General features: G+C 41.4%; 3 protein-coding genes, 1 long non-coding RNA gene, 1 other non-coding gene and 1 pseudogene across 6 annotated transcripts; 3 read left to right on the top strand and 3 right to left on the bottom strand.

The window, feature by feature from the left end:
- Nucleotides 1–2,031: 2,031 nt before the first annotated feature.
- LOC132527150 (uncharacterized) lies at nucleotides 2,032–27,085 on the bottom strand. Its single transcript, XR_009542879.1, has 3 exons — nucleotides 26,943–27,085; nucleotides 9,843–9,937; nucleotides 2,032–2,245 (listed from the first exon to the last, which is right to left on the bottom strand). It is a non-coding gene; the product is annotated as an uncharacterized LOC132527150 (long non-coding RNA).
- On the top strand, nucleotides 26,975–27,047 carry TRNAE-CUC (transfer RNA glutamic acid (anticodon CUC)). The gene has a single exon. It is a non-coding gene; the product is annotated as a tRNA-Glu (tRNA).
- Nucleotides 27,086–52,403: 25,318 nt separating the features above from the next.
- Nucleotides 52,404–126,457, bottom strand: KIF15 (kinesin family member 15). The gene is made up of 35 exons (XM_060162309.1): nucleotides 126,439–126,457; nucleotides 120,368–120,410; nucleotides 119,693–119,876; nucleotides 116,836–116,912; nucleotides 112,809–112,846; nucleotides 103,325–103,422; nucleotides 101,810–101,989; nucleotides 91,041–91,250; nucleotides 89,667–89,792; nucleotides 89,378–89,500; nucleotides 87,295–87,418; nucleotides 86,671–86,747; nucleotides 86,239–86,448; nucleotides 84,943–85,120; nucleotides 82,788–82,929; nucleotides 81,842–81,983; nucleotides 75,079–75,276; nucleotides 74,223–74,330; nucleotides 73,851–73,956; nucleotides 72,788–72,953; nucleotides 69,986–70,136; nucleotides 69,739–69,824; nucleotides 68,693–68,762; nucleotides 68,216–68,302; nucleotides 67,514–67,618; nucleotides 66,574–66,696; nucleotides 64,614–64,760; nucleotides 63,609–63,710; nucleotides 63,149–63,313; nucleotides 61,509–61,618; nucleotides 58,695–58,764; nucleotides 57,624–57,661; nucleotides 53,651–53,816; nucleotides 53,281–53,412; nucleotides 52,404–52,952 (listed from the first exon to the last, which is right to left on the bottom strand). Exons 1-35 carry the CDS (start codon nucleotides 126,455–126,457, stop codon nucleotides 52,902–52,904), a joined length of 4,152 nt encoding a protein of 1,383 aa, XP_060018292.1. The 3' UTR covers nucleotides 52,404–52,901.
- LOC132527379 (protein LTO1 homolog) lies at nucleotides 75,622–76,903 on the top strand (annotated as a pseudogene).
- Nucleotides 126,458–126,644: 187 nt separating the features above from the next.
- On the top strand, nucleotides 126,645–130,983 carry KIAA1143 (KIAA1143 ortholog). 2 transcript variants are annotated; one of them, XM_060162326.1, is made up of 3 exons: nucleotides 126,645–126,825; nucleotides 129,714–129,858; nucleotides 130,742–130,983. In XM_060162326.1, the coding sequence occupies exons 1-3, from the start codon at nucleotides 126,718–126,720 to the stop codon at nucleotides 130,957–130,959; spliced, it is 471 nt and encodes a 156-aa protein (XP_060018309.1). In that variant the 5' UTR covers nucleotides 126,645–126,717; the 3' UTR covers nucleotides 130,960–130,983. The 2 variants fall into 2 exon arrangements, with proteins under 2 accessions (XP_060018309.1, XP_060018308.1); XM_060162325.1 differs by lacking the exon at nucleotides 126,645–126,825 and adding an exon at nucleotides 126,838–127,064.
- A 10,927-nt stretch (nucleotides 130,984–141,910) lies between these two features.
- Nucleotides 141,911–143,926, bottom strand: ZNF501 (zinc finger protein 501). Its single transcript, XM_060162324.1, has one exon. It carries the CDS (start codon nucleotides 143,215–143,217, stop codon nucleotides 142,402–142,404), a length of 816 nt encoding a protein of 271 aa, XP_060018307.1. The 5' UTR covers nucleotides 143,218–143,926; the 3' UTR covers nucleotides 141,911–142,401.
- Nucleotides 143,927–144,179: the final 253 nt, after the last annotated feature.

The following is a 144,179-nucleotide window of genomic DNA, read 5'->3' as shown; positions in this document are numbered from 1 at the left end:
ACTCCATCCCTCCCCCAACCCCTCCCCCTTGGCAACCACCAGTCAGTCCTCTATGTCCGTGATTCTGTTTCTGTTTCATAGGTAGGATCATTTGTGTCATACTTTAGATTCCGCATATAAATGATATCATATAGTATTTGTCTTCCTCTTTCTGACTTGCTTGACTTACATACTAAGTATTCTTTTAACCTCAATGGTAAGAAAGCAGAAATGAACAACAGGACAGAGTCTGGAAAGTTTACAAATATGTGGAAATTAAACAACACGATCCAGGGACTACCCTGGTGGTGCAGTGGTTAAGAATCTGCCTGCTCATGCAGGGGACACGGGTTCGATCCCTGGTCTGGGAAGATCCCACGTGCCGCGGAGCAACTAAGCCCGTGCACCACAACTAGCGTGCCTGCGCTCTAGAGCCCGCGAGCCACAACTACTGAGCCCGTGTGCAAAAACTACTGAAGCCCACACACCACACAACTACTGAGCCCACAGGCCACAACTACTGAAGCCCATGTGTCTAGAGCCTGTGCTCTGCAACAAGAGAAGCCACTGCAATGAGAAGCCTGTGCACTGCAAGGAAGAGTAGCCCCTGCTCGCCACAACTAGAGAAAGCCTGCACGCAGCAATGAAGACCCAATGCAGCCAATAAATAAATAAATAAATAAAAATAAACAACACGATCCTAAAAAATCAACAGGCCAAAGAAAAAATTAAAAAATAAAAGGACTGAATCATGAAGAAATAAAACAATCTGAAGAGACCAAGGAGACTGAATCAGTTCTCAAAAACCTCCCAGCAAAAAACTACCAGGACTAGATGGCTTCACTGGTGAATTCTATCAAACTTTTTCTCTATCAAACTTTTAAAGAAGAAATAATTATTTGTAATTGGGTAAATCTTATACATCTATTTGTGGATGATGCACTTTGTATTTTACAAATACACTAGGGGAGACATACACACAATGATATAAAATAAGTTAGAGCTATTGGTTCTGAGTCTTTGATGCCTTGGAAAATATCACTTGAGTTGAGCTATATTTCAGAAATTTAACACGATTGAGCATACATTAATAATATGATTCTGGTAAACTTTTTGGAAAATACAGAGAAGTGATAAAGAAGAGTATGTCTGTTACATGAGCACAGAGTATAACAGAAATTTACAAGAACAAGCCTTGACTGATTACAACCTCCACTTGAAAAGCCAATATCTTTAATAAACAAAGGGGACAATGTTCATTTTCCAAAGCAAACTACAAGCAAAGGAGAACTAAGAAGAAATTGGAGTTTCCAGATTTACCATGATGGTTTATGCACGTTTCTCAGTGAATCACACCAAACCCTTACTAAACATAAAAGAAGTATATAAACTTCATAGCAGAGGAATCTTGCAGAAAGCACCTGAACCAATGAACGTCAGGTGTAATGGGACAAATCATTACCAGGTAACTGAAGCACACAAGACACATTATCCCTACTGTGGTACTCTGGGCGAAAATACATAAGAAAACCATAATCTGAAACTATCATGAAAAAATGTCAGTTTTATGCAAATTTCAGTCCACATATACCTCCCATGTTCTCTGACTCTAATAGTGTAATTAAATAGTCTTTCTTATCAATATTGTATATTGAGATTTTATTTATTTATTTATTTATTTTGCGGTACGCTGGCCTCTCACTGTTGTGGCCTCTCCCGTTGCGGAGCACAGGCTCCGGACGCGCAGGCTCAGCGGCCATGGCTCACGGGCCCAGCCGCTCCGCGGCATGTGGGATCTTCCCCAACCGGGGCACGAACCCGTGTCCCCTGCATCGGCAGGCAGACTCTCAACCACTGCGCCACCAGGGAAGCCTGTATATTGAGATTTGAGAGCAAATCTCTCCTACTTTTTTTTTCCCCTACGACTTTGAGTTATCTGGACCATTAATGCCATCCCACTTAAAAGTGTGTTAAGGGCTTGCTAGGCAGGAACATCAGAAGTAGAAAATGAAACGTTTGCAGGTTCTCAATCCATGACATTTCAGGAGAAAAAGCAGACACGGCCTCTGACCCAGGACAGGACGTTTACCTGAGCTGCCATCCTCTCCTCTTCTTCCTCCTGCTCTGGGTTGTTTTCTCATCGGTATTATGTTGAGGAATCAGGTCAGCATCTTGAGAACATACCTTCTGTGGCGTCAGCACAGCTCCTTCACCTGTTCCCACCACGCCCACAGGCAAAAGGACCTTGAAACGCTGATATGCCAACCTTTTGAAAAAGAGAGATTCGGGAACAATGAGCTCCTTCATGGAGACCAAACTGTGCGGTTTCTCTTTCCTGTCTACGTGTGCTCTCCCCTACACACAGGCCCCAAAACTCTGCTACAGCAGAGCGTAAGTGGGCTACACGGCCCTACCCCTGCCAATCCTATGTAGAGCAGACACCGATGCCTCCGCAAAGGCAAAAGGACGAAAGACTGGAAGCAACGCCCACCAATGAACCCAGCAGCCCTTGCGCTTAAACAGGGCCTAAACTTAGAATCACCTGGAGTTAAAACAATGCAGATGCTCCCACGCAGATTGATAGACTCTGTGGGGAGGGCACAGGTGATGTTATTGCTAAATACTCATCATGTAATACTAGTGGGAAACTGCATGGGAGCCACGTAGCAAACATTTCTTCCAAAGATTTAAAGTGCTTACAAATTTGGGGGGAATCAGGGCCCCACTCTAGATTATGATTCTCCTGTGAGGCTCATGAAATGGCATCTTTAACAAGTTTGTTGTTGGTGCAGATGTTACTCCTCAGACCCGTATCCAGTAGCACTGAGCTAGAGCTATCAGGCAGAGCGCACCTGAGACCACTGAGTGGCGTGAAAGTTTGGGTTAAGAACTTCCAGAAGTGCAGGTTCCCTGGGCCTGATTCCTAGGGGCTGAGCCCCTCCTGGAATAGGTGTGGCCTTGCTGTTGCCTACGGGAGATGCTGCTGGGTTGGTGGAAATCACATGGTGGGTTTAGGGTTGTGTGAGGGGTGGCCCGTAGAAATCTACCCAAAGGTACCCTTAGTCCTCAGGTCCTTTAGCCCCCTCTCCTCTCAGGGCCCATTTGACCCACAGGACTACCTGAGAGCAGGGCATGACCACCTGTCCTCAGGTGAGCTGAGACTCCCTACCCCCAAAGATCCAGAGCACGAAGTTGTTTGCATCACAGATTTGTTTGAAAATAAACCAAAGGCAGCAACGGAGGGTGGATTAACATTTTGTGTTGGGAATGGACAGAAGCCTTTGAAAATGATGCCATGAATGCATATTTGACGATTCACAAAGGAAGTCGTGATCTATGTTAATAAAGCACATTATAACTGAATCAACAGATCAGAATTTTTGGTTTATTGTGTGCCAATGTGTGCATGTTATAAATTGTGATGCCAGAGTTTGTTCTCTCCCACCCATCCCCCTTACATATTTATACTTTCTCACATCTTTAAAGTGCATTGATTAAGGTAAAAATTAGAGAAAAGCATATCCCTCTTTTCAAATATTCATTGAGAATATTGGAGCTTTTAACTTATTTATTTAAAAATTTAAAATTTTTTATACAATTTTTAAAGGTTACTTTCCATTTACAGTTATTACAAAATATTGGCTATTTCCCCCGGGTTGTAAAATACATCTCTGAGCGTATCTTACACCCAATAGTTTGTACCTCCCACCTCAACACTGGTCACCACTAGTTTGTTCTCTGTATCTGTGAGTTTGTTTCTTCTTTGTTGTATTCACTCATTTGTTGTATTTTTCAGATTCCACATAAGTGATATCATACAGTATTTTCCTTTCTCTGTGACTTATTTCACCTAGCATAATGCCCTCCAAGTCCATCCATGTTGCTGCAAATCACATTTTTTCATGGTTGAGTAGTATTGTGTTGTACATATATACCACATCTTCTTTATCCATCTGTTGATGGACACTTAGGTTACAATCTTGGCAATTGTAAATAGTGCTGCTATGAATACTGGGGTGCATGTAACTTTTTGAAATAGTGTTTTTGGGTGTTTTTTTTGTATATACACCCAGGAATAGAATCGCTGGGTCACATGGTAGTTCTATTTTTAGTTTTTTGCATCTTTCAGTATATCCCAGTAAGTGTTTCATGCTCCACATACCAGTGTATTTGAACTTTTAAGTGATTTTTAAAAGAGGCTTTTTTTTTCCTTTGGCCATGCGGCTTGTGGTATATTAGTTCCCCAGCCAGGGATTGAACCCAGGTCACAGCAGTGAAAGCACCAAGTCCTAACCACTGGACCACCCGGGAACTCCCAAATAAATTAGACTTTAAAATAAGGACTGTTAAAAGAGACAAAGGAGGACACTACATAATGATCAAGGGATCAATCCAAGAAGATAAAACCATTGTTAAGTATTTATGCACCCAACATAGGAGCACCTAAATACATAAAGCAAATATTAACTGACATAAAGGGAGAAATTGACAGTAACACAATAAAAGTAGGGAACTTTAAAACCCCACTTATAACAATGGACATGTCATCCAGACAGAAAATCAATAAGGAAACACTGGCCTTAAATGACACATTAGACCAGATGGATATGTATAGTACATTCCATCCCAAAGCGACAGAATACACTTCCTTTTCAACTGCACATGGAACTTTCTCCAGGATAGATCACATGCGAGACCTCAAAACAAACCCCAGTAAATTTAAGAAAATTGAAGTCATATCAAGTATCTTTTCCAAACACAATGCTGTGAGACCAAATGCTGTGAGATTTTGATCACTGAAGAAATCAAACAGGAGATTAAAAAATACCTAGAAACAAATGAAAATGAAAACACAACAATCCAACTCCATGGGACACAGCAAAAGCAGTTCTAAAAGGGAAGTTTACAGTGACACAAGTTACCAGGAAACAAGAAAAATCTCAAATGTACCACCTACCCTTACACCCAAAGGAGTGAGAAAAGGAACAAAGCTCCAAGTTTGTAAAATAAAATTTAAAAAACCATAAAGATTAGAGCAGAAATAAATAAAATAGAGATTAAAAATCGATAGAAAAGATCAATGAAACTAAGAGCTGGTTCTTTGAAAAGATAAACAAAATTTAGCAAGACTCATCAAGAAAAAGAAAAGAGAGGACCCAAACTGGTAAGATCACATATGAAAAAGGGGATGGTACCGCTGACACCACAGAAACACCAATGAGCATGAGACTACCATGAACAATTATATGCTAATAAAATGGACAACCTAGAATGGAGAAATTCCTAGAAATGTACAATCTACCAAGACTGAATGAGGAAGAAATAGAAAATATAATCAAATTACCAGTAATGAAATTGAATCAGTTATTAAAAAACAAAAAGACCTTCCAACAAACGAAAGTCCAGGCAGATGGCTTCACAAGTGAATTCTACCAAACATTTAGAGAACAGTTAACATCTGTTCTCCAACTATTCAAAAAAATGGCAGAGGAAATTGCAGAGTCAGGAATTATAGGGTTGGGGGAAATGGGTGCAGGGTCATGAGGAAACTAAGGACACTAGATAACTGACGACTAGAACATTTGAGGGCATTAGACATACAGGACACGAGACATGGGCTGAAGTCACTGGAAGGAGAGGAGGATAAAGGGCAAGAGAGAAGGAGGGTATGAAGGATAAAAGGCTTGAGAGCAGTAGAAGGGGAGGAGGTTGGGCTGAGAGCTCTGGAGTCCGGGGGACAGAGGTTTCATGGGGATGGAGGTCTAAAATGCACAGGATGGACATGGGAGAGCAATAAAGAAGCCTAGAAGGGGAAGCATTCCTTATAGAGATATCTAAAGGTCACAGAGGCAGAGAGACTGAGGTCACAATGAGGAATAGAGGATGGTGGACTTGAGGGATGGAGGAGGGTGATGGTAGTTGCAGCAGGTGGATTAAGGGTCACTAACTTTTTCTCCTATTCACTAATTCCATGATTTGCATTCAAATCATAACCTAACTGTGAATAGTTTCTAGTTTGAGACCTTGAGGTAATAACCTTGCTTACATAAAATACTTGTGTTAATCCCTTCAAATGAATACACACTAAAGGATTAGAGAAAAAAAAATTGAGTGAACGATGACACAGTGTTTCTTCTCTCCTTTAGGGACACTGGATGCAAGGTGTGACCATGGAGGGCTCATATGGAAGCCACCAGAATGAAATGGATTCTGCCTAGCACCTGAATGGTCCTGGAAGTGGAATCTCCCCCTGGAAGCTGCAGATAAGAACCTATGCCTCATGAGACCCTGATTTTTGACCTTGTAAGACCCTGAACAGAAAGCCCAACCAAGACCACTGGATTTCTAACTTATGAACTGTAGAATGTTTTCTAAACTGCTAAGTGTGTGGTCATACGTTACGGCAGTGATAGAAAACTACTACACATAAGGACAAATTTAATTATAAAATAATAAACATTATAAAATATGAAATTATAAAATATTTAAAAATCAAGTAAAAATGCACATTAATTAACCACCCCCAGAAGCAATAAAATTTTATCTCTACGTAACATCATCAGTTCCAAATATATCCTCCTTCCTATGCAATTTCCATGTGTAAAAAACTACATTTGAATTTGTATAACATACATCCATACACACACAAACACTAAAATATTATGTACATGGTTCAATACTGACATACATATTGTCAAATCAAACTTTCTGTCAGTCAAACTGCTTTCCTTAACTAATGATATATGAAGGTGTTATTTTCTCACCAGTAGAAATGGATCTCCTGCATTCCCAAAAACACAGCATCATATTCCATGGTAATTATGAATAAAAAGGCTTTACTGAAACCCTCCTTAGTTATGCATTTACATAGACGCATCTGTTTTTGTCCTGCTATCACAGAATGTGGATCTCCGATTTCTACACATGTGGCTTACCTGGATAGTTCTGGGACATGAAACCGTTGCACCAACATGACTGTGCATTTCTACGTTAGGTGGACAATTGCTAAATTACCTTGCAAATGGATGAAAAGTATAATATCCCACCTACTGCGTTTCCAGTGTTAAAGTAATTAAACAAGGAGGCCATTAGGCTGAGGTGACTCTCATACTTTGGTAGCCTATTTAAGCAAACAAAACTTAATTCAGAGTCAAGGCACGTTAATCTGAGAAAATAAATTAAGAACAACCAGTCACACACTACCAGCAAGGCTTTCCCAAACCGAGGTGACTGGTTAAGATACAATCAATTATTATCCTTGCTTTGATGTGGTGTCTTCTTTAGAAAAACCCCTCTCTGAGTTCCTGCAGATAAAGTGCTCCTAACCACCTTTGATTTGAGGCTGCTGGAACTGAACAGAGGTCGGCTCAAATGAACTCTTGAAAATTGGAATGTGCATAAATTAACAATTTAACACACAGGGCCACACCTCATTTTGAACACTTTCCTCGTCTAGTCCCTAAACACCTCGCTCAGGTGCAGCGTGGCCTGAGGACTCAGGGTGAAGTCTCTCCCCGCTTCTCCCTGCCCCCACTCACTCACGCCAACAACACACCAGCACAGCTGTGCCCTCACTTGACCAGACTCCACCCTTGATAGTAACACCACACTGCCTGCACCGGCAGAGTCTCCCACCACGTGCTGAGCAGCGCACAGAGGACTTCCGGCACACACCCGCCCCTCCCAGGGCCAAAACTGCCAGTCACAGGCTCCTCCCTTCACCAGCCCGGGGCTCAAGATCGCCAGCCTTGAACTCCATTTTAATGGAGCCCACACACCTGAGTTCGCAGTTCAGGCAAGCTGGTACCACAATCTGTAGCACAGACCAGTTCTACCTCTGACCCGTGTTGTTACCCCTTGGGTTTTGACAGCCTTCCCTTTTCTGGTCTCTTCTTTAGCCCAAACCTTCACACAGGCACAGACAGGGAATGCAGGTGAAACTCATAAGGACTTGAATCTAGTACCTCTAACAATGCATATGGCCCAAGAGCAGGCTGGAATCAGGGACTGGCCACCCAGAATCACCCTGAGTAATACAAACGCATAAGGCGCCGGTCAGTCCCACCTCTAGAGCAGCCCATCCGATGCCACAGATTCCTGTTTCATACTTCAGGCTTAACATTGTGGGAACAGCTCTGCTGCTTCAGAATTCCCACCCAAAATATAGTCCCTCTTTCAAAATCAGACTTGCAGAGCATAATAGTGAATGTCAGTTCATTCTGTTTAAAATGACCACTTAGGGAATTCCCTGGCAGTGCAGTGGTTAGGACTCCGAGCTCTCACTGCCAGGGCCCAGGTTCAATCCCTGGTTGGGGAACTAAGATCCCACAAGCCATGCGGCCAAACCCTCCCCCCCAAAACAAAAATAAATACATAAATAAAATGTCCACTTAAGCAACCAAAAAAAAAAAGTCCTGCCATGGCTCTGCCCCATTCTTTGGTCATGCTTTTTAGAGCAGCTCAGAGACCAGAGTTCCTGAAAACTCTGCCACCTTTGTGAGTGGATCTGGCATTCACAATTTTTGAGACTCAGACTCAGATAAAGGAGAGCAAAAGACTTAAAATTTGGTGGGTAGATTTCATCTTTATCATCAGTGATAATGAACGAAAAGAGAAAAAGATCATCTCTACTCCCAGAAAGGCAAGCCCGACATCTAAATCCTCCTGGGAGAGATGAACATAGAATCCCCACTTCCCAGCAGATTACGACAGTCAACTCGCATAATGGGAGGATGTTAGCACAGTGTCTTGAACACAGCGCATCCCCACATACCTGTGAGCATATAATAGGTCCTCATGAAACATTCCTTTCATGAATGAATAAATGTTGTTTCCCCGTAACAGTCTTACTCAGACCCCACTGCTTTCTCTAGTCCCTGCTCAATTTGGAAGTGGTGAGCAGAGAATGTCATCTTTTCAGAAGTTGTGAGTGGTCTTCACTGGGAACAAGCCGTATTTGTGTTCAGATAGGGTGGCTGGGTATAAGGCACTCAGGTGCTTCCTTGATTTCTCTAGATTAACGCTGGGGGAAATGAGGTCTGGGAGAAGCAACTTCAGTGGTCGCTCAAAGTGCAAATTAATGACCTTCATCCCAGACTTGGAAAGTCATAACCTCTGAGTGTGGGCCCCAGTATCTGTTTTTAATGGGATCCGTAAGTGATTCGTATAGACGTGAAATTCCGATGAGCCATGTTCCCCAAAGTCATTTTCAGCCTGACTCCCCATTGGGATCATTTGTGTATTTTTTTAGAACTACCACCCACTGTGTCCTACCCCCCATAGCTTCTGTCAATTAGTCTTTGGCAGGGCCCAGGATCTTAATGAAGTGGCCCAGGTTAAACCGTGAGACTGGGTAAACACTGTGAGGCTCCCAGGTTCATTTCTGATGACCTAGTACAGGGTCTGGTCCATGGGGAAGCCTTCTCTACGTAGACTTGAATGGGGGACAGTCAGTCTATCTCATGTTCCCAGGGTTGTAGTGGAATGTGTACGTGTCTCTAGGAGACAAGTACCTCCAGAGACAAGGGAGGAGAAACTCACATAAACTCCATAAAAAAACCTTGTTATGTGCACAAATTTTCCCAGGTCCCCAAAAGCAATGGAATTTTTAGTCAGAACATGCAGACCCTCAGAGGCCATGGCTCTGATTGGCTCTCACTCTGACTGCCATGGAAGGTCACTGAAGAAAAAGGAAAACCCTTAGAGGATTTAGGAGCAGGATACGAGTGAAGCAGGATAAGTACCTCTGTGACAGCAAGAGACATACACCTGGGCTTCTCAAAATAATTTCCACTGAAGCAGAGCTTCCTCCTTCATCTTTGGACATCACCCCTATGCTCTCTGCTTTATTCATTCCCACCTACCTGGGTGTATGACTGTTGTCTCCTTTTCTTCACATCCCAGGGCTCTTTCCTTTGCTCAAAAAAGGTGACCAGGTTCAGCTTAGAGACAGCAAGACCTGTTTATTAAAAAAAGGAACATGACTCATCCCAGGAATTCTACACTTTCCAATACAGGACTGTGTTCAATAGAGAAGAGAGGACACTGTAAGTTAAAGAAAATTACTTCACCAAATGGTATTTCCTGACAGCCCCTTTAAAACACTTAGGAAGCATTTCTAATTTGCAGATCCTTAACTCTACTTTCAAGTACTACTCAATCAAAAATAAGGAATGGATAGCCAATTTTACGATGTGGGCAACAATATCTTGTTTCATTTTATAAACATCTAGAATGATCACTGATCTAGAGTGAAAGATGCAGATCAACTCAAGAAATGAGAATGACAGAAGAAACATCGTGAAGACTTTCTTTGCATCAACAAATCCCTATTTCCTTGAAATGATTTCATTTATCTGTGCTGATTATATTATAGCATTTAGGATACTTGAACATATACTATAGGACTCTTGTGTTCTTTTCCTGAAGATACAATAAGTAATAAATAAGAGAATTACTGTGAAATGACAGTGGAATAAAAAGGAAATTTACAGAACATTTACTACCAAAAGCCTGAACAAAAATGAGAGGCTTCATTTTCCAAAGCAATCTACAAGTAAAGGGAAATGAAGTAGACAGGGGGAGTATTCGCATGAAATGCAATGGTTTATACACATCTCTCAGTAAATCCCTCCAAGACCCTATTAATGATAATTGGAAAATTATTAGCTTTCCAGTTGAATCTGGCAGACAGCCCCTGAATCAAGTGAACAAAATTAACATCAGTTTTAATGGGACAAATTGCTATCAGCTGACCAATGCACATGGGCTTCATCATCATTGCGGGGATAGTTTTGCAAAAAAGCAAACGGAAAAACATGAATCATACGAACAGGGTTAAGCACGTTTAAAACCACATATAACTCTCATGTCCTGTACTCTTGTGTATTTTAAATAGTAAGTCTTTCCTTGAGGCAATTGGGAGCTCTCTTTTTCAGAACTTTGGGTTATTCGGGGCCATATAGCAATCAGCTTTATTGGTGCTTTTTCATTATCCTTGTCTGCATAGTCTGATGCTGCATCCAGACAGGACATATACATTACATGTTCTCCTTCTTCACTCATATCCCCGGACCCAACCTCATATTCAGCGGGCATCTTGTGTATCAACACATCCCCAAGTTGATAGGACAAAAAGGGAACATTTTCAGCATTTGCACATCAGTAATACGTGGTAGGAATTCTTTATGCTCTAAAGGGAGCCTGGATGGAGAAAAGGAGAGAAGGCGATAGGATGTAAGAGAGAAATATCCTAAAAATCTAACCTTGGCTATCATTAGGAAGAAAAGTATTGAAAACAAATTTGTTAGGCAGGACCACCAGAGGTAGAGAAGTAAATGTTTGCAAGTTCTAAATACATGGGATTTCAGCAAGAAAAGGGGACACAGCCGCTGACCTGGGTCACAGGTTTTACCTGAGAACCTGCCATTTCTTCCTCTTCCTCCTCCACTTCTAGGTTCCTTTCTCAGGCAATATTATGTAGATATATGGCACCTGTACATCTTTGAGGGCATCAGCACAGCGCCTTCACCTGCTACCTCCACTCTCAGAAGCAGAAGGCCCCTGAAATGCAGAAAGACCACGTTCCCCTCTCCCTTAATACGTGACAGATTCAGGAAGAAATGCGCTCCTACATGGAGGCCAAGGATATTCTCCTTCCCTGTTTGCATACGCCCTTCTGTCTCACAGTCAGCCACAAATGTTGCTACAGCAATGGCGTATGTGGGATGCACGGCCCTGACGCACCCACACAGACTCCATTACATTTCCTTGAACCACAGGCTGGACTCAACCCTCAGTATCTCTACTCAACACAGTTGAGAGTTCATATTTCAAAACCAACGACAAGCAAAGGGAAACTAAAAAGAAATGGCATTACCACATTAACTGAAGTGGATTATGCTCATCCTTCACTATTTCTAAGACCTTTATTAAAGATAAATGGAAAAAACATGAACTTCTCAGTGATGGAATCTCAAAGAAAGCACCTGAACCAGTAAAGGTCAGATGTTATAGGATACACGGATAGCAGATGAAGCCCAAAGGACACAATATCACTGCTTGGGCATTTTTGGCAAAAATAAGGAAATCATAACCTGAATCGATCATGAAAAATGTCAGTTTTATGCAAATTTCAATCCATATAAACCTCCATATGCTCTATTCCTAAAAGTTCATGTAAATAGCAAGCCTTTCTTAACAACATATAAATTGCCTCTCCTACTTTTTTTTTCAAAACTTTATGAGGGATTCAAGATTACTACGGTCATCCTGTTTATATGTGCAATTTCTCAATCCTGTTTCAAATAGAATATTGTATCCAGATGTAAAGTAATCACCACATTTTCACCTACTTCCCTAAAATCCCAACACCTAACTCCATCCCAGTGGGAATCTTGGATACCAATACTTTCCCTTGTTGATGTCTCACTAAGGGAATATTTTCAATACTTGAAAGTTATTAATTCATGGTGATAATTCTTCATGCTCTATAGGGAGACTGGATGCAGACAGAGGAGAAAAGGCTCTGGGACAGAAGAGAGTATTTTAAAGAGCTGATCGTGACTATCAGAATAAAAAACATAAGTAGTTGAAAACCACCTCACTAGGCAAGAAGTCAGTAGAGACTTAATGATTTGTATGTTCTCAATCCATGGCATTTCAGGAGGAAAAGAGGACGCAGCCTCTGACCCAGGACAGGACGTTTACCTGAGAAGCTGCCATTTTCTCCTCTTCTTCTGCCTGCTCTGGGTCATTTTCTCATCAATATTATGTTGAGGAATTAGGTCAGCACCTTGAGAATATGCCTTCTGTGGCATCAGCACAGCTCCTTCATCTGTTCCCACCATATCCACAGGCCAAACTTTCAAAGCCGACTTTGAAGTCCTGAAAAGGCCAGTCTCTCCTGTCCTTTGTCTAAGGAGAGAGTCAGGAACAAACAGCTCCTACATGGAGACCAGCTGTGAATTTGTTCTTTGTTGTCAACACATGTTGTCTCCTCATAAATGTCCCAAAATACTGCTAACACAGGGTGTGTGGGCTGCACTAACGTTCCCCTTCCAAACCCCTGTAGAGCAGACTGTTGCTTCTCCTTAGACTAAAGCCTTGCCTCAGCTCTCACAAGTGTACCCAGAAGACCATGTGCTTAACCCTGATCTCCCTTTGGAATCACCTGGAGCACTTAATTAAAGCAACACTGAAGCTCCCACAGGACCAATAGACAGATTCTCTGGGGAGCACACACGTGATGCTAGTTCTTAATACTGATCATGTGATCCTAATGGGAATTCAGTTATATATTGAATATATATAATCCCTATATATATATATATATATTTATATATTTATTTTTTATTCTTGGCTGCATTGGGTCTTTGTTGCTACACACGGGCTTTCTCTAGTTGTGGTGAGCAGGGGCCACTCTTCATTGCAGTGCACGGGCTTCTCACTGTGGTGGCTTCTCTTGTTGCGGAGCTCAGGCTCTAGGCGCACGGGCTTCAGTAGTTGTGGCTTGTGGGCTCAGTAGTTGTGGCTCGCAGGCTCTAGAGTGCAGGTTCAGTAGTTGTGGCGCACGGGCTTAGTTGCTCCACGGCATGTGGGATCTTCCCGGACCAGGGCTCAAACCAGTGTCCCCTGCATTGGCAGGCGAATTCTTAACCACTGCACCACCAGGGAAGCCCAATCCCTGTATATTTTGAATGGCCATCTCACATGCTGTTTCATTTCATGCAGCTTTTCCTACAATTCGGGGCGAGTTTATTTCTAGGAAAATGTATTATTTCAGATAGATAATTGCACAGTCAAAACTCCTCTCTAATCCCCAGATTATTTAAGAGACTTCTGCTTAACACTGCCTAGATTCTGAAGTTCCACTACAAGCATTAATAAAGTGATATTTACATAGGTATTTATATGTTAATCACACGATAATGCATTTACAGTTGTATTATGATTTATTGCTTCTTTTGGAGCATAAAATTGCCTTATATGCCACTCTCTTGTAAATGATGGCTTAATAATTATACTTAGGAATTACAGAGGAATGAATAAATTAAAAACTGACCAATGTGCAAATACAATCAATTTATATATATCTCACAAGATTAGGAAATTCTCTAATTATTATAAAAAAAAATAAAGGGAGTTCCCTGGTGGGCTAGTGGTTAGGATTTGGCACTTTCACTGCCACAGCCCAGATTCAACCCCTGGTCATCAGGGAACTAAGATCCCGCAAGCTGTGTGGCATGGCCAAAAAAAAAAAATAAGTCTGGATTCTCTGCAGTTATGAATCAAGAGAATGAAGGGGATTAGAGTCAAGAAACAGATAGTAATCAACGCAGCAGATTTCACCATCCCCCAGCTGGGATTATTAAAAGGAGCCAGAGAAATGTGAAATAGGGAAGAGAGGGTTGCAAAGACACAAAAGAGCTCATCAAGACTGGAATGCTTTGGGTGGCTCTAGATTCAGGGCAGGGAGGAATCTAAGGGAGATGTTAGTCCTCTGGACGTGTTGAACCTGCTGCCTGTGCCTATTCAAGATGAAAACCATAGAAACATGGATCAGATCATGAGCACCTAACGCAAAACATCAGGGAATAATAACAGTCCTACAGCCAATCAGATGGTGATTCTGTTATGAAATAAAGCATAAAAGAATCCCAAATCCTTTTTCTGGTAACAAACCTAGCATAGTTAACCACTACGATGTACTTACAAATCTAGTTAGCTGTGTTCTTCCAATAGCTTATGTATATATTTATCTGGTATCCTAACTTGTCATCATAGTTTAAGTTGGTGGTAATTTATTTTATTGAGTACTGATGAGTTTCCATTTAGGTATAAAGATTTATTTCATAGCCCAATATCAATTATGCAAAAGACTTAGAGATTAACTTAATGTAGATGCTCTCATTGCAATACTACAGAAACCTGCCACATGACCAAGTTGGACTTAGTGCATGCAAGACGGGCTTAATATGAGGGCTGTTACAGAAAGACTTCTTTGCTTCTGTGCCTGAACAAAATGTAATTCCACCTAACAGGAATTGTTGAATGTCACAGTGTGCCTTAAAGTAGTTGTTATGAATCACTAATATTAATAAAATTGTGTAGGGTAGAAAAATATCACTAATTTTACATCATATGCTTATCAATCTATTAATGCATGAGTGAAGTAAAACTATTAGCAATGAGGAGAGATTTGCCTTTTATTTTATTTTAACATACATGATAGTTACGCAAAAATGGAACCTCTCGTGTAAAGTCGGGTGCATTTTATTAAACTGGAGTCATATATTTTTGTTGATAGACTTTTTAAAACAGAGCAAATATCACAAGATACATTTGAGCCTGACTTCTGTTCTCTGAAAATCATTATTATATATTTATATTTCCTTAAGGCTTGACTCCTTTTCTTCAAGAGGGAAGACCATCTCATCAAAATGAACAGACCATTGACATTTGCAGTAGAAAAAATTCACTGTCTCCATTAAAGCACTTCATACACCCTGAGTTAGAGAACACATTTCTGTTCCAGCAACCACCATTTGGATACATCATTTCTGCACAGGACATAATGGTTTACGTACATTCATCTTACTCTTTATTATAAGCACGTGGTGTTACAGGCACATACCTGCAGTAATCCTGAAAATTTAGTCTCTGATTCCAGCAATTAATATGAACAATAGATTGGTTTCAATCTGTTGAAACCAATTAAAAGTATATTAAAGAGTACGTTAAAAAGTATATTAAAAGATTATATTAAAAGTCAGGTTGAAGTGTTACTTGGATTCAACACCAAGAATCCCCTGTGATTTACGGCGAGCGTCATTGCGAATTACACTTAACTACATTTGAAGCATAATGGATTGATGTAGGAACTATAATCTCAATCTCTCTTTGCTAGTTCAGCTCAAGCTTCAGAATTATTTCATCTTCCTGTGTGGTTTTGGCACTGGACCGGAATGAAATCCTGAAGAATCACTTTTTCTGACATGAGCACGTACCTAAATTCCTGATAAGCTTCCTTCCATGGACAGTCATCCTTTCAGACTGAAAGAAAAAATTGTCGCCGGACTCCTTTCTGTGCCAGAATGGTGGGCTCAGTGTGGTCAAGACAGCCAGTACTTATGGTGGAAGGAGGCAGTCATAAACCTAGGTGCGGTTTTGTGATTGTGGGACCTCATCTCCCTGCAGTACGGCAAGTATGCAATGAGAGAACAGTTCTGGGGAACGGAGGGTATTTGTGAAAAACTTTACCCTCGTCGTTAATTACCAAAAACTACAACCTACTAGTCTAGTTATTTCCAAGGAGATTACTGAAGAGTTTTGAGAGACTCCTTTTTTTTTTTTTTTTTACTTTATCCCAAAAGTAAAAGTCAGAGTCTCATGTGAAGGAAGCAGGAAATACTGAGTTGACTGTGGAAACCGGAAATACACAGGAGCCTGGAAGATCTTATAGAGGCAATAAATAAGGTTCAAATCAAAAGGTGGCACATCAAGGGGAAGGACAGCTAAACTGAAAGAGCTCCCAAATGGCCAAATGTAGATCAACTTGAACAACAAAATAAATGGTAATAAATGTACCGAATGGTAATATAAAATATTCAATAAATACACAGGATTCCATATCAATGTTAGAAAAATAACTATAGAAATGAATGGAGAAGAGAAATATATTCCTTACCTAAAAATGATGACTAATATACGGAGTTATTCCTCTTTTCTAATAGGGAAGCTCATTTTACTCCCCTCGCCCCAGCCCCACGTTGAGTATGAAAAACACTTAGTAATTTCCTGGCAAAGAAGAGAATATGGAAAAGAAAACCACAGTCACTTCACATTGGAGAAACTTGGCAAATACTTTACACAAGTGATTCACCACCTTAATGATAAATTAAGTCAATTATCAAATGATATGACATGATGAGCTATTCTGGAGAAAGGTTCCACATCTCACTTATTCTAATCATGAGGAAAACATATCACAATCTCAACTTTAGGGATATTCTAAGCAGGGCCTCATCAGTATTCCTCACACTTGCCAAGGTCATGAAAAACAAGGAAAGACTGAAAGAGTGTTAATACAGCAGAAGAGACAGAGAACATGTGACGACTATATGTACTGTAGTGTTCTGGACTGGGTCCTGGAAGAGAAGAATGACACAGGGTCAAAACTGGTGAGATCATACATGGAATCTATAAAAACGGTACTGGAGCTTCCCTGGTGGCACAGTGGTTAAGAATCCGCCTGCCAAGGCAGGGGAAGCGGGTTCGATCCCTGGTCTGGGAAGACCCCACATGCCGCGGAGCAACTAAGCCCGTGTGCCACAACTACCGAGCCTGAGAGCCACAACTATTGAGCCCACGTCCCACAACTGCTGAAGCCCGTGCGCCTAGAGCCCATGCTCCGCAACAAGAGAAGCCACCACAATAGGAAGCCCGTGCACCGCAACGAAGACCCAATGCAGACAAAAATAAATAAATAAATAAATAAATAAATTTATATATATTAAAAAAAACAGTACTGATCAACCTAGTGGCAGGGCAGGAATAAAGATGCAGACGTAGAGAACGGACTTGAGGACACAGGTGGGGGGGCGGGGCGGGAGAAGGGGAAGCTGGGACAAGTGAGAGAGTAGCACTGACATACATACACTACCAAATGTAAAATAGCTAGCTAGTGGGAAGCTGCTGCATAGCACAGGGAGATCAGCTCCGTGCTTTGTGACGACCTAGAGGGGTGGGATCGGGAGGGTGGGAGGAAGGCTCAAGACAGAGGGGATATGGGGATATATGTATACATATAGCTGATTCACTTTGTTAAACAGCAGAAACTAACACAACATTGTAAAGCAATTATACTCCAATAAAGATATAAAAAAAAACTGGTGAGATGCAAATAAAATCTGGAGTACAGTAATAGTAAAGCAACTAGTTTCCTAGTTTTCACAAATGCAGCATGGTAATATACAAGGGTAACTATAGAGAAAACGAAATGAAAACATATTTGAGACCTCTCTGTTATCTATGCAGCTTTTCTACAATTCTAAAACTATTTCAAAATAAAATATTTACTTAAAATTTTATAAAAGTTTATAATTTAATTACAAATAGTTATAGTAACTGATTACCTGTTTGAGTTTATTTATTTCCTTTTTTACTTTATCTGGAAGGCACTTGACCATTTTCTTGATTTTCAAAAATAATCAGACTCTTTATTAAACAAAATAGATTCATCTATTCTGCCTTCTATGTTGTTCCAAATTTAATGAAAAGCTCCTCTATAACTGTATTTTCCAGGGACTTCCCTGGTGGCGCAGTGGGTAAGACTCCATGCTCCCAATGCAGGGGGCCCAGGTTCAATCCCTGGTCAGGGAACTAGATCCTACATGCATGCCACAACCAAGAGTTTGCATGCCACAACTAAGGAGCCCACGAGCCGTAACTAAGACGCAGGCAACCAAATAAATAAATAAATATTAAAATAAAAGAAATGTATTTTCCAGTTCAGGAGTCCATCTTGAAACCTCTTTCTTGTCAACAAAGGGGATAACACAGGAAAATCTTCCTTCTACAAATTATAAAAGGCCATTTTCCCATACACCAAATCTCTAATGAATTGTGGCCTCCCATGTGCTGTTTTCTTGAAATTCAGCTGAAACATCTTGTGTTCTTTGTAGTGACCCTACCGCTTATTCTTCCACTGTTTACTGAAAAGATTTCAGTAAGTTAATCTATCTCAATAAGCATGATATTTCAAAGGTCCACCATTTATGACAGCAAGACACATAAACCTAGGCTTCTCAAAATAATTTCCATTGAAGCAAAGTTTCCTAAATAACATTTTAAAGCCTAGCTTCCTCCTTCATCTTTGGACATCATACCTGTGCTATCTGCTTTATTCATTCCCACCTACCTGGGTGTAGGAACTGATGTCTCCTTTCCTTCACATCCCAGGGCTCTTTCCTTTGCTCAAAAAAGGTGACCAGGTTCAGTTTAGAGACAGCAAGAACTGTTTATTAAAAAAAAAGGAACATGACTCATCTCAGGAATTCTACACTTTCCAATACAGGACTGTGTTCAGTAGAGAAGAGAGGACACTATAAGTTATAGAAAATTACTTCACCAAATAGCATTTCCTGACAGCCCCTTTAAAACACTTAGGAAGCATTTCTAATTTGCAGATCCTTAACTCTACTTCCAAGTACTACTCAATCAAAAATAAGGAATGGATAGCCGATTTTATGATGTGGGCAACAATATCTTGTTTCATTTTATAAATATCTAAAATGATCACTGATCTAGAGTGAAAGATGCAGATCAACTCAAGAAATGAGAACAAGATGAAACATCGTGAAGATTTTCTTTGCATCAACAAATCCCTATTTCCTTGAAATGATTTCATTTCTCATTTGCGCTGACTATATAATAGCTTTTTTTTTTTTTTTTCGGTACACGGGCCTCTCACTGTTGTGGCCTCTCCCATTGCAGAGCACAGGCTCCGGACGCGCAGGCTCAGTGGCCACGGCTCACGGGCTCAGCCGCTCCGCGGCATGTGGGATCTTCCTGGACCGGGGCACAAACCCATGTCCCCTGCATCGGCAGGCAGATTCTCAACCACTGTGCCACCAGGGAAGCCCTATAATAGCATTTTAGGATACTTGAACGTATACTGTAGGACTCGTTTTCTTTTCCTGAAGATACAGAAAGTAATAAAGAAGAGAAAACCTGTGACATGACTGTGGAATAAAATGGAAATTTACAGAACAGTTACTAACAAAAGCCTGTATCTCCACTGAACAAAGGTGAGAGTCATCCTGTTCCAAAGCAACCTAAAAGTAAAGGGAAATGAAGTAGATAGGGGGAGTTTCAGGTGAAATGTGATGGTTTATGCATATCTCTCAGTAAATCCCTGTAAGACCCTTATTAATGATAATTAGAAAATTGTTAGCTTTTCAGTTGAGGAATCTGGCAGACAGCCCCTAAACCAAGTGAACAAAATTAACATCAGCTATACTGGGACAAATTTCTATCAGCTGCCCCATGCATACAGGACTCATCATCATTGCCGTGATACTTTATAAAATAAAATGAATAAAATAAAATAGAATAAAATAAAAATCTAATCATGAGAAAAGTGTTAAGCAAATTTAAAGCCACATACAACTCTCATATTCTGTATTCTTGTGTATTTTAAATGGTAAGTCTTTCCTTGAGGTAATCGAGAGCTCTGTTTTTCAGAACTTTGGGTTGTTCTGAACCATAAAACCATCTGCTTTATTAGTGCATATTCATAATCTTTGGCTACAAAGACTGATGCTGCATCCAGACAGGACCTAGACATTACATATTCTCCATCTTCACTGATATCCCAGGACCCAACCCCATATTCAGTGGGAATCTTGTGTATAAAGACATCCCCACGTTGATTTGACAAAAAGGGAACACTTTCAACATTTGCACATCAGTAATTCATGGTAGGAATTCTTCATGCTGTAAAGGGAGCCTGGACAGAGAGAATGAAAGAAGGATCTGGGCTATAAGAGAGGAATATTCTAAAGATCTAACCTTGGCTATCATTAGGAAAATAAAGTAGCTGAAACACAAGTTTGTTAGGCAGGACCATCAGAGTTAGAGAAATAAATGTTTACAAGTTCTAAATACATGGGATTCCAGCAAAAAAAGGGGACACAGCCACTGACCGGGTCACAATATTTACCTGAGAACCTTCCTCTTCCTCCTCCATTTCTAGATTTTTCTCAGGCGATATTATGTAGAGAAATCACACCTGTACCTCTTTTTTTGTGTGTGTGGTACGCGGGCCTCTCACTGTTGTGGCCTCTCCCATTGCAGAGCACAGGCTCCAGACACGCAGGCTCAGTGGCCATGGCTCACGGGCCCAGCCACTCCGCTGTGGGATCCTTCCGGACCAGGGCACGAACCCGTGTCCCCTGTATCGGCAGGTGGACTCTCAACCACTGCGCCACCAGGGAAGCCCACCTGTACCTCTTTGAGGACATCAACACAGCCCCTTCATCTGCTATCCCCACTCTCAGAGGCAGGATGACCTTGAAATGCAGAAAAGGCCACACTCTCCTATCCTTTGTCACCTGAGAGATTCAGGAAAAAATGAGTTCCTACGTGGAGACCAAAACATGATTTTCTCCTGTCCTGTTTCCACAGTCAGCCACTAATTCTGCAGCAGCAATGGGGAACGTGGATTGCAGACACCTGACGCACCACACAGACTCTATTACCTTTCCTTGAACTGAAGGCTGACCTCAACTCTCACACCACAAAAATATCTGAGAGCCCTCTTGCATAACCTTGGTTTCACCCTGGAATTGCCTGGAACATGTAATTAAAACAGATTTATTTGTAATCTATATAAATTATGTTGTTCCCCTGAAACTATGTTGTACACCTGAATCAAATATAATATTGTAGGTCATGTACATTTCATATTCTTAAACATGTGCTCTCAGGCAGAATCTGTGAAGGAGGTCACAGGTAATAGTAGTAACTGAAACTCGCCACGTCATCTTTATTGTAAGTCTAGAGTGATAAGCACTTATGTAACTCTTGCCTCTCAAACTTCAATATGCATACAAAGCATTCTAGCACCCACGGAAGAAACTGTGATTCTGCAGGCTTGAAGTGGGGCCCGTGAATTGGCAGCTCTAACAAGCTTCTTCTTCGTGCCGGTGCTGCTCCCCAGACCCATTTTTAGTAGCACTAGAGGAAGCAGGCACACCACACCTCAGCCCCTTCCACCAACCACCTTATCCCAAGACAGCTACTGTTGGTTTCACTAAAAACCACCATCATGGTCTTAAAGGATCCCATGTTTGGCTGGCACTTTAAGGTTTACAGAAGGCTAATAAAGGCTATAACATCTGAAAAAGTCTCTATTTGGAAAACAACATGTATACAGTCATTAGTGCAATGACTACTGAGCATCTACTCTGTGTTTACAAGTAGTTTATGGTGCACTGTTTTGGAAACCTCACAGCTCTTATGGGAGTTCATCTTCATAATACCCTGGGAATTTGGCACGAGGAGGCTCATAATAACCGTGAGGGTGTAGATACTGGGACTCACCTTTTTGTCTCTTCTTCTGTTTCCCTATCATTGATTTTTTTAAAACTGTTTGCATACAATAGAAGCTACCTATAGGACTTCCCTGGTGGCGCAGTGGTTAAGAATCCACCTGGCAGTGCAGGGGGCACGGCTTTGAGCCCTGGTCCGGGAAGATCCCACATGCCGTGGAGCAACTAAGCCCGTGCGCCACAACTACTGAGGCTGTGCTTTACAGCCTGTGAGCCACGACTACTGAGCCCACATGCCACAACTACTGAAGCCCACGCGCCTAGAGTCCATGCTACACAACAGTGAGAAGCCCTCACACCACAACAAAGAGTAGTCCCCACTCGCCGCAACTAGAGAAAACCCCGTGCACAGCAACGAAGACCCAACGCAGTCAAAATAAATAAAATAAATAAATATTTTTTTAAAAAAAGAAGCTACCTATAGGTGGCTGGAGGAATACAGAAAGGAAGGGTGTCTTAGAAGTTCAGAAAGTTTTCATTGTTTTATGTACACTTTTATTTCCTTCCTAATATGGTAAAGTTTTAAGTTTATAAGTAAAAGCCAATCAGTTTTCCTAACTGGCTGTATTTTTATACTTCCATCAGCAATACATGGTAATTTTAACTCCTCCCCATTCTCAGATACATGTCTACGTATAGCTGATTCACTTTGCTTTACAGTAGAAACACAACATTGTAAAGCAACTATATTCCAATAAAAATTAAAAAAAAATTCCTCCCCGGTCTCAGTAAAACTTGATGTTACCAATTTTTGTTTTATTTTTGTATTTAATTTAGGCATCTAGAACTTTGACGCGCCGTCCTATTATTGTTTCCCTGGTGTCTAGCAGAAATAGATAAAAAATGTGATATAGAGGATGAATATTATTCAGCCTGGAAAAAAAAAGGATATGCTTCCATTTGAGACAACATGAATGAACCTGAAAGACATTATGCTAAGTGGAATAAGCCAACACAGAAAGGAAAATACCGTATTATCTCAATTATATGCGGAATTATACTGAAGACCAACTCATAAAACAGCAGAAGCTTGACTGTCTGGAACTTGCTATGGGGGAGACAGGAGATGCTGCTCAAATGGTACCAAAATTCAGTTATGCAGGATGAATGAATTCTGGAAATCTAAGTACAGCCTGGTGAAACAATTATAGGGTATATTATACTTGAGATTTGCTAGAGTGTATTCAAGTGTTCTCACCAGCAAAAAATGGAAGTAAGTGAGATGACAGGTATGTTAATTAGCTTGAATGTGGTAATCATTTCACAACATACATGTTTATTTACATTTTTGAACTTGTACAAATACTGGATCTGCAGAAATGGAAAGCAGGGTGGCAGATGGCATGGCTTATGAAGTGCAGGATTTAATGAGAAATTAAGACTCCAAGCAGAAATTAACACAACATTGTAAATCAACTGCACTTCTATTAAAAAAAAAAAAAGACTCGGGGACTTCCCTGGAGGTCCAGCGGGTAAGACTCTGTGCTCCCAGTGCAGGTGGCCCGGGTTTGATCCCCGCTCGGGGAACTAGATCTCACACGCATGCTGCAACTAAGAGTCCACATGTCGCAACTATGAACCCACATGCCGCAACTAAGACCCAGCACAGCCAAAATTAAAAAAAAAAAAAAGAAGACTCCAAAACATAGAGGTCTTTGCTCCCGCACATCTGCTTTTGGGTTTCAGCAAAATGTGACCATCTGCCGCTGAGGTGTGGGAGGAGCAGCCAGCCCAACACTGATCTCCTGTAACCTGTGCAGGGAGGGGAGGGCCCAGGGTAGGACAGACCTGGACACAGCCTCCTGAGGGCGTAGATCTGGGCGGGGCTGGGGAAGGAGCCCCCTGTGTGCACTGCTCTCCCTGTCTCTGGGGCATTTCCCCTCACTGTCTTTCCTAAACCTGCCCAACACAGACTTAACCTTCAGAGTTCATATTCTTTTAACCCATTTAGTCCCTTCCCTGCCTGTTTTAAAAAATAAGATAAAAAGCACTTTAACAGAAACACAATTTTCTGGGACAATTATACTAGAAGCTATTTTATTCTTAACAAGTTCAAAGAAATGCAAGTCATCATCATCATCATCAACAATAACATCATCACCTCTCCTGTCAGGTGACGGCCCCTTCAAGGGGTGACATCAGGACTCACACACAACAGAGGAAGGGAACTGGCCCAAATGAAGCCAAAGTCCCCTACAAAGCACTCCTTTGGGTACCAGCCACACAATCCTGAATTCAAACATTTAACCATTTGTAATATCCTTTGGGTCAGGCTCTGTGAAAGAGTCCAGGTAACATCAGCCATTCACAAATATCTCCTCACATGTGGGCCTGTGCTACAGAACGTGTATCTTCTTAGAGTGGCCATGCGATAGAATTCTGACCAATGATATGGAAAGAGAAGATCAGGGGAGCATTATGTCTCCCAAGTCGAAAAGGAGTGGCTTCAAATCAAAACCTCTATTACGTCCTATGAGATTCACACATGCTCCTTCTTGCTGCATGGAACATGGTTCGATGCTTGATAGTTGGGCAACCACACTGGAATTATGAGAGAACAAAAATGCACACAATGCCTGCATGTAGACAATGCCAGAGAGAAGTGAAAAGTGAAAAGGCACCTTATAAGTTTTCACAGCCATTTTATCAGCTATGAGCACCTACCTATTCCCTGTGTACATAGCACCAAATGTACATCTTCTTTCTTATACATATGCATTAGTCCATTCTTGGTATAGCTGAAAACAAACTACCAGCTACAGAAAATGACACATTATTATATTTCATTTATACCAACGTTAAACGTGAGCATAACCTGCTACCCAACTCCACTGTATCGATTACCACAACTGAAAAAAATCCTCCTTCCACTCCAGTCAAGATAAGTACAAAGACAACGTGGGTTGTGAAAAACTTGGGAACTTCTAGTCTAGAAACTAAATAAACTGTTTAAAAAAGAAAGGCTCGGGCTTCCCTGGTGGTGCAGTGGTTGAGAGTCCGCCTGCCAATGCAGGGGACGCGGGTTCGTGCCCCGGTCCGGGAAAATCCCACATGCCGCGGAGTGGCTGGGCCCGTGAGCCATGGCCGCTGAGCCTGCGCGCCCGGAGCCTGTGCTCCGCAACGGGAGAGGCCACAACAGTGAGAGGCCCGCGTACTGCAAAAAAAAAAAAAAAAAAGAAAAAAAAAGAAAGGCTCACTGCCTCTGACTGGTGAATTTCTCACACAACTAAGTGACGCCTCATGCAGAACCCAGAACTCTTTTTATTTATTTATTTCTGGCTGTGTTGGGTCTTCGTTGCTGTGTGTGGCTTTTCTCTAGTTGCAGCGAGCGGGTCGCGGTGCGTGGGCTTCTCATTGCGGTGTCTTCTCTTGTTGCAGAGCACGGGCTATAGGCGTGTGGGCTTCAGTAGTTGTGGCACGTGGTCTCAGTAGTTGTGGCTCGCGGGCTCTAGAGCGCAGGCTCAGTAGTTGTGGCGCATGGGCTTAGCTGCTCTGCGGTATGTGGGATCGTCCAGGACCAGGGCTCGAACCTGTGTCCCCTGCATTGGTAGGTGGATTCTTAACCACTGCGCCAGCAGGGAAGTCCCCAGAACCCAGAACTCTTGACAAGACTATCACTCTGTTAAGAGAAAGGTCCCTGCCACGTGTGGGCGGAAGGTCACTTATTTAAAGTGGACATAATTTATGTTGCAGTTATGTTCCTGGCACCTCGTTTTCTGTGAAGCACAGCACACGCCTTGCTGACCTGCCTATTACAGTGTCTGGAAGGCTTCCTCATCTCCAACATCTAGGTTGCCGTGTGACATTTTAAAGCTGTATTCACAAAGTTTGTTTCATTCAACACCCCCTCTCCATCAAACTGCCACCAATCTAAGCCTGGGAAAACGTAATAATCTCTGTATACCAACAGCATCTAGTCTTCAGTCTTTCTGCCTAGAAATTTGTTTAAATCACAAGGACAGAATCTGATTTCCCAGATTCTCAGAAACCCAGCACATTTGCCAAGTCTCCATCTCCATCATTTGTACATCAGAACACACCATCACTAGGTGCCTAAGACCTTGGAGTGACTAAAGGGAGCTTCCTTGCAGTTTCCTCCCTCCATTTCCAAAGAACTCTCCATAGTTACTTTCAACAAGTCTTACGCGTCCCTCTAAGAAAAACACCATCATCCTATCTTATCAGTCTTCACACATCTCCTAGCGCTAACTGCCTGAGTTAAGACTCTGGTCCATTGAAGCTGCTCCACTCTTACCACAATTAAGTGATCACAGTGTTGCACGTGAACCTTAATTCATCACTTAAATTTCTCATTGTTTTAGAAAAATATTGAAAGCACACATCAGAAACTACCAGGGCCTGCGTGGATGACTGGGGGTGAGGAGAGCAGTGAGAACTCTGTGTCCTTAACAAAAGGCAAAGAAGGACAATGACTGACATTCATATGTAGCAAGAATGACAATGAGGTTACACAGAAGAACTGGAAATAATTAGGAAGTGAAACAAGTCGATTTTTCTCCTAAATTCAGTGTCAGTTGTGCAACCAGAGAACAGCTATCCTCTCTCCACTTGCAGAGTTTATGCAATTCTACATTTAATACATTTTCTGTCTCTTACCTCATGCTGCAGCATTACTCAACTGGAATATCTTTCTCCTAATTATACCGTATCTACTATACACCCATCACCGTCATGTGTGTTTGTTCACTCCATGTAAATGCCTAAACAACCTCATGACTTAGGAATTCTGCAGGTTTTCACCTGGTCAAATTGTCACAGTAAAGTGGACAACTTTGATAATGTCACTTATAAGAATTGGAAGAAACAATAACTGAAGAAAAGTTGTCTTACCGTTCCTCTCTAATTAAGAAGAAAAAGGGACTTCCCCGGTGGTCCAGTGGCTAAGACTCTGCGCTCTCAACGCAGGGGGCCCAGGTTCGATCCCTGGTCAGGGAACTAGATCCCGCATGCCTCAACAAAAGATCCTGCATGCCGCAACTGAGACCCAGTGCAGCCAAATAACTAAATAAATAATAAAAGAAATATTTTAAAAAAGAAGAAGAAAGGAATCACAAAGAATCCCAAACAGGTCAGACAGAAAGTGAGAAATGTCCACTGCAAAAATTAAATCTCTCTTCCACCCCAGTGATCCTCTCTCGAGGCAATCAATATGAAGCATCTAAGTATCTTTCCAGTTTTCTCTGCCAAAGACAAATATTTATTTATTCAAGTGGGAGCTTTCTCAACATACCATGGAATTTATTTCCTAACCACCCTAGTAGGTCCCGTAGTTTCTGGAAGCTACTATTGCATCTATAACTTTCTTGGACATGTGTCTTTGCACTTATTTGTAACAAATCTTCCAAAGTGGAACAGCTGTGTCACATGATATGTGCATCTTTACCTTCAGGAAATGTTGCCAAAGAGCCTTCCAGAGACTTCGTTGTGACACTCCCATAAAAAGATGGGAAGATGCCTTAAAAACAAAAATGAAAACCCTGTTCACTACTAAACTTTTAATCTTGGCCAATCTGATGGGTGAAAAAATGAAATCTCATAGCTGTTGCAATTTGGCTTCATGATCACCCTCATTACTACTCAGATGGAAGACCTTTTCATATATTATGATACTTTGAAGTACCTAGTACTATTCTTAGTCCATTTAACTTTGGGAATGTTGGTCATTTTTTAAATAGATCTACAAGAGCTCTTTTTATACTACAGGATAGCTTTTGCTTATTAGGTGTATTGGAAGTACTTTTCACAGCACCATTACCTTCTGACTCTGTAGGCATTGCCACACGTATATTTTAACTTCTATGAAGTCAATTTTATTTACCTTTTTCTTTCTGTTCCTAGGTTTCCTGTTTCCTGTGAAACACCTTCACTCTAAGATAATTTTTCATATTGCCTTCGTCTCCTTCTTCAATGTCACTCCAAGAAAGAAGCAGCTGGAAGCCCGGAGGGTCTGAGTTTGTCTCTCTGCAGCTTTTCAGAGCAGCCTTCCTTGCCTTTGGAGATGCTTCTCAAACAAGAGTGGAGTCTGCAGAACACAGCCTGCCAGGAGGTCACAGGGGCTTGGAGTCGGGGGAGTCACAAGCGTGGAATCATTTGGGGAATCCGGGTGACGGTTATATGGGAAATCTTCTTACTATGCTGACTAGATTTCTGTGCATCTGAAATTATGCTGAAATAAAGATTTTTTAGAGGGATAAAACAGGGAGCAGCGCAGGGCCACACAGCCACAAGTTGGGGTGAGAGGGTGGAGGCCCTGCATACCCTCCAGATGAAAGACAAGGGTTTGGAGGTGGTTGGCCAAGGCAAGATTTCACCCACTCACTGCTGGATGTGCCCACAAGCCCTTCAGCTTCTTTCCTGCATTCTCTGGGCGAGACTCCAGCCCTGATGTCTGGGGCTTCCTCGGAGTCCGTCCTCCGGGGAGGAAACGAGCCCTAAATATGCGGTCCTGGGTTAGTCGTGATCCTGCCCTGGCTGCCATGGGTGGGTTTTGGGAAAGGGGCATTGATTACGAATAATAAAACCTTGGAACCTTACATGTCAGACCTAGGAACCAGGAGCCAAGATGAGCCAATTTAAAAGGGAAAGAAAATGGAGACTGACACCCGTTTGTCTCATATGTGACCCCAAAATAGGGCCAGGCCCCGTGACCTCACCTGCGTGTGTCTAGCCATTCCAGCTACCGTCAAGATCAACTCTAGAAGAGCTGGACTAACCTTGACTAACTTTCTAGTTTTCTTTGTTTTTTTCATTTCAAGTTGAAAAAGTTAGAGATGCTTGCGATTTTTAAAATTTTGTTCTATATTTTGAACAAATAATGCCTCCACATGGCTCAAAATTTTCAAAGTACCCCTAGCCACTTTAATGCATCCTAGTTGCTAGTTTCTTTTAGATCTTTCCAGAGATGTTATATGCACTGAGAAGCAAATATGTTTATGCATAATTTCCCTTCTAATTCATACAAAGGGGAGCAATGTGTTCTGCGCTTTGAGTCTTTCCATGGAAACCGTATCTTGGAAACACTGGAGATCTTTCCATCAGCATGTGGAGACCTGGCCCATTCTTTTTCATGGCTGCATAGTGTTCCATTGTATGGCTGGCCCATCATTTATTTAACTAGCAACCTATCCATAGGCATTTAGGTGGCTTTCAACATCTCACTAGTACAATCAGCACTGCAAAGAATAAGCTTGTACAGAGATCATTTTACCTGTTTGTGTGTATTATCTATAGGAAGGATTTAATGCCTTGAAGTGGAAATGTTGGGCCAAAGAGCTTAAACATTTGTAATATTGATAGACATTAATGCTCTGCTCTCCACAGGGGCACTTGTCATTTTCTTAAGTGATGTTAATTCTACTGAAAGGAGCCAGCCTGGTGTGGCAGCAGAAGTCCCAGACCAGGGGAGAGGGGATCTGAGACGGAGCCCCAACCCTGCAGTAACGCACTGCATGTCCCTGGGAAAGTCGGCTTTGTCTGATTCCTCGCCTGAGAAGTGAAGGGACTGAGTAAGGTGCCCAGGGACTTCCCTGGCGGTCCAGTGGTTAAGACTCTGTGCTTCCAATGCAGGGGGCGTGGGTTCGATCCCTGGTTGGGGAACTAAGATCCCACACGCCCTGTGGCGCAGCTGAAAAAAAAACGAGTAAGGTGCCCAGGACCCGACAGTCACCTTTGCTGCCATAAGGAGAGGCAGAGGTACCCCTTGGAATAATGAGAACCGGGTCAGCAGCTTTCTGCAGTCCTCCGAATAAAAGAAACCAAGGCCTAGAGCACACAGCACTTACAAAAACCTGGGGCTGGGCTCTGTCTGCAGGGAGGCCCTGGTCCTGCTCTGAGGGCTCAGGGATGGGAGGGGGATGCTTACTTTTCTCTGTATTTCCTTTTCCATCATCAGAATTTAGCACCATGTGCATGAATTACCTATTCAAAAGTTAAATTCACTATTTAGAACAGAAACAAAGAGAAGCCTTCTGGAAAGCATCCTGGCCTGGGAGGGAGGAGGTCTGGGTTTTAGCTGTTTCACTTCTCTGGGCCTCCTTCATCTCCTTTGACCAGTGAGGGGCTTGAACAAGATGAACTTTCTCTGGTTCCAAGCCAGAGTGAGTGTAAAAGCATCCAAGGGGAACAGACTTTGGGGTCAGACAGAACTGGGCCTGAGTCCTGGTTCCCTCAACAGACCTGCTGTGTGACCTTGGGCAAGTTACTCAACCTCTCTGTGCCTCCATCACCTCATCTGGAAGATGGAGATAAGAACACCCATGTCACAGGTCTGTTGGGGGGAGTAGGAGGTCATGTGTCTAAAGCAGGTTCTATGGTGCCAGGCTCAGTAAAGGGTGCTGTAATCAGGTGAGGGCAATTCCAAATACTCTACAGAAAATGAGCTCTACGGGGAACCTCAGAGAGAGTGTCCATTCTGACATCCTCAGTTTACAGATGCAAAGTGGCAGTGCAGAGAGGGTGGGATATATTGGGTGTCAGCCGAGGAACCCAGCACGCCTTCCTTCTCTCTTCCTGCCCAGAACTTCTGGGCCTCAGGAGATGTGGCTCTAACTCAGTTCCTTGTGTGATGGCATTTTATCCATCAGCTGGTCCCAAAGAGTCGTCTATTTTCACGTTCCCTGCCTGGCACAGGTGACACCAGGGTCTGGTCACAGGCCACTGGGACGCTGAGGCCCCAGTATTGCAGCTCCCAAACCACGCCACGGTCTGGCCTTCCCAAGTGATGGATCCCAGCCAACTCCTGGGATATTGGGGTCAGGGACATCCCACTTAAGACCCTCTGCTCTCTACTCACAGAGGGGACAGGCTTCAGGCCCTACCATGGGACAGGAAGTTCAAAATGCAAACTCTCCTAGAAAGATAGGCATGGACCGAATTTTACATTAACCCAGAGATGATGGGATGAGTAGAAGGGAGAAGAGAGAAAGGCAGGGAAGAAGGGCCTGAAAACAACAGGAGGGGTGAGAGACGGGTATTCATTTCAAAATGAAACTCACAGGGGACTGATTTTATAGCCAGGAATGGAATCTTCTCATTTCTGTGTCCCCAGCCCATGGCCTGGCACACGGTCAGTGCTCAACAGAGGAATGAATGCACGCGTCAACGAACGGGTGAGCAGCTCAGAGACCTGTTGTTTAACTGGGATAATGTGTGAGGAAAGGCTCTGCACCACGAATCTCAGTGCCGCCAGCGCCTGGCACACAGTAGGGCCTAAGTCGCTGTGTGCTGATGGCACGGGTGCGCCTCCCAGAGGTGGGGGAAAACTATGTCCTCTTCTTCCAAAGGAAGCTGGTAGTCTCTTTTGGAAGGAGAGCCTCATCAGCATTGCTTTGGGGATTCAAACCTGCCCCCGACCAAGCTCTGTGAGCATCTCCCGGTTCTGAGGAAGAAGGGAGGCGAGGTCCTGTCTAAATCATAAAGACGTTGCATCCTGATACATTTTCCTCCCTTTCTTGTGGAGACGAGGAGGAGTTAGTAAATCCACATCCACAGATCTGCAGGAGCAAAATCTTGTCTTCTTGTATCAGAAGCTATAAGCTCATTTCTAATCCGACAAGTCCACACAAAAACTTGTACACAGATATTCTTATCAGCATTACTCACAATAGCCACAAAGTGGACACAACCCATATGTCCCTCACAAGGTGAATGGCTAAACAAAATGTGGTACGTGTACACAATGGAATAGCATTCAGTCATGAAAAGAAATAAAGTACTGATACATGTTACAACCTGGATGCGCCTTTAAAATATTATGCTAAATGAAAGAAGCCAGACGCAAAAGGCCATATACTGTATGATTCTATGCCTATGAAGTGTCCGGAATAGGCAAATCCAAAGAGACAGAAAGCAGATGTGATTGCCAGGGGGCTGGGGTACCGTGGCATGGAGAGTGACTGCTAATGGGTGTGGGAGTTTCTTTTTGTGGTGGTAAGATGTTCTGGAATTAGACAGTGGTGATGGTTGAAAACTTTGTGAATATACTAACAAAATACTGAATTATACACGTTAAAAAAGAAATAAGTAAAATTTTAAAACCAGAAAAAAAAAATAGTAACACTGACCTATCAGGCCATTGGCTGTTGAACCTGGACGTCAAACTGTCAGCTCCAGAGCAAACAAACTCCAACCCATCATCCAGGGTGCACACCAGAAAGACAAATACAGATACACAGTTCATTCTCGTATCAAGGTACGATACCTCTGGGACTTCCCTGGTGGCGCAGTGCTTGAGAGCCCGCCTGCCGATGCAGGGGACACGGGTTCGTGCCCCGGTCCGGGAAGATCCCACGTGCCGCGGAGCGGCTTGGCCCGTGGGCCATGGCTGCTGAGCCTGCGCGTCCGGAGCCTGTGCTCCGCAACGGGAGAGGCCACAGCAGTGAGAGGCCCGTGTACCGCAAAAAAAAAAAAAAAGATACGATACCTCTGAAATGAGTCAAGAGACACAGTGAACACTTCCTCATCTTCTCAGGTGGAGACACGTGTCTCTCTGCTTTTTGAAAAATGACAAACCTTCCTCTTAGACAAACATCTCATTGTGTCCCGTGGTCTCCTGCAGGCACATCTGTTGAGAGTGAGAGGGTTGGGTCAGCACCAAGCATCTTTATGTATCCAGCAGGCGTCTGGATGGGAGGCTGGGTCCCCTCAGGACAACGTCTGCTTTGAGATGGACCTCTTCTTGCCCTATTCGTGAACTGCTCAGGGAGGCCCGGCCACCAGCTCTCAGCAGCCTTCACGTCTGGCCTTGGCAGGGTGCCTGACTCACATATGTGAACACACCCTGCAGAGCCTTGAATGGTCTTCATCTTCCTCACAGGTAGAATAATGGGGTCAGATTTGATCATGGAGTTGTGAAGAGTGTCCCAGGGAGCATCACCTTCAGAGGGGTAGGAGGTGAGACTTGGGGAGTGCTATTAGACACTGGAAAACAGGCTCCTCGTCCACAGGACCTCTCCGGGGCTTTAACGTGCTGAAGGGGGAGGCAGGATGCTTATATGGATTAAGAGCCAAAACCTGGGGTCACACAGTGATTTGGGCATTCATTAGCTGTGTGACCTTGGGCAAATGACCCAACCTCTCTGAGCCTTAGTTTCCTCACCTCTAAAATGAGAGTAACAAGAGTACCTCCCTTCCCAGTGAGGCTGGGAGGCTTCAATGTGTCAAAGTGGGGCTAGTCAATTACCATTCTGTGACTCACAGCTTGGCCTTGGCCCTTGTGGGAGCTCAGAAAGCACAGCAAATTGTGCCCTGTTGGATATGAAGGAGTTTTCCAGGGACAGGGGAGGGGGGAGGGAATCCAAGGCAAAGGGAAAAGCAGGCACAAAAGCATGGAGGCACGACTGGCCGTGGTGGCCTCGAGAACTGCTGAGATGCAGACGTGTGGGTGACTCAGGCACGGTGAGTGGGGGAGGGAAGGAGGCAGCAAGGGAGCAGCTGGAGAGGGGGCTGGGCCACAGCAAAGTCACTGGGAGTCACAGAACAGCTCTGGAGAGCATCCGGCCACTGCCACGAGTAATGGAGGAGAGCAATGAAGGTGCTATGTGCATGGGGAGGAGGGGCCAGCTGGACACGACCCTTCTCTCCCCCAGCCTCGTGGCTAAGAAGGCCCTCTCTCCTTCAGGGGATGTGAAAGGAGACCTCCTGGGGCCGGCAGTCAGGCTCAGGAGAGCTGAGAGGGCTCTCAGCCAGCCAGGGGAGCCCCGGGGAACTGGGGCAGGTGAGCATCGCACTTGAAGCTATGCACGGGGAGAGGGTGCAGGCAGCAAACAGACTGTTTTGAACTAGGAATTAGATTCACGTGGCGTAAGATGCAAAAATGTCATGGGACCAAAAGGCAGAAGAGGTAACATGAGGGGGTGGGAGCAACCTCTGGGCCAGTTTCCTTTCCTAATAAGTAAAATAAAACTAGGCCCCCAAAGTGAGGTCAAGCTTTTCTCCTTGGGACCAAGAGAATGGACACATGCTCCTGAATTTGAAGAGCACCAGCCTGCGTGAAGTCAGGAAGGAACCACGCAGGCAGAGAGCAGTCAGGCCGCAGGTCTGGAAGCGGAGGAGTTTCAACTCCCCCTCCAGGAATTGCAGCTCACCCTGGCTGCTCTTACTCCAAAAACTTAGGAAAGGAAAAAAAGTAGGAAAGAATTAAGATTCCACACCTGGCAGTTTTAACTTACAAAAAAGGTATTTATTAATCTAATTTTCCTTCTCTTGCCATAATCCAGAAGCATGATGCTGACGGCCTGACATATCAGTGTGAAGTTGTCGAAAGCCCACCAGTCACTGATTCCAAAATTCCATGACTGGCCTTTGTTAGGCAACAGGACTGCAGTTACAGCATGGTTTCAAGTCCACACAGGAAGCCCACCAACCCCAGGGTCTCCCACACCTGCCATGGCTCACTGGGTGGGTTGTGGAGCGTGAGAATCAACAGCACCGAGCAGACGGACCGAGAAGGCTTCGGGCAGAACACTGCTGCGAAGCCGGAGCTGTCCACCCGCAAGGCTGCTCGGTCACAGGCCTGGTTCCCTGGGAAGCATCTCTCTTTGGCCGAGGGTCAGAAGGCTGCACACCCACATCGCCCTGAGAAGCAGTCCCCACACGCCAACCTGAGCCTGAGCCGCCATCGCTGTCTTTCCAGCGGGTCCGCCCAGCCCGCTGGTGCTACTGCTGCTTGTGTGGAAGAGCCTTCCTGGGTGGTGGGAGCTCCCTGTGGATCAGGGTGAGTCCGCGGAGGATGAGGAAGACTCCTCCCCACCACAAGACCTCCTGGCGCTCTCCATACAACACAAAACCCAGGAAGGCCTGCAGGACAGAGACAGCTGTGAGGCTGGGCAGGCACGTGCCCACAGGATGCGACCACGGTGGGTGGGCACCACCTGACTCCCCTGTGGCTGAGTGCCCTCCTAGGGTGGGAGGAGAGGTCTGGCGCTGGAAGTCTTGGGCCTGAAACCCATCTGTTACCTTCAGCGTATCTCACCTGGAGAAGTGGGGAGGGTACCTCCTCACAGCATCGGACCCGGCAAAGTGCACATGAAAGCCCAGCAGAGGCCGGCAGCCAGGCCCAGCACACAGCTGGTCCACCAAGTCCTCCCTGCCTGGACTGCAGGGCTGAGTGGCTCAGCCCCACCTGGGAGAGAAGAACCTCGACCCTCCACAGCTCCTGCCTGAGTTCACAGACCCCTGAGGAGCAGCAAGCAAGTAGGCTTTTGACAGTTGGACTTCATCCCCATCTAACTTGAGAATTCCTCCAAGTTAGAGATTAGAGGGGCAGCCACCGGGAGTCAAGACACAGCCCAACCTCTGCTTCAGTTCCTGGCCCTTCTCCTATGTAGAAGCAGGGGTTGCCCAAGGACAACCCACCCAGAACCCTCCCAGAGCCCAGGTTTGGGACAGAGAAACTGTACGCTCAGGCTACTCACCGAGCTGAGGATATTTGAAAAAGTCACTGTGACAGATGCAATGACTGAAGACATGGAGAAACTGAGGCCCCGGCTAAAGAACGTCCACATCAGAGAACTGGTGGTAGCCATCACAATAATGCCTAAGACGCAGAAGCCCACGTTCACCTGCAGGAGAAAGTGTCACTGCAGCCACGACCAGCCCTGGGCAGCATGACCGGCAGACCCCTCACAGCAGCCAGGGTCATGGTTACTGCTGGCAGCCGGGCCACCACAGCCTGGGGTCCTCAGAGCTTTCCTGCACAGGGCTTCACTTAACCCTCAGCAGGGCGCACACCCACTTTACACCTGAAGCAACCTCAGAGAAGACCCATATTTGGCCATCTTGCCAGCCATGTGACCTTGGGCCGAGGTCAAATGCGAATTCCTATCCAGTTATTTTCTATTGAACAGCAGTCTCTTACTGCCCCCACAGGGACCAAGGCTTGAAGTTCAATCCCGGAGGGCCAAGTACTTATTACTCGATAGGAGGGATGAGTAAATCGGGGGCAGAGTCCTCCCTTCCCGGGAGCAGGTAAAGCATGTATAAGTCCCGTCTCCCCGCCATGCCGTGAAGGCTGCATCCCACTCGGGCCGGTCCCATCGGGCATTCTTGCGCTTTTACTCTGAGCCAGGCCCTCTGCGAATTGTTTTAAGTACATTTGCATTTGTTCCTTAACTTCATTTTACAGATAAAAATCCCGAGGCATTAAGTAACTTGCCTAAAGTGCCACAGCTGGGGGGAGCCGCCAGGATTCAAGCCCAGGCAGTGTGGCTCCTTGCTCTGAACCAGGACACAGCCATTCCTGGGGAAACCACACCTGGGACTATTTGAAGGGCGACCCCAAGCATCACGTGGAGAACGTGCAGATTTCTTTCTTTTTTAAAGGAGAGCCTTGAGAGAAGAGAGGACCTTCAGAAGCCTCCTACACAAAGGATATGCAGACCCCTTGCTTGGTTTTGAGTTTTAAACCTGCCGGCAGACAGAGCTGCTTCCTCTGGGGATGGCGTCCATCTAAACCTAATACTCTCATTTCTCGTTAACAGTTTCCCAGCAACTGAATATATAGTGTCTTGAGGAAAGAGTGTCTCTGCACGATTTACACAGAAGCACTGTATATGCCAGTGCCAGCCTGCTTACGTAAAGGCTTATGAAGGTCCACTGCACAACTGAGAAGACAAGAAAAACCTCATGGCTCACAGTCACTCATCTTACTTTGGACCACTTACTCCAACAATTACAGCCAGCAGGATACCAACCGCAAGCATGGCAGCTCCCACCGGGTTAGCCCTAAACAGGCTTACACCTAAAGAATCAGCCTGTCTACTGATTCTTAGGTCAGGGCCTAACCCTGGGTTGCAGATGCAATGAAACCTCTTTAACAAGCAGAAGCTGGCCTATGACTTGGGATGGAAGCGGCAAAGACGTACACCTTAGCAGACATGGGGAGGTAGTTCAGGAGTTCTCAGCATTGGGGGGAATGTCCAGAACATTTCTCTCAGTCAAAATGAGAGATAGAGAAGACTTCCCTGGTGGTCCAGTGGCTAAAACTCTCCCAATGCAGGGGGCCTGGGTTCAATCCCTGGTCCCGGGAACTAGCTCCCACGTGCCCCAACTAAAAAGATCCCACGTGCCCCAACTAAGTCCCGGCATGGCCAAATAAATAAATATATATTTTTAAAAAAAGGTAGAGAGTGGATGTAGGAGGTGTGCATCTTCCCCAAAAGCGAACTAACCCAATCGGAGAACGGATTTTAGGTGTCCCCAAATGCGGCGCCGCAGCGAGTTGGCCTGGGGAGGCGGATGGAAGCTAGCGGAGGCGTCGGTGCAGGCGGCTGCGCACACACTGCCCCTCTCGGCCTGCGACATCCCACCATGGAGCCCGCTGCGCCAGCCACGGACCCCCGAAAGAACACACTCCGCGTAGGACTGCGGCCTCACGTGACGCGACGCTCACGTGGGTGCGGTGGCCAATAGAGGCTCCCCGAGGGCCTAGAGGGGCGGGGCCGCCGGCAGAGTCCTAGGCCTCCTTCTCCCGGCGTTGGCTCCTTTGCGCGTTAGGTTTAGGCTTTCCCTGGCGCAGTCCTGGACCGATGTCCAAGGCTGACAGTGGCGGTGGTACTGTGGTTGCTGATGTAGACTAACTCTTCGTGGCCTAGCAGTTTCAATCCTTGTCATTAGGTGTGGTCCAACATCGGGTCCCCTGGGAATCTGTTTAACTCCCAGGTCCCTCCCCACACCCATTGAAGCAGAATCTACTTTTTAACAAGACCCCCAGGAGATCGACATGCACCTTAGAGATACTTCGGCAGAGGGCGCCAGAGACCTGCAGACTCAGGAAGAAAGTGGGCTAGGGTTAGGGCTTCTGACGGTTCAAAAGGCCCTGATGGATATATGCTCATTGTAAGAAATTTAGAAAGTATATTAGAAAATTTCATCCATAATCACTCCACTCAGATAATTGGGATTAACATTACTTCCAATTTCCAGTGTACTTACTTTTAAAATGTTTTCGTTTAAGTAGTACGTTTCTTTGAAAATGAAGTGCTGTTCAAGTGTATAAAGGCCAATTACACTCTTCAGGAAAGTCAGTTATTACAGTACTTTTTCTACATGTATAGTTTTATATATAGCACACGTTAAAAAATAGTGCATATACCATGTATGGGACTATTTTTCTAAACATGATTTCGTAGTGCACATACTGTCCAGCAGCATTGTTTTTTTCCATTCAGTAAGTTTTCATGTTAGTCCTTACGTGCCATCCTCTCACAACGTGGCTTTGTGGCTCCAATAAAAGCATGGATAACCCTGATAACTCCTATTAAAATTTCAAACTGGCCAATTTTGTAGTTGAGAAAAGTGAGGCTCTGAGAGGCACTGTGCCACTTTGCAAAGAGCTGTGTGAACCCCAGCACAAAGATGATCCCATCAGAAAGCTCTTACCTTACTTGGAACCGACAGGAAATTGAGTGGTGCTGTGCTGGATCAACTGTGCCTGCTTTGTAAGTTTTCTTAGAACAAATGATGCCTCTACTAGCATTAGAGGTTGAGCATCTCAGAGCCACCTCCTCTGTAAAGCAGACTCTGCTACGCCCCTACCTTTACACCACTCCTGTGGTTGTCTGTCTGCCTCCCTGCTAGCCTGTGAGCTCCTTGAGGGCAGGGACATGTTTCTTTCTTCTCTAGGTCCCCAGTGCCCAGCACAGGGCCTTGTCCTGGTGATGATGGCTGAATTGATACCATCCTTGGACACCCAGCTAGGAAGTAATTTCTGCCTCCTGGACAAAAGCTCCCATGTGCACACGTATCACCTGCTAGCAATCTTGTTAAAATGAAGATCCTGACTCAGGTCTGGAGCTGGATTAAGATTCTGCATTTCTAACAGGCTCCCAGATGGTGCTAACGCTGCAGGTGGCGGGGGAGTGGGGGGGGGATGGGGGACAGGGGACACACCACACTGAGTAGCAAGTCTGTGATTAAAAGTTGCCCTCAGCACACTCACACGCCTTGCAACATACTTGCCTCCCTAACTGGGCTCCATCAGGCAGATGTTATGCATGTCTTCTCTTTGTTCTGCCACAGTGCCCAATATTGTGACCGGCTCCTGTCCTTGCTACGAAAGTTTGAGTGAACAGACTATGATTTGATTATAAAAGATAAAATTAAAAAACTTACTAACAGCACCATGGTGTTAACTAGAGCACCCTTAACTGGGAGTGTGAAGGGGAAGGAATACCTCATCCCACATTTATTTGATGGTATTTTTTAATTATTTTATTTTTGGCTGTATTGGGTCTTCGTTGCTGCACGCAGGCTTTCTCTAGTTGCGGCAAGTGGGGGCTACTCTTCGTTGTGGTGCGCAGGCTTCTCGTTGTGGTGGCTTCTCTTGTTGCGGAGCATGGGCTCTAGGCGCCCTGGCTTCAGTAGTTGCGGCTCACAGGCTCTAGAGCACAGGCTCAGTAGTTGTGGCGCACGGGCTTGGTTGCTCTGCAATATGTGGGATCTTCCTGGACCAGAGCTCGAACCTGTGTCCCCTGCATTGGCAGGCAGATTCTTAACCACTGTGCCACCAGGGAAGTCCCCACATTTATTTAAAAAGCAATGAAAACAGACATCAAAGATGGCTTATGGACAAAAGATGACCTATCGAGTTCTGGGAGACCCATTCAGACTCTGCCTCAAATTTAGGGCCTAAAGTCACAAATTTAAGAGGCCTTAGGGGCCAAGGAGGGAATTTAAATGTGTGAAGTTCCCCATCCCTCTCCCCATGAGACAGGAGGGATGGGTGTGGCCTGTGATGACCTAGGGAGTGAATGTCTGTCTTGTCTCTTTTATGCTCTCTCTCCAACCTTACCTCAGTCTCTTCCTCCCTTCACTTTGATGGCAAAATATTAGCTCTCTGCACAGACACTCAATAGAAATACAGAGGCAGAGTTTTGGAGGAAAAAGAAAGAGTAGCTTTGTTCTTTGCCAAGCAAAGAGAGAACATAGCAGGCTGGTGCCTCAAGAACTGTGCCCTCCTCCCTGGGGAATCAGGAAATGTCTTATAGGTGGGGCTTGCAATCTGGGGTAGGTGATAAGGATCAAAGTAGTGAAGGTCTTGCATTCTTCTTCTCTCTGCTTTATTTCAAAATGGTCACAGCTGGTGTCAGGCAGCCGGGTAATTGGGTCTGTTCATCTCTGGGTTATTGGCCCAGGACCTTCTTGCTGAAATGCAGAACACTCCAAGGGGTTATTTGTTACAAGGGAGTGTAGGGGGTGTATATACCAGGGGCAGGATGTAATTCACAGAGTCAGAGAGTCTCAGAGGTTAGCTTTGTGAAGGACAAAGCTAATTACAGACACTACAGATCAGTAACAGTTAAAATAAAACTAGGATTGATTAACTCTTTCAGGACAGATTATGCTGCTTCTCTAGCCTGTTCATTGTTCCTTTATTTTCCTTGTTTGTCAGAAAATAAAAACCTCACTTCAACAAGACAAGGACACAGGGGCTTCTTTACACTTCCAACTTGTGTCCGTTCTTTGCCCAGTTAAACAAATGAGCACATACGTACTCAGGATCAGGACTGTTCCAGGCAGCAGAATTGCCAGGATGACTAAGATCCCTGCACTCCTTGGGTTCTGGCTTTTTGTAAAACTTTCAGTTCTAGCTCCCTGTCCTTAGCTGGCCTAAAGCTTTATCTCCTTTTCCTTGCTGTGAGTGACGTTATGGGTTGAATTGTGCCCCCTAAAAAGATATTGAAGTCCTAATCCCCAGCACTTGTGAATGTGACCTTATATGGAAACGGAGTCATTGCAAATGTAGTCAAATTAAGATGAGATCATTAGGGTGGGCCCTAACCTGACTAGTGTTCTTAGAAAAGACAGACGGCAGAATGCCATGTGACCATGGAAACAGAGATTGGAGTGATGCATCTAAAAACCAAGGAGGGCTTCCCTGGTGGCGCAGTGGTTGAGAGTCCGCCTGCCGATGCAGGGGACACAGGTTCGTGCCCTGGTCTGGTAAGATCCCACATGCTGTGGAGCGGCTGGGCCCATGAGCCATGGCCGCTGAGCCTGCGCGTCCGGAGCCTGTGCTCCACAACGGGAGGGGCCACAACAGTGAGAGGCTTGCGTACTGCAAAAAAAAAAAAAAAAAAAAAAAATGCAGAGTCAGGGGAGAGAGGAGGCCAAAGGGCACAGAAGATTTTTTTGTTTATGTATATATTTTTAAAAATTTATTATTTATTTTTGGCTGTGTTGGGTCTTCATTGCTGCACATGGGCTTTCTCTAGTTGTGGCGAGCAGCGGCTACTCTTTGTTGTGGTGGCTTCTCTTTGTTGAGAGCACAGCCTCTAGGCAGACAGGCTTCAGTAGTTGTGGCACACAGGCTCATAGTTGTGGCTCGTGGACTCGAATGCAGGCTCAGTAGTTGTGGCGCGCGGGCTTAGTTGCTCCACGGCACGTGGGATCTTCCCAGACCAGGGGTCAAACCTGTGTCCCCTGCATTGGCAGGTGGATTCTTAACCACTGTGCCACCAGGAAGTGCTGTTTTTTCTTGTCTTGCCATAAAATATGAATTTTATTTCACGAGGTGATAAGATCCAAGCCTCTTTATTACCAGCTTCACTGCACCACCTTCTCCTACCTCCAAGGCAGTCAGTGTCTATTCTTTACCTTACACTGAATTTCAGTTTGTTCTTCATTTCTGGCTCTTAGGGATTTACTATTACTATTCCTTGAAAGTTCAACTATGCATTAATTTTCTAAAATAGTTTTTCTTCAGTATTATTGAGGTATAATTTACAAAACATAAAAGTAACTTAAAAATTTTTTTTTCATTTCCTGAATCAGTTCATTAAGAATTTGCCTTTTTTTTTTTCTTTTAATTTGGCTGCATCGGGTCTTAGTTGCGGCACACGGGACCTTCATTGCGTCACGTGGAATCTTTCATTGTGGTGCTTGGGCTCTTCGTTGTGGCATGCAGGCTTCTCTCCAGTTGTGGCTCTTGGGGTCCAGAGCATGTGGGCTCAGTAGTTGCAGCACGTTGGCTTAGTTGCCCCTCCCCATGTGGGATCTATAGTTCCCCAACCAGGGATCAAACCCATGTCCCCTGCACTGGAAGACGGATTCTTAACCACTGGACCACCAGGGAAGTCCCAAAATTAACCCATTTTGAATGTAGTTTAATTTTTATTAAATTTATAGAGTTGTGCGACCATCACCACAAAACACTTTTAAAACATTTCTGCAAAAAAAAAACCAAAAAAACACATTTCTGCAACATCAGAAAGTTCTCTTGTGGGAATTCCCTGGCGGTCCAGTGGATAGGACTCCACGCTTTCACTGCTGAGGGCCCGGGTTCAATCTCTGGTCGGGGAACTAAGATCCCACAAGCTGTGTAGCACAGCAAAAAAAGAAAAGTTTCCCTTGTGCCCATCCCCAAGCAATCAGTGATTTGCTTTCTATTACCTGGCCTTTTCTGAAAACTTCACATAAATGGAATCATACAATATGTGGTCTTTTGGGTCTGGCTTCTTTCACTTAGCATGCTTTTTTCTCCCCCCCCCACCCCCACGGTTCCTTCATGTTGTAGGAACATGTATCAGTTTGTCTCTTTTTTTATTGCTGACTACTATATGTAAAAAGTATTCGATGTCATTAGTCGTTAGGAAAATATAAGTGACATGCCACTTCATACCCTCCAAGATGACTACAGGAAAACCTGACGGTAACAAGTGTTGGTGAAGATGTGGAAAAACTGGAACACACTGCTGTTGCGAACATAAAATAGTGCAGCCAAATGGTCTGTTTGGAAAAGTTAGACAATATGTTAAAAAGAAGATGAACACATGTTCACCAGATGACCCAGCAATTCGTTTTAACATCTTTATTGGAGTATAATTGCTTTACAATGGTGTGTGTGTTAGTTTCTGCTTTATAACAGTGAATCAGCTCTACATATGCATATATCCCCACATCTCCTCCCTCTTGCATCTCCCTCCCTCCCACCCACCCCCACCCATCTAGGTGGTCACAAAGCACCCAGCTGACCTCCCTGTGCTATGCAGCTGCTTCCTACTAGCTATCTATTTTACATTTGGTAGTGTATATATGTCCATGCCACTCCCTCACTTTGTTCCAGCTTACCCTACCCCCTCCCGATGTCCTCAAGTCCATTCTCTTCATCTGTGTCTTTATTCCTGTCCTGCCCCTAGGTTCTTCAGAACCTTTTTTTTTTTTTAAGATTCCATATATATGTATTAGCATACAGTATTTGTTTTTCTTTCTGACTTACTTCACTCTGTATGACAGACCCTAGGTCCATCCACCTCACTACAAATAACTCAGTTTCCTTTCGTTTTATGGCTAATATTCCATTGTATATATGTACCACATCTTCTTTATCCATTCATCTGTTGATGGACACTTAGGTTGCTTTCACGTCCTGGCTATTGTAAATAGAGCTGCAATGAACATTGTGGTACATGACTCTTTTTGAATTATGGTTTTCTCAGGGTATATGCCCAGTAGTGGGATTGCTGGGTCATACGGTAGTTCTATTTTTAGTTTTTTAAGGAACCTCCATACTGTTCTCCACAGTGGCTGTACCAATTCACATTCCCACCAACAGAGCAAGAGGGTTCCCTTGTCTCCACACCCTCTCCAGCATTTATTGTTTGTAGATTTTTTGATGATGGCCATTTTTTCTTGTTTTGATGACAGCCATTCTGACTGGTGTGAGGTGATACCTCATTGTAGTTTTGATTTGCATTTCTCTAATGGTTAGTGATGTTGAGCATCCTTTCATGTGTTTGTTGGCAATCTGTATATCATCTTTGTATAAATGTCTATTTAGGTCTTCTGCCCATTTTTGGATTGGGTTGTTTGTTTTTTTGATATTGAGCTGCATGAGCTGCTTGTAAATTTTGGAGATTAATCCTTTGTCAGTTGCTTCATTTGCATATATTTTCTCCCATTCTGAGGGTTGTCTTTTGTCTTGTTTATATTTTCCTTTGCTGTGCAAAAGCTTTTAAGTTTCATTAGGTCCCATTTGTTTTTGTTTTTATTTCCATTTCTCTAGGAGGTGGGTCAAAAAGGGCCATGCTGTGATGTATTTCATAGAGTGTTCTACCTATGTTTTCCTCTAATAGTTCTACAGTGTCTGGCCTTACATTTAGGTATTGAGTACATTCTGAGTTTATTTTTGTGTATGGTGTTAGGGAGTGTTCTAATTTCATTCTTTTGCATGTAGCTGTCCAGTTTCCCCAGCACCACTTACTGAAGAGACTGTCTTTTCTCCATCGTATATTCTTGCCTTTTTTTTTTTTTTTTTTGTGGTACGCAGGTCTCTCACTGTTGTGGTCCCTCCTGTTGCTGAGCACAGGCTCTGGACGCGCAGGTCCAGCGGCCATGGCTCATGGGCCCAGCCGCTCCACGGCTTGTGGATCCTCCTGGACCAGGGCATGAACCCACGTCCCCTGCATCGGCAGGTGGACTCCCAACCACTGCGCCACCAGGGAAGGCCCTATTCTTGCCTTCTTAATCAAAAATGAGGTGACCATATGTGCGTGGGCTTACCTCTGGGCTTTCTATCCTGTTGCATTGATCTATATTTCTGTTTCCATGCCAGTACCATACTGCCTTGATTACTGTAGCTTTGTAGTATAGTCTGAAGTCAGGGAGGCTGATTCCTCCAGCTCTGTTTTTTTCCTCAAGATTGCTTTGGCTACTTGGGGTCTTTTGTGTTTCCATATAAATTGTGAAATTTTTTGTTCTAGTTCTGTGAAAAATGCCATTGGTAGTTTGATAGGGATTTCACTGAATCTGTAGATTGCTTTGGGTAGTAGAGTCATTTTCACAATGTTGATTCTTCCAATCCAAGAACATGGTATATCTCTCCATCTATTTGTATCATCTTTAATTTCTTTCTTCAGTGTCTTATAATTTTCTGCATAGAGGTCTTTTATCTCCTTAGGTAGGTTTATTCTTAGGTATTTTATTTTTGTTGCAATAGTAAATGGGAGTGTTTCCTTAATTTCTTTCAGATTTTTTTTTACCATTAGTGTATAGGAATCCAAGAGATTTCTGTGCATTAATTTTGTATCCTGCTACTTTACCATATTCATTGATTAGTTCTGGTAGTTTTCTGGTAGCATCTTTAGGATTCTCTATGTAGAGTATCATGTAATCTGCAAACAGTGACAGCTTTACTTCTTTTCCAATTTGGATTCTTTGTATTCCTTTTTCTTGTCTGATTGCTGTGGCTAAAACTATGTCGAATAACAGTGGTGAGAGTGGGCAACCTTGTCTTTTTCCTGATCTTAGAGGAAATGGTTTTAGTTTTTCACCATTGAGAATGATGTTTGCTGTGGGTTTTTCATATATGGCCTTTATTATGTTGAGGTAAGTTCCCTCTATGCCTACTTCCTGGAGGGTTTTTTTTAAATCATAAATGGGTGTTGAAAGCTTTTTCTGCATCTATTGAGATGATCATATGGTTTTGCTCTTTCAACTTGTTAACATGGTTTATCACATTGATTGATTTCCGTATGCTGAAGAATCATTGCGTTCCTGGGATAAACCCCACTTGCTCATGGTGTATGATCCTTTTAATGTGCTGTTGGATTCTGTTTGCTAGTATTTTGTTGAGGATTTTTGCATCTATGTTCATCAGTGATATTGGCCTGTAATTTTCTTTCTTTGTGACATCTTTGTCTGGTTTTGGTATCAGGGTGATGTTGGCCTCGTAGAATGTGTTTGGGCGTGTTCCTCCCTCTGCTACATTTTGTAAGAGTTTGAGAAGGATAGGTGTTATCTCTTCTCTGAATGTTTGATAGAATTCGCCTGTGAAGCCATCTGGTCCTGGGCTTTTGTTTGTTGGAGGATTTTTAATCACAGTCTGTATTTCAGTGCTTGTGATTGGTCTGTTTATATTTTCTATTTCTTCCTGGTTCAGTCTCGGAAGGTTGCGCTTTTCTCAGAATTTTTCCATTTCTTCCAGGTTGTCCATTTTATTGGCATAGAGTTGCTTGTAGTAATCTCTCATGACCCTTTGTATTTCTGCAGTGTCAGTTGTTACTGCTTTTTCATTTCTGATTCTAGACTTGAGTCTCCTCCCTTTTTTTCTTGATAAGTCTGGCTAATGGTTTATCAATTTTGTTTATCTTCTCAAAGAACCAGCTTTTAGTTTTATTGATCTTTGCTATTGTTTCCTTCATTTCTTTTTCATTTATTTCTGATCTGAGTTTTATGATTTCTTTCCTTCTGCTAACTTTGGGGGTTTTTTGTTCTTCTTTCTCTAATTGCTTTAGGTGCAAGGTTAGGTTGTTTATTCGAGATGTTTCCTGTTTCTTAAGGTAGAATTGTATTGCTATAAACTTCCCTCTTAGAACTGCTTTTCCTGCATCCCATATGTTTTGGGTCGTCATGTCTCCATTGTCATTGGTTTCTAGGTATTTTTTGATTTCCTCTTTGATTTCTTCAGTGATCACTTCGTTATTAAGTAGTGTATTGTTTAGCCTCCATGTGTTTGTATTTTTTACAGATCTTTTCCTGTAATTGATATCGAGTCTCATAGCGTTGTGGTCGGAAAAGACACCTGATATGATTTCAATTTTCTCAAATTTACCAAGGCTTGATTTGTGACCCAAGACATGATCTTTACTGGAGAATGTTCCATGAGCACTTGAGAAGAAAGTGTATTCTATATTTTCAGATGGAATGTCCTATAAATATCAATTAAGTCCGTCTTGTTTAATGTATCATTTAAAGCTTGTGTTTCCTTATTTATTTTCAGTTTGGATGATCTGTCCATTGGTGAAAGTGGGTGTTAAAGTTCCCTACTGTGATTGTGTTACTGTCGGTTTCTCCTTTTATGGCTGTTAGCATTTGCCTTATGTATTGAGGTGCTCCTATGTTGGGTGCATATATATTTATAATTGTTATATCTTCTTCTTGGATTGATCCCTTGATCATTATATAGTGTTCCTCTTTGTCTCTTGTAATAATCTTTAAAGTCTATTTTGTCTGATATAAGAATTGCTACTCCAGCTTTCTTTTGATTTCCGCTTGCATAGAATATCTTTTATCATCCCCTCTCTTTCAGTTTGTATGTGTCCCTAGGTCTGAAGTGTGTCTCTTGTAGACAACGTATATACAGGTCTTGTTTTTGTATCCATTCAGCCAGTGTATATCTTTTGGTTGGATCATTTAATCCATTTGCATTTAAGGTAGTTATCGATACGGATGTTCCTATTACCATTTTCTTAATTGTTTTGGGTGTTATTGTAGGTCTTTCCCTTCTCTTGTGTTTCCTGCCTAGAGAAGTTCCTTTAGCATTTGTTTTAAAGCTGGTTTGCTGGTGCTGAATTCTCTTAGCTTTTGCTTGTCTGTAAAGGTTTTAATTTCTCTGTCAAATCTGAATGAGATCCTTGCTGGGTAGACTAATCTTGGTTGTAGGTTTTTCCGTTTCATCACTTTAAATATGTCCTGCCACTCCCTTCTGGTTTGCAGAGTTTCTGCTGAAAGATCAGCTGTTAACCTTATGGGGATTCCCTTGTATGTTATTTGTTGTTTTTCCCTTGTTGCTTTTAATATTTTTTGTTTTTAATTTTTGATAGTTTGATTAATATGTGTCTTGGTGTTTCTCCTTGGATTTATCCTGTATGGGACTCTCTGCCCTTCTTGGACTTGATTGACTATTTCCTTTCCCATATTAGGGAAGTTTTCAACTATAATCTCTTCAAATAGTTTCTCAGTCCCTTTCTTTTTCTCTTCTTCTTCTGGGACCCCTATAATTCGAATGTTGGTATGTGTAATGTCCCAGAGGTCTCTGAGACTGGCCTCAATTCTTTTCGTTCTTTTCTCTTTATTCTGCTCTGTGGTAGTTATTTCCACTATTTTATCTTCCAGGTCACTCATTCGTTCTTCTGCCTCAGTTATCCTGCTATTGATTCCTTCCAGAGAATTTTTAATTTCATTTATTGTGTTGTTCACCATTGTTTACTCTTTAGTTCTTCTAGGTCTTTATTAAACATTTCTTGTATTTTCTCCATTCTAAGATTTTGGATCATCTTTACTATCATTACTCTGAATTCTTTTTCAGGTAGACTGCCTATTTCCTCTTCATTTGTTTGGTTTGGTGGGTTTTTGCCTTGCTCCTTCATCTGCTGTGTTTCTCTGTCTTCTTATTTTGCTTAACTTACTGTGTTTGGGGTCTCCTTTTCACAGGCTGCGGGTTCATAGTTCCCGTTGTTTTTGGTGTCTGTCCCCATTGGCTAAAGTTGGTTCAGTGGCTTGTGTAGGCTTCTGGTGGAAGGTACTGGTGCTTGTGTTCTGGTGGATGAGGCTGGATCTTGTCTTTCTGGTGGGCAGGACCACCTCTGGTGGTGTGTTTCAGGGTGTCTGTGACCTTATTATGATTTTAGGCAGCCTCTCTGTTAATGGGTGGGGTTGTGTTCCTGTCTTGCTAGTTGTTTGGCACAGGGTGTCCAGCACTGTAGCTTGCTGGTCATTGAGTGGAGCTGGGTCTTAGCGTTGAGATGGAGATCTCTGGGAGAGCTTTTGCCATTTGATATCGTGTGGAGGCGGGAGGTCTCTGGTGGACTAATGTCCTGAATTCGGCTCTCCCACCTCAGAAGCATAGGCCTGGCACCCGGCCAGAGCACCAAGACCCTGTCAGCTACACAGCTCAGAAGAAAAGGGAGAAAAAAAGAAAGAAAAAAAGAAAAATAAAATAATAGAAAATAAAGTTATTAAAATAAAAATTAAAAATTTTAAAAAAAGGAAAGGAAGAAAGAAGAGAGCAACCAAACCAAAAAACAAATCCACCAGTGATAACAAGCGCTAAAAACTATACTAAAAAAAAGAAACCAGACAGAGAGAACCCTAGGACAAATGGTAAAAGCAAAGTTACACAGACAAAATCACACAAGGAAGTATACACATACACACACACAGAAAGAGAAAAAGGAAAAAATATATATATTCACGAAGCCCAGGCCTCATTCTATGCAGATAGCTGGGGACCTTGGTTTTAGGTTCATCTCTGATGTGCATTCTCTGAAGCCGAGTCCATTTCTCAGGAGAAAGAACGGTTGTGTGAGGGAACCGTTGACCAAAACTGCCCTCCTTGGCCAGGCATGATGCAAACCGCTTGCATGAGTTGTCTCACGACACAAGGTCCCTTCCCAATAAGGAACATGGTGCTGCTGCCGAAAAGTAATGGGGAGAACTTGGGAGAGGCTGAAAGGATCCAGCAATTTTGAGGCAGGAGATAGATGGGCCCCAGGGTGAGCAGCTGGAGTTTGTCCCCTGTGGACAGATACTCCAAAACAGCAGGAGGGAGGAGAAGCTAAGCCCTGCCCAGATAAGAGACCATTCTCGAAGTCAAGGAGACCATCCCAACTACACACACACGTGTGCACGTGCAGAGAAAGGCTCCTTGAAGGTCAAAAAGGGTGGGGGCACCACCCTATAGTAGGTGATGTCAAGCTACCCAATGGCCTCTTCACTAGAATCCACCTTGGCTAAGAGATGCATGTGCACACATGGGAGTGAGGCAGGAGATAGTTGGGCTCCAGGCTGGGCATTTACAACTGGCCTCCTGTTTACATTTCCTGAGGAAGGAGGCAGGTGGGCTCTAGGCTAGGTATTTACAACCAGCCTCCTGTTTGCACTACGAGATAGAAATAACAACAGCAACAGGGTAAATAACGGGACTTTGTCTCATGAGGACACTTTAAGATAACAGTCACGGCGGAGAAAGAAAGAAGCTAAACAGTGAGTAAAGGATCGAGAGGTCACATGTTCCCCATCCTTGGGGCAAGGGAGACACTGCACATGCGCAGAAAGGCTCCTTGGGGGTTAAAAAGGAGGGGGTGCCACCCCATAATAGGTGATGCCAAGGCCTCTGGGCTGGAATCCATCTTGGAAAAAAGTTGTGCACGCATGTCAGAGAGGGTCCTAGGGCAGGTCAGGTGTGGAAAAAGAAACCAGATAATTGGCCAAAGGCAAACAAAGACCCGGAAGAACCGCCCTATATAAATGACTTAACCGCCTCTTTACTGTACTCCTCCTCATTAGGGGGGACGCCCACACCATTTCTCTCCAGGTGTGCATCTGTGCCTTGCTTGTCTTAACTAAACAAACTGTTTCTCTGTGTGCTCTCCCACTTGTTGTGCTGTGTCTCTAATAATAAACTTTGTACCTGTTTTTGCAGTTTTTGCCTCCTTGAGAAATGCATTTTTCAATGGAGGCAAGGGCCAGGGGAATTTAGCTTCCAGCCTCTAGCCCCTGGTGGACTAATGGCTAGGATTCCTGGTTTTCATCCAGGCTACCCAGGTCCAATTCCTGGGCAGAGAACTAAGATCTTGCTTCAAGCCACTGCCCGCGGCTGCCTCTCCAAAATGGCGAAGACACTGAGATATACCAAATACGGACTCAGAACCAGGCAAAGCAAGATGACTGGCCAAGGAAAACCAGAAGAAATGCCCCATAAAAGTGATTCAAACTACCATGAGAGCACAACTCTCTCTCTGAGCCCGCCCATGTGTCTATCCACATGTATTCTTTTTCCTAATAAATGCTTTACTTGTTTCACTACTTTCTGACTCTATGTAGAAATTCATTTCTACACTGCTGACGGGCCAGGGCCTTGTGACTGGTCACTGGTCCCTGGTGGTCTAGTGGCTAGAATTCAGCGCTCTCACTGCTGCAGCCTGACTTCAATCTCTGGCTTGGGAACTGAAATCCTGCTTCAAGCCGCTGCAGGCCGAGGCCACCTGAGATCAACTTCACCCCTAGGTATCTACTCAAGAGATGTGAAACATTTTCATAGCAAGGAGTATTTAGAGCACTGTTATCCATAGTAGCCCAAAATTGCCAACAGTTCAAATTGTAACCGAGCAGGACCCTACAGGGCCTTCCTGGGACAGACCCTTCCTCCACTTCCTCTGCTTTAGCTCCTCTCTAAGCACCTAGATAATAGTATCTGATGGCACATTCTCTGAGTTGTTTTATAGATGCTAAAACCCCCACCGAATGGAAGAAGTTAATTACTTGATAACCCTGAGTGCATAGCCCCCAGACCTAAGGACTGATAGTGTTAACCCCTGTGACACTGCCCTGTTACCTCACCATCAACCAGTCAGAGAACTGGGCACGAACTTATCACAAACCCTGAGATGCCTCTCCCACAACTTGCTTTTTTTTTAAGGATTTATTTATTATTTATATTTGGCTGCACCGGGTCCTAGTTGCAGCATGTGGGATCTTCTGTTGTGGCGTGTGGGCTTCTCTCTAGTTGTGGCGTGCCAGTTTTTCTCTCTGTACTTGTGGCACGTAGGCTCCAGAGCACATGGGCTCTGTAGTTTTCAGCACGTAGGCTCTAGTTGAGGTGCATGAGCTCAGGAGTTGTGGTGCATGGGCTTAGTTGCCCCGTGGCATGTGGGATCTTAGTTCCCTGACCAGGGATCGAACCCATGTCCCCTGCATTGTAAGGCAGATTCTTTACCACTGGACCACTAGGGAAGTACCATCTTGCCTTTAAAAATGCTTTGCTGGACTTCTCTGGTGGTACAGTGGTTAAGAATCTGCCTGAAAATGCAGGGGACATGGGTTCGAGCCCTGGTCTGGGAAGATCCCACATGCTGCGGAGCGACTAAGCCCATGTGCCACAACTACTGAGCCTGCACTCTAGAGCCCACAAGCCACAACTACTGAGCCCATGAGCCACAACTACTGAAGCCCGCGCACCTAGAGCCTGTGCTCCGCAACAAGAGAAGCCACCATGATGAGAAGCCCACGCACCACGATGAAGAGTAGCCCCCGCTCACCACAACTAGAGAAAGCCTGCACACAGCAACGAAGACCCAGCACAGCCAAAAATAAATAAATACGTAAATTAATTAATTAATTAAAAAAATGCTTTGCTGAGGGACTTCACTGGCGGTCCAGTAGTTAGGACTTGGCTCTTTCACTGTGGTGGCCTGGGTCGGGGAACTAAGATCCCAGAAGACACACGGCACGGCCAAAAAAAACAAAAAACAAAAAAAACCCCACAATCACGGTGTCAGTAGATTGGCTGCACGAGGGTGAATGGACCCAAGTTTGGTTTGGTAACACAATGCCCATCGAATGGTAAGTAAATAAAATGTGGTATGTCTATACAATGGAATATTACTCTCAATAAGGAGAATGAAGTGCTGATACACAGAAGTTCCTTGAGGATAGGGTTCCTGTTTGCCTTGTTCACTGATGACCAGTGCCTGGCATATAATAGTTGCTCAATAAGCATATGGTGAATGAATATAAATAACCTTATTAAACAATTTATTTTTAAAAGATTTTATTACATTTTGAAAAATGGCCATATTAACAGTCATAAAAAAGGCCCATGAGAACACTTCAAGTAGGAATACAAAAATAATCTATATTAACAAGTTTGCTATTCATGCACACTGCACCATCACTAACCTCACTGTAAGTTTTGGAACCTGCATATTGTTGGAGCTTCTGATGCAAGACTCAAAGGAGATTATGGCAGTACTGAAGGAAAAAAATAATCTGGCCGACATCCACTGTAAAACTGCAGCTACGGGCTTTTATTTTAAAAAGACAAAAGGTTTTCTCAATATTTACAGCTTTGAAACGGTAACCTCTAACTGCAGGCTGCGGGCTGCCACAGGTGTGCACAGGTGCAGAGAGTTCATAAGAAACTTGAGGGTCAGCCCCCCAACCCCCACATACACAGGTAATAGTCGTGGCTCTTAATTCAGCTCTGCTAAGTGCGCAAGGAGAGGTCTTACTTCTATAAGAGGGAAAGAAGTCTCCAAACAAGGTAGGTAGTTGATCGGGATCCTTATGATTCATTCATTTCTTTTCTTTTAAAAATAAATTTTCAGCACGCAACTTTTCTGACTCCTGGTCAGTAATTTTTAAGAAAAGGAAAAGAAAAAAAATTAAGGCTCTAATTCTTGCAGGAAGAGTTATTCTTGGCATTCATTAACTTTAAATTTCAAACTACGACTATAATTTTCCGTTTGTAAACTACTTTAACAGTAAACAAGAATCTCATGTGTATGATAACTGACTGAATTATGCTTACAATAGCAATGGCTGAATTTTTTTTTTTTTAATTCTGGAGGTTCCCTGAAGAAAGCAGTTAAGTGATTCAATAGTTAAATTAAATTTTAACTAAATCATCATTTAAAAACCAGAATGAGTTTATTCGGCACAATTTTCAGTTTACCTCAGCAAGCCTGATGTTTTCCTTCTTTAGCCGCACAACGTACTGGATCTTCTGATGTAGGTTTCGGTGACCTACCAACTTCCCATTTTCCTCGGCAAGACACTCCACCTGCTTCCTTAACATTTCCATCTCCTGCAGGTAAATCAATCCAGGGAAGGGTAAATGAGCTGCTTTTAATTTTTATTTTAAAATAACATTATTTCGTGCCTTCCAAGAGCACAGGGAGGGAGAGACAGAGCCCAGGTTCCCAGCTTTTGTGACCACACATCTTTGCGTGCACCGGAGCAACTGTAAACCACGGGATGCCCAATCACAGCCAGGAGACTTATGCTGATCGGCTCTGTTAATAAAAACCAACACACAAATGCACCTGGCACGTTCTCTCCTTTTCTTCATACAATTCTTCCAGCTTTGATCTTAGTTGTTCCTTTTCTTGGAACGCTTTAGACTCCAACATTCTAACTCGTTCAACTTCCTCAGTCATTGTAACGTAGTCGGTCTCTTTGCTCTGAAGGGCACTCTGGAGCTGTTCTAGGCTGTAACAGTAACTATCGCGTTATGGTCTCCCAAAGGCACGTAATTATAAAACAGTACTCAAATCAGACACTTGCCACCCAAGCCCAGAATTTTTATTTGAAAGTATCACTAATGTTCAGCCCTCCCCTTTCTGACAGCACAGGAAGATGGCAAGAGCTGCAGATACACTTTTTTAATGGTTGTTTTACCCAAAACTTTCATTTTGGAAAGCTCCACAAACCGCTTTTTACACAACAAAAATTTAGAATGGAAACTTTTAGATCTAGCCCTCAGGGCAAACTGTTACTTAAGCATTATTACAGTCTGCATGGTTTATTCAGTGCCCCATATCTTAGAGTAATCATTTCTGGTTTCAAAAACTGGTTCTCAGATGGTGGGACACTAGTCATTTCTTCAAGGATGTGCTATTTAGAATTTATACACTTTATGCAACTATCGATTGAAAATAAACATTAAAAAGAAGGGTTACCCATGGATGGACCTAGAAATTGTCAAACTGAGTAAAGTTAAGTCAGACAGAGAAAGACAAATATCATATGGTATCACTTATATGCAGAATCTAAAAAAAAATGATACAAATGAACTTATTTACAAAACAGAAACAGACTCATAGACTTAGATTATGAATTTATGGTTACCAGGGGGAAAGGGAGGTGGGAAGGGATAGTTAGGGAGTTTGGGATTGACATGTATACACTGCTATATTTAAAACAGTGTTGGATAACCAACAAGGACCTACTGTATAGCACAGGGAACTCTGCTCAATACTACGTAACAACCTAAATGGGAAAAGAATTTGAAAAAGAATAGATACATGTATATGTATAACTTAATCACTTTGCTGTATACCTGAAACTAAGACAACATTGTTAATCAGCTATACTCCAATATAAAATGTTAAAAAAAGAATAGTGTTCAAAAGGGGGAAAAAAAAAAGGGTTACCAAACAATTATATAGAATTTCACAAAACTAACTGAATCCTATAAGCTCCCCAAAGAAACAAATGTTTTTTATTTATTTTACAATGCATATGGAATAGAAAGCTGATGATTTAAGTGATGTAATACACAGAATTAAAAAGACCACTTAAGGCCAACAATTTCTTGGGTGGTGTTTTCAGACTACATTCTGTGGAACCTCAGGAGGACAGTGTGGGAGTGAGGGCACTGATGTTCTCCCAGTTCATCTGGAGCTGTTCTGCATTTGTCTTATGTGTTTTGCTTTCGTTTCATGAAAAGGCTTTGTGGCATGGCAGACACTGCAGCTACCTACCCAACAGCCAATCCCTTGCTTTTTATAAAAACTCAGTTGATTCAGAGGACAAGAAAGGGAGAGGAGAAGCACACCCAGTTCCCAAAGATTAGTAAATAATAACTGGTCTGAGCTAAAACCATGGTTATCTCTACCCCACTGCCAGATACTGGTTTTCTCAGGTTGCCCTGCAGGCATGCTAATTCTGGATAAGGAGACACAATGAATCTTGAGGGTTTCTGGGAGTTTTTTTCCCTGAAAAAAGAAAGTCCTTTTGAACCCACAACACTGCAAGCTGTGATCCTGTTTATGTTGTTTGGAGCTGCAGCAGCCATCTTGTAGTCAATAGGCCACAAGCAAGAGTACCAAAAGCAGAAGAATGGGAAGGGTCTGGGTCAGTGATGGCATCACTGAGTCAATGCACCTCCAGACCTCTTGTTATGTGAAATTAAACATCTGCCTACACCACTGTTGGCTTGGTATTCAGTTCTTTGTAGCTTTTTAAAAGCACTGTCACATACACGTGTGGATAACGCAATGTTTAAAATTGCTGCTGTAGGCTGGGACTGATAAAACCGTGTATGCCATTTTCTAGAGGTTGCTTCACTTGCCACTATGTGGGCTCCTGTAGTCCCAGGGACACTGTAGCACTGGTTACTAGATCATGAAATAAATTACGTATCAGCTTAGATAGCTTTTATTCTTTTTGCTAGAAGGTCTCAAATGGGTATTATCTATACTTCTACAAAATATACACGTGGATTCTCATAGATCCTGTAAGTGATCCAGATTTCTGTCCTAGCCCTACAGCTAACTGGCAAGGAACCAGTCCCCAAACTGCTCAAATGCAGATGAAGGTGTTGAACAAAGTTCTGTTCCACACCTATATTCTATTAAGTATATGACTCTATGATGCAAATGACTCAATAACTGAGTAACAAATCTTTCACAAGTTGGGTGGTCTTTGTCAGCTGATCATTAAAAAGATTTTTTTTTTTTTTGCCACACCATGAGGCATGTGAGATCTTAGTTCCCTGACCAGGGATCGCACCCATGTCCCCTGCAGTGGAAGCACAGAGTCTTAACCACTGGACCACCAGGGAAGTCCCTAAAAAGAATTTTTGATGACATATCACTATGTAACTTCTGGCAATATTAACTTGGATAGAGTTCAAATAATTGAAGGACAATATTCTAACAAAACTTCCATTGTTATTTACTTAGTATGTGAATAAGATTTCTCAGCCTTTATATCTATAAAAACAAAAAAGTAAGAACAGAATTGATAGTGAATACTGTCTGATTCCAGAATTAAGTGCAACAGAATGAGCTAATTAAAGAAAAAGCATTAAGATAAAATGCATTGAGAGATGCATTTCCAATAAAATTTTACTTGTATAATAATTATTCATAAAAATTTACAATAAATTCAGGATAGTTTAATAATTGCAATGAAAACTCAATCCAGAAAGAATATAACACTTAGAGCCATATGAATATAATAAATTTTTACAAATTACTTGTAATTTGCATACATATTTTCATTGCTGAGTTATGATAGGGCAGTCAACAAAAAATTTTCCAAACAATATATTAAATTAGGATATAATTCTGCATGGGTATAGAATGGAAACTTAATTTCAAAGGAAAAAGGAAAAATGTTAAATTTTAGACTTACGAATTTCTTCAAGTATTTTTTTAAATGGGTAGAAAGTACCAAATCAGTTGGATAACTTTTAAAAGAACACCACAAAAGCTTTATTTCTAAATGTCACTATTTTCAGTAGGTCAAAACTTCTATCCTTTGCAATAATTTAAACTTACAATGAAAAATTTTAGACACAGTCAACTCCAAAAATGTGCAAGAGGGTATGTGGTGTTTCAAAATTCTTTTAGGAGGTAAAACAAGTGAAAATGTTTGAGAATCGCTGTTCCTGATCAGATCTATTCTATTCAGAGAGTAAAATATCTTTCTAACATTTTATCACTTTGTTAATACCAACCAGTTTACTTATTTTGAACTTGACAGAAAATACAGTGTATCTTGTTTATCACAGAATGAGGCAGTTTATAAGATTACATAAATTAAAATATAAGAACTATATGAATAAAATAAAATCATGTCCATAGAAAACATATAAAGAGACATAAGGTCAAGACCAGAAGAATTCATAGTATTGATCCATGGGTCTGAGAGGGCCTCAAGGTTTTAAATCAGAGGAAACCAGAAGTGAGAAAGAAACCTGGTCGGTTATATAGTTCTCATTGTCCATGAGGAGAAAACCCATCAATTCCCCCAGGGAAGGTAAGGTTTTCCTGGCACTTATTTCTTTAAGTTTGTTTTTGGAATGGTTTCATGTGAGGAACCCCTTTAGCAAGTGGTATTTAAGAAAAGAATTTTGTAAATATCTATTATGTTCACATACTACTGCAGAAAGGAAAGAATTTACTTACCTTGTGGATATTATAAGCATTTCTTCCTTTAGAGGAATACTGGTTGGTGTTAATAAAGAAACGATCAACAAGAACTTGAATTACAAAAGAGTGTACTTACTCTGCTTTCATTTTTAGCATTTCTTCAACCAATTTATTCTATAAGAAGATTAAAGAAAGAGAAAGAACAAATGACTTAAGTTCTTAACATTGCTAAACAAAAGACTGAAAGTAATCAGTCCACTCTCCCTAATGGTAATAAAACCAATTAAAGCAAATTCCTTTACAATACATGCATCTCAATGTTCACAATGGCACTATTTACAACAGCCAAGACATGGAAGCAACCTAAATGTCTATGAACAGATGAATGGATAAAGAAGATGTGGTACATATGGACAATGGAGTATTACTCAGCCATAAAAAAGAATGAAATAATGTCATTTGCAGTAACATGGATGGACCTAGAGATTATCATGTTAAGTGAAGTAAGTCAGAGAAATATCATATGGTATCACTTATAGGCAGAATTTAAAAATAGATACAAATGAGCTTATTTACGAAACAGAAACAGACTCACAGACATAGAAAACAAACTTACAGTTACCAAAGGGGAAAGGGGGAGAGGGATAAATTTGGAGTTTGGGATTAGCGGATACAAACTACTATACGTAAAACAGATAAACAACAAGGTCCTACTGTATAGTACAGGGAACTATATTCAATATCCTCTAATAAAACATAATGGAAAAGAATATGAAAAAGAATACACATATAGGTATAACAATCATTTTGCTGTACATCAGAAACTAACACAATATTGTAAATCAACTATACCTCAATTAAAAAAAAAAGGGACATCCTTTTCCACAATCCCAGCTACACACACATAAAGGGGGTACCTATTTACAACCGTTCATGTATTGTGCCCTTTAAGGCCTCAAATAGGCACTCGATACTTGCTTCTAAATGGAGAATTCTGTGTGAGCAGTAGGCTTACTGTCTAGGCATGAAGACTAATTCACTCTTAATTTTCAGCTATAGCTAAATACTGATGGTAAATATCAAACTTAACAGGAAGACAAAATTTCAATAATAAAATGGTTTCTAAAATATATAACCATAAATGCTAACTATAAAAGCATTTTTCACACAAGAAAAAAACAACTATTATGTAAAAAAAAAATCATACTTTAGCAAGTCTTTCTTTGATTTCTTCTTGTTCATTCTTCAGCTGCTGCGTGTCTGAATGATTCTGTTCACTGCGTTAGATTAGGAAGGGAGGATGGGAAAAGTGTCAAACATATTCAATTATCGATTTTGTATCTATTACATGCAGCAATGCCAAAATGTGCAAAGAAGAGCTAATTCTATGGTGATTAGGTCAAGTTAGCACAGTCAATAAGCGTGATCAACACATGAAGATGAAATAAGGTACCTCCCCAGCATTCGGGATTCCTTCCATACAAAAGTGAGATGAGCAAAGCTGGGAAATCTAATTACAGGGTTTGGTTGAGAATAAAGTATTAACTTAGAACAGTACCATCTGAAGATCATATGTGAACAAAATGGGGCTGAAAGGACAGTCCAGGTGCCTGGCATGAATGTGGTTGGCTGGGTCGGGATGGTGGGGGAAACACAGGACACACATGGGGGCGGGGAGGGCCCCTCACACTGTCCTGTCCTGTGGAGCCTCTGATGCCCCCTCTTTGCTTTGGATTTCAGGTCTGGGGCTGCTGTAGCCCTTTTGATTTATTATTTTTGGCCACAATACGCAGCGTGCGGAATATTAGTTCCCCAACCAGGGATCAAACCCGTGCCCCCGGTCACCAGGGAATTCCCTGCATTGGATATCATAGTCAGCTGGAGATTTTCTGATGCCACTCGGGCTTCCCATACATGCTGACACCAAGAAGGGGATTCTCTGAGCACCAGACATAAATCCCGTCATGGAAAAGAAACACTCCTCTGTACAAAGAAAATTACATTCTGGACTATACATCAGTATCATGTGAATTTGATTAATGTGAGGCCATGTCTGTGAGCCTGACCAGGTTGGATAATAAATTGAGTTTCTGTGGGCAGCCCCTGGATCAGGAGACACCCCCCCTAGGAGAACCTGCCTGAAGGCCTCTGGCTTCTCTAGAAATCTCTCTCTCACTGGTGAGTAAAGGATCATTCCTTGAAGGAAAACAGAAGCTACATTAGTTTCTTCCACTTAATGAATCTGACAGCCTAGATAAAAATGGTAGTGAGGAAAACACCCCAAAACATTAGGGCAGATGTGTTTTCTGTTGTCTAATCTGGGGGGGTGGGTAACTTTTTCTGTCAAGAACCAGACATAGGTTTTGGGAGCCATAAGGTCTCCGGCACAGCTATGCAACTAACTGGGCTGCTGTAATGCAAAGGCAGCCACTGTGATATTTATATGAAAGAACCGGACTGCTCCAATGAAACTTCAGTTACCAAACAGGCTGACCCCTGGGCTATAATTTTCTTCTATTCTAATCTTTCATGAAGAAGGTTCTGTATGGCTCCTCACAAATGGGACATAAGGCTATGAAATAAAGTATTTTAAATTGTGGTTTTATACATGATCTGGTAACGTTCTAAGTTCCATGCTCAAACTAACTCTTGATAAAAGGTACAATGCTTTTCTTTAATATGCCTGGACATGGGGGTGGAGCATATGGAAACTAGGTGAGCAGACTGTGGACTACCTGCATCAAAATCACCCAGAAGGGGAAGTGAAATCCCTACAAGAGGATGCTTAATAAAATGAGCACCTCCTATGCTCACTAAAACTTGAAAAGAACCATTTAGGGGAATTTCCTGGCAGTCCAGTTGTTAGGACTCTGAGCTTTCACTGCCGAGCGCTCGAGTTCAGTCCTTGGTCAGGGAACTAAGATCCCCCTGCACCCTGCCACCCAGCAAAGAAACATTTAGGAATAGGTTGTTAGCACAGCCACCATCACCAACCTCAAATATCCATTGTCTCACTTAGGTTTGGACAGTGCACGTCAGGGCTGCTTCTGGACAGGGATGGGGAGCAGCGGGAGTGGGAAGCGCCTGTTAAGATCTTCTGACAACAGCAGCAGAAGCAGACACCCCTAACCTGGGATGCTGAATTCACAAAGGGCTTCCATCCCCAATACAGACCCCCTTTGACAAACCTCACCTTCCTGCATAGTCTCATAGACCACCCTCATCTCCATCCCTCACTCAGGGGTGGGATCATAAATCTACCGTGTCTACTTAACAGCCACCATCTATCGAGTGGCTCCCCTCTCCTAAGCACTGTAACGAGCACTTTACACACGTTATCTTTGGTCTTTAAAACACCTTGTATAAGAGGTGTCATCTCCCTCACTTTATTGCTAAGGAAACTGAGGCACTAAGAGGTTTAAAGATGTGTCCAAAGTCACACAACTTTCAAGTGTCAGAGACACGATATAACCTGGGTGCGGTTGCCCTTGACAAGACGCTGTGCCGTTATCAGATACAACTAGAAGACTGAGTTGAGGCCAAAACACACACCACACACACACACAAACACACACCCACACCCCCCCCTCACACACACAGAGACCTAACAGAACGCCCCCCTGTACAGCTTCTCCTAGGAACGTGCCTTTCACCAGAAGCAAAACCAAGAAAATTCTCCCTTTTTCTGCTGGCAGAACCTTGAGCCTTGTCTTGTTGACATATTTGCTCCCGCCTCACCCCTTTCAAATACAAGTAGACAGTTTGGTTCAAGTATTTCACGTGTTTGAAATTCATTTCAATAGCTCTATAGCAATACAAAAGTTAACAGAGTGGGCAAGATGGTGATGACCTTATTTTCCCTCCCTGGTAAAACAACCCCCTCATCAGACCTGATTGAGAAGCAACCCCTGGAGCGGCTCCTGGATCACACACGCTGTGAAACCTATGCTGACCTCATTCACTCAACTATCCCCAGGCAGGCCAAGACTTAGCTCACAGACTGCTCGTGGCTCTTTCTCACCTGTTGTCCTTTTGTCTTTTAATATCATCCAGCTGACCTTGCAGGAGCCAGTTTTTCTCTCTTAACTGCTCGGCTTCCAGGCGTAGGTTTTCCATTTCACACAACTGCTCCTAATAACATCAAATCAGGTCTTTTCAGAAAACACCTTATAGTAGGCATTATTTTGCTCCCCAGGCCGTGATGAGACAGGTATTCCTCTTTTAAGCTCCCTCCGCACACTGAACACTGCTCTGGGTATCACTGGAGAAAAAGTAGACTATGAGAAGCTCTCAGGGGCTCCGAATGTGATTAATTTTCATGCCCCCATTGTCTTAAACATAGTCTCTTATCAATATCACATAATTTGGACTTCCCTGGCAGTCCAGCGGTTAAGACTCTGCACTTCCACTGCAGGGGGCACGGGTTCGATCCCTGGTTGGGGAACTAGGATCCCATATGCCAGGCGGCACGGCCAAAAAAACCCCCAAACAAACCTTAATTCATTAAAATTCCTTTATGAGAAAAGATGAACAAAAGCATCTACTACTTTGGTAAATGTTCTATTTGATTCTATTTATTAGATTCTAATTTTTAAAAATTGATGTGCCGCAGCCTCAAAATACTTAATTGGATTCTGACTTGAAAACCATGAGCATAACCACCCAGAGGAAATAAATACTCGTCTGCAAGGAGTGAACTTTTTGATTTACTTCTGCTTATCTATTGTTCGATTTCTTTTAACCTGATCCAATTTCTTCTAAGTACCAAGATCATGCCACATTCCTGAGATAGCAGCATACTGAGAGCCGCCCTGAATAAAGAAGCCAGGAATGATCCCCTCTATGAGAAACAAAGCTTAAGAGTGATACTGTCTTCCTACACAGTAGGCTAATTTTGTTCCTAAACAAAAACTCACTGCAGAGCCATGAGGTCACAGACTATCTGCTATGGGGCATCGCATCCTCCCTACACGCCCTTCTGCGCCCGCACTACACCTACCCAGGCGCTTCTCCACGCACTTCCCACCCCAACACCACCCTAAATATACTCTCCCACACACAAAAACCATACCCCCCAAGTACGGGGCGAAAAACACTAGAAGGAAGTTGAAAGAAATGGCAAACAAGAGAAACAGACAAAAGCAAATCTCTCTAACATATAAAGAATGCTTGTACCTCATTAAGAAAAAGTCCAACAACAGAAAAATGGGTGAAGGATATAGTTCATAGACACAAAAAACCAAAAGATGCTCAATCTGACTCCTAATAAGAAAAATACAAATTTAAAAATACAATGAGATGACGTGCTTCAGCTATTAAATTGGCAAAAATCTAAAAGTTGGACAGCACTGTCATGAGAGTAGTTAGTGCAGCCTGTATGATATGACACCATAGCATGAAAAACAAATGGGGCAGGGAGACAATGCTTACGCGCCTGGTTATAGGTGCTGCTGAAAAGTTCTCAGAAGATAAATAAGAAACTAGCTACACCCTGAGCCTACAGGGACGGGAAACTAGGCAGCTTGGAGTCAGGGGTGAGAGGAAGACTTTTCTCCATCTACCCTGGAGTTCTGTCCGTTTTGAATTTTGGATCCTCAGTCACCATGAAAGATACTGCTTATTTTGAAACATTAAATTTATTGAAAAAAATTACCCAGTTACCTTTATTCTGAGGATTTCAGCATTTTTGACTTCTCTGTCTTCATTTAGCTTTGTTATAAGGTGTTGCAAAGAAATCTTGGAGGCTCTCCCATCTTCTATCTCTTGTTCTTGCGTTTCCAGGAGTTTCGCCAAATGTGTTTGAAAGTGTGGTGGTGTTTTAGGGCTCTAAAATAAAATCAAATTTCATCCAGATACCTGATTAAGTGGTTATAAAGATTTCATTGTAAATATACTTGCCAAGCACGTAGAAAATACACAGGCTACGTGTATAGCTCGCTATTCTAATTCTTGTCCAAGTAAAACAAATAAAACACTGGTACCTTTTTATCAAAAAAAGCAGAAAAGCTGTTAGTGAAAATCTTTTTCTGTAAAGACAAAGCTAGTCTTAGCAATTTCCAACTTGCATCGCTCACAAAATTGCTTATTCCTCCTGAAATGCCCTCTTTCTTATGAGAAGTACCTGGGGATACTTGGCAGCAGAATCCATCACATGCTCTAGTTGCCTCATTTTGAAGTTATATTCATTCTTCTTCTGTTCTACTTCCTCTTTCTTTTGGTTTAGCTGGGAAAATTGAACAGATATAAGATTACAAGTTAGAAAATAATACATGTACGTGGTCCAATTAGAACAGACAATCCTCCCAAGGCATGCAGAAATGGGCTTCTTCCATTATTTTTTCAGGGCTTGATTGATAATTTGACATTTCTCTCACAAATTTATTTACACTTTAAAAGAAACTTCTTTTTTAAGCTTCACAAGTAATCAAAGGGTCATTTGAGGAAAGTTACAAAACATATTATAAAACTACACTAGCCAAAAAAGAGGACAAAAGTCAGCTATGGGACTTCCCTTGTGGCGCAGTGGTTAAGAATCCACCTGCCAATGCAGGGGACACGGGTTCGAGCCCTGGTCCAGGAAGATCCCAAGTGCCACGGAGCAACTAAGCCTGTGCACCACAACTACTGAGGCTGTGCTCTAGAGCCTGCAAGCCACAACTATTGAGCCCGCATGCCCTAGAGCCCACGTGCCGCAACTACTCTGCCTATGTGCTTCAACTACTGAAGCCCAAGCGCTTAGAGCCTGTGCTCCGCAACGAAGAGTAGCCCCCACTCGCCGCAACTAGAGAAGCCCGTGAGCAGCAACGAAGACCCAACGCAGCCGAAGATTAAAATTTAAAAAAAAACAAAGTCAGGCATAACCTTTGCCACAGTGGTTAGAACTTGCTGGCACGTGTCAAGGGCAGAGGGTGGGCAGGAGGATAGCCACCAAGTCTGAACACACAGAAGCAACCAGGTTGTTAAGAGTCGACAGCGCTGCTGCCCCACTACCTACTCGCCCTGCTAGCCCACCTTTCTGAATGTAGAGAATTAGCCGAGGCAGGGAACTCATGAGCTCAACCGCCACACAGTCCTGCTCCCCCAACCCCCAAAGCCCATCCTGAGCGATGATCACCCTGCATCTCACCTCATGCTGAAGCTCCTGGATGAGGGCGTCCTTCCTGGTCAGCTCCTCCTGGGCCGACTGCAGAAGCCCCGAGTGCTTTTTCGAGGCCTCGGTGAGCATGTTCAGCTGCTCAGTGGCGTGAGCCAGGTCCTCACAGAGCATGTCCCTCTGTTAGGGGACAATCCCCACAGGGGAAGACTCTCTTTAATTGTGGTGCTCCAATATTGATTTGAAAATCATTACTATGTATGATTTTTAAAACGTTAAGAAAGTTTTAAGTGAGAATCTTTTTTTTTTTTGCTTGTATGCTAATCCATTCCAAGACAAACCAAGCAGTTAATACTTAAGTCATGAGGTCCAGAGACAAATACTACAGTAAATTCATATAAGTATCCCAGTTGAGGTCTAACTGCCCTCTGCTCCCCTCTCCCCTCAACCCCAGGTAATCTCTTACAGCTGATCTCTCCTTCCTTGGGAGGACTCCAGGCATGGGTCTCTAGTTTACCTGTTGTCTCACCAATAGATTCTAGTCCATTATACACGGGAAGGTAAACAGATGTAAAGATGAGTACCCCTCAGCTAATTGGGGAGGGGCTGGCCAGTTCACCAGACTGTGATACAGTGTCATAGGCCATCAAATTTTCAGGGGAGTAGCTTGATGGAAAGTGGCAGAGAGAATTAGAAGTCCTATAGGTTGCATACATAATTCCTATGTACACAGTGTATGTAATCTCTACCAAATTAGAGCAGAATCTATTCCCCCTAACTTTCCAAATGTGCATGTATATGTGCACAGATGTATATAATAGTGTACATTACATACACATTAAACATACAGTATTATATATGTCATAGATACAATATGTGTATTGCACACATGTACCTGATAGATCACAGACATCTCCACATATACTTACTCTTTTATTATAACATTTTCATCGAGTGGGCTCTATTTCATCTTATGGATGCACCACCATTTAACCCTTCACTAAATATTTCAGTTGATTTGAATTTTTCACTATTATATGCATCTAATTCTCATATCTAGATTATTGTTGGGTTGTCCAAAAAGCCAACCACCTCAAGTCAGTCACACCCAACTGTTCCCCTTTATGAGGATGCTCCACAAACATTCACAGGTGCCAGGCTTCCCTCCCTAGCAAAGTCTTATACTAGTACTATCTTCTCCGGGAAGCTCTTTGGAATTCTCCAGGCATAACTGCTCCTCTCCCTCCCTTTTCTGTGCTCCCAAGTCATTTGCTACATCATAATACATCTACCTCTTAAGCTAGATTGCATGCCTCAAGGTAAGTAACTGTGTTTCAATCATTCTTCCATTCCCAAATGACAAACAGGTACAGGTTGTATGGCAGGTGGGTTCAATAAATATTTGTTGAATTTGTTTCATGGATAGCAAGAAAACTATTTCTAAAGCAGGTTCAGAGCAGTATACACAGTGGGTTACCATCTGTGTGAAAAAACTCAAGGTATATAGGATTAGCCAGAAATATCTCTGGAAGGATATACAAGAGGGAATGTATATTGCTTTATATATTTTGAATTTTGAACCACACGACAGTACTGCTTAATTTTTTAAAAGATACATTTACATCAACAACAAGATAATTAAAACTTATTTTAGCTAAAACACAAGAAGCAATTTTGTGGTTAACCAGCCCTTTCTTTGCTCCCTGCTGCTACCACTGCATCCAAGTAAATGCAGTTTCCACTCTGCTTCCTTTTCAGAAGAGGGTGAGTTACAGGAACTTAGCATGGTGTTAGCACAAATGAATGAAAATAAATCAACTAAACAAAATATAACAATCTTAGTATTATCTATCAGTTGCCTAACTACCTTAGTGAAAGTGGCTCAAATTATGACTTACTCCTTTTTAAAAGTCTTCTATTTATTCATTAATAACACACAGAAACATACTGACAAGTAATAAACCAAAAAGGGTGATGATGTGTTAACATCTACCTCTATGTCCTCGGAGAGTATTCTCAGTCTAAGGGATTCTTTCAGATCCAGAATGTCCACTTCCTGTCTCTTAATCAATGCTTTGCTCTCTTCTTTGTCAACCAAAGCAGAATTATATTTGCCCTACAGAAAAGAAAATGATGATACAAGATCTGTCTGCTTTATTATCAGTTTATTTTTAGATTATAATAACTGAAGAATGAGTCTGAGTTCCAAGGTGATGACCAGATCAACACAAATAAATTCAATAACCACTTGTTGAATGAAGGAGTGGAAGAGTTAATGGATGAATGGCAAGAAGAAGTGGAAAAGTCCCACAGGTATCAGTGAAAAAACATCTGGTTTTGTCATCTTTATCAGAAATCAGTGGAGTGCAGCAAGCTCCCTTTGGAGCACAGGAGTGACGAACATTAACAAAAAACTACCTTGACCCAAGGGGCGGAGGAAGCATTCACCATTTATATGCAGGAAGAGTAAGTAGTTACTTTAGGAAATGATGAAGTCCAATAATGGGGAAACAAACTCACTTTCTAAATCACTGATGTCTCTGAACTTAACTAAAATGTGCTATTTTTTTTCTTGAAGCAGTTAAGGAACACCACATACCCTTAACCATCAGAGGCAACAGCCAGTCTGTTTCTGCTCTGATTTGGATCAGCAATTCCCAAATGTGCACAGAGAGCACTGTTCCCAGGTCAGTGAGATCTGAGAAATGCTGCAGCCAACTCTGTCTTCCCGAGATGCACACAGCACACACGTCAGCATATTAAAGGCCCTGCGGGTTCTGCAGATACCCAAGCCTGCTGAGCTTTCACTACTACATATTTTCAAACGTGGGTGACCACAGAACCCTTTTTTCTGTGGGGCATTGGTTAACCACTTGAGTCTGTGAACTGTGCCTCCTGCTCAAATTTCATATCTTTGTGGCGACAGAACTTACATTGATGTCCTTCAGTTCTTGCCTCAGGGTGTCTATGGTTTCTGTTTTCTCAGAGACTGAGGTTCTTAGCTCCTGGATCTGGCTCATGAGGTCAGCTACAACTTCCTGACAAGGACAGAAACAGTATCTTCATACCCAATGACAGCAAGATCTGTTTTTAATGATAAATCATTTATCTTTCCAAATGACAATAGAAGTCAATTTTATTTTAGCAAAATACCATGTGTCACATTACATTATTAATATTACCAATTTATATTTTATTGGTTTTCTAATATTTTAGTTAATCATTTGCTTTGGTTTCATGAATGAATAAGAGCTAGACATATAAGGAATGTACACCTAATTTTATATTCAGACATACATATTAATGTTTATTATTCTAGTTAAAGCCAACACCAGGGATTTGAGAATTTGTATCGTGGCACTCACAATCAATGAGAAAAGGTCGCACTGATGGCATCCTAGTTAAAGCGGGCAGGGATGTGTCTTAGAAACACTGCCATCAAGGGTGATAGAACAGTTTGGATTGAAGTTATGAGGAAAATTAACTTAAAGACTTCATTCTCTAGCAACCTTGGAAGATGAGCAAGGCCTAAGTGCATACAGAAATGCTAGCTAACCCTGGGAGCAGGAGACTGGAATGTGAAGGCAGCGTTTATAAGGAAAATGCAGGGGGCTATAGCCTCAACCTCTACCTACCTTGTCAGCATCTCTAGACTTCTCCAGAGAACTGATTACTTTTTCGGTAGCACACAAACTCTCTTCTAGTTTCTGTACTTTTGCCATCTATGGGGAAAAATCAATATTTTTAGAAAAAGAATTAAATCACAAAGTTAACCACACACATGTATTTTAAAAAGCATAAAAGGAGTTGAAATCTGCTTTTCATATTAAACAGTGTATACTAAGGAGTAATATTTGAAAATAAAAAGTTGGGTTAAACGAGAATGATTTTGTGGTCTCTATCAGGAAACCACCAACAAATTATGATTATAGCCATCTGGGAGTTAGAAAAACAAGAGTTGAAAATAATACAACCAACCAAAAATTCCATCTTTTTATTATAAATTTTCAACATCTGAAAGCTGAAACAGTTTTTATAACAAATCTCTTTGGACATCAGGAATAAAAGTTATAAACCTCAAACTTCAGAGTGAGAGTATAGCACATTTTTACCTGTTGCTCACACTTGGCCATCTCCTTCTGTTTCTCCTGACGTACAGCTTCAAGAACTTCTAAGATTTCTCTGGAAAAGAAGAACTATCTTTTACTCATGACTCATTCAATGGAAACAGGAACTGAGTCCATTCGTACAGAAGAGATTCGATGCAATGCAACTGAACTTTATTAGACACATACTTGGTGTTAGGAATTGTATTCCAGTAGGATCAGACATTTGAACCAGTTTCTTCAACAGTTATTTAACAAAAACCCAGTTTTGTGCCAGGACAGTTTATTTTTCTCCAGAGTACTTAGGACTCTCTAACATAATATATACTATTTACTTATTACCCATCTCTCTGTGCTACAATGTGAACCTCAAAAGGACAGGGCTATTTTGTTCACTGTCTTACCTCTAAATGTCCTGGCATTTACCAGAACAGTGCCTGGCTTGCTGGATATCACTAAGCATTTGAATGAGCGACTAAATGTTAACTGTCTTTCCCAATTAGATGGAGTCACCAGTATATAGCAGGGACTAGAAGAGAATCTGTCTCATGGTAAGAACTCTACAAGTATCTGCTGAATACACTAATACAAATTCTTCTTATTAGAGTAATAATCTTCCTGTTGGCTGGAACGAAGAGACTGAGAGAGACCACCAAGGAAAAGAATTTGGAGAGAGGAAGAAAGACAATGGTGTTCATAAAAGGGAACAGAAGAAAAAAAGAGCAGAGAAATCAAATAGTAGAGATAGAAATAAATCAGTCCCCACCTTGCAATAATAAATACTGTGATTTATTTACAGAAGGTCCCGAGTTCTGATCACCACCAACTGCTGTTCATTTAAAAAGTACTGTAGCTAATTATTAAATGTTTTGAAAAATTAAGTTTCTCTACACAGCCATTTATACAAAAAAATCTGATATTCCTTTTGGAATGCTTAAAAAAAAAACTTAACAGGCTATTAGCAATTAAAAAAAAAAAGAAAACCCGCAAGATAAAGAATGTGGTAGTAAATGATATTCTAGTCAATTACGGAAAAGGTAAATAGCACTCACTTAGAACTGTTTTCTTTATCTTCTTCAAATTGTAATAATAATTTGTTATTGCGTTCTTTCTCTGCCTCAAAAAGCTCCATCAAATTCTAAAAGACAATGTTATATTAGATTTTAAGGTGCAGTCAACAAACACATGGAGTACCTTCTACGTGGCAGGCACAATGGGCCAGTACAGAAGTTAGGAAGAGGTCAAACAGTCACACATCCAGAACAAGTGCATCAATAACCAATATCCTTCTTAACTTACATTCAGATCAGATTTCAGAGTCTCATTTTCTTTTTTGCAGTTTTGGAGGTTTTTTGAAAGTTGGTCAATTTCAAACTTCATTACTTCTTGTAAGTTGTCATAGGAATCCTGTAGGCAGGTTTTGCTCTCAAGAAGCTTTTCATTTTCTAATCTTTAACAGGAAAACATTTTTACAAATGTAAATATAGACATTAAATGTAGTTCTGCTAGTCAGATTTATCTGCAGTTCACTTTATCCCATCTACAGACCATTTCCAACTTACAGAAGGCTTGACTGATGTAAAGCTCCTCACAGACTTCTGTGAAATGGTCATTGTGATGTGATGCACGAATATTAGTGTGATGGGGATGGAAAAGACAGGTTGGGCATGTTAGCCTGCAGCCATTTACTTCTTCATTCTTTCTCCCATGATTTCAACCAGACATGCTTAATTGATTGGCAATTTTGGGTGATGAGACTCATTTAGGGGGTTCCAGACCTAACCCTCATGTAAACTAAAGACTGCCCATTGATTTAATTTTGCTGATAGCTGAACTCTATAGACTCAACACCTATTCTCCCGACTCTAGGAAGGTTTTTCAAGATGGCAAATATGGCTTTGATCTGAGCAAGAGAATAAACTCCTTTAGGATAGAACTATCTTTTAAGTCACATGATTATTACTTATTGCTTTTTAGGTTTTCACCCTCTTATTCTACTTAGCAACATACTGTGACATGCCCAAACAGAGTTCATCCAAAAACTAGTAAACATGACCTCTGGACCACCCAAAACAGACGTCCCAGCTTGTACACAGAGGCCTATGAGACCTGGATCTATCTGGCTTCACTAACTCCATGCAGAGCAGAAATGGCAAATTACGAAGTAAGATAAATCAGTTGCTAAAGATAGATATACAGACAATACACAGTAGGGAGGGAGAACATATGATTTACGATACAAACTGTATATATAAAGCAGGTAAAATAATTCAAGAAATACACGGCGGTTGGGTGGTTTCACTTAGAGGCCTTAACCTTTGAGAGCCATGACAGTTTAAGCAACCCAGTAAGTGATATACTCAATGTACGTCACGTTGAGTGCAAAAAAAATCACACAAAATTAGTTTACGACAGAGCCAAGATAAGATTTAGTGATTCGGATGTTAAAAACTAATACCAGGTGTAAGAAAAAACAACAGTGCACCTGTGATGACAAATAGCCATTGACCAGCAGTCTTGGTGCTGGGGAAATGGTGCCGGGGAGTGCAGGCTGTGCTGACTTAGCACAGGCCCCTCTCTAAAGGATGGCTGCCATACAAGAATGTGGGCCCAGTGCCACCAACTTGTCGGATTTTTAACAGGATGCTGAAATATGGATCTTTATTAGGAAGTTCTCAATTTAAAAAATTTTATGCTAAATTGTTTTCAAAAACCATACTGGGCAGGCCCAACAAAAACGTGTCTATGGAGACATGCAGACCTCAAGTTTTCTTCCTCTATTTTTAATTCCTTGTTGCATATTCAAAAAACACTCAAGGCTTACAGGTTTTAGTCTTTGCAATGTCTATAAAAACTAAATTTGGGACTTCCCTGGTGGCGCAGTGGTTTGAGAGTCTGCCTGCTGATGCAGGGGACGCGGGTTCGTGCCCCGGTCCGGGAAGATCCCACATGCCGTGGAGCGGCTGGGCCCATGAGCCATGGCCGCTGAGCCTGTGCGTCTGGAGCCTGTGCTCCGCAATGGGAGAGGCCACAACAGTGAGAGGCCCATGTACCGCAAAAAAAAAAAAAAAAAAAAAACAACTAAATTCAAGGTTGTCTATTAGCAGCTTTTCTAGAGTAAGCAGTCACACTCATATCACACTCACAGTATCACAATCAAAATGTCCATTATTAAATTATTGCCATAGACTTGGGAAATAGCATCAAAACCACAAGATGGTTTTAAGTTACGTTTTACAAAAGGTTGAAATTAGTGAGGAAAAAAACCAAACAATTTACATCTTAGATTACTTTGTTTCAAGATTACCAGCACTTGACTAACTAGCCAGTCTCTGGAGTTACTGTGGACAATGGTGGCAACTACAGATTTGGTCTACCTTGTACTGTCCGTTCTAGTAAGAGCACACCTTTCCCGCTGGAGAGGAAACAGACACATCACCTCTGTTGGGCCAACACTTGGCAAGTGATTGATCCAAAAGTAAGCAGATGACTCAAGCAAGAACAATACCAGTTTTCTCTGGGATTGATATACGGCAATGGGGAGAGAGAATTTCTTCACAGGGATTGTTATGCCAGGAGACAGAAGATGGAGCTGTCTGAGGCAATCTGTTCCCCATCACATAGAGCAAGGTCCTCAACAGTAAAAGAGAATAAGGGCAATACACAGAGGAAAGAAGAGCAGAGAGAAAGGGAGGGAGGGAGTGAAAGAGGAAGTGAGGGAGAGAAGCTGGGGGGGATGGGGGGATGGGGATGCACACTGACAATATTGTTTGAGATTCAATCTAGTTTGTCCGTGAAACCAAAATCACCTCTGGGGCTTCCCAATGTCGTGAGCCAATAAACTACCTTTTTTTTTTTTTTTTTTTTTAAAATGGGGGCACAATGCGGCTTGCAGGATTTTAGTTCCCTGACCAGGGATCAAACCCAGGCCCTCGGCAGTGAAAGCACAGAGTCCTAACCACTGGACAGCCAGGGAATTTCCAATAAATTACCTCTTAGTTTTTTAAACTAGTTTGAGTTGGGTTTATAGCACTTGTACTTCAAGTAGTCCTGGGTTACAGGCCAATCAGGCAACTTGAATCAATAACAGAACAACTCTACCTGACATTATCTAGTTGAAGCTGTACATGCATGTGTCTTTCAGAAAGGCTGTTGAGTTCTTTCTCCTGACTCTCTCTGAATGAAATATATTCCAGTTTCACCGAAGACAGCTCCTTGTCTGCAGAATGAAGAACTACTCGCAGGTCATGTACCTCACTTTTCAAAACTAAAACAAACAAACAAACACATAATAACTCTTAACAGACTTTTCTTTACATGTATGTTTTACAAAGGAGGCAAATAAATTTGATAGGTACCCTTCACACAATCAGCAAAAACAAGTTGAAGAGACCATTTTAAGTGTAAAAATTTTGAACAACTAAATGGGAGGTATCTAGGAGCACTGAGATTTCTATTTTCTTCCTCTCCCTTGCTCATGGTTTTTCGTATATTTCTACCAAAAAAAAAAAGTTAACACCTGTCCCTCACATGTAGGTCATTTGATTTTTCTACATTTCTCCTGCAGAATGTGCATCAAAACTCTTCAAATAAGAAAAAAAGACAAGAGATTTAACGTATTTTAAGTGACCTAATCTTACTTATTGAAAACCCTTGGAGATGCACCAGAACATTCCAAAATAGGTTAAACACTCTGGTCTTCTAAGGAAACTCCAACTGGAATTAAAATTAGGTTACTTTTTAGATCAAAGAAAAGGAAACGGCTGTCTTTTTTGCCTTAGCTTTATCATAAGCTATTGCAAATACTCTGATGAAAGAAGAAACTGAAAAAATTGGGAATTAAATGATATTCCCACATCTATGAATATATACAAATATATTTTATGCTTTTTTGTCACTAGTAAAACGTTCATCTTATGAATTCAAGACACTTCGTTTTCAAAGCAGTATTAAAACTTTAAGCAAACATTTGTATCATTTGTTTGAGAGCAGTCCTGGAAAAAATGACCCTTTATAATATATTGCTATTACTCATCTGGTCTAATTTAAAACAAACAAACAGAAACAACCAACCAAAAACACAGGGACAACATTTTATCCATATGAGTAAAAAGATACTGAGTTACAGTATTCAGATTAGGAAGCTTCCAGTGTTCAGACTCACAGTCATTCTTGGTCTGAGTGTCTTGAAGCTGCTTTTCAAGGACATTCAACTGAGAGAGATACCCTTGCTGCTGTTTGGTCCAATCAGTTCTTTCCGATGAGAAAAGCTTTGGGAAAGAGATAAATTTACTGGAAAAAAAAATACTAGCATGTTAAGACACACTCCAATTCATCACCTTGTTTCTGTTTTTAAAATCTAGTCTTAAATTCAGACTAGGGATGTGTGCCTCATTATAGTAGGTGAAGTAACAAAATAGAGAATACAACTCAAATAAACCTTGACCAAGGCTTCATAAAGTCATTTCCTTCCTGGGATGCTCTTACTTTGAGGATCTGTTTCATATCTTTTCTGAGGCAATGCTCACGGTCTCACCTCCTGCATTTGAGTAGAATGATGTTCCAGTTTGTCAATGTGCTGCTGAAGCTTTAGGTTTTTATGCTCTTCTTCATCCAACTTGACTTGAAGGGCACACATTTGTTCCTGCAACACAAGAACTTCAGTGGTCAAAAATTCTTTTAATGGACATCTTAAACATTCCATAATTTCTTCTGCATTAAAAATACAAAACTCAAAACCTCATATGGACAAAGGTTTCAAAGGCCAGTTTGGAGCCAGAAAACCATTTCAAAAGACTACAATAATGATTTCTCATGTTTCAGAATACTTGTGGCCCATCAAAGTGGATAATTTCAAACACAAAGGAAAGAAGTAATAAAAATTAAAATCATAGATTAAATCGTAGAGCCATCTTGAGACTTCTAAGAAACTTTCTCAGGCCTACATGAAGTGACTTTCACCAGAAAGGTCTCCATACCCGTGGAAGGGCAAAATTTTGGAATTTGGGGTGACGTGGCTCCCTGTAAGTTTTACTAGACAGTAGATAAACTTCTTAAAAGAAAAAATAAATCACTGAATTCTGAGATAAACAAACTTCACATGTTATTTCAAATATTCCAAAAGCTGTCTAAAATTTGATCACAAGATTCTTTCAACTATTTAATCTTCTTTAGCAGATACAACACTGTGCCGTGTAAACCAGTTCTGGAACTAGAAGCTAGTAGCAAACTGGTCTTTTTACACACGAGAGAACCAAAGCTCAAGGAAAGTGGAAAGTGACTTGCTAAATACTGCAAAGCAGATTAAAAGAACAAGAGCAGGCTGATTTCTAACCCAGGGATTTTTACAGACTCATCCTTAAAAATATACGATTTTAATACTAAACAGGTACCTGCACCATTCTGTGCTCTTCAGAAATGGCTTCAAAAGCTTGTTCACTAATCTCAGGTGGCAATGGCTCATTTAAGATATCCTTATCCAATCTGCTAGAATTCTGAGTGTGTGCAGAGCCAAAGCTCTCCAGTTCAGGGCTTAATTTTGGTACTGATCGAGACCAAAGTTGATAAGCCTTGGTTGGTGTCGTTATGATCTGCAGCAAAAAATTATTAGGAAAACAACATTAGCACACATGAAAATAGCATATTTATAATTGTGTGAACAGAGAGGATAAAATTAAAATTCTGTTCATCAAGAGAAAAGAAAAGGTATCCTTGGGACTTCCCTGGTGGTCCAGTGGCTAAGACTCCACGCTCCCAATGCATGGGGCCCAGGTTCAATCCCTGGTCAGAGAACTAGATCCCACATGCCACAACTAAGAGTTCACATGCCGCAACTAAAGATCCCACATGCTGCAGCTAAGACCTGGAGCAGCCAAATAAGCAAATATTTAAGAAAAAAAAGAAAAGAAAATGTATCCTTGAGAGGCTGCATAGAAATGCCCTTGTGGAAACAAACCTATCAGTTCAAAGCAGTCTCAAGCAAAAATTGCTGTAAGATTTTGAAAAATGAAATTTGATAAGTCGACTCTAAACTGTATACAAAAAAAAAAAGTGCGAGACAAAAAGACAACAAATTAGGAAGTGTATGGTCACTAAAACAATGCATTATTAGCATATGTATAATCAAACAGAACACTGGAAGAAAATAAAAAGTCCAGAATTAGAATAATTTATATGTGGAAAGTTCAAATTAATGAGAAAAACATGGTCTATTTTATTTTATTATTTTTAAAAATATCTTTATTGGAGTATAATTGCTTTACAATGGTGTGTTAGTTTCTGCTTTATAACAAAGTGAATCAGCTGTACATATACATATGTCCCCACATCTCCTCCTCTTGCGTCTCCCTCCCTCCCACCCTCCCTATCCCACCCCTCTAGGTGGTCACAAAGCACCCAGCTGATCTCCCTGTGCTATGCGGCTGCTTCCCACTAGCTATCTAGTTTACATTTGGTAGCATATGTAAGTACACGCCACTCTCTCATTTCGTCCCAGCTTACCCTTCCCCCTCCCCGTGTCCTCAAGTCCATTCTCTATGTCTGCGTCTTTATTCCTGTCCTGCCCCTCCCTAGGTACTTCAGAACCATTTTTTTTTTAGATTCCATATATGAAACATGGTCTATTTTTTTAAAAAGGTAAACCTGTATGTCATGCCATTTAAAAATAAAATAGCAGACACATTAAAAATCTCAATGTAAAAAGAAAATTATAAAAGTAGTAAAAGAGGCATCCGTGCCCGAGGCTCTGCGGGTCTGTGGCCGCAGAACGGGGCGGCGGAGTCCGAGGGGCGGGGCGGCTACCGCCACGGCTGGGAGTCAGGACATGTTCGATCACATCGTGATGGCGGATGAGAGGTTTCACAGGGAAGGGTATCAGGAAAGCTATGAATAAGGAAGTAGTTTGGGTATGACTGAAGGAAGACAGTATAACACGTTACATGGAGCTAAAATCAGATCTGAGATCAGGTGCTACCAAGGTTTTGCTTTTGCTTGGAGATCTCTCCTGCACGGTTCCGCCATTGAGAAAGACAGCAAAAAGATGAAGGTCTTAGAATCATTGATTGGAATGATTCAGAAACTCCCTTATGATGACCCTACTATGATAAACTTCATGAAGACTTAGACAAAATCAGAGGGAAATTTAAGCAGCCTTGTTCATTACTAAACGTTCAGCCCGACTTTAAAATTAGTGCAGAAAGTTCTGGACTTTCATTTTGAGGATGACAGAGGAACAAAGACAAAACATCAAGGAACAGATGTTTGTATGTTAAGTGTTTAAAAATGTGATTAAAGGCAAAACAATGATGAGGGATTCAGTGTTGCAGGGAGAGTTCCAGCTTGGCCGGTGCCTTCCCCTGAGGTCTGCCTGCATCGCCTCAGTGCCCCCCACGGGGCCCCTCCACACAAGCCCGTCCTTTGTTGGGCCCTGTCTGCTCTGTAGTCTGAACGTGGCCCTGGCAGAGCCCTCGCGGGGCTGCTCTTCTCTGGTCCAGGGTCCAGGCTGCTGGCTCACGGGTTCTCGCCACCTGGCAGGCCTGGCTGGATCTAGATTCGGGTTGGCTCTGGATAGGATAAACCTCCCCTTTACCCCCCAGGCTTTGGTCAGCGCTCAGAGGGACAGTTTTAAAGAAAGTGAGAGCCACAGGGTTGACACGAAGCAGGTTAATGGGAAGGAGTGATGGGTACTGTGACATTTATTTACCCTTGAGATGCGCCAGTGCTGTGACCTGCTTCTCCTGTTTTATTTAGTCCCTTCAGGAGCCCATGAGGTGAGCATTATTCCCATTTTATAGATGAGGAAACCAAGGCCCAACAGACTGCCTGGCCCAAGGGCAGCGGGCGGTAGAGCTGGGACTCCAACCCCGGCACCTGGCTCTCTCCCCCGTCTCCTGGTGCCCGCTCTGGACCATGCGGTCGCACCCACAGGCTCGGGGTCCTTGCCCGCAGGTCCCCGCTGTGCCCTGGGAAGCCCTGGGGCATCCCCTGTGGCCATGGACGTGGGTGTCTGGCTGAGAGGAGGAGAGGCCAGCCCTGTCCTCAGGGAGCCGGGACATGCTCTTCCTGTGTCCCCTGGTGGGTGGGGCTCTGCGGCATCAAAAATGGTCACCGTTCTATGTGCAGAAACTTTGGAGCCTTACTGCAGCCTTCCTTTTATTGTGAGTTCTTCTGTCTTCTCCCCAGACTTAAAAGGCATCGTCTGTATGCAGTGAGGTCCAGGCAGGCCACTCCCCCCTGAGATGCGTGGCTCCCGGGCATTTCTCTGCACATGACGGCCCGTGTCCAGGCCCCTCGGGCACCCCGGCCTGAGGCCTCTCCCCACCCGCTTCTGGCCCAGGGAGCAGATCTGGAAGCCATGAGTGAGATTAGCACAGGGGTAGCCGTGAATCCGCTCCAGATTTTAAAATCATTCCAGAGCATCTGGGTAAACTGTGCTCCCCTGGAAGCTGCTGGGGGGTGGGGGGGTCCCTGCGGGGCCTGGGACGCTGGCCCTCACCGTGTGCCAAGGAGGGAGAAACAGCTTCTAGATGTTGGAAGACAAGACTCCGGCTTTATCCTGCTCGGCTGTCTTACATGTGTCTCGCTGTTTGTTCCTGGCCTGCAGCCCCACCTCAGTTCTGCAGAGGCCGGGGCTGGGCGCACGGCCTCAGATGTGCCGTAGTCACAGACACCAGCAGCGCTTATCTCTGGCTGGTGGAATGGAGGGGCTTTTGTTGTCGTTTTCCTGGGTGGATTTTTGTGTTTCCTAAACTATCTGTTTGCATAATGTATTATTTTTATAATTAGAGAAAAAAATAAACAGCATATTTTAAAGCAAAAAAATAAGATAAAATAAAATAAAAGTAGTAAAAGAAAGTAGAATATACTGATGCTCTTGAGATTGTCTAGGCCTTTAAAAACGTATTTAAAAAGTCACAAAGGGGGAATTCCCTGGCAGGCCAGTGGTCAGGACTTGGCACTTTCACTGCTGGGGCCCGGGTTCGATCTCTGGTCAGGGAACTAAGATCCAGCAAGCCACTCGGCACGGCCAAAAAAAGAAAGTCGCAAAGATAAAAGATCAATAAACCTGGCTATATCAAAATTTTCAAACTTCTGTATAACAAAAGTATCACATACAAAGATGAAAGACAAGGAACATGATGGCAGAATATACTGGCAGTATACATAACAAACAAAAGATTAACATGTAAAACGCCTACAAATCACAAGATAAATAACTAGGAGGAAAGTAGGCACTTTTTCATAGGTCAAACATCTTTTCCTGTGTTCCAACCAATGGCAATGAACATAGGAAAAGATGTGGTCTGACCTCACTAGAAATGAAGGAAAGTAGAATTAAAACCATTTTCACCCATCAGACTGTCGAACAATGCCAGTTCTGGGGCCAGTGCTGTGGAAGGAGTGCTCCCAGGCTTCCTGGGAAGGAATGTGGTGCAGCCACTTGGAGGGCACTTCAGCAGGATGCTGAAACATCCTAAAACTACCACTTCTCCTTCATAAAACCCGCCCCGGAGAATGCTTGCACTGGAAACCACCTAAATAAGCCACGGAATTATTCCAAAGCACAGAAGCCTGGGTTTAAAATGAGGTAGAGTTCTAAGTACTAGTTCATGTGGAAAGACCCAAGGCATATTCCTGAGTTAACAAAAGCCCATTGCAGAATAACATATGTAGGATGATTCCATTTAGTTTTAAAAACAAAGTACAACAAAAGAAAAAAAAAACTCTATGAAATAACTCCACATATCTTCTCAGACTATGTATATTTCCTGTACAAAATTGCTAAGAAAAACGATTCCCAAATTGATGATAAATTACCCCTGGGGATGGGGATGGGGGGATGAAGGACCAGATTAGACCCAGATTGGCAGTGGTACTCAAAAGGAACTTTAACCAAAACTTGTATACATATGTATACTTCCTTTAAACAAGGATAATGTATCCATAAAGTTCTCACATAATTAAAAATGAACAACAACAACAAGACCTGAATTGCTATGCTACTCTTGGCAAACCTTTTAATCCCCTTCATCCTGTTTGCTCAGCTATAAAAAGTAGACTAGAATGCCACAGTGCTTCAAGCTCTATAATTCTATTGCTAAGGGGCTACAAACTCAAATTATGAAACATTTGGTGATATTCTGCAAGTATTTTAAAATAATTTCCTGCACATATTTTAAAGGCTGCCTTTTTAAAAGAGCAACCTTAAAAATTCTACCTTTATAAGAAAAAATAGTATTTTTCTTGTATTTACTTGAAAATAGTATTTTCAAGTTAAATAATAGTATTTAGCTTGATATATATCAAGTTAAATCATGATATATCCATACAGTATATTCTTGTGCAGCTGCCAAAACAAACAAAACAAAAAGGAGAGAGGGACTTCCCTGGTGGCACAGTGGTTAAGAATCTGGCTGCCAATGCAGGGGACACGGGTTCAAGCCCTGGTCTGGGAAGATTCCACATGCCGCGGAGCAACTAAGTCTGTGTGCCAGAACTATTGAGCCTGCATGCTGCAACTACTGAAGCCCACGCACCTAGAGCCCATGCTCCACAACAAGAGAAGCCACCACAATGAGAAGCCCACGCACCGCAACGAAGAGTAGCCCCCGCTCACCGCAACTAGAGAAAGCCTGTGCGCAGCAACAAAGACCCAACGCAGCCAAAAAATATATAAATGAGAAGAAAGTTTGTTTTTCTCCCTTTAGACATGGGACAAACTCTAAAATATCATTATGTTTAAACAAAAAATTGAGGTGTAGAATGATGTGCATGCTACTGTTTGTGAAAAATAAAAAAAATATATGAAAAAGAAAGAAAAAAAAACTTCGTGACATTGTCTGCCTCCAAGGAGGGTCTTGGTTGGCTGACAGGACAGCAGACAGAATGAGACTTGTCACTTTGTACCTTTAAAAATTCCAGTCATGGGACTTCCCTGGTGGTGCAGCGGTTAAGACTCTACGCTCCCAATGCAGGGGGCCTGGGTTCGATCCCTGGCCAGGGAATTAGATCCCACATCCATGCCGCAACTAAAAGTTTGCATGCCACAATTAAGGAGTCCAGGTACTGCATCTAAGGAGCCGGCAAGCCGCAACTAAGGAGCTTGCCTGCTGCAACTAAGACCCAGTGCAACCAAATAAATAATATAAAAGAAAAAAATTCCGGGCTTCCCTGGTGGCGCAGTGGTTGAGAGTCTGCCTGCCGATGCAGGGGACACGGGTTCATGCTCCGGTCCGGGAAGATCCCACATGCCGTGGAGCAGCTAGGCCCGTGAGCCATGGCTTCTGAGCCTGTGCGTCCAGAGCCTGTGCTCTGCAACGGGAGAGGCCACAACAATGAGAGGCCCGCGTACCGCAAAGAAAAAAAAAAAATTCCAGTCATGTGATTACCTATTCAAACAAATAAAATTACTTTGAAAAGCAGTATCCTATTAAATGATACAAAAAGCATCACTGATAAAGATAACCATTAGAGATAAACACCTATTATTTTTAAGATGTATAAGGAAAGGGGTTTTTTTAAGGCTTCAGAGAATTTGGTCCAAAAGTTAAAATAACCAGGATGAGCAGCATCAGCTTCTTAACCTTTGCCTTCCTTATGTATTCCCCTTCCCTCTCCTCATTCTCAGATGCTCACAGTTTTCTTCTTTCATGAGGGCTATGGTTATTTAGGGGAACCATCCCTTCTATTATCCCCCATGTTACCCTTGATCCTTTAGTGGTCTTTATCTTTAGGATTTCTATTCTTCCACTGCAAGCTTTGAGCACACAACACATTATAGCAACAATTGCCATATACTGAGAGCCATCAGGTGCCAGGCACTTTATTATCTCATTTAACGCTCGAAAAACCCTGTTATTAAGTTGGCCTCGTCTCCAATTCAGAGGCAATAAATGAGGCTCAGAAGTTAGGAAACCCTGCCTAAGGTTACTGACAGATTAGAATTTGAACCCAGGTCTGATTCCAAATGCTGTAATCTTCCCTACACGACCCTGCCACTGGGGGTATACATCAGAACCCTAGGACTAGTATTATCCTGGGGTTAACTGTTGGCAAGGGATTCTATCTGTATCTGGAGATAATCTGTGCAGACTCTCCATTATTAACAAAATGAGACACCACTGACTTAAGGTTGAAGTATTGCTTCAGATTACCTACCTTAAGTGTTTCAGCATGAATTTTATTCAGCTGAGAAACTTCTTGCCGCTTGCAGGCTTTTGTTGCTTCCAAAAGGTTTTCAAGATTAAGGTTCGCTTTTTGCAAAGACTGAAGCTCTGATTCTAATTCCAGCTGCCTTTTCCTAATACATATTATAATATTGAGTGTTTCAGGTAATAAGTAATGTCATACATTTGTAGAGTACTTTACAGTTTATATTCTCACAAAACTTTATAGTTATCTCTTTAAATCAGAGATATTTTCAGATTATTACTGGGATTTTCCAATTGGGTAAAATACAGCTCAGAGATTGATGACTGTTTAAGGTATTCAACTAGCAAATGGTAGCGCTCCAATTCAAAAGCCCAAACAATCCACAATGATTCCATATGTAATATGTTATTTTTAAAACAAACATTTCTATATATTTTAGAATAGGATTAATCTTAGTTATAATATGAATGTGGTTTTCTTTTACAAAGAATATCAAGTGAGAATATTAACAGGAAAAATTTAATAAAAAATAAATAACTGCATAGAACTTGAATGTCAAAAAAAAAAGAATATTAACAAACCTGTAATTTCTAAAAATCCTGATCTAATTCGTAACAGTGGTGATTTAAATTTGCTGGCCAGATAAAGAATTTACAAGTAACTTTAACAGATACTCATCTCAATAGGTATATCCCTTAAAACATCTGTATCATCTAGTTCATTGAATATATTATTAAAGACTAGAAGTTTATGTCAACTGTACCTCAATTTTTAAAAATGAGTAAAGAAAAAGAGCTAGATGCAAGCCCTTTTCCTTCATGTCAAAACAAGTTAGCTGCTATATTAGAATATTTAAGGTAAATGCTCAATTAAATCATCAATGCTAAACACCAAAACAAACCAACACTAAAAGATCAGAAATAGTAAGCATGAAGGTGTATTTATACTTTACCTAGTTAGTTCTTTGAATTCTTCATATTCTTGCTTTGAATTATTCAGCTCTGTCTGAACTTGCAGGAGTTGTGCTTTTAACTTCTCAGTGTTTGCTAACGAACATGGCTCTTTCGGAGCTTTAGGAGAGAATCTTTGCTGACCTGATAATAAGGAAACAACCTCGTCTTTGAAAGAGAAAAATAACAGAATACATTATTCTAAGTTCTTTGCCAGGTATCAATTTTGAAGCACAAGGAGGAAAAAAGAGAAATCACTGGAAAGTGGACCCTAAAATACAAGAGCCTGTAACTCAAGAGGAGACGTAAGACACAACCCAGTGCATCAAAGAGTATCAGAAGTTGTTTCTGAGAAGCTGTGAAGCCACAGGATGATGGGGCATATTTAAGCCAACACCTTTTCCATTAAGTGAAAAGAGCAAACAATGACTAAAGTATAACACCCACACTGCTGGACAGAGAAACATCACCAATTGAATCTTGCAGGAATTAGTGCCAACGGTCAATGAATTTTTAGCAAAAGAAACAAACAGCAATGGCAGCCAACTGAAAGAACTTGGTATCGTCTACCAGGTAGAATATATTAATTTTCAGGGATTGCTTAAAAGGCTGATTTTGTTGAAAAGAGTGCCACTGAGTTTCAGTATGGGAAATAACATGTAAAAGTGTTTAGAGAGGGACTTCCCTGGTGGTCCAGTGGTAAAGAATCAGCTTTCCAGTGCAGGGGACGTGGGTTTGATCCCTGTCCGGGCAACTAAGATCTCACATGCCGTGGAGCAACTAAGCCCGTGCACCACAACTATTGAGCTCGTGCACCTCAATGAGAGCCTGCCTGCCGCAAACTACAGAGAAGCCCACGTGCTCTGGAGCCCACGTGCCACAACTACAGGACCCATGAGCCCTGGAGTCTGTGCACCACAACTAGAGAGAGAAAACCTGCATGCCACAACTAGAGAGAAGACCATGTGCCACAGCTGGACAGAAACCCGAGCAGACTGCACACTGTAATGAAAAGATTCTGCATGCTTCAACAGAGATGCCTCAACAAAGAACCCATGTGCCGCAAGTAAGACCCGACGCAGCCAAAAAAAAATAAGGAAAATAAATTAATAAAATAAATGTTTAAAAAAAAAAGATTGAAGTAAATACCCAAACTGCTTATTAAAAAAGAAATTGTTTAGAGAATGATGTATGTTTAGAAGATGGTGAGGTCCAGAATTACCATTAGTATCTTTCAAAGATAGTAAGTTAAGGTACTACTGAGGGCAAAATGGCCAACAAAATACAGAGCATTGTAGGAAAAAATAGTTAATATAGAAAACCTGATTTTAACTTTGCATCTAAAATTGTGGTCTCTCTACAACCCATATTCTGTGAATTTTATTCTTTTGTTAATTCATAACAGAATGGAAGAAGGCTTGGAAAAGGAAATTCCAGTCATGTGATTACCTATAAAGGAAAAAAGTATTTTTTTCCTTTATCATTGCAGTATAAAAAGATTAGAACGATCTCAATTTCAACCTAAAGAGAAACAAAGGCTGAAACAGAGTGTGATAAAAGACCATGAAGATATTCACTCTAAGAATGGAGCAAACATAGACTTTGTTACCAAATCCCAGAGCATTAACACCAATAGCTGCCACGCGTGTAAATCACATCAGTAACTAAACCACTTCTCAGAGAGTAACAGTAAACTTACAGAACTAATGTAGAGCAGAACATACACTGGCAAGCATGACCCGCAACCATGACATCAGGACCAATCACTGTGCTGGCTGGACCGTGAGTCTGATCACTCTGACATCTCTCACACTGTACAGATGTTCGTCAGGTGAATAAATATCTCAACTCTACACTCATTCATGTTGTCATTAGTTAAGTACTTTTCATTTCAAATACTTAAAATAGGAAAATTCCATTTAATAAAAGTGTAAAGTAATATCTGAATCAATCTTTTATCTGTAAGACAGAGATATTCTGAGTGTTCCTTTGCTAATGGGTATCTATTAGCCTTCATAAAGAATAAGTATGTATATAAGAAGTTTGTACACCAGGTCTAGAGGCTAAAATGAAAACCCTCAATGCAAGGCAATATCGATGCCCTTTTAAACAGTCCCCTCGCCCCTAGAAGGCATGTTTACAACTATCACGTCTTACTTTTGTCATTTTTCTCTGTGCCAGATACTTCAAAGAAAGCTTTTTCCAGGATTGCGATGGTCTGGGCATCCATTTCGTGGGCTCTTTTCACAGGCTGTGACAATCTCAGTCTTCTGTTCTCCTCCCTGAGGGAATGATTTTCCATAGCATATTTTGCAACTCTGGGGTGGTGCTCTACCTGTCACATGGAAGAATTAGAGACCTACGTATTTACAAACATGACCTTAGTGAACAAGTCTTTCTGAAAGCCAACAGCAAACACTGTGGACACCGCAGGCACTGCGGGGGTGGGGAGCACTTCAGCTTTTACCATCAGACTGAATACGTGCATATCCTACAACTCTGAACTCTACATTCAGGTCTGGAAACTCGAAACTTCCCCGTCTACCCCTGAAACGTTCACCCAGGCACCTGCGGTGATAAGCACAGGGTGCACATTGTGGCAGGCTCTTCCTGCAAAGTAGACGGCTTGAATTAACACACTGAAAAGAATTAGGAAACTCTCTACTGACCAGGGTGGAATGCCCCCCAAAGACACATTAAATGAAAAGGGCAAGGTACAGAAAAGTGTGTATGCTGTCTTCTGTGCACAAAAGGGATAAAAGTAAAAACATCTATCAATATTAGTTGGAAAATGCAGAAAAACTCTCAAAAGATATCCCCTCTGGTGAGAGGTTATCCTGTTTTTTAATTACGTGCCTGTGTCAACTATCCAGATTCTCAGGGAAAAGGAAAAACAACAACACTTCAAAGGGCTCAGCTGTGAAGAGACTACTGGCTCCGATAACCCCAGGTGCCCACTGGGAGGAAGTGTGCTTGGCCTGCTGGGGCTAACTGCCAGGGCAGTGACACCACCACCACATCCTCCCTTCTCCCTTCAGGTTTTACTAGTTTAGAAAATTGTGTGTGTGTGGGCACATTATGCAATCATACTGTCAGTTGAATTCATTTAAAACACTTTCTCGGGCTTCCCTGGTGGCGCAGTGGTTGAGAGTCCGCCTGCCGGTGCAGGGGACGCGGGTTCGTGCCCCGGTCTGGGAAGATCCCACATGCCGTGGAACAGCTGGGCCCGTGAGCCATGGCCGCTGAGGCTGTGCGTCCGGAGCCTGTGCTCCACAGCGGGAGAGGCCACAGCAGTGAGAGGCCCGCGTACCGCAAGAAAACAAAACAAAACAAAACAAAAAACACTTTCTCTTGTATTAAATTACAAAAATTTACTGACCAACTTGGGGACTGATTCATACTTGCCTTGAACTTCTTTTAGTTTTACAGTTACTGCGAATGTCATGTACTCACTTGTTCTCGCAGAGTTTGAATCTCATCCCTCAATTCCGACAGCAAAAGATCCTGCTCCTCGGGCAGAAAACTTCCCCGGGATTCCTTGTGGAGCTTCTCCAGGCGCATTATTTGATCCTCTCGGAATTTCACGATCATTTTATTAGATTGAATAAATTTTTCTTTTTTGAGGGTGAGATCTTCCAATTGGCTAACTTTTTCTACCAAAGACTTAAGAAATTCATAATTTGGTTAAACATAAAAAATAACTGGGCTTCCCTAAATTTTCACAAAACAAGCAATAAACACTAACTTCACATTTAATCTCAAAGGCAAAATTAGGTTTTTCAGTCTTCGTTGTATTTACTTGTGCCATTTATTTCACTCGGAAAAGCTCCTCATAGTGAAAGCCTAAAATATCTTGAATCCCCTTTTACTAATTCAGTTTCCTACCTTCTTTTCCTGTTCAGATTTCTTAAAAAATAACATTGCCTCTCGGAAATACTTCATGTAGTCAGTCTCGTCTTTGCCTGTAACGGGTCCAGTAAGAAAGAAAAGGAAAGAGGAAAAATGTTTTATCTCCCAAATTTTAAGAACAAGAAATGAGCTAAAATAAAATAGCCTTTGATTGACTGCTCTCAATTCGTCTTAAAGAATCAGATTCTCATCACCAGATCATGAATTTCAAATTAACCCAGTCTACAAATTACCTATTCTTTGAAGAAAAGTAAGTCTCTCATATCCAATTTAGTAAACATATAAAGATTACATATGACAGAATCTTGGAAGTGGATCTAAATGAAATTTACTAGTATCTCTTTTTAGCACTTATTAGGGATAAATTATTCAAAATTATTTCTACTCCCCCTTCCCACATCTCACAGAAATCAGTACCTGTGGTAACTGTGTCTGGTTACAAAGTACCATGTTCCTATGTAGGTGAAATAAACAGGAACAGACACTTGTGGGAAATCTGGGTAGCCTTACTGTGTTGTGCCTGTCACTGGAGGGCTCTCATACTAATACCCACACCTGGATTTCCTCAGGTTAGAGGACACCGCGCTCGTCGCGTCGTACCTCCGGTCCGAAAGCTTTCTGGTAGTATCTGCCCTGCAGTAAGCTGGGCCAGCTGCTCTTTGAGCCTCTTCACTTCAGCTTGGAGCTGGGTCACATTTCCTTGCGTGTCTTCATTTACCACTGCCTGTTCAAGAATTTTTTTAAAAAGCATTAAAAGAATGCTGAGTCATACAGTCTCGTGTTTATATTTGTTTGTATGATTTGGACTGACGAAGACCAAACAAAACTGCACTTGCATCTCACAAACAGTCCAAAGGCCTCCAAAATCAGTGTGCTGCAGTGCGGAGGGAGCTTCCTTTCCCTCTGCCTTCACACCAAGAGCCAGACCCTCCCCTCCCCAAGCCCCCACTTAGGTCTCTGCTCTGTTGACTAGCCCTGGGCCCTGCTGGGCTGGGTCACCTCTGGGATCAACGTATATTCATCTAACACTGGCTTCTTCCTGAGATAACCCCACCCCATGAAGAGCAAATACCTCCATGAGTGTCACCTCCCCCTGTCTTCACTCCCTAAAGAGGTGTAAGGAACTGCAGAGATGACCTGAGCTCCACTGGCTTGGAAGAAACCACCGTCTCCAGAAAAATCCAACCCTGTATTTCCTAACAGTCTCCTGGAAGGGAGAGTTGGTTTGACAACTCCATTTCTGTTTTATTATCAAACTAAAGGCTGTTTTAAAGAAATGTCTTATTTGAGATGACTTCTAAGAAATTCATAAAGTCTCACAAAACCTAGAGGGTGATAACAAGAGTCAAGAGCTGAGAACCAACCAAATCAAACACCCAATACTCCAGAGTGAGGGAGAAACCTCTGACAGCCCCAAGGTCCCCATGTTCCTGTCTGTAGCTGGATCTGCCCACTGGGAAGGACTGTTTACCCTTAAACAAATTCCAGACATCCGAGCCACTTTCCCTTGGTAGGCTGCAGCAGAGGACTCACCACTGGCAGGGACTAGTATAAGGCTCCTGGTTTTGTTATTTCATGTGTTAAGAAGCCATTTCTAGTTATTTTTGATTCTTATGGACAGCCTCATTAAAAGGCATTCCTATACACTGTGACATCACTGTCACATCGGTGACAAAATTCTAATTATCCCTGCAGTTCTCCACTCTCCAAAATCTTCTAGTAAGTCCCAAGAGATAGGGTCAGGAAGCTCTAATGATTTTCCTCCTCATATTACAAATATCCCACAGGGGGTTCATACTCCAATAAAATGAATGAATAACCAGACCTATACTCTTCTGCCTTACCCAAAGGAAGAGGCAACATGGACCTCTTTGCTTTTACCATGGTAAGATCACCAGGGAGTCTATTTTGGGAGGTAACAATGACCACTTTCTCCTTTGAAAGAGAAAGGAAATTAATTTGCCAATTTATGCCCTTTGATTCTTTTGTCTAGAACCAAAGAGCCCTCCAACCTCTCCAAAGCAAGTGGGGAACTCCTTGGTCTTTTGACAGTCTGCACCAGGGGTTGGCGAAGCGCTGCTTGAACACAGCCATGCCCATATGTTTACGTATCATCTACAGCTGCTTTCTCACTACAGAGGCAGAGCTGAGTGGTTGGGACAGAGACCATATGGTCCAAGAAGCTGAAATTATTTACCTCTTGGGCCCTTTACAGGAAGTTTTCTGACCACTGGTGTACACAAGTATCAAGGAAACTTCTTGTATATAAAGAAAAATGAGGAATCCTTAGAGTTACAGACAACTTGAAAGACAAAGTTGGTCAATAGCATCAAATTACGTTCTTAGCGGATCCTCCTGCTCCCAGCACCCAGCTCCCAGCTCCGATAGCGTGGTTTAGGTAAATAAATTTAGTCTCCAGCCCAATTACAAAAGAAAAACTTTGCCTTCCCTTCAGAAAAAACTAGCCAAACAATAATGACCACAAGACCTATTCTAGTCTCAAATTACATGAGCGATATAGAAGGCTTGGAAAGATAAAATAGAAACCCTGCTTAGAGTTAGGCTTTCGCAACAGAGAACTACAATAACTAAAAGCTAATGTTAATATGAGGGCAATCACAAAAGTGAGATACTGCAAGCTTAAATATTCTTCTAATTTACTTAAGTATACTCAGTATTTTACCTTATTTTTAATCAGCTTGGCTCTTTGGGCAAAATTAAGCGTTGATAGGGTTTCCCCAAAACACCTAGATCCAGGATGAACATTTGCAATTATGGCTGTTTTGGCATTACCTCCAAGGGAATCCTGTTTAATGATATGAATGGTACAAATTTTCAGGGGAGAAACCACAAAATGTTTTTTAAGCAAAGAAAATGTATACTATTAGCACCAAGGCTGAGAGATTATCCGACTACCAACCATAGTGAGCATAACCAAAACAGGGGCCCAGGAACCCAATGATCTACTTTACCCGGAGTAAGAAGGTAAGTTTGGAGTCTCTGTAGCAAACATGTCTCTGTTTTCCATTACCCACATCGACAAGCGCAGTAATCACCTGTCCCAGGCAGCTCAACGATCGGTTTATGTTACCTGCTTCCTAGGGCGTTTGGGAAAAAGAACAAAAAATTGAGGTGCACTGGTGTCTTTTTAGTATTTTGAATTAAAATATACCTTGCATATTACAAGAGAACATTCAGTCTAATTCTACAATGTAATGTATAATAAAACCCCTTTAAAAGACTGGTTTCAGGAGAAAAGAAAAATGTTTGGGTTAAACGTGTTACACTGGATTTTTACCGTAGGGAGCATATTTCGATAACTGGGTCTGCAGAAATGGGAGAATAGAAAAAAGAGAGGAGGAATAGAAATTATTAAGCAAGATGTGATGAGTTCGGAGTTGCCACTATCTGTTACCATTCGGAAAGGTGGTTTAGGGTCACAGTTGACAGCCCTGTCTGTGGAGCTGGATTACCATTTGAATCTCAGCGACTCTTAGCCATGTGCCCCTGGAAAATTTCCTCCAGTTTCTTCAAAATAGAAAGGATAATAGGATCACTTCCCAGAGTTGTTGGGACGGTTAAATAGCTAATATATATAAAGCATTTAGAATGGGCCCAGCATATGTCCTATTTTGAACTTATGCTATTTTTCTTTGCTTCATGTCCCCATAGAAACACAAATGTGAGACAGACTGAAACTGCCTGAGAGCTCAAGCGGCTCAAACCCTCACTTTTAAGGCAAACAAGACCTTCTCCTCTACCATTTCTGACTCTTCTCCCCCACCCCCGCCCTTATATATTCTAAACTGTAGAATCCACACACATTTTATTTATTTATTTATTTTGTCCACAGGGCATGTGGGATCTTAGTTCCCTGACCAAGGATTGAACCTGTGTCCCTTGCATTGGAAGAGCGAAATCCTAACCACTGGACCGCCACACACATTTTATTGACAGTACATATTACCATACATATACATATAAACATTAGCAATACATATTAGCAAGAACTTCTGGTAATACCTTAGCCTAGAATGAGGTCCTTAACCCTTAACTCAAGAACTACTTTGCCATGCTTCCCCCAAGCAGGCCATGTCACACCCTTCTTCCTCTGACCCCTGCTACCACTCATAATATCACCCCTTTTGGCATGAATTCAAATACTCTTGCTACTGACACTTGTCATATCCCATGTATGTTTACTGTCCCTACCCCACAACAAAAATTTCTATACCTTTTGGATGAAAGCAATTTCTTAACCCTTTGTAGCCCTCAAAACACTTAGCTTGGTATTGACTTCTAGTAATAATTCAGTCAAGAATTGAAGACCATAATTCCATTCTTACCTTCAATCTCATCCCTTCTGCATGGGTATCTTTTTGCCTTTCAGATCCTGCTAAATCCACCAGATTGAGAAGGGAGGTCCGTATGTTCACAGTTTCATGGCTTTTCTCCATCGACTCTATTGTAATTGTAAAGACTGCATGAGACCTAGAGGATTCTCTATTCATTGATGTTGATGCCACACGTCTGTTTCTCCACCCTCCAGACAACACCTAGGCAAAAGGAAAATACGTTATCACGACTTCCAAGTGGTCACAACAGCCACGAACATCAGTAGGATTTGCAAAGAGTGGTGAGAGACTATCTAATGAGGAATACACTCAAATTATTTTCCTTTCCCTTTCCTGTTTTGATTCTTCTCCATGTCATGAAAGAAAACAAGCAGGAAATCAGAAGGCATAGGATCTAGAATGGGTTTTGCCATTTCTCTATTTGTATTACTCAATGCAAATCGCAAAATCTCTCTGAACCCTCTTCTTTACCGAGACTATGAGAAAGTTAGATAAAATAAATCTTAAAATTACCTTCAAGCCCAAAGTTTTATTAGCTCTTTTGGTCTACAAAGTATTTGTTTTCCCTCCCTATTCCCTGTGGCAAGCAGATACATGAAGGTTCAGACTGCAGACTCTAGAATAGGATGAACATGAGTTCAACTCTTGGCTCCACTATCTACCAGTTGTGTGGTCTGGGGGCCAGTTGACCTTTTCAAGGCTCAGTCCCATATTTGTATAATGGGAATATGGGTACCTACCTCACAGGGCAGAACATCTCAAACTGTAATATGAATGCTAATCAGCTAGGATCTGGTTAAATTTCAGATTCTGACTCAGCAGACGTGAGGCAGAGACTGAGATCCTGCATTTCTAACAACCTCCTATGTGACACCCATAGTCTGAGAACTACATTCTTGAGTGGCATGGTCATAATATGTATTGGATAAAATGAAGAAATTAGTAGCTTATCTCAAAAAGTAGATAAAAAATTAAATGAAATAACGTATACAAAAGAAGTTAGCACAGGGCTTAGCACATACACTCAATAAATGGAGCTGTTATAACCCTCTCTATTAACCAGCCATAGCATAAAAATGAAATTGTTTATATCTTTATTTTTTTGGTTAGTAGTTCATGCTTCCTTTTCACAACACTAAATACTGTATATTAAAAAGTAGATAATGATACATTCATACAGCTGCAAAGAGAAAGAGAGAGAGATCCTCAAACATGGGACAAATTTCAAAATACTATTAGCTTAAAAAAGCAAGTGCAGGGCTTCCCTGGTGGTGCCATGGTTAAGAATCCGCCTGCCAATGACGGGGACACGGATTCGAACCCTGGTCCGGGAAGATCCCACATGCCGCGGAGCAACTAAGCATGTGTGCCACAACTACAGAGCCTGCACTCTAGAGCCCGCAAGCCACAACTACTGAGCCCATGTGCAACAACTACTGAAGCCCACGTGTCTAGAGCCCATGATCTGCAACAAGAGAAGCCACTGCAATGAGGAGGCTGTGCACCTCAACGAAGAGTAGCCCCTACTCGCCTCAACTAGAGAAAGCCCATGCACAGCAACGAAGACCCAACACAGCCAAAAATAAATAAATAAATTTATAAAAATAAAAATAAATAAAATTTTAAAAAAGCAAGTGTAAAAGTGTAAAATATGCTATCATTTGTGCAATATAAGGTGAAAAAGCAAATACAAGTCTGCTTATTTAAATACTTATGCAAAGGCCAAATACAAACAAAAATCAAAAATAAAACACAAAACTATTTGGTGAATACTCATGGATTGGAAGACTCAATATTGTTAAGATATTAATTCTCCCCAAATTGATCGACAGATTCAACCCAATCCCACTCAAAAATCCCAGCAGTCTTTTCTGTAGAAACTAACAAACTAAATCTGAGTATATGAAAATGCAAAGGACTAAAGAATAACCAAACTAATTGTTAAGAAATTAGAGAACTTACTCTACCTGATCTCAAGACGTACTTCTCAGCAATAACAATACAGGTCTAACTCATTTTACTGTGCTTTGCAGATATTATGTTTGTTACAAATTGAAGGTTTGTGGCAACCCTGTGTCAAGCAAGGCTGACTCTCTTGTTAGAGGCTAATGTAGCTGGTGACTAAGTTGAAGCCAATGCTCATTTACCATTCTAAAATTCCTAGAGCCTTAAGAATTATGCTAAATCTACTCTGCCTATGCTCTATAACTGGAACAACAAAGCCTGGATGACAGCACATCTGTTTACAACATGGTTTACTGAATATTTTAAGGTCACTGTTGAGACCTATTGCTCAGAAAAAAAAATTCCTTTGCAAATAGTATTGCTCATTGACAATACACCTGGTCACCCAAGGGCTCTGGTGGAGATGTACAACAAGGTTAATGTTGTTTTCATGGCTGCTAATACAACATCCATTCTGCAGCCCATGGAGCAAGGAGTCATTTTGACTTTCAAATCTTATTATCGAAGAAATATACTTCATAAGACTAAAGCTGCCATGGATAGTGATTCCTCTCATGGATCTGAGGAAAGTCAACTAAAACTTCCTAGAAAGGATTCACCACTCTAGATGCCATAAAGAACATTCACGACTCGTGGCAAGAGGTCAAAATATCAACATTAACAGGACTTTGGAGGAAGCTGATTCCAACCCTCATGGGTGATTTTGAGGGGTCTAAGACTTCAGTGGAGGAAATAACACAGATGTGGTAGGAATAGCAAGAGAAGTAGAATTAGAAGTGGAGCCTGAAGATGTGACTGAACTGCTGCAATCTCCTGATAAAACAGATGAGAGGTTGCTTCTTATGGATGAGCAAAGAGAGTGGTTACTTGAAATGGAATCTACTCCTGGTGAAGATTGTTGAAAAGACAACAGAGGATTTAGAATATTATATAAACGTAATTGATAAAGCGGGGTAAGGTTTGAGAGGACTGACTCCAATTTTGAAAGAAGTTCCACTATGGGTAAAATGGTACCAAACAGCTGCAGAGAAATCATTCATGACAGTACGAGTCCCCTGATGCAGCAAACTTCATTGTTGTCTTAAGAAACTGCAACATCCATTCCAACCTTCAGCAACCACCATCCCTATCCGTCAGCAGCCATCACCACTGAGGAAAGACCTTCCAGCAGCAAAAAGATTATGATTCACTAAAGGCTCAGAGGATGGTTAGCATTTTTTAACAATAAAATATTTTTAAATTAAGGTATATACATTGTTTTTTTAGACATAATGCTATTGCACACTTAATAAACTACAGAAGAGCGCTTTTATATGCACTGAGAAACCAAAACATTCATGTGACTCACTTTATTGCAATATTTGCTTTATTGTGGGGGGGAGACCAAACCTATGATATCCTCAGGTTTGCCTAATATCGAGCAACAATATCAGTATCAAGACAGTTGTGTATTGGTAACTGATTCAGACACATAGATCAATGAAACAGAATACAGTCAGATATAAACCCATACACGTACGGTCAATTGATTTTCTTTAAAGGTGCAAAGGCAACCAAATGAGAAAATTTTTTTTAAACAAATGGTGCTGCATACGGGATCAAAACCAAAAAGGCAACCCAAGAGTGAACTCTGATGTCAACTATGGGCTTTGGGTGATTACGATATGTCAATGTAAGTTCATCAATTGAACCAGTTTAGTGGGGAATGTTTAAAATGGGGAAGGCTACCCATTTGGGGGAGCACGGGATACATGAGAAATCACTGTACATTCCCCTCACTTTTGCTGTTAACCTAAAATTGCTCATCTTAAAAAGAAGCAAGAGGGACTTCCCTGGTGGTCCAGTGGTGAAGACTCCACACTCCCAATGCATGGGGCCCAGGCTTGATCCCTGGTTGGGGAACTAGATCCCACATGCTGCAACTAAGGGTTCACATGCTGCAACTAAAGATCCTGCATACTGCAACTAAGACCTGAGGCAGCCAAATAAATAAATAAATATTTTTTAAAAAGAAAGGAAGAAAGGGGAAAGAGCATTGAATAAAACAGAACACAAAACACTAAGAAAGATAGTAGAAACCAGTCCAACAATATCAACAATCATACTTATGTAAAGATAGGTAAGATGCTGTCAAAAAAAAAAATTTTTTTTTAAAGCAAGATATAACTACGTGGTTTGTCTTGTAGAAAAACTTAAAACATTAAAACACAGAGGACTGATGGGAAAACATATACCGGGCAAATAACTAATCAAAAGAATGCTGAATGGTATGTCAATATCAGACAAAATAAATTTTTAAGGCAAAATATGTTAATAGAAAACTGTGCTAATAATAGAAAACTAGGGACTTCTCTGGTGGCGCAGTGGATAAGAATCCGCCTGCTGGCTTCCCTGGTGGCGCAGTGGTTGGGGGTCCGCCTGCCGATGCGGGGGGCGTGGGTTCGTGCCCCGGTCCGGGATGGACCCACATGCAGCGGAGTGTCTGGGCCCGTGAGCCATGGCCGCTGGGCCTGCGCGTCCAGAGCCTGTGCTCCGCAGCAGAAGAGGCCACAGCAGTGAGAGGTCCGCGTACCGTAAAAAAAAAAAAAAAAAGTATCTGCCTGCCAATGCAGGGGACACGGGTTCAAGCCCTGGTCCGGGAAGATCCCACATGCCACGGAACAACTAAGCCTATGTGCCACAACTACTGAGCCTGCGCTCTAGAGCCTCCATGCCACAACTACTGAGCCCGTGCACCTTGAGCCCATGCTCCACAACAAATGAAGCCACTGCAATAAGAAGCCTGCGCACCGCAACAAAGAGTAGCTTCTGTTCTCCACAACTAGAGAAAGCCCGCATAAAGCAATAAAGACCCAACGCAGCCAAAAATAAAAATTAAAAAAAAATAGAAAACTGTGTTAATATAAATACAAAACTACGAATTCAAATCAAAGGAAGATATATTAATTCTACTACTTGCATATGCCCCTAATAAAAGTCTATCTCTATATGTATACATATATATTTACGTATATAGACAAAAGTCAAGACAAAACCAACACTTTAGTTGGAGATTAATATATCTCAAGTATTGACAGATTATACAGACAAAAAAATATTTGTAAAAATATAAAACCCTATATCCAAGGATGTACATTCTTCTCAAGCACACCCTTATAAAAGTTGGCCATTGTATTAATCTATAAATAATTTCTCAATAAATCTCAAAGACTAGGAATCACACAAGACCACATTCTCTGATCCCAATGCAATTAACAATCAACATGAAAAATAAATTTAAATTTCCCATAAATTGGGGAATTTAAAATCACATTTCTAAGTAAATCATGGGTCAAAAAAGAAATTATAATGGAATAATACTTAGATCTATATGACAGTTAAGATATTAAAACTTGTATAAACTTTAAGTAATATTAAGTAAATTTATAGCATTAAATACAAAAGAAAGGCCAAAATGAGCTAAGCATCGAGCTTAAGAAGTCAGAAGGAAAGTAGGATAAACCCAAAGAAAGTAAAAATAAATCATTAAAGAGTAAGGCCATATAAACCATCACAACTATTCAAAAAGAGAACAAAATTGTAGTTACAGCAAAGATTTTTAAAATGAGAATACTAGGAACAGTTTTATGCCAATATATTTGAAAACTTAGAGGAAACTAAAATTTTTCTAGGAACACGCAACCTATCAAGACTTCTGACCCAAAATTGCCTGCATAGGTCTATTAAAGAATTTTTATTTGTTGTTAAAAATCTTCTTACCAAATAAATAAATAAATAAACAAATAATCAATCTAACTAAACACAAGGCCCAGATGTTTTGGGGATGAGTGCTACATGCTTTTTAAGAACAGGTCATTCTAATCACACATATTTCCAGAAAACACATAAAGGTGGTAATAAAGCAAGACAAGGAAAGTAGGAAAAAGGAAAAATACAAGTTTATCTCAATCTTAAGCCCTGATGAAAAATGATAAACAAAATACTGACAAACCTAATCTAATATTTTATCATGTTAACATGTTAATGAGAAAAACCACGTGATCATCTCAGTAGAGGTAGAAAGAGCATCTGACAAAATTTAACACACATCCTTGATTTTATAAGATAGTTAACAGGGTGGCTGATTATAAAAGCATTCTATTAAAAAACCTGCATTTATATACATAACAGACAACATGTAATTTTTTTTTTTTTTCAGTACCGCTGCGGCCTCTTCCGCCGCGGAGCACAGGCTCCGGACGCACAGGCCCAGCAGCCATGGCCCACGGGCCCAGCTGCTCCGCGGCATGTGGGATCCTCCCGGACCGGGGCACAAACCTGCGTCTCTTGCATCGGCAGGCGGACTCTCAACCACTGGGCCACCAGGGAAGCCCAACAACATGTAATTTTAAAAAGAAGTTATCCCCCACCAGAGCAATAAAAAATATAAGGTATATTAGAATAAAGGTAACAAAAAAAAGGTAAGATTTTTATGGTGAAAATTACTGTAATGTAAGACATTAAAGACCCAATTAAATGAAGAGACATACCATGTTCATGTATGAACTCTATTGTAACTGGTCTCTAACTGCAATGCAATTCTAATCAAAATCTCAACATTATGTTTGAATGTGCATATATACATACCCCGGATCACAAGTAAAACCTATCTCTTACTATGAGAGTCACAGTTTAAGATGTTTGAAAAAGATTTGCTGAAGATGGAAGAATAAATTAATGAACGCTGATATATATATATATATATTTATTTATAAATATTCATATAATGGATTACACAGCAGTGAAAAAAAGGCAACATAGATGAATTTCATGCACTGTGTTGACTTTAAAAAAGTTATAGAAGGCAATATACATAACTCTTTTTAAAACTCAAAAACAGGCAATACTAACATTTTAAGAAATACATACATATGTGATTTAAAAGTAGAAGAAAATGATGACATTCAGCACAGTGCTTATGTTTAGGGAGGAACCAGAGATATGAGATAGAAAGAAGCACACAGGTAGAATGATAATATTGGTGATATTTAACTTTAAATTGTCTAATGGAGTCCTGCAAGTTCATTTTAACATTATGCTTAGTAAGTTATATGCATGTGGCAATACTGTATATACATCAAATATTACATACAAAAAAATTGTTTAAAATCAACTGGCCAGGATAGAATCCATACAATGTGAATAGAGGAAGAAAGAGAAAATATGAACAGACCCAATCACAAGCAATGAAATTGAAACCGTGATTAAAAATCTTCCAAAAAACAGAAGTCCAGGACCAGATGGCTTCACAGGCGAATTCTATCAAACATTTAGAGAAGAGCTAACACCCATCCTTCTCAAACTCTTCCAAAAAACTGCAGAGGAAGGAACACTCCCAAACTCATTCTATGAGGCCACCATCATCACCCTGATACCAAAAGCAGACAAAGATACTACAAAAAAAGAAAATTACAGACCAATATCACTGATGAATATAGATGCAAAAATCCTCAACAAAATACTAGCAAAGAGAATCCAACAACACATTAAAAGAATCATACACCATGATCAAGTGGGATTCATCCCAGAGATGCAAGGATTCTTCAATATATGCAAATCAATCAATGTGATACACCGTATTAACAAATTGAAGAATAAAAACCATATGATCATCTCAATAGATGCAGAAAAAGCTTTCAACAAAATTCAACACCCATTTATGATAAAAACCCTCCAGAAAGTAGGCATAGAGGGAACTTACCTCAACATAATAAAGGCCATATATGAAAAACCCACAGCAAACATCATTCTCAATGGTGAAAAACTGAAAGCATTTCCTCTAAGATCAGGAACACGACAAGGATGTCCACTCTCACCACTATTATTCAACATAATTTTGGAAGTCCTAGCCACGGCAATCAGAGAAGAAAAAGAAATAAAAGGAATACAAATTGGAAAAGAAGTGAAACTGTCACTGCTTGCAGATGACATGATACTATACATAGAGAATCCTAAAGATGCCACCAGAAAACTACTAGAGCTAATCAATGAATTTGGTAAAGTTGCAGGATACAAAATTAATGCACAGAAATCTCTTGCATTCCTATACACTAATGGTGAAAAATCTGAAAGAGAAATTAAGGAAACACTTCCATTTACCATTGCAACAAAAAGAATAAAATACCTAGGAATAAACCTACCTAGGGAGACAAAAGACCTGTATGCAGAAAACTATAACACACTGATGAAAGAAATTAAAGATGGAGAGATATACGATGTTCTTGGATTGGAAGAATCAATACTGTGAAAATGACTATACTGCCCAAAGCAATCTACAGATTGAATGAAATCCCTACCAAATTACCAATGGTATTTTTTACAGAACTAGAACAAAAAATCTTAAAATCTGTATGGAGACACAAAAGACCCCAAAGAGCCAAAGCAGTCTTGAGGGAAAAAATTGGAGCTGGAGGAATCAGACTCCCTGACTTCAGATTATACTACAAAGCTAATCAAGACAATATGGTATTGGCACAAAAACAGAAATATAGATAAATGGAACAAGACAGAAAGCCCAGAGATAAACCCACACACCTATGGTCAACTAATCTATGACAAAAGAGGCAAGGATATACAATGGAGAAAAGACAGTCTCTTCGATAAGTGGTGCTGGGAAAACTGGACAGCTACATGTAAAAGAATGAAATTAGAACACTCCCTAATACCATACATAAAAATAAACTCAAAATGGATTAGAGACCTAAATGTAAGACTGGACACTATAAAACTCTTAGAGGAAAACATAGGAAGAACACTCTTTCACATAAATCACAGCAAGATCTTTTTTGATCCACCTCCTAGAGTAATGGAAATAAAAACAAAAATAAACAAATGGGACCTAATGAAACTTAAAAGCTTTTGCAAAGCAAAGGAAACTACAAGTAAGACGAAAAGAGAACCCTCAGAAAGGGAGAAAATATTTGCAAACGAATCAATGGACAAAGGATTAATCTCCAAAATATATAAACAGCTCACGCAGCTCATTATTAAAAAAACAAACAACTCAATCCAAAAATGGGCAGAAGACCTAAATAAACATTTCTCCAAAGAAGACATACAGATGGCCAAGAAATACATGAGAAGCTGCTCAACATCACTAATTATTAGAGAAATGCAAAACAAAACTACAATGAGTTATCACCTCATACCAGTTAGAATGGGCATCATCAGAAAATCTACAAACAACAAATGCTGGAGAGGGTGTGGAGAAAAGGGAACCCTATTGCACTGTTGGTGGGAATGTAAATTGATACAGCCACTATGGAGAACAGTATGGAGGTTCCTTAAAAAACTAAAAATAGAATTACCATATGACCCAGCAATCCCACTACTGGGCATATACCCAGAGAAAACCATAATTCAAAAAGACACATGCACCCCAATGTTCACTGCAGCACTATCTACAATAGCCAGGTCATGGAAGCAACCTAAATGCCCATCGACAGACAATAGATAAAAAAGATGTGTCACGTGTATACAATGGAATATTACTCAGTCATAAAAAGGAATGAAATTGGGTCATTTGTAGAGACGTGGATTGATCTAGAGACTGTCATACAGGGTGAAGTCAGAAAGAGAAAAACAAATATTATATATTAACGCATATATGTGGAACCTAGAAAAATGGTACAGATGAACCAGTTTGCAGGGCAGAAATAGAGACACAAATGTAGAGAACAAACGTATGGACACCAAGGTGGGGGAAGTGGTGGGGTGTGTGTGTGTGTGGTGCTGTGACAAATTGGGAGATTGGGATTGACATATATACACTAATATGTATAAAATGGATAACTAATAAGAACCTGCTGTATAAAAAAATAAATTTAAAAAAATTCAAAAAAAAAAACGTGAATAGAATATTTTTCAAATTCCTGTCAAAAGGTTTCTTTGTCCTGAGCTGAATGGCCAAAAGAGGTTGCCTTTTGACACCTAACAAATAATAAACAAGGGTGGAAAATAGAGAGCAGAGCCAGCTGGTTTGAAGGGCAGAGATCCCAGGAGCTCTTCAAAAGGGCAACTCCAGGCTTCCCTGGTGGCGCAGTGGTTAAGAATCTGCCTGCCAATGCAGGGGACACAGGTTCGAGCCCTGGTCCGGGAAGATCCCACATGCCGCGGAGCAGCTAAGCCCATGCGCCACAGCTACTGAGCCCGTGTGCCACAACTACTGAGCCCGTGTGCCACAACTACTGAGCCAGCATGCCACAACTACTGAAGCCCGTGTGCCTAGAGCCCATGCTCCACAACGAGAAGCCACCGCAATGAGAAGCCCGCGCACCGCAACAAAGAGTAGCCCCACTCGCCACAACTAGAGAAAGCCCGTGCGCAGCAACGAAGACCCAATACAGCCAAAATAAAATAAATAAAATAAATAAATAAATAATAATAAAATAAAACTGTAACTCTATATCCTTTAAAGAAACCCTCCCCAAAAAAAGGGCAGCTCCCAGGAGGAACAACTAAAGGGATATGGTCACTAACAAACTGTCCCCCATTGACATGTAAGGTGGTTTTTAGGAGTCTATGACCGGAATGAAAAACACCAAAATAACACAAAATCAGGGGTCAAACTTCTATTTTAACTAAGGGGAAATTTATAAAACAGTGTCATATCCTTCTTTCATTTCTTCTCATGAACATTCTGGTTATGGCTTCACAAAACATTTTTAGTAACTCAACTCTTGCTCTTTTTTTGAGATCAAGGTGCTCGTCACAGCATGCTATGTTGCCTACGAATCAAATTGCTCAAGGCAGGGTACCTGATAGGCTTCAGCAGCTGAGGTCACCACGTGCTCCACAGCACCAACAACGAAGACTCCCTTCTTAATATGCTCCCTTAAGTACAGTCCAGCCGATGCAGAGTCCAGGAGGTCATAGATCTGCTCGTTGTAGATTTCAATAAAGGAACACTTACAAAGAAAACTCTTTCCAGCTCCAGCCTGTAAAAGAGAAGCCTGGTGTAGCTATGTTCTTTTCATGAGTTCATCCTTACCTTTCATGAGCATTCATCTTTCACTCACTTCACAACATATAAAATTCCTACAACATTATCCTTTACACAATACAGGACACTTAAAAGTCAGGTTTAAAATACAGATTAGTAGTTTCAGCACATCAGTACACTTTAAAGCGGCATCGAACTGTGGTCCCAGGAGCCCTAAAGTTCCCACCAGTGCCTCAGAACAAAGACAGGGAGGTGGCACTTGAGCATTCCAAATAGGCAATTCCATTTTTTGTTTAATTGAGGTATAATTGATATATAGCATTATACTAGTTTCAGGCATATAACATAATGATTTGATATTTGTATATATTGCAAAATGATCACAATAAGTCTAGTTAACATCCATCGGCATACACAGTTACATAATTTTTTCCCCTTGTGATGAAAATAGCAATTCCATTTCACCTGTCTTATATATGAATCAAGTGTTATATTCCTCAAACGACTGAACACAATGTATTTTAAAAGTCTCTCTTTAAAAAAATAAACAAATAAAAGTTTTCTTTAAAAAGTCTCGCTATAGGATTTTTAACCACAGAAATGCACGTCACTAAACTTACTTCACTGGCACATAATATGTGTGTCTAACTGCAATGGTCAGGCATAGTTTCTGCAAAGGAGTAAGGGGTAAACCAATGCTATATATCAGACTCCTTGGCACATAGGTAATAGAACATAAAACACTAATGGCTCTTAAGCCTGGAATTCCCTAAGCTAAAGACGCACAACCAACAGAATGACCCAATCTGGGAGCCAATGGAAAATGGAAGGCCACATCGCTAGGATGATGGAGCCACACCACGTGTGAAGCAAGGAGAGCACAGTCAGGTAGTAGCAGGTGCTGCAAAGGAGGTACAGATGGGCCCATTACTAGTGGCTGTCATGAAGATGTAGGGACAGCTGCAGTCAACTGTGAGCCTAGGCGCAGGTAGATGATGGAGCTTAATGAATTTGTTTTCCTCAGTTAAGGTTTTCTTTACACTGTCTCTCTTGTAAAGTCTGAGAGCCTAAGAAGCACTACATTCTTCTTTCTTTCAATGTGGGTTCAGGGATGATGCATGTTTTATAGACTAAAAACTTTTAGAAAATAATAAACTCAGAATCCTTAATTTAATCTTAAGAATTGAAAGATTTTTTTTTATGACTCTAGTCTATCCACACTGTAGACTCCCAGTGATGCCCCTCCATGTATCATGAGCTAATTAGTAGTAGTTAGCTACTCAAAACTAGGTATTTCATAGAATCGCTTTATTTTTACAATAAGTTTTACCTTCTCTTTTTCACGTTCAATTAAGGAAAACAAATATTCAAAACTTCGTGGAATTACTCCTCTCAGGTTATGAGAAAAAGTATCAGATTCAGATGGTCCTAAAGAAAAATGTAAAAAAATATATATATAGCTGTTCATTTTTATTCTGTTAACAGGAGTCTTTCAAAACAGCAACACTGAAAGGCAATTCATATAGAAAAGAAAAACTGTATAATCAGTTTCTTTCAGGCCCCAAACAAGATAAATCGTGGTCTGTAACAGATGGCATAATAGAACCTGCCTATCAATGGGACTGAAGAGAAGGGCCTACAATAGCCACTAAGCAATTTTTAAAAGTAGTTGTTGTTTGATAAATTAAAAAATCCATTTCAGTCCCAAGCTTGAAATTTTTCCTTCTGCAGGTACCAAAATTAGCAGAAATCACAAATAATTGTACTTTACTGTTGCATAAGACATTCTGTCTCCTAGGCTGATCTTTATACACTGGCTGTGGGGCCACAGGCTAATTACTTAAATCTCTTGGAGTTTTCAACTATAATATGGAAAGAATAATGGTAATAACTATCTCACAGGGTATAAAAATTAGCATTAGCTAGTATTTTGTTAATTGGGCAATAAAAGCCAAGCTGGTAAGAAAGATACTATAGGAATTCTTCACAAGATTTCTGTACAGACAGAAAACTGAAGAGCAATCCAATCTCTATTTTGTTAACATTCGGGAAAAGGGGAGATGTGAGTGGATATGTAAACAGCAGGATTTTTTGGATATTAATTCAAGCTATAGCTATATCTGTCAGGAAAAAAACTATAAAGCTAGAAAAGATCCAAAAGTTACTATATGTATTAGTTAAACATGCCTTAGAGGGACTTCCCTGGTGGTGCAGTGGTTAAGAACCCACATGCCAATGCAGGGGACACGGGCTCAAGCCCTCGTCCGGGAAGATCCCACATGCCAAGAAGCAACTAAGCCCGTGTGCCACAACTACTGAAGCCGATGTGCATAGAGCCCATGCTCCACAACAAGAGAAGCCACCGAAATGAGAAGCCAGTGCACTGCAACGAAGAGTTGCACCCCGCTCGCCGCAACTAGAGAAAGCCCACACACAGCAATGAAGACCCAACACAGCCAAAAATCAATCAATCAATAAGTAAATTTATTTTAAAAATATATATATGCCTTAGAGACCAAAGGAACTAACAAATGCTGGCGTATGCTAGAAAGTTACAGAAAATAAATTTAAAAATATTATTGTCATCTCGGTGTGCTATACCTTAAAAAAAAAAGAATAAAAAATATATAAAACAGGGCAGAGAAATGCAAGTAAATGAACACAGAGGACAGATAATATTAGAATATTATCTACAGACAGAAAACTCCATGGCATGTGGGATCTTCCCGGACTGGGGCACGAACCCGTGTCCCCTGCATCAGCAGGCGGACTCTCAACCACTGTGCCACCGAGGAAGCCCAAGATAATTTTTAAATAAGAAAAAAGCTTGAGGGACTTCCCTGGTGTTGCAGTGGTTAAGAATCCACCTGCCAATGCAGGGGACACGGGTTCAAGCCCTGGTCTGGGAGGATTCCATATAACGCAGAGCAACTAAGCCCATGCGCCACAACTACTGAGCCTGTGTTCTAGAGCCCGCGAGCCACAACTATTGAGCCCACATGCCACAACTACTGAAGTCCGTGCACCTACAGCCCGTGCTCCACAGCAAGAAAAGCCACAGCAATGAGAGGCCCGCGCACCACAACGAAGAGCAGCCCCCGCTCACTGCAATTAGAGAAAGCCTGCCCACAGCAAAGAAGACCCAATGCAGCCAAATATAAATAAATAAATAAATTTTAAAAAAAGAGATAAAAGCTTGAATGGGAGTTTTACAGAGAGGCTATTCAAATGTCCAATAAATGTATAAAAGGTGCTTAGTAGTCAATGGACATCAAACAAGTGCAAATAAAAACACGAGATAGTACTATACATACTCCAGAACAACTAAAATTTTTAAAACGGACAATACCAAGTGTGGACATGGATGTGGAGCACTGGGAAATTCCACATCTATGCATTTCCATCATGACCTTTTTACTAAAGCTGAACATACATATACTATAACCCAGCAAGTCCATGCCCAGAAGTTTAAAGTTCAATAGATATGTACTATAAAAGGCCCACACGAGAAAAAAATGTCCATAACAGTACTATTCATGTGCTCTAAAACTGTCTAGCAACAGCAGAATAGAAAATGTGGAACTCCTTTAAGATGGCAGTGTGGGAAGACGCAGAGTTAGCATCTCCCCACAACTAGGGCACCTGCCAGCCGCTGGTGGGGGGCTCTGACCCCAAAGAGATGGGAGGAATCCCAGAGTGAACCGGTAGGATGTAGGGGGACCAAGAGGGGAGGAGAAATGGAGGCCAGACAGGATCGGCTCCCCTGAGGCTGGGGAGATCAGGAGAGGGAGGTGGGAGGGACTCTACGGGAAGAGTGTGAGAGGAGCAGAGGGTGATCACCTGGCCCACTGGTGTCGGGGAGGCTCCTGAGCTCCCAAGCCAGTTCCCCCCAACAAAGCCCCATCCAGCCCACATGGGTTCTGGGGGCACAGGAGGGCTGCTGGGGAGATCAGGAGTGGCAGGTGAGAGGGGCCACCGAGGAGGAGGGGGAGAGAAGCAGAGGGTGTTTTCCCCGCCCACTCGGGCCCAGGGAGCCTACTGAGCTCCCAGACCAGCTTCCTGCCCTCCAAGGCCCACCCCGCATTGGTCCTGGGGGTATAGGAGGGAGGACAGGGAGATCAGGATTGGCAGGTAGGAGGGGCCCTCCCAGACCCCAGACCGGAGGAGCAGGAGAGGAGAGGAGGGCGTTTGCCCAACCCACTCAAGCCCAGGAAGCCTGCTGGGCTCCCAGATGAGGTCCCCCACTCTCTGAGACCAGGGGTGGGGGGCATGCCTGGGCCCCTTCTGGTCCTTGAGCCTAAGCGCCACCCCCCCCACAGCCCCCAGGGCCTTTTCCAGCCCTGTGGGTGCTGAGCATTGGCCCCACCCACCGCCCAAACCTCACCCTTGCTTAGGCCCTGCTCTCCATGGCCAAGGCCTTCCCCCCGCTCCTTTTTTTTTCTTTTTTCTTCTCCCTCCTCCTCTTTTTTACTATTGTGGTACTGACGTACCTTCCAGTTGTTGATTCATCTATATTTTTATTTTTACATTCTTTCTAATATATCTATTAGTTTCCTAGTCTAATTTTATTTTTTACTTTGTTATTGTTCTCTTTTCTTTGCCACCCCACACAGCTTGTGGGATCTTGATTTGTGAGCACAGGGTTGGGCAGAAGCTCCTGTGGTGGGAGCTCTGAATCTGAACCACTGGACTAATAGAGAACCTCAGACCCCAGGGAATATTCATCAGAATGAGGTCTCACAGAGTTCCTCATCTCAGCACCAAGACCCAGCTCTACCCAAGAGCCTACAAACTCCAGTGTTGGAAGTCTCAGGCCAAACAACCAGTAAAACTGGAACACAATCCCACTCATTAAAAAAAAAAAAAGAGACAGCAAAAAAATATGTCACAGATGAAGGAGGAAGGTAAAAAAACCTACAAGACCAAATAAATGAAGAGGAAATAGGCAATCTATCTGAAAAAGAATTCAGAGTAATGATAGTAAAGATGATCCAGAATCTCAGATATAGAATGGAAGCACGGATTGAGAAAATACAAGAAATGCTTAACAAAGATCTAGAAGAACTAAAGAACAAACAAACAGAGACGAACAACACAATAAATGAAATGAAAAATACACTAGAAGGAATCAGTAACAGAATAACTGAGGCAAAAGAAGGAGTAAGTGAGCTGGAAGACAAAATGGTGGAAATAACTGCCGAGGAGCAGAATACAGAAAAAAGAATGAAAAGAACTGAAGACAATCTCAGAGACCTCTGGGACAACACCAAATGCACCAACATTTGAATTATAGGGGTCCCAGAAAAAGAAGAGAAAAAGAAAGGGTCTGAGAAAATACTTGAAGAGATAATGGAAAACTTCCCTAACATGGGAAAGGAAATAGTCACCCAAGTCCAGGAAGCACAGAAAGTCCATACAGGATAAACCCTAGGAAAAACACACCAAAACACATATTAATCAAACTAACAAAAACTAAGTTCGAAGAAAAAATATTAAAAGCAGCAAGGGAAAAACAAAAAATAACATGCAAAGGAATCCCCATAAGGTTATCAGCTGATTTTTCAGCAGAAACTCTGCAGGCCAGAAGGGAGTGGCAGGATATACTTAAAGTGATGAAAGAGAAAAACCTACAACCAAGATTACTCTACCCAGCAAGGATCTCATTCAGATTCGATGGAGAAGTCAAAAGCATTTCAGACAAACAAAAACTAAGAGAATTCAGTACCACCAAACCAGCTTTACAACAAATGCTAAAGAAACTTCTCTAAGTGGGAAACACAAGAGAAGAAAAAGACACACGAACCCAACTAACACACCATTGTAAAGCAATTATACTCCAGTAAAGATGTTAAAAACAAACAAACAAACCCAAAACAATTAAGAAAATGGTAATAGAAACATACCTATCGATATAACCTTGAATGTAAATGGATTAAATGCCCCAACCAAAAGACACAGACTGGCTGAATGGATACAAAAACAAGACCCATATATATGCTGTCTACAAGAGACCCACTTCAGACCTAGGGACACATACAGACTGAAAGTGAAGGGATGGAAAAAGATATTCCACGCAAATGGAAATCATAAGAAAGTTGGAGTGCAATACTCGTATCAGATAAAATAGTTTAAAATAAAGACTGTTACAAGAGATAAGGAGGGACACTACATAATGATCAAAGGATCAATCCAAGAAGAAGATATAACAATTAAAAATGTTTATGCACCCAGCAGAGGGGCACCTCAATACATAAGGCAAATGCTAACAACCATGAAAGGAGAAATTGACAGTAACACAATAATAGTAGGAGACTTTCTAACACCTCACTTACACCAATGGACAGATCATCCAAACAGAAAATAAATAAGGAAACACAAGCTTTAAATGACACAACAGACTAGATAGATCTAATTGATATTTATAGAACATTCCACCCAAAACTGGCAGAATACACTTTCTTCTCAGGTATACATGAAACATTCTCCAGGACAGATCACATGTTGGGTCACAAATCAAGCCTCGAAAAATTTAAGAAAATTGAAATCATATCAAGCATCTTTTCTGACCACAACGCTCTGAGACTGGAAATCAATTATAGGAAAAAAAGTGTAAAAAACACTGGAGGCTAAACACTGTGCTACTAAATAACCAAGAGATCACTGAAGAAATCAAAGAAGAAATTAAAAAATACATAGAAACAAATGACAATCAATGAAAACACGATGACCCAAAACCTATGGGTTGCAGCAAAAGCAGTTCTAAGAGGGAAGTTTACAGCAATTCAATCTCACCTCAAGAAACAAGAAAAATCTCAAATAAACAATATAACCCTACACTTAAAACAACTAGAGAAAGAAGAACAAAGAAAACCCGAAGTCAGTAGAAGGAAAGAAACCATAAAGATCAGAGCAGAAATAAATGAAATAGAAATGAAGAAAACAATAGCAAAAATCAATAAAACTAAAAGCTGGTTCTTTGAGAAGATAAACAAAATTGATAAATCCTTAGTCAGACTCATCAGGAAAAAAAGGGAGGGCTTCCCTGGTGGCGCAGTGGTTGAAAGTCTGCTTGCCGATGCAGGGGACACGGGTTCGTGCCCCAGTCTGGGAAGATCCCACATGCTGCAAAGTGGCTGGGCCTGTGAGCCATGGCCGCTGAGCCTGTACGTCTGGAGCCTGTGCTCCGCAGCAGGAGAGGCCACAACAGTGAGAGGCCTGCGTACCGCAAAAAAAAAAAGAAAGAGAAAAGGGTGAGGATGCAAATCAATAAAATTGGAAATGAAAAGGGAGAAATCACAACTGACACTGCAGAAATATAAAGGATGATAAGAGACTACTGCAACAACCATATGCCAAAAAAACGGACAACCACGAATAAATGGACAAATTCTTGGAAAGGTACAATTTTCTAAGACTGAACCAGGAAGAATTAGAAAATATAAGCAGTCCTATCACAAGTAATGAAATTGAAACCAGAATTTAAAATCTTCCAACAAACAAAAGTCCAGGACCAGATGGCTTCACAAGCAAATTCTATCAAACATTTAGAGAAGACCTAACACCAATCCTTCTCAAACTCTTCCAAAAAATTGCAGAGGAAGGAACACTCCCAAATTCATTCTACGAAGCCACCATCACCCTGATACCAAAACCAGAAAAAGATATCACAAAAAAAGAAAATTATAGACCAGTATCACTGATGAACATAGATGCAAAAATCCTCAACAAAATCCTAGCAAACAGAATCCAACAGCACATTAAAAGGATCATACACCATGATCAAGTGGGGTTTATCCCAGTGATGCAAGGATTCTTCAATATACGCAAATCAATCAATGTGATACACCATATTAACAAACTGAAGAATAAAAACCATATGATCATCTCAATAGATGCAGAAAAAGCTTTTGACAAAATTCAACACCCATTTATGACAAAAATTCTCCAGAAAATGGGCATAGAGGGAACTCACCTCATCATAATAAAGGCCATATATGACAAACCCACAGCAAGCATCATGCTCAGTGGTGAAAAACTGGAAGCATGTGCACTAAGATCAGGAACAAGACAAGGATGTCCACTCTCACCACTCATATTCAACACAGTTTTGGAAGTCCTAGCCACAGCAATGAGAGAAGAAAAAGAAATAAAAGGAATACAAATTGGAAAAGAAGAAGTAAAACTGTCACTGTTTGCAGAAGACATGATACTATACATAGAAAATCCTAAAGATGCCACCAGAAAACTACTAGAACTAATCAATGAATTTGGTAAGGTTGCAAGATACAAAATTAATGCACAGAAATCTCTGGCATTCCTATACACCAACAACGAAAAATCAGAAAGAGAAATTAAGGAAACACTCCCATTTATCACTGCAACAAAAATAAAATACCTAGGAATAAACCTGCCTAAGGAGGTGAAAGACTTGTACTCAGAAAACTATAAAACACTGATGAAAGAAATCAAAGATGACATAAACAGATGGAGAAATATACCATGTTCTTGGATTGGAAGAATCAATATTGTGAAAATGACTATACTATCGAAAGCAATCTACAGATTCAATGCAATCCCTATCAAATTACCAATGGCATTTTTCACAGAATTAGAACAAAAAAATCTTACAATTCGTATGGAAACACAAAAGACACCGAATAGCCAAAGCAATCTTGAGAAAGAAAAATGGAGTTGGAGGAATCAGGCTCCCTGACTTCAAACTATACCACAAAGCTACAGTAATCAAGAGAGTATGGTACTGGCACAAAAACAGAAATATAGCTCAGTGGTACAGGACAGAATGCCCAGAGATAAACTCACACACATATGGGCACCTAATTTACGACAAAGGAGGCAAGAACATACAATGGAGAAAAGACGGTCTCTTCAACAAGTGATGCTGGGAAAACTGGACAGCTACATGTAAAAGAATGAAATTAGAGCACTACCTAACATCATATACAAAAATAAATTCCAAATGGATTAAAAACTTAAACGTAAGACCAGACACTATAAAACTTTTAGAGGAAAACATAGGAAAAACACACTTTGACATAAACCACAGCAAGGTCTTTTTTGATCCACCTCCAAGAGTAACAGAAATAAAAACAAAAATAAACAAATGGGACTTAATTAAACTTAAAAGCTTTTGCACAGCAAAGGAAACTATAAACAAGACAAAAAGACAATGCTCAGAATGGGAGATAATATTTGCAAATGAAACAACAGACAAAGGATTAATCTCCAAAATAAACAAACAGCTTATGGAACTCAATACGAACAAAACAAACAATCCAGTTAAAAAATGGGCAGAAGACATAAATAGACATTTCACCAAGGAAGACATACAGATGGTCAAGAGGCACATGAAAAGATGCTCAACATCACTAATTATTAGAAAAATGTAAATCAAAACTACAATGAGGTATCACTTCATGCCGGTCAGAATGGCCATTATCAAAAAAGCTGGAAACAATAATTGCTGGAAAGGGTGTGGAGAAAAGGGAACCCTCCTGCACTGTTGGTGGGAACGTAAAGTGATACAACCACTATGGAAAACAGTATGGAGGTTCCTCAAAAAACTAAGAATAGAATTACCATATGACCCAACAATCCTACTACTGGGCATACACCCTGAGAAAACCATAATTCAAAAAGACACATGCACCCCAATGCTCATTGCAGCACTATTTACAATAGCCAGGACATGGAACCAACCTAAATGTCCATCGACAGATGAATGGATAAAGAAGATGTGGCACATATATACAATGCAATATTACTCAGCCATAAAAACAAACAAAACTGAGTTATTTGTAGTGAGGTGGATGGACCTAGAGTCTGTCACACAGAGTGATGTAAGTCAGAAAGAGAAAAACAAATACCATATGCTAACACATATATATGGAATCTAAAAAAAAAAATGGTACTGATGAACCTAGTTACAGGGCAGAAATAAAGAGATAGACATAGAGAATGGACTTGATGACATGTGGTGGGAGGGTGAAGTTGGGCAAAGTGACAGTAGCGTCAACATATATACACTACCGAATGTAAAATAGTTGGCTGGTGGGAAGCAGCAGCATAGCACAGGGAGATCGGCTCGGTGCTTTGCGATGACCTAGAGGGGTGGGATAGGGACAATGGGAGGGAGGTTCAAGAGGGAGGAGATATGGGGATATATGTATGCATATGGCTGATTCGCTTTGCCGTGCAACAGAAGCTAACACAGTATTGTGAAGCAATTATCTCCAATAAAGATCTATTAAAAAAAAACAGAAAATGTGTTATATTCATACAATAATCTATTATACAGTAATGGAAATAAACTACTACTACATGCCATAACATTAGTGAATCTGACAAACCTCAGGCTGAGAGAAAGAAGCCATACATAAAAGAGTAAATACAGTAAAATTTCCTTTGTAGAAGTGCAAAAACAAGTGAAACTAGTGATGACAGAAGTCAGAGTAATACATATGTCAGGGGACAGCAGTGGGAGTAGTTACTGACTAGGAATCTTGGTCTGGGTAGTGGTTATACAGGTACATAATATATAAAAACTCATTAAACCCACTTCAAAAATTGTTCATTGAGCACATACTCTGTGCTAAGCATTGAGCTGGGAACATAGCTAAAAACACAGACTTTGCTATAATGGAAGTCGCAATCTGACAGAAGCTTGGGAAATAACCTTAATTTTATGAGGTCAACATCATATACCAGAAAGTATTCCTTTCCAAAAAATATACTAAGTTCTGTCATCACAAAAAGAGTAGACTAAGCCAGTAAATGTTAATCTCTAATTTACTTACCCATCATAGTAAATGTTTTCCCTGAACCAGTCTGTCCACTGTAAAAAAGAATGTTTCATATATTATTTTCACACATGAAATTTAGAAGACTACCCTATTTTAATATGTCTACTAGTATATAAATTTTCCCCACAAAGAACTGTCTTTCGTTTTTAAAATTATATCAGGTAAAAAGTGAATGATACATGTTCTTTCTCTCCTATTCTACCACTAAAATTTAACCACTCTTAACTGTCTAATAAATGCTTCTGGATTATACAGACACGGCCATCAGAGTTTTCATTTAATTTTTATTTATAAAATTGGAATGATGCTATTCATACTTCTCTGCAACCTGTTTTTTTCCCTTAATTTTTATCTCACACATCTTTCTATGCTGGTAAATAGAGATCTGCCTCTTTATTTTTAATGGCTACATAGTATTCCATGAATGTATCATAATTTATTTAATCAGAACCAACTAGAAATTTTTTTCCAATTTTTGCTATTCTAAATAATGCAGCAATTCTCTTCCTAAATTCTGCCTTTAAAAGATACTAAGATGTCTTCATTTAAAAATAAAGCAATTAAAAACATCCTTATGCTATAGGCTTGATTTTTTTTTTTTTTTTTTTTTGTATAGTGTCATATCTCCTCAGGTACACCAAGAAACAGGAGAAACAAAAAACTAAAGTTAAAATTTAGGGACTTCCCTGGTGGTCCAGTGGGTAAGACTCCATGCTCCCAATGCAGGGGGCCCAGGTTTGATCCCTGGTCAGGGAACTAGATCCTGCAGGCATTCCACAACTAAAAGTCCACATGCCGCAACTAAAGATCCCACGTGCTGCAACTAAGACCTGGTGCAGCCAAAATAAATATAAATAAATATTAAAAGAATAAAAACAAAATAAAAATTTATGTTGAAGATAGATGTCAGTTAGGATGTTAAATGTGGTTACATTGGACTCATGGCACAAATATAAAATTTTGAGTTTACTTTTTGGTTCAATGCCCCAAGAGCTAGAAAACAGTATAATCTAGTTGGTTACCTCTTTCTTTCGGAAGTAGGGGGAAAAAGTTCTTCAGTTAACTCAGAATAAGAAATGGATACTGTTGAGCGTCCTACTTGAAGGTGAAGGGGACACTATTAACAATAACTCTAGAATTGAGACTGTCTAAGGTAAACCAGAAGGTATGCTCAACCAACCAATAAACCAATGCTCACTTCTCTCCATATGTTTCTCATTTCTGCCCTTGACTACCAAAAGCAATTTTCAAATTAAATATTATAATTAGTATGCTTAAGGATCTTCAAAGAAAACAGTTCTGAAGATATATAATCTCTGGTAATTGTGGCTCTTATTTCAAATTGATTTTTGAACTCTACCACTCAAAATATTCTGTGGAAAAAAAAATCTTTTTTTTTCTTGAGAAGACATGAGAAAATGGTTATCTGCTTCATGGGTCAAGAGAGAATATTTAGTTCTGCTGAACACAACTGAAAAGTAAGCATGAAAGGCAAAGGCAAATTTTCAAGGAAGAATTTGTGCACAAGATGAATCCAAGCTTTAAACTTCTTATTTTTTATTTTCTTGTATTTTGAGCCAATTACAGATGAACCAAGGGCAAACACACAAAAAAAGCATCAGCTGCTCAAAATTAATTACATAATTCACTACATCCTATTAAAAACCTCTGGTCCTAAATAAAATTAGGAAGTCTATTGCTAGAAGAAAAGGAAAAAATAATTGTACTACAAATTATATTCCTATTTATGAAATAAATCTGAAATGATTCACCTTGTAAAAAAAATGACCTTCTAGAACTGCCAAGGTTGTCAGCTTACATTCCAACATTAAACCTAGAGCAGTATTTTAAGGCTGCCAGCATTTAGAAATTCAGAATCAACATGCACTTTTTTTTTTTTTTTTTGGCTGCGCTGTGAGCCTTGCAGAATCTCAGTTCCCCGACCAGGGATTGAACCCAGGCCCTCGGCAGTGAAAGCACCAAGTCCTAACCACTGGACCACGAGGGAATTCCCATCATCATGCACTTTCAATATATATTTGGAAGACAGATTGACAGTTTCTTATACTATATGACCCAGCAATGTATTCCTACATATATACTCAAGTGATTTGGAAACTTATGTTCACACAAAACCCAATATTTGAATGTTTGTAGCAACTTTATTCATAATTGCTAAAAACTGGAAGCAACCAAGATATCCTTTAACAGGGGAGTGAATAAAAAAACGGTGGTAAATCCACACAGTAAAATACTACTCGGCAAAAAAAAAGGAAAGAAAGAAAAAGCAAAAGCTACTGATGCATGCAACAACATAGACAAATCCTAAATGAAAAAAGCCAGAACCAAAAGGCTACATATTGTATGATTCCAATCATATGACACTCTGGGAAAGGCAAAGCTATAGGAATGGAAAATTTATTAGTGTATCCAGAGGTTGCGGGGGGGGGGGGGGGGGGCGGGAGGGAATGGCTGACTATGAATGGGACAAACAGGAGGAACTTTGAAGGTGGAGAAACTGTTCTCTTCAATAGGTGTGCTAAATGCTTGGGTCTCTGCATTTGTCAAAACACTATGCAACTGTACATCACAAAGGGTGAACTTTAAAGCATGCAAACTAAATAAACAAACAAAACACATCAACTAGGATGTCAGAGACCCCAGGATGGAATGTATCTAATTGAATTAAAAGTTCATGACAAAAAAAAAAAAAAAAGTTCATGACATACTGCACTGAAAGGTGTAGGTGGAAAAGGGGCTGGCCCAAGTAAGTTTACAAAATGAGGTTCTGACTAGAAATTGTAGGACTTAAGGAAAAAAAAAAAAGGATCTGTACATAAACACTGCATGCAGTAAATCTGTTCTTCACAGGGATACAGGCTAACAATTCTGAAACTGCTTTACATGTGTACTGGGGATGAACAAATAAATAAACGGATGGTAGCAGTGGGAGCCCGGGTTTCTCACTGTCAGCAAGGGAAGTTACAGATAAACAAGAAAGGAAGGCTAGAATGAACCCATGTGGATTCTAAATCCTTGGATTAGAGTCAGAGACATCAGTATGAACTCAAGTTTACCTTACTGTATATAGAAATGGATAGAAACAGAAACAATTATAGATATGTCTGTATATATGACTTAGTATACATACATATATTACCTAGCTCTGTCTGCTGAAAAGGCCTAGAAGCAATGACACTCCAGTAGCAACAAACACACCGAGTGCCTTAGTTTCTAAACACCATTCTCCAACAAAAGGAACCAGGGCTCCTTGCCAAAATGGCTGATTCTAGGTCTCAGACAGGGAAAATATATGATGAGCCAGGAGCGTACTGTAGCATCATAAAGGAAGTGCTCAAAAAAAAAAGGATGTGACATGTCAAAGGGACACAGAAACCAACCCCTAAAAGCTCCCAATGGCCAAGCTAGAACAATGTAAGCAACAAGATAAACATAATGTAGCATTAGATTATAACCCAAAGTATGATATAAATATATGTAAGTCCCTACCATACAAATGAATTAATTAATTAATGGGGGCAAAAAGACAAATCTTCCTTACAGAAGAATCCCAGATAACATGTAGATCCTCTCCAGGAGGTAGAGTTTAATCCCTTCCACCTTGCTTACACAGGTGGGGCCAATCAGATTACATGAGCCCTTAAAATTAAAGAACGTGCCCACCTCAGTCAGAGAGCAACATGACTAAGGAAGAGCAAGAGTTGCATGTCATTGGCTTGGAAGATGGAGAAAGGGGGCTGTAAGCCAAATAATGTCGATGGCCTCTAGAAATCGGAAAACAGATTCTCCTCTAGAGCTTTCAGAAGGGAACACAGCCCTGCTGACACCTTTATTTTAGCTCAGAGACTGGCGTCAAACTCCTGACTTACAGAACTGTAAGACAATAAATTTGTGTTGTTTCAAGCCACTAAGTATGTGGTCATTTGTTACAGAAGCCATAGGAAACAAACAGAAGCACTTACTATTGTACCCTTGTATAAGGAAACAGTGAACAACTTACTATGCAAAGATGGTACCATTATAGCCACTCATGCAAGACTCCACAATGCCTTTGGCCACAGTTGAGAACACAGACTCCTATAAATGTTAAGCACCAAATATGTTAACATTTCACAAAAATGAAAACATTTTTCCTAAACTACATTCTAAAATATAATAAAATTTGTGTGCAAATTTTCATTTGCAATAACATGAAAATTATATCTACTATAGGAAAAAGGCTAAAATAGCTAAGATGATAAAACTGTAAACATAATAATGTCCATTAATCTCCTATGCAATTATAGATTTAAACCTCACATCTAGAGTTTATATAGAATTTTGCATACTGCACGCAATATTATACTGGTATTAGCATAAAATACATAGCCCTATATGTTCTTCAGTACTTTTCCCACAAGCTTATACTAAATAATCAATATCTGATTTTTATTTTCATTTTTATATATAAATAGATGCAGCCTTATCAACAATGCAAGAATTCGTAGATCTGCATTGTCTAGTATAGAAGCCATAAGCCACATATGGCTACAGAGCATCTGAAATGTGGCTAGTCCAACTTGAGATGTGTTTTAAGTATAAAACATACACCAGTTTTGGAAGACTGAACACGAAAAAAAAAAGAATGGAAAAATATCTCATTAATAACTTGCTTTATGTTCCTTACATGTTAAAATGGTATTTTAGATATACTGGGTTAAATAAGATACAGAATTAAAACTAATTTTACCTGTTTCTTTTTTACTTTTTAAAAATGTGGCTACTAGGGAAATCCCTAGTGGTCCAGTGGTTAGGACTCTGCGCTCTCCCTGCTGACGGCCCGGGGTCAATCCCTGGTTGAGGAACTAAGATCCTGCAAGCAGCACAGCACGACCAAAGATGTGGCTACCAGAAAATGTTAAATTATGTATATGCCTCACTTTCTATTTCCATTGTCCAGCCATGCCCTAGATGAAAAAAGATCTAAAGACCTACATGTCTCACCAAAAACATCCATGTGTATGAGGGAATAATCAAGATGTGTGATATCCAATGCAGCAGCCATTAGCCATATGTGGCTATTACTTACATTAATTAAAATTAAATAAAAATTAAAAGTCAGGTCCTCAGATGCACTAGTCATATTTCAAGTGCTGAACAGCCACATGTGGCTAGGGCATCTGAGAAATTAATCTGAAAAGGTGAATTTGAAATTTTAATTAATCTTAATTAATTTAAACTTAAATAGCCATGTGTATCTAGAGGCTAATGTAATGGACAGCACATTTACAGAACATTTCCATCACTGCAGAAAGTTCTATTGAATAGTGCTAGCTAGATTTTAACTAAATTGTCCTTAATTAGAAAAAGTTATTGACACCACAGCAATCTTGTTTTTTTTGGCCATGCCTTGTGGCATGTGGAATCTTAGTTCCCCAAGCAGGGATCAAACCCGTGCCCCCCTGCATTGGAAGCGCGGAGTCTTAACCGCTGGACCACCAAGGGAGTCCCAACACCATAGTAATCTTAAATCAATCACTCTCTGCTATGGATTGAATGTCTCCCCAAAATTCATATGTTGAAACACTAATCCCCAATGTGATGGTATTTGGAGATGGGGCCTTTGGGAGGTAATTAGTCATGAGAGTGGAGCCCTCAGGATAGCAGTACAGGCACACCTCGGAGATACTGTGTGTTCGTTTCCAGATGAGCTCAATAAAGTGAATATAGCAATAAAGCAAGTCACATGAATTTTTTGGTTTCTCAGTGCATATAAAAGTTATATTTGTACTATACTGTAGTCTAGTAAGTGTGCAATAGCATTATTTCTAAGAAAACAATGTACATGTCTTAATTTAAAAATACTTTATTGCTAAAAAATGCCAAAACAATTACAACAGTAACATCAAAGATTACTGATCACAGATCACCATAATAATAACAAAAAAGAACAAAATATTTCAAGAAATATTGACCAAAATGTGACTCAGAGACATGAAGTGAACAGTGCTGTTGGAAAAATGATGGTAATGGAGTTGTTCGACGCAGAGCTGCCACAAACCTTCAATTGTAAATAAACACAGTATCTAAAAAGTGCAATAAAGTGAGGTACGCCTGTAGTGCCCTTATAAGAAGAGACACAGAGAATTCTCTCTCTCCACCGTGTGAGGACACAGTGGAAGACAGCTGTCTACAAGCCAGGAAGTGAGTCCTCACCAGACGCTGGATCTCTTGCACTTGATCTTGGATTCCCAACCTCCAGAACTGTGAGAAATAAATGCTCGTTGTTTAAACCACTCAGTCTATGATATTTGTGTAATGGCAGCCAGAACTAAGACACTCTTCTTGGGCTTCCCTGGTGGTGCAGTGGTTGAGAGTCCACCTGCTGATGCAGGGGACACGGGTTCGTGCCCGGGTCCGGGAAGATCCCAAATGCCGCAGAGCGGCTGGGCCCGTGAGCCATGGCCACTGAGCCTGCGCGTCAGAACCTGTGCTCCGCAACGGGAGAGGCCACAACAGTGAGAGGCCACAACAGTGAGAGGCCCGCATACCGCAAAAAAAAAAAAAAAAAAAGACATTCTTCTTAAACTAGGCAGTTCAACTTTACTTATCAATCATCCAAGTGGCTCTGAAAAGTACACCTTCACCAACCTCCATCACAGGTTGGAGAGGGAAAATAAAGCAGGCTTGTCATTCTAGTACAAAGTCTGATGAAGGAAGAAAAATATTTAATAATATTAAATTTTAAATATTTATGGAATGTTTGAGCTTCCTTATCTGAGATCTGTCAAACTAAAGAGACCAGAAGTGAAATCCTCCCAAATAACCGAATCTTATATGTTCCAAATGAAAAGTTTAGTTCCCAAAATCATCATTACCTGAGTGGTGTCCATTTCTGCCACATGATCAAATATGAAGGTTTTGGGCTCAGGGTTGGAGTGCAGCCGGACAGTCGTAGAGGACAGCACAGATAGGCATAAGTTTTGCTCTCCATCAGCTGATCCAGAACCCTCTGTAGGTGGGCGAATTCGCACAAAAACTTTGATAGCATCGCCTTCATTACTAAAGACAAAAAAATATAGCAGCTAAGTTTACTGGAGAAAAAGGATCTAAGCCTCATATTGCCTCTAGTGTTTCTAGTCTGAGTTTCCCCAATAAAGTACGAGATCTACCCATTTATGTTTACCTTTTATCAAGAGTCTCCCATAACCCACACCCTTTACTGATTCGCTTCACATCAGCCAACTTCAAAAGCCTTTACTTGAAATCATCTGAAAGGCAGCTCTAAGCTCTGCTTGTCTCTGACTTCCTTTTTAATAGCAATAATAAAGTAAGTCATCCCAAGGGAGAATTATGTTACTGATTCCATCTTTTAGCCTGTAAGGTGAGGGGACAGGGGCTGGGGAGGAGATGTGATTTTTCCATATTTCCAGGTAGCCGAGGACAAAGCTTAATGCTGAAACAAGGAACCCTTACTTACTATGCTAAATGGTTGTTTTAGGAATACTACATCCCTAATTCTTTTGGTCTCATCAATAAAATTTTTTCCTTACCTTGGTTGGTTAGACTGACAATTTGTCACACTGCGTAACTCAGCTAGAAAAAAAGATAAGAAGTCATTAAAGGTTTTTAAAAGTACAACATGAAAACCCCATTCTTCTAGCCTATTCTTCAGTTGCTGACACTCCTCAGTCTCCCGGCTCCCTGGCCTGGGCGTGACAGGGGACAAGCCTAGATCTTCCACTCCATTCTAACTGTAAGCAGATAGGTTAGGGGGTCCCCGGAGAAAGAGAACCAGGAATGGCTTTCTTGACATAAGAGAACCCATTTTGGTCTAAGCCATTTTGTGGTCTAAGCCTGGCGCAATGCTTGCCCTCAAACAGGTCTCAATAATTAATGACCTTAAGGGAGGAAATGTAGAAACAAGGAGGAGCAGTCGAGAAACCACAGTGCAGCCTTGGGGCAGCGTCCAGGTTCCTCAAGGGATATACATAATAAATTTCCTCAGTTCAATCAAGTCCCTCCATGAATATGTATGTAAGCTTAGCTTAAGACTTCCCCAATTTTGCTGTTCAGGGAGAGACTGCTTTGGGAAAGATCCAGGTATTCATTCTCCTCTTGCTGTAAGTAATAAATCCTAGAGGATGGGGACACCAGTACCCAGAGTTGCTACAACATATTATCTAAGATGTCAAGTTTCTAACAAAAAAATTACAAGGAATTCAAAGAAACAAGAAAGTATGATCCATAAACCAGAAAAAAAGCAGGCATCAGAAACTGCCTGTGACAGTGCCTACATGGTGGGTTTGTCAGGAAAAGACTTCAAAGTAGCCATTATAAACATGTACAGAACTAAAGGAAATCAAAATTAAGAATTAAAGGAAGGTATGAGGACAATGTCCACACCAAATAGAGAATAGCAATAAAGAAAAATTATAAAAAAGAAACAAATGGAAACTCTGGAGTTGAAAAGTGTATCAAGTGAAATAAAAATTCGCTTGAACGGCTCAAAGTAGACTTGAACTGGCAGAAAAAAGAACAAGCAAGCTCTAAGATAGATCAATAGAGATTATAAAAGTCAAAGAACAGAGAGAAAAAAGGATGAAGAAAAGTGAAGTGAGACTCAGAGAAATGTGGGACGTCATTAAGCATACCAACATACATAAATGGGGAGTATCAGGAGAAGGAACAGAAGAGAAAGAAAGAGAAAGAACAGAAAAAATTCAAAGAAATAATGACCAAAAACTTCCCAAATTCATTAAAAAGTAATCTACACATCCAGGAAGTTCAACAAATTCCAAAAAGGATAAACACTCGCAGATCCACAGATATATCATAGTAAAAATGCTAAGAGTCATTACTTATGAGAGAACCCCAATCAGATTAACAGCTGACTCTCAGCAGAAACAACAGAGGCCAGAGGAATTAGAGAGTTTGTTGTTAGAAGGCCCACCTTACAAGAAATAATAAAGGAAGTTCTTCAGCCTGAAAGTAGTGACCACAGACAGTAAAATTCAAATCTACATGAAAAACATCAAAGAGCACCAGGTAACAGTGATTATGTAATTATAAAAAACAATAGAAATGCCTATTTTCTCCTCCCCTTACTTGAATTACAAAACAATTGTATAAAATAATATGTATATAATGTATTGTTGGGCCTACAACATATAGAAACATATGTATATTTGCCAATAATAGCACAAGGAAGGTGGGTAGGAACAAAGCTGTAACAGCCTAAGGAAATGACTAAAGATGGTAAAGTAATGTATTGTTGGGTTTTTAACAATAGATGTAACTTGTTTAATAATAATACCAAAGAAGGGGGTGAAAGGGAATAAAGCTACATAGCCCCTGCTCGCTGCAACTAGAGAAAGCCAGCGCACAGCAACGAAGACCCAACGCAGCCAAAAATAAAAGCTGACACTGTTAAGATGTATATGTTAAACCCTAGAGCAATCATTAAAAAAAAAAACTTCAAAAAAAGAAAGCAGGGAGTTCCCTGGTGGTCCAGTGGTTAGGACTCCACACTTCCACTGCTGGGAGCACGAGTTCGATCCCTGGTCGGGGAACTAATATCCTGCATGTGGTGTGGCCCCCCTCCAAAAAAAAAAAGAGCAGTAACAAAATGGAAATAGAGTCACAGATGTAGAAAACAAATTATTTATGGCTACCAGGGCATAACAAGTGGGGAGGGATAAATTGGGAGATTAGGATTGACATACACACACTACTACATATAAAATAAATAACTAATAAGGACCTACTATATAGCACAGGGAACTCTACTCAATACTCTGTAATGGCCTACATGGGAAAAGAATTTTAAAAAGAGTGGATATATGCATTATATATATGTATAACTGATTCACTTTGCTGTACACCTGAAACTAACACAACATTGTAAATCAACTATAATCCAATAAATTTTTTTTTTAAAAAGCAGTAAAGGTGGAACAGAGAAACATAAAAAACATGTGACACATAGAAAATGAAAAGTAAAATGGCAGATGTGAATACAACCAAATCAATAACATGTGAATGGATTAAACAACCCAATCAAGGGGCAGAGATTGTCAGACTAAGATGAAAAAACATGCTCCAACTATATACTATCTAAAGGAAACACACTTTAGATTCAAACATATAAACATACGGAAAGTAAAATGATGAAAAAAGATTATCTCATGCAAACAGCAATCACAAGAAAGCAGGAGTGGCTATACAGGTTTCAGACAGACTTTAAAACAAAGTTACCAGAGATAAAGAAGAACATTTTTTATAATGATAAAAGGGTCAAACGACTAGGAAGATAACACAGATATAAACATATACTTAGGGACTTCCCTCGTGGTGCAGTGTTAAGAATCCACCTGCCAATGCAGGGGACACGGGTTCGAGCCCTGGTCCGGGAAGATCCCACATGCTGCAGAGCAACTAAGCCCGTGCGCCACAAATACTGAGCCTGCGCTCTAGAGCCCGTGAGCCACAACTACTGAAGCCCACGCACCTAGAGCCCATTGTCCACAACAAGAGAAGCCACCGCAATGAGAAGCCCGCGCACTGCAATGAAGAGTAGGCCCCGCTCACCTCAACTAGAGAAAGCCCACATGCAGCAACGAAGACCCAACGCAGCCAAAAATAAAATTAATTACTTAAAAAAAAATAACAGGGCTTCCCTGGTGGCGCAGTGGTTGGGAGTCCGCCTGCCGATGCGGGGGACACGGGTTCGTGCCCCGGTCCGTGAGGATCCCACGTGCCGCGGAGCGGCTGGGCCTGTGAGCCGTGGCCGCTGGGGCTGCGCGTCCGGAGCCTGTGCTCCGCAACAGGAGAGGCCACAACGGTGAGAGGCCCGCGTACAGAAAAAAAAAAAATATATATATATATATTCACCTAGTAACAAAGCACCAAAATACATGACAAGAAATGAAGGGAGAAATAGACAATTCAACAATAAGAGCTAGCATATGACCCTGCAATCCCACTCCTGGGCAGATATCCAGAGAAAAACATGGTCCGAAAGGATACATGCACCCCAGTGTTCATTGCAGTACTGCTTACAATAGCAAAGACATGGAAGCAACAAGATGGATAAAGAAGATGTGGTACATATATACAATGGAATATTAGCCATTAAAAAGAATGAAATAATGCCATTTGCAGCAACATGGACGGACCTAGAGATTGTCATACTGAGCGAAGTTAAGTCAGACAGAGAAGGAGAATGATATCACTTATAAGCAGAATCTAAAAAGAAATGATACAAATGAACTCATTTACAAAATAGAAACAGACTCACAAACTTAGAGAATGAATTTATGGTTACCAGGAGGGAAGGGTGGGGCAAAGGGATAGTTAGGGAGTTTGGGATTGACATGTACACACTGCTATATTTTAAATGGATAACCAACAAGGACCTACTGTATAGCACAGGGAACCCTGTTCAATGTTATGTGGCAGCCTGGATGGGAGGGAAGTTTGGGGGAGAACGGATACATGTATATATATGGCTGAGTCGCTTTGCCCTGCACCTAAAACTATCACAACATTGTTAATTGGCTATATTCCAATATAAAATTAAAAGCTAAAAAAAAAAAGAATTTAGAGCGGGCAGATGACACAATCAGAAAATAAATATATATATATGTAACTGAATCACTTTGCTGTACACCTGAAACATTGTAAGTCAACTATACTTCAATAAAAACAAACAAACAAACAAACCTTAGATGCTTACTCTGCAGTCCAGATAGCTATGGATCATCTAGCCAAATATGATTAAGTTCAGAAAGGGACTCTTAAACTCAGTCAATTTCATGAGGGTTATTTCACATTCTCATTTCTCTGATTTCAGTCAGCAACCCATGGTGCCAGTGTTGTCACAAGAAATAACCTTCATGAGCACAAAAGTAAGAGCTGCAGGGAGCACTGCATGGGCTCTCTCCTTCCCTGTGTTCCCACTTCGTGTTCCCGGTCTCTAAGCCTGCTGGGAATGCACTTACCTGGGATGTCATCAACCTCAACTTTGCTAACAAAGTTAGGAGAGTTAGCAGGAGAGTTCCCCATGGAAATCACCACCATCATAAAGGGGAGCTGTGAATACCCTTGCTCCCATCACTTTTTTAAAAAAATTATTTATTTATTTATTTATTTATTTATTTAGGGCTGTGTTGGGTCTTCGTTCCAGTGTGCGGGCTTCTCATTGCGGTGGCTTCTCTTGTTGCGGAGCATGGCTCTAGGCATGAGGGCTTCAGTAGTTGTGGCACATGGGCTCAGTAGTTGTGGTTCGCTGGCTCCAGAGAGCAGGCTCAGTAGTTGTGGTGCACGGGCTTAGTTGCTCTGCAGCATGTGGGATCTTTCCGGACCAGGGATCGAACCCGTGTCCCCTGCGCTGGCAGGCGGATTCTTAACCACTGTGCCACCAGGGAAGCTCTCCCATGACTTCTTGATGTGTACAGACAGGACAGAGTCCTTTAACACAGTCACATACGTATGTCACTTTCCATTAAATAAACAGATGCTCTAATATCACAAACATCAATTCTCTTGCTTGAGTCCAGATTTACTGAACACTGTGATTGTGCAGAAAGCGCGATCAACATTTTGCTCCAATAACATACCAATTTGTGTGCTAATATTCCCTGAATACTGAAAATGGGGGAGGAAAAGGAACATTTTAGATGGAAAAAGAGAGCATAATGAGGTGTTAATGGTATAATGGACCTAAAAGGTAAGTAAAACAACAAACGTATCAGGAAAGAATTGCAATTGACAGCTAAAAGCATTAACGTTATCGAAAGGTTCAAACACCAAAAATTCACCATTTGTTCAATCTTCTAACATAGGCATCGCCTCGTTACCGTTCATACCATTCACAAAGATCCATCTAATCAGCTCAAAATCAGCTTTAAAAAACCAAGACTCCGTAAAGGGTCAGGCGATGTAAGAGGCACGTATACAGGTGCAGCAAAGGACCAAGAAATTAGTAAAGTTGAACGGTTTATCAAAAGCAAAAATGACAGGCTCCCTTCCATGAGAAAAAGGAAGAAACTGAAGGGGTCTCCTGGAGAAAAAAAAAGGGACTGTGAGAATATAAAGACACTACTGAATTCTGTGCTTTAAAAGTCCCTTACCTAAGGAGAGTCCACAGCGGACCCTCCAAAAGAGAACGACAGGCTTGGAACAAGAATAAGTTCTTCCCTTCAGGAAAGTCAGTATTGTGGAAATACGCAGAAGGTAGTTGAGAGCTGGGGCCGACCCTCAGGCGAAGATACCTAGAGAGGCAGCCCGGGTCCGGACTCGGGAAGAGGCCAGCGACGAAACGGCAGGACCGAGAACAGGAGGGAAGAACCAGCAGGTCGCTTAGGAGCCAAGCGCCTGGATGAGGGCTCGGTTCCGGTTCTCTGCTCAGCCCCAGTGCTTAGAATTGCGCCAGGCTCGTAGCGTGCGCCCAACACATAGACGGAAGGGAAGAGAGCTGTTCCATTAGTGTATTATCTTGGAGAGACAGAGGGAGATTTCAAACATCCCCCGCCGCTCAGTCCGCTCCTGCCCTTCCCGCCCAGCAGGAAAGCTCGTATTTGGGGGCGGAGACGGGGTCACGAAGCTTGGGCTTCTCACTTACTTTTGCAGCCGGACGCCATGGTGCCCTCACCCCTCGATCCCGAGACCGACGGAGCGACCGCCCTCACTTCCAGCCCAGCCGCGCACGGAGATTCCGCCCACTCAAGATGGCCGCGAATTTAAATTTGGCGCTCAGGTCGGACGTTGACGCCAGCACGGAGGCTGCCATGTTGCCAGGCCCTGTGTCAGGGGCGGGGCCGACGTGACGTCACGAGTAAGCGCCGTCGCCTCTGTACAGTTTTCAGGCGGCTTTGGGGTCCTGTTTTTCCCTAGCGCGGCTATGAGCAAGCGGAACCAGGTGTCGTACGTGCGGCCAGCCGAGCCGGCGTTCCTGGCCCGCTTCAAGAAACGGATCGGCTACGAGGAAGGGCCCACGGTAGAAACCAAGGTGAGCCCGGGCCAGTCCCGTTACCGCAGAAAGGCGGCCCGCTCCGCCAATTCCAGCTTCTGGCTTGACTTGGAGGCCAGATACTGATGGGTCCCTCCTCGCACCCGCGCCCGGCCCCTAGTCCGAGTGTCCTCAGACCCCAGGCCGGTCATCTTCAAACAAACTACTGCCTCTTTCGCCCAGGAAGCTATTTGTCGTTTTCACAGTGCTGCTGTGTTTTTGAAAATGACTTCACGCAGGTAAAGCGCCTCGTCCTTGGTGGACAGTTAAGAAAGATCATTTTCGTCTCTCTTCGTTTTTACTTGCTTATCGCATAACCTGTAGTTAGCAGTGTGGGTGGTAGCGTCGTCCCATTTTCCAGGTAAAGAAACTAAGGCCACTCGATCAAATGACCTGATATCCTAAGCCTTGAGTCTGGAACATCCTTAACGAATGCCCTAGATCTACTTCTGTGCTTGTCACCAAAAAAAAAAAAAAAAAACGGAAAGCAAAAACCTTTTATATCTTGGCTTTCAATAGAAGAAGAGGAGCTTCAGGAAGGAGCCACACCTGGATAGTTTAGAAATGGGGATCGGTGGGAGGCAACTTCTAAGCTCCCCCAGGCTCCTACCCGAACTGATTCACATCAAAATCTGCCCTACCTTTTTTAGTAGAAAGAGACTATTATGCTTAGGGCATGTGTGGAGAAATAGAGAATTTATTTAGCACTTTGTGTCTAGCACTTGCACAAAGACCCACCCCTCAAGTCACTTAGTAGAAGGTCACAAGATTGACTTAAGTGCAGTTAATCCAGTGAGTATGTGCTAAATCCAGGCCCTGGGCCAGGCTCTGAAAGGACAAAGAGATGGATCTCCAAAATGCCCTGTTCTTTAACACCTTCCTGCCTGCCTCATCTCAGCCTTCACAGGTCACCACCTCAGTGAAGCCTTTTGAACCTCCCCCAGACAGTAACTCCTCCTCTGTTCTTCTCTTCACTCTATCCGCATCTTATCTGCAATACTCATCATTATGCATGGCAACTACTTACTCTCTTGGGTATCTCCACCACTAAATCGAACACTCTAAGTATCTTAATCCCTCTATATTTTCCTAGTACAGTGCCTGTGGCACCAAGTAGTGGGTGACAAGTTACATTGGTTAGATGACTGTGGTTATCGTCAGGCAAGGCTTCATGGAGGAAGGGACATTTAGATTGAATCTTGAGCATGGGTAAGTCAGCAGGTAGAGATGGAAGGAAGGAACAGCATGGGTAAAGGTGTAGAGATAGTGAGTCACGGACTGACTGTGTTTAGAAGTGACTGAGGGACTGATAGAGGTGAGGCCATATGCACTATTCAGTAGGCAACAAGGAGCATGTTTGGATAGAGATAACATGATCAGGGAGTGACTGGTCCCCAGGACCAAAAACAGTGACTATGGCAAAGAGGATGAAGTTTGAGAAAAGGGACATGGTTTCAGCAATGAGGAGAATATGGACCTAATTTTATAGTTTGCTTCAAGTCCTAGTGATGATCATGTGTGTGCCTAGTTAACACCTTGAAGATTGCAGCTTAGAATGCTCTCTTAGGAGAACTCGGGGCGGGGGTGGGGGGAGCTTTCCAATTAATATCAGTCATTCGGGCTAACACATTTGATCAACAGACTTTTCCGTAGACAGGTGTCCCAGGTTCCTGTGTTTGCGAAACCAACTTCATTCTTAATCATTTTGGCAGTATAATCATTCTAGGAATCTGTTAACAAAAAGAAAAGAGTTTCATGGGAAATCACTATATAATTATAGTTTATAGTTTAAGATTACAGCTGTGGTCGGACAGCTGCAGGGCTTTGTTGCCCTGTTTGGGAGACAAGGAAGGCTCTGTGAGAGGTGGACTGACATCTATTTGAATAATGTGTGGTGGGTGTGCACGCCTTTCAACCTAGCATTTCCATTCGAGGAATTTATCTATGTGTAAGTTTGCAAAAGTGAACAAAAACATGTGCAAAAATTTTATTATAGTAGAAAAAAACTAGAAACAACCAAAATTTTTACTTACAAAGAATTGGTCAAATAAACCATGAGATAACCATATGTATAAATACTGGGCCGTGATTTTTAAAAATAGATGATGCCATATGTATCTCAAGGCATTGTGCAAAGATGTTTTTGAGTAAAAAACTTGGGTGAGTGGGGCTTATATGATGTCTGACATTTTTAAAAATCTCAGTCAACTAGCCAAATATTACCATTTGTTGCACCTGTAGAGTCAGTGCATGGTTTCTGTTATTTTCTGTACTTTTTTATGTTTGGTAAATTGCATAATTTAAAAAGAAAAAAGGAAGTGAGTCATATAGTAGTATGTTCCGTGTCTTGTTTGTATACAAAATGTTTTCTGTACCTCCGTATTTTTATACACTTAGAATAACACTTAGGATACCCACCAAACAAGCTACTGGAAGGGGGTAAAGATAAGCAGAAGTAGGTGAAGGAGGACCTTTTACTTGCCGTTTTCTGTACTTTGGTGGTGTTTATTTTTTGTCACACTTTGAGAAGAGGTGTACGTGAAAAGGGTTGATGAAGAGCAGAGAGAACTGCTGTAGTCAGCACTACCCTGAGTAGGCTGAATGCTGGCAGAACATCAAGCAGAGGGCCCCTGACATCAGGAACTGCAAGCTGGGGTCCTGCTGAAATGGAAACCAGCTCCCTTGGCAGGCACCCCAACTGGCAGGTGGACCTCTTCCCTACTCTGGTGAGGTTAGATTTTTAAGAGTTACTTGAAAATTCATTGCCAAACACATTTAGTCAATAATGTTACCCTTCTCACTCTAGTAATTACAGTTTCTCACAGAGACAGTGGTTGTATTTAGTTCAAGGTCAGCAACTTAAATGTTATGTTTGTGTTTTTTCCTAGAGAATCCAGCTTCAGCTCCCAGGTGAAGATGGTGATCACAGTGACAAAGAAGATGAACAGCCCCAAGTGGTGGTTTTAAAAAAGGGAGACCTATCAGTTGAAGAAGTCATGAAAATTAAAACAGAAATAAAGGCTGCCAAAGCAGGTATGTCTGAAAGTAAGCTGGTTTTTCTACCAACTTAATGAGTTAGGTATGAAATCATTTTATACAGTGGTATGGTATGTTTGAAGAGACAGTCCTAGGTTCAAACTTTGGCTTTAACACTTACCAGATGTGTTACCTTGAACAAGTTATTTCACCTCTCAGCCTCAGTTACCTCATCAGTAAAATGGGGACAAGTTGTGCCCACTTTATTGGGCTGTTATAAGGATTAAGTGCAAATTTAAGTAAAAACATCCTGTTTTTTAAAAAAATACCTGGTTAGGTTTACAAACTAGTCAACAGAGGTGTATTTAATTAGTGCCTGGTGTGTGGTATGCTATATAGTATTTTTTTCATTATTTGTAGTATTTATTACATTGATTTAGGAGGAAATGCAGGAGTTCCAAACAATCGCTTTTCGAGATACTTAAAAAATATAGCCTGATTGTAATGAATTGGGGACTGGCAATATTACACTATACTTCGTTCGGTACATGAGTTTTTGTTTTTTGTTTTTTGCGGTACGCGGGCCGCTCACTGTTGTGGCCTCTCCTGTTGCGGAGCACAGGCTCCAGACGCGCAGGCTCAGCGGCCATGGCTCACGGGCCCAGCCGCTCTGTGGCATGTGGGATCTTCCCGGACCGGGGCACGAACCCGTGTCCCTTGCATTGGCAGGCGGACTCTTAACCACTGCGCCCTGTACATGAGTTTTTCTTAAGTGACTGCATGTCTTGTGGCTATATAGCTAGAGGCAGTGGAAAAGACCAGACTGAATTGACTCAAGGACATCCATAAATACTGTATGAGATTTTCTTGCCGTTTGACTCTCCGATAAAGTCAAAATAACGAGAGAAAGAAAGTTTTTGAACTTTGTTTTTTGCTGCAGATGAAGAACCAGCTTCAGCTGATGGAAGAATTATGTATCGAAAACCAGTCAAGCGTTCCTCAGATGAAAAATATTCCGGTTTAAGAGCAAGCTCAAAAAAGAAGAAGACAAATGAAGAAGATGAAATAAATAAGCAGGATTCAGTTAAAAAAAACTCACAAAAGCAAATCAAAAATAGTAGCCTCCTTTCTTTTGACAATGAAGATGAAAATGAATAAGTGTAAATAAATATTTTGGACTTAGTCTTCTTTAAGAACATACGGAGTATTTTTTTAAATAACATCTTTTTTTCCTATTATAATACAAGTTTAGGGACTTCCCTGGTTGTTCAGTGGTTAAGACCTCATGCTTCCACTGCAGGGGGCACAGGTTCGATCCCTGGTTGGGAAACTAAGATTCCATATGCTGCACAGTATGGCCAAAAAATAAAAATAAAACATTAAAAGGAAAAAAAAAGATAATACACGTTCACTGGAGAAAATTTAGAAAATACAGAAAACATTCAGTAAGATAAAACATATCTATCCATCAATACCCTTTTGACCTGAACTGCTAACTCTCTAGACATTAACTACCACTAACATTTTGTTATTTCCTGTGTGTGGGATGTGTGTGTATGTAAATTATATTTTTCTAAACAAAATTGTGATTGTATTCTGTATGTTCTCAGTCCTGCTTCTCACTTGACGTTGTATCATGAGCATTTTTCTAGGTCAATACAATTCAAAATCCTGACATTAATAGCTACAGAGAATGTTGTAATTAAACAGATCCTGTATTTTATCTTCCTCTTCAACAGAACCTCACTTTGGATGAGGGAGATGATCATGTGCCTAGTTACCAATACTTCCCCAGCTTCTGCTAAGGGTAGCCATGTGACAGGTCTGGTAAGTTAAGAGATACAAGTGGATCTTGAACAAGTAATAATACAGGTGACGATGATACAAGTAGGATCTACTGAATCACATGGTGACTATTATTGATTACATGGTTTAAAAAAAAAAGATAAAAGTGGAAGTCTGCTTACTAGGTTTTTTGATACAAAAGGACAGATTTGGCAAGCATGAACCTTTGTCCTCTCTCCATCCTGCCTGGAGCACAAACATGAAACCAAGAAGTACCAGAGCCATTTTGGGGCATGAAGAAGACAGCCACTTGTTCTGGGTGGTACAGTGGAAAGACTCGAGGAGCTTGGATCGTGATGGCATGCCTGGAGGAGCTGCTGTACTAGCCTTAGACTTCCTGATACATGAGGATAAACACCATCTTAGTTAAGCCTCTGTCAGGTTTCTGTTACATGCAGCCTAATGATACAGTGGTAGAATGTGTGTGCACAGAAACCTCCAAGTGCATTTCTGATGATTTCCTTAGAATGAGTTGCTGGAAGCAGAATTACTAGATCAAAGTATTTGAATATTTCTAAAGCTTTTCATGCTTTCTTTCAAATTGCTTTCTAGGTGGTTTTTACCATTTTATTCATACCATCTACAATAGCCCACATCACCTCATCCATGATGCATTCAATTTGATGCTTTGAAAATGGTGTTTAATAGTTATAGTTAACTGGCTTTTTTTTTTTGATTGACCAGGGAAGCTAAACTGTTTTTCATGTTACCTAATAATTTTCCTCATTACTGCAAGTCAACCAAAACTGGAGACTTGTCAAGATCCCATTCTTCACCAGCCAGAAATTAGGAATTTCAGATTCCATGTTATGAATTTGGTGCCACATCTATCTTTCAGCCATTTTAAGACCTAGTGTAAAGAATCCTCAAAAGTGATTCATGTGAGTGGGCTAGTGAGTCCTGAAATAGGCTCTCTAAATTATACAAACTAGTCCCGAAGCCATTCCTAGTACTATCTTTAATGTATACTCACGTAACAAGCCAGGGTTTTTTCTAATCTGTATCATTGCTATATCTATTCTTGTACCAACACCCCACTGCTTTAATTACTGTAAATGTTAGTATGTCTTATCATTTACAGGTGGGAGTCTTGAGGGCAGGGACTTTGTCTTACGTCTGTATCCTCTGTACCCAGAACAGTACCTAACATATTAAGAGCAGAATAAATATAGTTAGAATAAATGAGTGTTTAATTTTTTTTTTAACAGCCTGGTGGTTCTCAAAGTGTGGATCCTTGACAAGCAGCATCAGCACCCCTGGAAACCTAAAGATGCAAATTTGCAGGCCTTGCCTGAGAATCAGAAATTTCAGGTGTAGGGCCCAGCATTCTCTGTAACAAGTCTGCCAGGTGGTTCTGATGCTCACTCGAATTTGAGAAATACTGATAAAGCCTATTATGAGGGAGATAAAACAAAAAATTTAAACAAGTAACATGAAAGACTATTTAAAAGATCTTAAATCTTGAAACTTATCATATTGATGAAGTCTTTACTGTAGGTGATATTTCTAACAATGTTAAGTGTAAGTGTTACCAGCCAGGAAGCATATCTCATGATGAAAGCCCAAGACCAAGGTAGGGTGTCAGGTGACATCTGCTAAGCAGCCTTAAGAAAATTGCTTCACCTCTGTAAACTGCTTTCTAAGAACAGTGGGTCCTGTTAATTGCAGAGAAAGGTGAATGAGTTTGGGGCCAGAGAAGAGAGGCTAGTCCTTTTCCCTCACGAACTATCCCCTTGCTTCTCAGAAATGGACCATAGGAGCAGGGCTAGACAAATAGGCCAGTAATGTAATCCCAGGGCTGAGGCAGGAATAGTAAAAGGACAAGCCTGGAACATCTTGTGCCCAAAAGTAAGGCGGTCCTCAAAGAATAATGGAGGCATGTCAAAAGAACACACCTGGAGGAGAAGGGCTAGGTCTTCCTTGCAGTAGAATCCCAATTAATAAATGTAGGAGGAATGATGGAAATAGAAAAATCACCATTTGGGGGACTTCCCTGGTGGCGCAGTGGTTAAGAATCCGCCTGCCAATTCAGGGGACACGGGTTCGAGCCCTGGTCCGGGAGGATCCCACATGCCGCGGAGCAGCTAAGCCAGTGTGCCACAACTACTGAGCCTGCGCTCTAGAGCCCTCGAGCCACAACTACTGAAGCCCGCACACCTAGAGCCCGTGCTCCGCAACAAGAGAAGCCACTGCAATGAGAAGCCCGTGCGCAGGAACAAAGACCCAACGCAGCCAAAAATAAAAATAAAATAAATTTTTTTAAAAAAGAAAAAGAAAATCACCATTTGGAAAATTCCACAATAATAAGTTGCAGTGGTCTGAATGGCAGCCTCCTAAGAGAGAGGTCCTAATCCCTGGAACCTGTGAATGTTACCTTATGTGGTAAAGTTTGCAGGTGTGATTAAATTAAGGCTGTCAGAGAATCCTGGATAATCTGGGGAGGCTCTAAAAGCCATCACACATTTCCTTGTAAGAGAAAAGCAGACAGAGATTAGACACAGACAAGACAATGTGAAGAGAGGCAGAGAATGCTCACAGCCACCAGAAGCTGGAAGAAACAAGAATCTCCCCAAAAGTCTTCAGAGGGAGTGTAGACCTGCCAACACCCTGACTTCAGCCTAATGAAACTGATTTCAAACTTCTGGCTTCTAGAACTCTGAGAGCATACATTTCTGTTCTTTTAAGCCACCAAGTTTGTGATAGTTTGTTACAGAGGTCATAGTAAACAAATACCTAAGTGGTGTTGGAAAGATTCATCAAAAGATGTCAAAATTTGTGGCCAGAAATATGCTGAAAAAATCACTATTTGCATAGTCTCAAAGTATATCTCCACGAGAGATTACAAAAGGAAAATAAGTCATTTACAGTGGAAAACCAGGCAGATGCCACCTTATCTAAATGATCAAAGTAACATTACCAGTAATAAGTCATACTGACATCATGACCTCCTTACATGATGCACTGAGATGGGCACGTCGCTTTCCAAAAGGGCCTTCCTGATGCCCTTTTCAAGGATAGGGCTCAAGTGCAGTACTAAAGAGGCCCAAGTCCTGCAAGCTGACAATGGCACAGGAATGTCAATACAGGCTCCAGGGCTTCTCTGTCAGTGTCACTGCAAAGATGCCCATTTATACTTTCTTCTGAAGAAATCCTTTATTCTGAGATTATAGGTTTCTTACCTCTGGTTTTTATTTTATGAAATAATGGTTATAACAAATAGCAGGTTAATCTAATGTGCTTACTTGTCAAAATAAAAGGTCATCAAATCTATATCAGCGTCCAAAAAATATTTTGAAGTTTATTGCCTAGGAAAGCCAAATATCAAGGCCAGCACTGTCTGACAGAATATTCCACAATATGATTCACTTTGTTATACAGCAGAAACTAACACAACAATGTAAAGCAATTATACTCCAATAAGGATGTTAAAAAGAAAAGAATATTCCACAATAATGGAAATGTTTTACAGCTTTGCTGCCCCTAGCCACATGTGGTCATTGAGCACTGGAAATGTGGCTAGAGTGAGTGAGAAACTGAACTTTTCCTTCTGTTAATTTTAACTAGCTTAAATAGCCACATGTAGGAAATTCCCTGGCGGTCCAGTGGTTAGGACTCAGCGCTTTCACTGCCGAGGGCCAGGTTCAATCCCTGGTCAGGGAACTAAGATCCCACAAGCCACACGGTGCAGCTAAAAGAAAAAAAGAGAACAAAATAGCCACATGTAATTAGTGGCCACTCCATTGGACAGTGTAGTTTTAGGTATTATTGGAGTAAACAGGATTTTTTCTTTCACTCATTAGGAGTCCTGCAACTCCTGAGGAAGTCTCTGGCACTTTGTAAGGGTCAAAGGTATTTTCACATTTGACACAAAACAGTGCAAAATGCAATCATATCTGATTGCATGGCTCAAGATAACCAGGGCAATGCAGTCAAATCAGGAAGCAAGACACATGTCTTCTGAGTTTTCAGGCTCCCACTTCTGTGGCTCTTTTCCCAGTCCTGGGCCCTGTCTCTCCAGAGGTTCTTGCTTTCTGAGCCTCACATTGCTATGGAAACAGTTTTGACTGACATCTACTCTCACCAACCTACTGCTGCTCCCAAGTTATGCATGAAGTCTTTCAGACAGGAGAAAGGCTAGACGGAAGGCGTCTGTCCAGGCCTGAGGTTAGGAATCCTCCATTGCCCCACAATCATTCTAGGCTAATGGCAGCCCCAAGTTTAACGTGATTTAGGCATATGTGGTCCCAGAAGCTGGGACAGAAGGGACCATTGAGTTATCATCATTGATTTGAACGTTTCCTTAGATACCGGCAACAGCTAGCACAGTACTGGTCCCAGGAGCTGCTGGGGGAGAGCTGACCAAGTTCCTCAGCTGTAGGATGGGACCCCAAACTTTGTATTCGTGTAGCTGTTTCCCCAAATTCTCCCAAGTCTAGCCATAACTTCTCTTGCTCCTCAGCCCATCACAGCCTCCATTCTCTCCAAAGTCTGGATCCTCTGAATCTGCAGTGTGGGGTCCTAGAACACAAACCATCTGTCCTGCCTTGACACTCGCAGTCCTTCCCAGCCTTCTCCTCCCTACGCCAATCCAGCTGTGCACCACTACACTTTTCCCCTCCTGCCCTGGGCGCCTGAGGAGATGGTAGCACAGAGTCAGTTTTCCCATTGCCCTTGCCTCTCCCTGAGCCAACAAGTCAAGCTGGGTCTCTGGTACAACTGCGGCAGTATTGTCTACCTCCCAGAGAACGTTCTCTGTAAACTTGTGGGCAATGGAAGCTGGACACCCAATTAAAGATGGGGAAACATCCTGAACAGATACCTCACCAAAGAAATATACAAATGGCAAATATGCATAGAAAAGATGCCCCACCTCATATGTCATCAGGGAAACACAAATTAAAACAACAATAAGCTACCACTACACACGTATTAAAATGGCTAAAATCCAGAGCACTGACAACAGCAAATGTTAACAAGAATGTGGAGCAACAGGAACTCTCATTCATTGCTGGTGGGAGTGCAAAATGGTCACCACTTTGGAAGACAGTTTGGCGCTTCCTTAAAAAACTAAACGTGATCCAGCAATTGCGCCCCTTGGTATGTACCCAAAGAACTTGTAAACTTAGGTCCACACAAAAACCTGAACACAGATGTTCATTGCAGCTATATCCATAATTGCCAAAGTCTGGAAACAACCAAAGTATCCTTCAGTAGGTGAATGGATAAATAAACTGCGGTACAACAAGACAATGGAATGTTATTTAGCGCTAAAAAGAAATAAGCTATCGGGCTTCCCTGGTGGTGAAGTGGTTAAGAATCTGCCTGCTAATGCAGAGGACACGGGTTCAAGCCCTGGTCGGGGAAGATCCCACATGCCATGGAGCGGCTGAGCCCGTGTGCCACAACTACCGAGCCTGCGTTCTAGAGCCCGCAAGCCACAACTACCGAGCCTGCGAGTCACAACTACTGAAGCCCGTGCACCTGGCGCCCGTGCTCCACTAAGAAAGAAGCCCGCAATGAAAGCCCGCATGCAGCAACGAAAACCCAACGCAGCCATACATTAATTAATTAAAAATATTTTTTAAAAAAAGAAATGAGCTATCAAGCCATGAAAAGACATGGAGAAAATTAAATGCATATTACTATGGGGAAAAAAAAAAACAATTCAAAAAGGCTGCATAGGGCTTCCCTGGTGGCGCTGTGGTTGAGAGTCCGTCTGCCGATGCAGGGGACACGGGTTTGTGCCCCAGTCCGGGAAGATCCCACATGCTGCGGAGCGGCTGGGCCCGTTAGCTATGGCCGCTGAGCCTGTGCATCCGGAGCCTGTGCTCCGCAACGGGACAGGCCACAACAGTAAGAGGTAAGAGGCCCGTGTACCGCAAAAAAAAAAAAAAAAAAAAGCCTGCATAGGGGCTTCCCTGGTGGCACAGTGGATAAGAATCCGCCTGCCAATGCAGGGGACACGGGTTTGATCCCTAGTCCGGGAAGACCCCACATGCCGCGGAGCAACTAAGCCCATGTGCCACAACTACTAAGCATGTGCTCTAGAGCCCGTAAGCCATAACTACTGAAGCCCACGCGCCTACAGTCCATTCTCCACAACAAGAGAAGCCACTGCAATGAGAAGCCCATGCACCGCAACGAAGAGTAGCCCCCCGCTCGCTGCAACTAGAGAAAGCCTGCGTGCAGCAACAAAGACCCAACACAGCCAAAAAATAAAGAAATTTTTTAAAAAAGGCTGCATACTGTACAATTCCAACTACATGACATTCTGGAAAAGGCAAAACTTTGGAGACAATAAAAAGATAAGTAGTTGTCAGGGGTTGGGAAGAGGTGGGGATGAATAGGTGGAGCACAGAGGATTTTTAGGGCAGTGAAACTATTCTGCATGATACTATAATGATGGAAACATGTCATTATACATTTATCCAAACCCATACGATGCGTGACTCTTAAGAGAACCCTAATGTGTTGGAGAAAAGGGAACCCTCCTACACTGTTGGTGGGAATGCAAATTAGTGCAGTCACGATGGAGAATAGTATGGTAGTTTCTCAAAAAACTAAAAATAGAGTTGCCATGTGATACAGCAATCCCATTCCAGAAAAAACGATAATTCAAAAAGATACATGAACCCCTGTGTTTATAGAAAAACTGTTTATAATAGCCAGGACATGGAAAAAACCTAAATGTCCAATGACAGATGAATGAATAAAGAAGATGTGGTATTTAACACAGATGTAGAGAACAAACATATGGACACCAAGTGGGGAAAGTGGTGGGAGGAGGTGGTGTTGGTGGGATGAATTGGGAGATTGGGATTGACATATATACACTAATATGTATAAAACATTAATAAGAACCTGCTGTATAAAAAAATAAATAAATAAATAAAAAGATATGGTATTTACACACAGTGGAATATTACTCAGCCATTAAAAAAGAAATAATGCCATTTGCAGCTACATGGATGGACCTAGAGATTATCACAGTAAGTGAAGTAAGTTAGAAAGAGAAAGACAAATACCATATGATATCACTTATACGTGATATCTAAAATATGACACAAATGAACTTATCTATGAAACAGAAACACTCATAGACATAGAGAACAAACTTGTGGTTGGCAGGGGGGTGTGCAGCAGAGGGATGGATTGGGAGTTTGGGACTAGCAGATGCAAACTATTATATATAGAATGCATAAATGACAAGGTCCTACTGTATAGCACAGGGAACTATATTCAATATCCTGTGATAAGCCATAATGGAAAAGTATATATGTATATATATACACATATATATATATGCACATACATATATATACATACATATCTGAATTACCTTGCTGTACACCAGAAACTAACACAACATTGTAAATCAACTATACTTCAATTAAAAAAAAAAAAGAGTTAACCCTAACTTGAACTATGAATTTTCAGTTCATAGTGTGTAGGTTCATGGACTGTAACAAATGTATCACCCTGGTGCAGGACATTGATAATGGGGAGATTGTACATATGTGGGAACTCCATGTACTTTCCATTCAATCTTGCTGTGAACCTAAAACTGTTCTTTTTTTATTTTTATTTTTTAAATTTTTGCCTGCAGTTGGATCTCAGTTGCTGTGTGCGGGCTTTCTCTAGCTGCGGCGAGCAGGGGCTACTCTTCGTGCGGTGCACGGGCTTCTCGTTGCGGTGGCTTTTCTTGTTGCGGAGCACGGGCTCTAGGCGCACAGGCTTCAGTAGTCGTGGTGCGTGGGCTCAGTAGTTGTGGCTCGCAGGATCTAGAGTGCAGGCTCAGTAGTTGTGGTGCACGGGCTTAGCTGCTCTGCGGCATGTGGGATCTTCCCAGACCAGGGCTCGAACCTGTGTCCCCTGCATTGGCAGGTGGATTCTTAACCACTGCACCACCAGGGAAGTCCCCTAAAACTATTCTTAAAAAGTCTATTTTAGAAAAAGGAGGGAAACATGTTTCCTTGTTTATAATCATCTATCTCTGGAAGGAAAACAAAAAACTGATAATATTTTTTATCTGGGGTGGCTGCCAAGAAGGCTTTTCACTGTTTAACTTTTGTGCTTTTAGAATTTTAAACCATAAGCTTCTATTGTCTAGTCAAAAAAAAATAATGAAATTTTTAAAATAAAATTAAAGATCATACCTTCTGAAAATCCTAAGGCAATAATTTTAAATGATGACAAAGCTTTATATACAAACATGTTTCACTGCTGAGTTAATAATTTTACTAGCTAACGTGAGCACATACCATGTGTCAGGCATTGCATTAAGTGGACTAGCTGATTTATAAGAAAAAATTGGCATTAATTTAAACAACAAACAGAAGGGAAACAGTAAATTATGAGCAGGTCAATAAGCAACCATTAAAACGAGGTTTATAGAAAATCTGTAATAGTATGGCTAAATCCTTATGTTAAATCAAATGGCAAGATGTAATATAATAATCATAGTTACTTTTTTTTTTTTTTTTTGGCCACACAGCTTGTGGGATCCTAGTTCCCTGAACAGGGATTGAACCTGGGCCCACTGCAGTGGAAGCGCGGAGACCTAAACACTGGACCTCTAGGGAATTCCCCATAGTTACTTTTTTTTTTTTTAATGGAAGAAAGAAAAGCTAAGCAGAGAAGAAAGGCTAGAATAAATACACTAAAGTAAGTACTTCAGTATATGTACTTGGTGAAAGTATGTAATTTTAATTTTTTCCACTCTTATTTTATAAATGTATTTCAATGAGCACACATTAAGTTGAAAAAAATACCTCCCCCTCTGTTTTTCACAATTTGGGCATCTCACACAATGGAAAGGTTCAGTGATGGAAAATTACCTGTGAGTTTGGTACTATAAAAACCAGGATCTAGACTGAGATTCAACACTGACATTAGCTGTTTGACTTTGGGAAATCAAGTTTCTCTTTCTTTATCCCTGACTCTGGAAATGCGGAAAATATCTCCTACTTTTCCTACAAGGGCACCTTTTAGTGTTAGATGTGCTTATTTACCTTAAGTAGCTTATTAGCATTGCATGAAGCACCATTAAAAGTATCCTTTGAGGGCTTCCCTGGTGGCACAGTGGTTAAAAATCCACCTGCCGGGACTTCCCTGGTGGCGCAGTGGTTAAGAATCCACCTGCCAATGCAGGGGACACAGGTTCAAGCCCTGGTCCGGGAAGATACCACATGCCGCAGAGCAACTAACTAAGCCAGTGCACCACAACTACTGAGCCTGCGCTCTAGAGCCTGCGAGCCACAACTACTGACCCTGTGTGCTGCAACTACTGAAGCCAGAGCACCTAGAGCCCATGCTCCACAATAAGAGAAGCCACCGCAATGAGAAGTCCGCACACTGCAATGAAGAGCAGCCCCTGCTCTCCGCAACTAGAGGAAGCTCGCGTGCAGCAACAAAGACCCAATGCAGCCAAAAAAAAAAAAAAAAAAAAGAAAGAAAGAAAAGAATCCACCTGCCAATGCAGAGGACACGGGTTCGAGCCCTGGTCTGGGAAGATCCCACATGCTGTGGAGCAACTAAGCCCGTGTGCCACAACTACTGAGCCTGTGCTCTAGAGCCTGTGAGCCACAACTACTGAGTCCATGTGCTACAACTACTGAAGCCCACGAGCCTAGAGCCCGTGCTCTGCAACAAAAGAAGCCATCACAATGAGAAGCCCACACACTGTCACAAAGAGCCAACACAGCCAAAAATAAATGTTTTTTTTAAAGTATCCTTTGATTTGTTTGCTTCTTTTGAGCTCTAAGAAGCCATTCTTTGTTGTGAGGCATCCCCACCCACTTATCCCCAAGACGTTATTCTCATGTAGGCCTCACCTGCTGGCGCCTAAGAACCCAACGTCTCCTACCCTCCTCTTCCCTTAAGAGGCTCCCCTTTAGTGTTGTGCTCCTAGATTTCAAAACAAATAAAGCCACGTCCTCATCAAGAGGCTTATATTCTCTGTCTTATGCCCCCTCTCTATTCTCCTGTGTCTTCTCCTCATCCCACTCCACCTCAAAACACACACAAAAGTCCTGAACACGAGTTTTTACTCAGTTAGTGTTAGTGAGGCTTCCCTTTTCATGGAAACGAGAAGTCCAGAGCTTGAAGTGAAATTAGATCCAACAATGGAAGGTATCAAAATCTACATAGAACTATTCAGAGTACCCAAAATGTCCACTCAAATCCCAATCATTTCTTTTTTCTCTGATTAAATCTGAATTTTTTCAAGGAGAAACTGGTCTTAAATGTGTTCTCCTATTTAAATCTATATGTTATATTTTAAATAGCCTGTAGATTAAGCAGGAAATCACAGCCCAATTACAAGGATATTCTTAAGAAAAAATACATTATGATAAACAAAAAATTGACCTTTGTTTTCAATAACCAGATTTATAAACTTTTGCAACATCTATCACTCAAAACCAACTACTGGCAGTTGGTTATTATATACCACTCATTTTATTCTCAAGACAACCCTAGTAAGTAACCTCATTATTCTTTGGGGAGGATGGGGAAAACTGAGGCTCAGAGCGGTAAGGTCAGACACCCATTAAGTGGCAGAGAAGCCATCAAACTTAAGACTATCTAGTTCTGAGTCTATTTTCTTAATTTTTAGGACACATTGCCTTGTGCTCAACATACAAAACATTCATCCCAGGCGAAGATTTGAGTCCTAATCTCCTAAGAATTTAGAAAAAAAAAAAGAAGTGTTTTCATATTGATACAAGTCTTTCCATCCTATTTATATCCCGAGTTTTATTCCCCAGCATGAAGCCTCTGATGTCGAGCAAGCGCTGAGCTGTGCCTGAAGGATTTCCCACAGTTAGCACATTCATAAGCTTTCTCTCCAGTGTGAATTCTGTAATGTTCACTAAGCTGTGCTTGCTTGCGGAAGGTTTTTTCACACTCACTACACTTAAAAAGTTTCTCTCCAGTGTGAGTTCTCTCATGTTCAACAAGGGAAGAGTTCTGAATGAAGGCTTTACCACATTTGGTACATATGTAGGGCTTCTCTCCTGAGTGGATTCTCTGATGCTGCCTGAGGCACGCACTCTGATTAAAGGCTTTCCCACAGTCATTACACTTATAAGGTCTATCTCCAGAATGACTTCTCTGATGACGAGTAAGGCATATGCTCTGACTGAAGGCTTTGCCACACTCGCTGCATTTATAGGGCTTCTCTCCAGTATGAATTCTCAGGTGTTTAACAAGGGATGGACTCTGACAAAAGGCTTTGCCACATTCATTGCATTTATAGGGTTTCTCCCCAGTATGAATTCTCAGATGCTGGACAAGGACTGCTTTTGTTTGAAAGGCTTTCTCACATTCATTACATTTATAAGGTTTCTCTCCCGTATGAATCCTCAGATGTTGAGTAAGATTTGAGTGTTTCCGGAAACAAGTTCCACATTCAGTACAAACATAGGGTTTCTCTCCCGTGTGAATCTTCTGATGCTGGGTAAGAGATGATCTCTGAGTAAAAAACTTTCCACATTCACTACACTTGGAAGGTTTCTTCTGTCTTTTAAGTCTCTGATGTTTCACTTGCAGTGAAATCTGGCTGGAACTCATGCTTTTTGTAACACGATGAAGGGGGTGTCTAATAGGTTCCAGTTTAAAAGAAACTGTCTCTCAGATTCAGAATACTTACAAGGTACTTTCTCAAAGATGATTATCCTTAGAGTAACACTGTTCTCCTGTGAAAGGTCTGTGTGCATATGGTGTCCTCCCAGTCATTCCTGCAGGATTTCCCCTTCTAGTCCTTATTCAGCATGCATCTTCAACTTCTCCTAATGTGAACCTCTGATGACCAGGCTCTCTGACCCTCCATGTCTTTTCAAGTCATTTAACACTGTGCCATCAGGCTTGATTTTCTTGCCTGAAAAAAACATTCACAAAGGAAAATGTCCTCCGTGCAGAAGAGAGGACCTGCATTGTGAAGTCCTGATTTTTATTCTCTTCTCAATAATAGAGAAAGAAGATCACAATGACCTGGGGAAAAGATTAGAATAGGTGATTGGGAGAAAGAGATTAAGTAGTGACAGGTTTTGGTAAATCTATAAACTTCCCTATTGTGATTGATTCTGAAACACTCAAATACTAAAAACTGACCCAGGTAATTTAGGATCATCCAGAGTGATAAATAGCAGGAGAATGTGAAAGGGATAAGTATATTAATCTTGGGTAAGTTAAGTGTTGGGGAAAATTACCACTCACCTACCGTTTCTAGTCCTCAAAAATGGGTGAAAAGTAATTATATTTCCTTAGGTTGCCTATAATCAGTACCTTGGCAGACCAGTGATAATTGAAGAGTTCCTCTTTCAAGATTTCAAAGGTGATCCAGGCTGTAACTTTTGCTAGGTCCATCTCACCTATCCTTCCCTATTCACTCACCTTGATAGGTGTCTCTTTGGACCTCTCTTTCTCTCCAAAACATTCAGCCCCTAGGTACAACTGGGAAGGATCTAGGTTTGAAAACTAGAGTTCTGCTTAATGAAAGAAAATAAGATATCACTGTTTCGTTTACATAAAAA

This window comes from Lagenorhynchus albirostris, chromosome 10 (genome assembly GCF_949774975.1).
Source record: "Lagenorhynchus albirostris chromosome 10, mLagAlb1.1, whole genome shotgun sequence".
NCBI classification, from domain to species: Eukaryota; Metazoa; Chordata; class Mammalia; order Artiodactyla; family Delphinidae; genus Lagenorhynchus; species Lagenorhynchus albirostris.
This window is presented reverse-complemented; position numbering and strand designations above follow the sequence as displayed.

Coding starts and splice junctions, on each gene's coding strand:
- KIF15 (XM_060162309.1), bottom strand. Junction 101,990..103,324: donor TTGAACGTGAAAAAGAGAAG/GTAAAACTTATT, acceptor TCTCTTTTACAG/GCTGGAGCTGGAAAGAGTTT. Junction 53,413..53,650: donor AAAAGGAGAGAACGTGCCAG/GTGCATTTGTGT, acceptor ATTTACCTGCAG/GAGATGGAAATGTTAAGGAA.
- KIAA1143 (XM_060162325.1), top strand. CDS start 126,912: ATGGGTCCCTCCTCGCACCCGCGCCCGGCCCCTAGTCCGAGTGTCCTC. Junction 127,065..129,713: donor TTGAAAATGACTTCACGCAG/GTAAAGCGCCTC, acceptor GTTTTTTCCTAG/AGAATCCAGCTTCAGCTCCC. Junction 129,859..130,741: donor AATAAAGGCTGCCAAAGCAG/GTATGTCTGAAA, acceptor TTTTTGCTGCAG/ATGAAGAACCAGCTTCAGCT.
- ZNF501 (XM_060162324.1), bottom strand. CDS start 143,217: ATGAGTTCCAGCCAGATTTCACTGCAAGTGAAACATCAGAGACTTAAA.